The sequence below is a fragment of the Melanerpes formicivorus genome, unplaced genomic scaffold (genome assembly GCF_026170545.1).
Source record: "Melanerpes formicivorus ecotype bairdi unplaced genomic scaffold, bMelFor1.0.p_v2 SCAF_4, whole genome shotgun sequence".
Lineage (NCBI taxonomy): Eukaryota > Metazoa > Chordata > Aves > Piciformes > Picidae > Melanerpes > Melanerpes formicivorus.
The window spans coordinates 29,017,779-29,161,957 of record NW_027142356.1 but is presented as its reverse complement, the minus strand read 5'-3'; the positions used below and the strand labels follow the sequence as shown (position 1 = coordinate 29,161,957).

At 45.2% G+C, this 144,179-nt stretch overlaps 1 protein-coding gene and 1 long non-coding RNA gene across 3 annotated transcripts; both read right to left on the bottom strand.

Moving 5' to 3' along the window:
• Positions 1–24,531: 24,531 nt before the first annotated feature.
• Positions 24,532–113,973, bottom strand: ELOVL6 (ELOVL fatty acid elongase 6). Its single transcript, XM_068137443.1, has 4 exons — positions 113,724–113,973; positions 54,035–54,166; positions 29,824–29,975; positions 24,532–27,312 (listed from the first exon to the last, which is right to left on the bottom strand). The coding sequence occupies exons 1-4, from the start codon at positions 113,810–113,812 to the stop codon at positions 26,888–26,890; spliced, it is 798 nt and encodes a 265-aa protein (XP_067993544.1). The 5' UTR covers positions 113,813–113,973; the 3' UTR covers positions 24,532–26,887.
• LOC137461522 (uncharacterized) lies at positions 90,465–108,857 on the bottom strand. Of its 2 annotated transcripts, none has more exons than XR_010993408.1 (3): positions 108,208–108,857; positions 93,266–93,362; positions 90,465–91,828 (listed from the first exon to the last, which is right to left on the bottom strand). It is a non-coding gene; the product is annotated as an uncharacterized lncRNA (long non-coding RNA). The 2 variants fall into 2 exon arrangements; XR_010993407.1 differs by lacking the exon at positions 90,465–91,828 and adding an exon at positions 92,521–92,659.
• Positions 113,974–144,179: the final 30,206 nt, after the last annotated feature.

Here is a 144,179-nt window from a genome sequence, read left to right as displayed (position 1 = left end):
ATTGCAAGCTAAGGCTAGTCCTTGTGTTAATTTGAGCTGATATCTTGTGTAGCTTCTATCAAGCCAGAGTGAGTGGCTGCATTGCTGACTCTCACAGCCTTGTGTTAGCATGTCATTTTCAGTATGTGCTATAAAGCATTGCTTGTTGAAGATACTTCACTTTGTTAAGTTGTGAAGCACAAAGCTCCTCTCACCAGCCATCAGAAAGAACCTCACATAGGTTGTTTAAATGGCTTTGTTATGGCCAGGCTAGATGCTGAACTCATAGATCTGTACTATTATTAAGTGTGCAAGCAGAAGTGCCTGACAGGAAAATTCACACTCACAGTAGAGCATAACCTGGTTTAAGACTAAGGTAGCAACAGCATCCAGGTTTGCCCAGCAAGCACTAACAAGTCTTCCACTTCTTGCTTGATAAAAGCTACATCTGCTGTAGACAGCAGCTTGTTGAAAAGCGTTGTAATAACAGATGTCCAAATGCATTATGAGCACCTGCACAGGAACCGTCCCTGTGTACAGCTTAGATACTGGGTGGGGGCTCCAAGAAGGAGAAGGGGCAATTGGGAAGCTTCACTTAGAGTCAAGATCCAGCTGAAAGAGTGCAATATTTAAGACAGCCTTGGAGACTACCAAATCTAACTGGGGAGGTTTTTGGCTTCAGAGGCTCTTGGATCACAGAATCACAGAATGGTGGAGGTTGGAAGGGACCTCTGGAAGTCATTTAATCCAACAGTGAAACCAGTGAAACCTCCTGTGTTCTAGTTTGTGCCCCTTGCCCTATCACTGGCACCAGTGAAAAGAGTCCAGCCCCATTCTCTTGACTCCCACCCTTTAAATACTGATCAGCATTGAGAAGATCCCCTCTTAGCCTGCTCTTCTCCAGGCTAAACAGCCTCAGGTGTCTCAGCCTTTCCTTGTAAGAGAGGTAGTCCAGTCCCCTCATCATCTTCCTGGCCCTCCATTGAATGAGGGACACACACAGAGCACTGAGCTAAACCAGAGGAAGGGGGTTGAGGTACCACAGAGTGATTTCTCAGTACCTCTTTCTGAAGAGAGTAAATGATTCCTTAACTTCATGTTTAGTAAAATATCTTAACTTTTTCTCTAGGTCTTCTCTGATGCTGAGTGATTTCAAGGTCGTAGTGCAGCATGTTCAATTTACTGGGACATGTTGGTTCTATTCTCCAACTTCCTGACATCTTGCCCTGTTTAGATGTTCCTCAGCATTTGGGGGATCATCTCCACAAAGATGAAAGGATTGGTAATAGAAGGTGCATCTCAGGCACTGGCAGCTCCTTGGCTGGAACAGATCCTCCTTGGCATGCAGCAGGACATCAGGAACAACCTGAAACTTGGGAAGCTTCCAAAAGTGGGATAAACGGGATAGATAAGGTACATGTTCATCAAAACATGCTGCATTTTAGAACAGCTGGGAACTTCTTTGGCTCATATTGGTCAGGAGAAGGGGTCCCATCAGGGGCAGATAATGGAGAATTGCTTCACTTGTCCATTTTTGTGGGGGAAAAGGATGATCTAGTTGCATGCAGGGAGCTGGGATTGTTTAGCCTGGAGAAGAGGAGGCTCAGGGGTGACCTCATTGCCCTCTACAACTACCTGAGGGGTGGTTGTGGCCGGGGAGGGGTTGGTCTCTTCTCCCAGGCAACCAGCACCAGAACAAGGGGACACAGTCTCAAGCTGCACCAGGGGAGGTTTAGACTCGAGGTGAGGAGAAAGTTCTTCACTGAGCGAGTCATTCGGCATTGGAACGGGCTGCCCAGGGAGGTGGTGGAGTCACCATCCCTGGAGGTGTTCAAGAGGAGATTGGACGTGGCACTTGGTGCCACGGTCTAGTCATGGGGTCTGTGTTGATAGGTTGGACTCGATGATCCTCGAGGTCCTTTCCAACCTTAGTTATACTGTGATACTGTGATGCATTTCTTACAGGTCAGGCTGGCCCAGCAGAGGGGGCTTTCACACAGAGGAGAGACAGCTCTGTGGCGCAGGGTTGATAAGACCCAGGTGCAAGTGCTGCTGCAGCAGGAAACAGCAGCTATGAGCAGAATCCACTTACAGCACTTAGTCTGTACACACCGTGATGGGTTTTATTAGATTAAATTTGTGATGCAGGACACATCTGGCATGTCTTATTTGTGCCTGGACCAGTCATCTCACAGTGACCGATACAGTATTGTTATGTCTCATAACAACATGTTCCTCTGGTGTCCCTCCACCCTCTCAACGCAGGATGTTTAATGACTGCTATAAAATATGCTCATGATGAAATGTGGCAGCAGTAATGTGACCTTGGACAAAGTAATGATCTAAAACCTCAAAAAGTTTTAGCATTACATCGATGCAGCACCTAGTGGATCATCTATAATGGAGAACAAGCTTTATTTATTGCACCAAAATGTCTTGCTTGAAGTTAGTGGTCTGCACATGGAAAATTAAAATCCCATGAAATGAAAATTGGTTATTTGTGCAAGCAGAGCCTCAGTGGCTAAGGGGAGCTTATGACCTTGTTTTTGACCACTAAACCAGTCTTTGCAGCCAGCTCACTATGGGTGTGTTACCTTATTCAGATGTCATTTTACATCCCCAAAATTATGTGTTGGGTCTGGAAATACCCATACACATGCTCTACAGCAGCCCCTGGCTCCTTCTCTTGCCAGCCAGTCTCTGTGCAGAGCCTTGGGCAAGCTCTTCCTTGGCCTTTAGAGATTTCCACATTGATATGTTTATTTTATTAGTTCTTTTTTAAGGGTTACTTGATTTTATGCAGAGGCAGATCTGAGTTGTGACCAAAAAACCTGAATGTATTTCCAGGTGTTCCCAGCATGATGCATCGATTCATAGAATGGTTTGAGTTAGAAAAGAGCCTAAAGATTCATCTAGTTCCAACCCAGAGGCAGGGATACCTTCCACCAGACCAGGTTGCTTAAGGTCTGATCCAACCTGGCCTTGAACACCTCCAGGGAGGGGGCATCCATGACCTCCTTGGGCAACCTGTTCCAGCATCTCACCACTCTACTGTAAAGAATTTATTTCTAATATCCAGTCTAAATCTACCCTCCTCAAGCTGCAAAGGTTTGGTATAGATCATTTTAGATGCAAAGTGAGAAATGACAATTCAGCTAAGGTGGCTTCTGCTCTTGAGTAGCCTTGGCTATTGGCACCCAGATGAGGCTCCCACTGACTCCATGTGTCCCTGTGTGATGTATATTTCAATCTCCTGCTGCTTGCAAGCCGTTAATCTTGGAAGATTTCTATATACTGCTGCCCATAAAGCATTAAGCATTCTGGTCAGACTCATATTTACATCTTAATTAGGTTAATTTTTTTGTACTTGCTGGTCTGTTTGGAAGTTTGGGTTTTTTTCCATGCTGTAACTTCTTCATTTTCATTGGAACTGGTTTGCAATCTGCACATCTGCTGGCACTGCCTCCTCAAATAACATATTGTCAAACAACATTTAACAAGAAGAAAATATGATTTAACAGACAAGTATGAAGAAAAATGTATTTCAGCAACAAAGTAGAGGAAAGAGGGAGAAAGTTCTGGGGTAGCCTTAGAGCCTGAGTGTGTTTGTAGGAGGGCTATGGCTGCAGCAATGAAGACTTGATAGGAAGGTGAAACATTACATTGAGACTCTTGAAAGTGTCCAGAGGAGGGCAACAAGGCTGGGGAGAGGCCTCGAGCACAAGCCCTATGAAGAGAGGCTGAGGGAGCTGGGATTGTTTAGCCTGGAGAAGAGGAGGCTCAGAGGAGACCTTCTTGCTCTCTACAACTACCTGAAGGGAGGTTGTAGCCAGCTAGGGGTTGGTCTGTTCTCCCAGGCAACCAGCACCAGAACAAGAGGACACAGTCTCAAACTGCACCAGGGGAGGTTTAGGTTGGAGGTGAGGAGAAAGTTCTTCACAGAGAGAGCTTTTGGCCATTGGACTGTGCTGCCCAGGGAGGTGGTGGAGTCACCATCCCTGGAGGTGTTCAAAAAAGGATTGGACGTGGCACTTGAAGCCAGGGTTTAGAGTCATGAGGTGTTGGATGACAGGTTTGACTTGATGATGTCTGAGGTCTTTTCCAACCTTATTGATTCTATGATTCTATGATACACTAACAGTTCCTACCAAAAATCCATACAAATTCTGCCACTATTGCTGGCACAGGGTGATTACTCCAGAGTTTGAGAGGGTTACTTTTTTTCCTCTGTAAATTGCTCTTGATGGATGGCATACAGATTGATTATGCTTTCAATGATGTTTTGCTTAGTAGCTTCTTAAGGGTTTCTTTTAGCCATTTTCTGCAAGTGAAGTCTCTTTGGTCCTATCTGATCCTCTGGAATCATAGAATCCTTTTGGTTGGAAAAGACCTTAAAGATCATCGAGGCTGTAGTAATACCCATCTGTTCATTTTGCAAAAGTGAACCTCTGCAGCTTTATTACCAAGCATACAGCTTGGTAAGCATGAGTTTTATGTTTCTTAACAAATGCTTTGTACAGCTCTGGCTCAGAAAAAAAAAAGGTCAGGAAAACCCAATGTGGGTTTGCAATAAAAATCAGAGGAGCAGTGCAGGCCTGAAAGGCAATCTAATATTTTCCCTGTTTTTTTTTTCTTCTCCAGGAAAAGGCCAATTACCTTAACAATAATATTATATTCTGTTCTCATATTATATCATCCTCATACCTTCTTCAATGCTTCCAGTGATGGAAACACCGCAGCACAGCCTTGCCCTGCAATCTGCTTCAGTGCTTCTCTCCTCCTACCACTACCTTATGCCTAACCTTGAAACTGTGTGGGCAACAAACACAAACTAGACCACAGGAGTGTTTGCTCAAACTTAAGGAGAAACTTCTTTACCTTGAGGGTGCTGGAGCACTGGACCAGCTTGACAAGACAGAATTTGGAGTCTCTGTGTCTGGAGACTTTCAAAACCTGTCTCTTCCTGTGCAACCTGCTTTAGGTGACCTTGCTCTGGCAGCAGGGCTGGGCTTGATGATCTCCAGAGGTCCTTCCCAAACCCATTCAGTGAAAACAAAGGATTTCAGTGCCCCACTGTACTCAGCACTGGTGAGGCCACACCTTGAGTACTGGGTTCAGTCTTGGGCCCCTGACTATGAGAAGGGCATTGAGGTGCTGGAGCACGTCCAAAAAAACCGGCAACAAAGCTGGGGAAGAGTCTGGAGAACAGATCTTGTGAGGAGCAGCTGAGGGAACTGGGTTGTTTAGCCTGGAGAAAAGGAGGTTGCTCTCTACATCTCATTGCTCTCTGTACCTGAGGGATGGGGGGTGGTGGTGCATGGTCTTTTCAAATGAGTAAGGAGTGGTAGGACAAGAGGAAATGGCCTCAAGCTGCACCAAGGGAAGTTTAGTTTAGTTTGATTCTATGATTCTATATTAGGAAAAATGTCTTCACTGAAAGGGTTATCAGGCATTGGAATAGCTTGCTCAGGGAGGTGGTGGAGTCCCCATCCCTGGAGGTATTTAAGAGGTGTGTATATGTAGTACTTAAGGATATGGTTTAGTCAAGAACTTGTCAGTGTTAAGCTAATGGTTGGACTCAATGATCTTAAAGGTCTTTTCCAATCTAGGCAATTCTGTGGTTCTGTGATCTCCAGACTTTGCTCCCAACCCCTGCCATTCTATGGTGATTCTATGGTTCTATAAATTCTTCACTCATTCTGTGGATGGTTTGAAATATAATAGAGGAGCCAGAAAAAGTCAAACCACCTGCTGGCTTCAGAACATTTTCTGCATGACCTTCCTTTGAATGGCAAACCCAGCATCACTGAAATTGTTGGGGCCTTCTGTTTTATCAGTAATCAGGACTACGATCAAGAAATATGATTCCATTATAGCAGAAGACAACAGGACTGTGATCAGTGAGAAGGGTCCCCAAAAGAAAAGGCTTTGTACACCCTGTGAAATGAAAAATGACATATTTCTATGGCATACATGTGCATGTGTATGTTTGAAAACAGGATTAGTTTCCTATTGGTCTCCAGAGAAGGAGCTGCTCTGTGGTTTGCATGAGTCAGAAGCAGCTCCTTCAGTGATGTTTCACAGAGTTTTGAAATGACTCAACAGCACAGATCAAGATGTCCCACTGTGTTCAGTCATTTCAACTAGAAGCCACTGCAATGTAGCAAAAGCTGTCACTGCCTCTGTAAAATTTGCACCCCTCCCCAGGACATGTACAGAAAGAATTAAGGTAAAGGAAGGAGATCACTAGGACAAAAACCCCAACATAAATAGCTAATGGTTGAGTTGCCCTCTGTAACTCAACAGCAGCAAGCCACTGATCCTTATTTGTTCTTTACCATGCTGAATAGCTGCTGTGTTTGGATAAATGGGATTCACTTTGCCAAGATTTCCTTTAACCTCTTTTTGTGGTTTGATACTCTAAGGGAAAAATTACACCACAGGGAACTAAGGGAAGAGCTCAGGCTGTGTTAGGGCTTGGTACACTGACAAGGGGATTAAATGCATTCAAAATCATACCTGCTACATGACTATCAGAATAGCCTACCATCAAAATCTGACATGAAAACAGATAGCCTGCTTTGGGCAGTGGGCAACTAAAGACCTGATGGTCTGGTGGCAAAGCCCAAGCAGCCCTGCAGGTCAGGAGAGGCTTACAAATGCTAATTCAACACTGATATTTACTGTGCAGGCATTTGGGAAGCATCTTCACCACCTCAAGGCTTCCTGGGCAGAATGTGCCTGCACCTGGAAAGACCCTGCTGAGTAGAGCTCCACCAACCTGGCACTGAGAGCAAAGAAAATGGAGGAGGAAGAAATTTGGAGCCTGGCTGAGCTGGTGTGGTCCTTCTGTGTAGCAATGCTGCCTCTGTACTGCCTGTCTGGATTAAAAATGAGGAGAAGACCCTGCTACCGCTGTCCCAAATTACCCACTGAGGTCTTGCACCAGTATGCTGCAATACTCCATATGCTAGGGGTCTTGGCAGGTTAGGAGATAGGACTGGGTATCAAACCTCTTTTTCTGTTTTTTTTTTTTCTTTATATTAAGGATAAGCACCACTGTTCTTTTCCTGAAGAAGGTTATTGAGGGATCTAATTTGCTGTGTTCTATAGACAGGTATCATAACTGATGCTGTGAACTCAATTTTAGTGATGCTTTTTCCCACACAAGAAGGACATGGAACTGTTAGAGTGGATCCAGAGGAGGCCACAAAGATGATCAGAGGGCTGGAGCACCCTTCCTATGAAGACTGGCTGGGACAGTTGGGGTTGTTCAGCCTGGAGAAGAGAAGGGAAACCTTAGAGCAGCTTTCCTGTATTTGAAGGGGGCTGCAGGAAAGCTGGAGATGGAATTTTGACAAAGGCATGGAGTGACAAGGCTAGGGGTAATGGCTTCAAACTGGAAGGAACTTAATTTATATTAGGCATTAGGAAGAAAATCTTCCCCATGAAGGTGGTGAGGTACTGGAACAGGCTGCCCAGAGAAGTTGTAGAGGCTCCAAGGCTGGAAGTATTAAAAGACAGCTTGGGTAGGGGCTTGAACAATTTGTTCTAGTGGAAGGTGTCCATGCCCATGGCAGGGTTTGGAACTAGATGATCCAACCCAAACCTTTCTATGATTCTATGACCTTGTTCTATTTGTAAGATCTTTACAGTCTTAACAGCAACTGAGTGATGTCTTAGAATAAGGATTCTTTTGTTGCTTTTTAGCACTATCATTTTAAGCTATTTTTTGATCAATAATACAGCCTTTTTTTTTCTTTTCAATATAGTTGCTGAAATTCCATGTGATGGTCAAGATAGTATGGAAGATAGACGTGCTTCAGTATCTGATGGATATGACACATATGTCAGATTCAGGGAAAATAAGTATCTGCATCACAGGAAAGAAAAACAAGAGTCTGTCTTGTTGAAGCCTCTGAACATCCACTCCACTTTGACTGTGTATGTTCATTCCTTCTTTGATCACTTCATTAAGGATGGAGAGATGATTGATTTGCTCTACTTTGTTCTGGCATTAACGTCTCAAGCTGTGCTTTACAAACAAAGACTCCTCAGAAAGGAGAACAAGGAAAATTACAAGGAAAGAAAATGCTGAAAGGTCTCCTGGCACTGTGAGGGGAAGCAAAAAAATTTGATTGTGGCAGTTTTACATAGAATCATGGAATGGCTTGAAATGGAAGGGACCTTAAAGATCACCTGGTTGCTATGGGCAGGAACACTTCTCCCTAGACCAGGTTTCTCAAAGCCTCTTTCAGTCTGATCTGAAACACTTCTAGGCATGAGACATCCACAACTTCTCTGCGCAACCTGTTCCAGTGTTTCACCACCCTCATAGTACTGATTTATTTTCCAAATCTCTAATCTAAATCTACCCTGCTCCAGTTCAAAACCTTTGTCCCTTCTACTAAAACCATTTTGCTGGTGACCAGTCCTTACTGTCAAAAATGCTCCTCATTAAGAAAGCAAAATCCAAGCTGCAGGTAAAAGCTTCACTGCACTCTCCCAACTGTAGTAAGGAAGTTTGCAGATGACACCAAGTTAGGAGCAGATGTTAGTCAGTTAGAGGGTAGAAAGGCTCTGCAGAGGGACCTCAACCGACTGGACAGATGGGCAGAGTCCAATGGGATGGCATTTAAAAAGTCCAAGTGCCAGGTGCTGCACTTTGGCTACGGCAATCCCATGCAGAGCTACAGGCTGGGGTCAGAGTGGCTGGAGAGCTGCCAAACAGAGAGGGACCTGGGGGTGCTGATCGACAGCCACCTGAATATGAGCCAACAGTGTGCCCAGGTGGCCAAGAGGGCCAATGGAATCCTGGCCTGCATTAGGAATAGTGTGGCCAGCAGGAGCAAGGAGGTCATTGTGCCCCTGTACTCTGGATTGGTTAGGCCACACCTTGAGTACTGTGTCCAGTTCTGGGCCCCTCAGTTTAAGAAGGACATCAAAACACTTGAGCGTGTCCAGAGAAGGGCAACAAGGCTGAGGAGAGGCCTTGAGCACAAGCCCTATGAGGAGAGGCTGAGGGAGCTGGGGTTGTTTAGCCTGGAGAAGAGGAGGCTCAGGTGTGACCTCATTGCCCTCTACAACTACCTGAGGGGTGGTTGTGGCCGGGAAGGGGTTGGTCTCTTCTCCCAGGCAACCAGCACCAGAACAAGGGGACACAGTCTCAAGCTGTGCCAGGGGAGGTTTAGACTTGAGGTGAGGAGGAAGTTCTTCACCGAGCGAGTCGTTCATCATTGGAATGTGCTGCCCAGGGAGGTGGTGGAGTCACCATCCCTGGAGGCGTTCAAGAGGAGATTAGACGTGGCACTTGATGCCATGGTCTAGTCATGGGGTCTGTGCTGATAGGTTGGACTCAATGATCCTCGAGGTCCTTTCCAACCTAAGTTATACTGTGATACTGTGATACTGTGAAAATTCCTTATGTCATTGCATAACTGCTTGCCTCTGCCAACAGGACAATGCATGAGCTCTTCCCAAACTGAGGGAAACAAATTCCTCTTTTCCTTCCTTTCTTTGGTCTTTTTGCCCTCATTACTCACAATCATATATTAATTCTTCTTCTCCCTTACCACATTTGATGTTGGCATAGTAATTTATTTGCTCAGTGACTTAAACTCTCAAATCAAACTCTTACTGCTAGTTCTGTCACCACAGTTTGTCCTCCCACGCCGTAACTCAAATTAAATGGAAAAAAAATAACATTCACGGAGAGCCCAGGTATTACAGCAGCCTGCTTCCCTCTCTCTGAGGCAGAATGAAAGAAATTACAAATCCATTAGCCTGGAATAGCCAAGTTCTGAACAAAAGGATTGGCAAATAGCACAATTTCACCGCACTTGAGTCAAGTTCCCATAACACCTCTGCAGACTAATCTCTCCAAAGAGCTTTTTACTCTCATCGTTCTCAAGCACCTTGACAATTGTTGTTGAGGTTGGTTTTTGTTTTCTTATTATGTCTTGAAAAACCCACTTCCCTGCACTCTGGGGAAGCCCTGCTAGCATTTTTCCACTGATTCAGAAGGACAAAAGAGAAGAAAACAGGCAAGATGTGATATGCAAAGGGATGCAAAGTGCTGGATAGTAATTTGTGGTAGTTGATCCCACGCTATAAGATGAACTCACGTTCACTGGAAGGCCAAGTTTTTGTCAGAACCTCTGTCTGCTCTTCATGCTGCCCTTCTCCACATTTATTTGAGTCCTGTCTTGACTCTGATGGAGCAGAGTTACACAGACAGAAATCAGTCCCATTTCTGTCTTGACCATTTCCTAAGGGCTGGTTTGTCCCTTTGGGCTTTCTGGGTACCTCCTTCAAGGACAAAGTTTCATGAAGCAGTATTAACAGCAGTATGCAATATCAATCTATGAAATATTGAGAAGGTTTGATTGAAAAAAACTTTTAAAGAGGACAAGTGACACTGGAGCCCCAAATCCCTAGTGAATGGGAGCTAACTGGTCTGGGAAACTTTTTGCTTCAATCTCATCATCTCATGCTTGGGGCAAAGTGGCTGGAAGGGTGCCTGGCAGAAAAGTACCTGGGAGTACTGGTTGACAGCCAGATGAAGACAAGCCAACGGTGTGTCCAGGTGGCCAAGAAGTCCACCAGCATCCTGGCCTGGATCAGCAATAGTGTGGCCAGCAGGACCGGGGACGTGATTGTGCCTGTTCTCAGCATTGGTGAGTCTGCATCTTGAGTACTGTGTTAGTCTGGGTGTCTGACTATAAGAAAGACATTGAGGTGCTGGAGCAGGTCCAGAGAAGGGCAACGATACTGGTGAAGAGTCTGGAGAACAGGTCTGGTGAGGAGCAGCCGGAGGAACGGGGGTTGTTTGGTCCCTGAGAGGAGCTTGGAGCCAGGTGAGTGTTTGTCTCTCCCTAGTAATAAGCGATAGCAGAGAAAATGGCCTTGAGTTCTGCCAGGAGATGTTTAGATTGGAGATTAGGAAAAACTTCTTTACTGAAAGAGCAAGGGAACAGGCTTCCCAGAAAGGTGGTTGAATCACCATCTCTGGAGGTGTTCACAAAATGCCTAGACATGGCACTTTGGGACATGGCTTAGTGGGCATGGTGGTGCTGGGTTGGTAGATGGACTTAAGATCTTTTCCAACCTTAATGATTCTATGATTTTCTGTCATCTTTGCCAATTTGCATAGGGAGGGTAGTTCCCCAGCGAGTTGCTGACTGGCCTGTATTGCTCACAGAGCACAAGGGAAGTATTTGTCAGCCTTGCCTTCTGCCTTGGCTTAGCAGCTGGCCCCAGTGATCAAGCCTATTGCTTTGATGCTCTTAGCTGGTTGCACTCACTTGCTAAACTAGAAGCTTATGGGAGCACCTCCTACTCTGTGATACACTCCCCCAAATCACATAAACACCACATTTAACATAGAGCAGTGCCTGGGGCTAGCGTGTACTTGTTTGCACTTTGTAAGTCTTGAGAACTAATCCAAAAGATGTCTGGGACCTGAAATATTTCATACACCAGATGAGTGAAGAGAACCACTGGGTTGACCTATTAACCATGGATGTACAATATCCTTCTGGATACTTGCTTGGTGCAACAGACAAGGGGAGTGAGAAGGGAGCTAGGATGAGAGGGACAGTAAGTGGTAGTGAGGATATGCACCTGAAATGTAGAAGCCACAGAAGGACACCAGCAAATCAGCTCAGAATGTTTCCACCATGCTGCCAGCTCCAAGCTGACACAGTTTCCCTGGGTTGCAGTTTTCCCTCTGGTGCTCTGAATGCTGCCAAAGAAATTGCAGAGACATGCTCATCTCTGGAAAGCTGTTTTGTCCACCCCCTTACATGCAAGCAGCTAATGCTGTCACATGGATGTGACATCCCTGTCCTGCTGCCCTTTTCTTTAATGGGGAAGCATGCTGAAAAGGGCACCAGGGATGCTTCCTACCACCAGAGCTCTGCTGGGTGATTCAGTCTCTGAGAGGCACTGGCCAGGAGAAATTCCTATTAGTCCACCTGCCAAAGGCAATGCAGAACTGCTAGGTGTGATCAAGCAGGGTGAGAGTAGGAGCAAGACAGATGAGGCTTTCACAGAGGTGTGGGAAATACTTCTCTCCCACTCTGCTTGATTCATATCAGACTTGATAAGAAAAGGCATTACTCATTAGGCAAACCCCCAGGCTACTAATTGAAGAGAAAGTGAGTAAAGCTGGTTTTCTTCACAGCTTCTGCAAGCACAGTACTTTCCTTTCATATACAAAATACACCCATGGGAGCAGGAATGTGAACTATGGCCATTTACACAGGAAAACCAGATCACAGAATCATAGAATCATAAAGGTTAGAACAGACCTCTAAGATCATCAAGTCCAATCTTCTACCCAACACCATCATGACTGCTAAACCATGTCTCAAAGTGCCATGTCTGAACACCTCCAGGAATGGTGACTCCACCACCTCCCTGGACAGCTTGTTCCAATGCCTGACCACTCTTTCATTACAGGAATTTTTCTTCTGATATCCAGTCTAAACCTCCCCTGGTGGAACTTTGGGCCATTTCCTCTCCTCCTATCACTTGTTGCTTGGGAGAAGAGGCCAACACCTACCTGGCTCCAATCTCCTTTCAGAAGTTGTAGAAAGCAATGAGGTCTCCCTTTGCCCCCCTTTTCTCCACACTAAACAACCCCAGTTCCCTCAGCTGGTCCTCACCAGCCTTGTTAGAATAAACCTTTATTAGAATAAACCTTTATTAGAATAAACCAAACCAGGTTGGAAGAGACCTTCAAGATCATCGTGTCCAACCCATCAACCAATCCAACCCACCTAAACAACTAACCCATGGCACCAAGCACCCCATCAAGTCTCCTTCTGAACACCTTCAATGACGGCGACTCCACCACCTCCCCGGGCAGCCCATTCCAATGGGCAATCACTCTTTCTGTATTGAACTTCTTCCTAGCATCCAACCTGAACCTCCCCTGGTGCAGCCTGAGACTGTGTCCTCTTGTTCTGGTACTGGGTGCCTGGGAGAAGAGACCATCATCAGCCTGTCTACAACCTCCCTTCAGGTAGTTGTAGAGAGTGATAAGGTCACCCCTGAGTCTCCTCTTCTCCAGACTAAGCAGCCCCAGCTCCCTCAGCCTCTCCTCATAGGGCTTGTGTTCCAAACCCCTCACCAACTTTGTTGCTCTTCTCTGGACTCGTTCCAGCAAGTCAACATCCTTCCTAAACTGAGGGGCCCAGAACTGGACACAGTACTCGAGGTGTGGCCTAACCAGTGCAGTGTACAGGGGCACAATGACCTCCCTGCTCCTGCTGGCCACACTGTTCTTGATGCAGGCCAGGATGCCATTGTTCTCCACACCCCTCACCAGCTTCATTGTCTTTCTCAGGCCATTGAGTGACCAACTCCACTGCAAACTCTCCCTGGTCTTCCAAGCAGCAATCTTTAACTATCCAGCAGAAATTCAATCTTTATGGAAAAAAAAAACGGGAGTGAAAAGTGCTGAGGGAAGCCATGGAGTAAGCAGCACTGAGCCAGCACTTACTCACTTCCCTTCCCCTGGATTTAGTGCCTGTCACGTTGTCATGCTGCAGGAGGATTTAGAGAGCAAAATCAGTTCAATTAAGCTTTTTTTTCTTCCAGTAGAATTTCTGAGAACTCCATTGAGAAAAGTCAGCAGGCAGGAGGAGAAAGATGACTTTTTTCCTGTGCATTTTTAGTCAAAGTACTGACAGTTCACTACTGAGTGAGGCAGACATTAGCAAGTTCAGAAGTATTGCTTTCACTCATGCAACAGCACAACAGGGTAGCTGTCCCTTTCCAGACTCACACTGCAGGGTCTCTACTCTCACATGTTCCCCACAGAGCATAAAAATGCCTCTGAGATTTCTTGTGCATTTGCAGTATTCATGGCATGGCCATGACAATGATGAGGGGACTGGAGCACTTCTGTTTGGAGAGGCTGAGAGACCTGGGGCTATTTAGTCTGGAGGAGAGCAGACTGAGAGGGGATATTATCAATGATCATAAATAGCTAAAGGGTGGAGGCAAGAGGATGAGGCCAGTCTCTTTTCAGTGGTGCTCAATGATAGGACAGGGGGCAATGGGTACAAACCTGAACTCAGGATCACAGGATGTTAGGGATTGGAAGGGACCTCCAGAGATCATCAAGTCCAACCCCTCCTGCCAGAGCAGGCTGGCAGAGAATCTAACATTCAATCCAGCATTCCAGGAGGTTCCATCTAAACATGAGGAGAAACTTTTTTGCTATAAGGGTGACAGAGCACTCCTCTGGAGACTTTCGAAGTCTCCCTAGATGTGTTCCTGTGCAACCTGCTCTAGGTGACCCTGCAGGTGTTGGATTAGATGATCTCCAGAGGTCCCTTCCAGCTCCTACAATTCTATGGTTCTATGACTGACCATGCTGCCATGAAAGAGCAGGATTGAAGCCTATCCTCATCCAGCAAAAGGCTGGGTGGGTGCCAGGCATGTCATGCAGGCTGGCTCCATGGTAGGTCATGTTTCTGATGCTGGGCTGTGCCTGCACTGCCTGTGAGCATTTGTGTCATTGCGGAGACCTGCAGCTGAGCTGGGAGGCCTTCAGGCCTCCAACTCAGATCCCTCCATCACCATGTGCCTAACCCTTATTTCAAGGGTCAACAGGAAATCAAGGAAGCCCTGGGGGCTTTTACCCACACAAATTCACAGGTATTGCTCAGTGCCAGTGCTTCCCAGCCCACAGCTCTGCACTGCCCAGCAGTGAGAGGGAGGAGTGAAGAACTTCAGCACACAGCATCCATTACTCTTCATTTAAAATCTCCACAGCAAGAGAAAACAAAGATTTCTTCCCCCTCAAAATGTCTGCTGTCCTCCTTGTAAGGGCTACATAGCTGGGTGACTGAGGAAAGCCACTTCCTTCTGATGATGTGTGTGTTGGCACATACATTTGTTACCCACTCATTTGCAGTCACTTCCTAGCTCCCACCTCATTCCAGATCTGTTCTCTAGAAAGCAGGGATTTTTGTGAATGGAAGGTTTTTCTCCTTGTCAGCCTGACTGAGAGGGCTGTCAAACAGGTATTTTTTGTCTAGAAGCTACACAACTTTTAGCAGCCAGATATTAGCCCAGGAATTTCCTCTCCCAGCGCTTACACATTACCTAACTGCAGGGTTTGCTTGTGGATCCCAGAGTACCAAGCTGCAAGGCAGAAGCATGCTCAGAATTACAACTCCTCCACACCTTCCACAGAACTGGTTCATTATAACACAGGGCTCCTGAGGGCACCTGGTTGCTTTCTTGGCTTCAAATTCTCTCCAGAAAGCCTCAGAAAGGCTTACTTGTGACAGAAGACAAGGAGTATGTAAGAGGCTTGACAGGGCTCTGGGCAACCTGATCTAGTTGAGGATGCCTCTGCTTTTACTGCAGAGGGGGTTGGACGAGATGACCTTGGTCCCTTCCAACCCAGACCATTCTGTGATTCTGTGTAAGAGAAAACATCCCTTCCTCCCTGCAGTGTCCCTGTTGAGTATCCACGTTTCCTTCCATCAGGGCTAACTTTCCACATGAACAACATAGAATCATTTGGGTTGGAAAAAATCCTTAAGATCATCAAGCCCAACCATTATCTAACTCTACCAAGTCTGGTGCTAAAACATGTCTCTCAGCATTACATCTCTACCTCTTTGAAACACCTCCAATTTGATCACTTCCCTGGGAAGTCTGTGCCAGGCTTTGAGAACCAATTCAGACAAGAAGTTTCTTCTAGTGTGCAACCTAAACCTTCCCTTTGCATATTCAAAATCCTTTTCCAGAGCCTGAGGAAGTATTACCTCATCTTGTAACTGAGTATCATGAGACAGAATATGAAATGGCATCAAGGCAGGTAAATTAAAATCCTTTTGATAGCTACTCCAGAGGCTCATAGCTGGCCTCCAAGTGGAGGGCTGTCAGGCTAAGTGAAGACAGCCATGTGAAGTCATGAGTGACAAGGACTTTGTTAGTAGGGAGGTCAGTGCTTAAGAGGTTAGATCACCCAAATCCTGTAATCATGTACCAACCTCTAATTATGCCAGCAAGATTTTCATTTTGGGTCTTTGAAAACAAGTTTAAGAAGTGCTGATGCAATCGTTACTCCAGAGTTTAGGATTCATAAATAAGTCCTGATGGCGAAATATGTTTTGTTTTGTTTTGTTTAAGGAAAACATTGGCTCCCATTCTGCCATTTACATGATTAATGGAAACATTAGCTTGAGTTTCAATACCCAGATATCTTCTTCTAGGTCTTTCTCCATGTTGGCTTGGGAAGCCTTCCCAGTTAGTAATAACTGTAATCATACTCAGCTCGGGCTGTGACTGTGGAAGATGCTTAAAGAACTGGGGAGTCTCTCTGGATGACTGCTTTCTAAAGTCAAAGTTTTATAGTTTAACCTGACTTTATTATCCTAACCATTCCACCCTCTACAGAGGTATAAACCCTGTAAAGTATATGTCACTTAACAGTACAAAGTCTCGATGAGTTCAAGAAGGAGTTTTTGTACTACACTTGCACTATTTACACTGCTGTGGATGTCAGCAGGAACAAGGAAGTGTGACTTGGAATAGCTTAACCAAACAGCATGCAGGACTGAAAGTTTCACCCTTGCAGCTCTTGTAAATAATTATGAAAATTGGTGGATAGTATTACCTTGCTTTTTGGAACCCCTTAAAAGCATTTAAGTAGAGCATGCCAATAAAAAGGAGTAACCAATGATGAAACGAAGAGGTGGGCAGGCATTGGAATAGGCTGCTCCTGGTGCTTCACACTCTCACTGTCTTGGAAGGCAATGAGGCTGGTGAGAGGTCTCAAGCACAAGCCCTATGAGGAGAGGCTGAGGGAGCTGGGGTTGTTTAGCCTGGAGAAGAGGAGGCTCAGGGGAGACCTTATTGCTCTCTACAACTACCTGAAGGGAGGTTGTAGCCCGCTGGGGGTTGGCCTCTTCTCACAGGCAACCAGCACCAGAACAAGAGGACACAGTCTCAAGCTGCACCATGGGAAGTTTAGGCTGGAGGTGAGGAGAAAGTTCTTCACAGAAAGAGTTATTTGCCGTTGGAATGGGCTGCCCAGGGAGGTGGTGGAGCCACTGTCCCTGGAGGTGTTCAAAAAGGGATTGGACGTGGCACTTGGTGCCATGGTTTAGTTAGTCATGAGGTCTTGGGTGATAGGTTTGATTTGATGATCTCTGAGGTCTTTTCCAATCTTATTGATTCTATGATTCTGAGATGAGAAAGTGAATGAAAAAAGAACATTGGAAAAAAACCCACACAGTTGAGAACAATTAACAGTGTCTCCTAGAGACCTTTCTACAGCTTGGATCTACTGAAGCTGTGCAGGTGGTGACCCTATCCCTGGAGACATTCAAGGTCAGGCTTGACAGAGCCTTGAGCAACCTGATGTAGATGGGGATGTCCCTGCTTACTGCAGTGGGGTTGGACTAGGTGACCTCCCTTCCAAACTAGTGCATTCTTTAATTTTATGATTCTGTGATGCACTCTGGAGTTTGGTCCCTGGCTGTAGTCATATTTAAAGATGTTCCACTCACACAAATTCAAGCCGTACCAAACAGATGGTTTTGTACCAACGAGGCTGGGTGCAGTGGTAGAAAGTGGAGTGAAAGTTCATGGAGGTACTCAGCTAGAACCAAGACCTTAGGCTGAAGTCTTTGTAGTTTTCCAAATTTGCTCTTGGATGCTCCACCAGCTAAAAGCAGCAGTTGAGGAGCCAAGTTGCCTGTATGTGCCCTCTGTTTCTGTTTTAAACAAGCCCTTTTGAAGAATGTGAGCATCTACACAACCCTCCACATACTAGCAGCATTAGCAGACACTCAAATTGCATCAAATAGTCTCATCTACTCTGCATGGGTGAGTTGAGGTCCTCTTCTGACAACCTAAGATCAGCTGTGCAGGGCAAACTAGGGGTCAGATGTCCTACCAAGAGCAGACCCCAGACTTCACCTCATGGTCAACCCACTGACCAAGGCTGGTTGGGCCTTCTCCAGGCTCCCATGGAGAGAGACTCTGTGTGGGAGTCACTGTCCACAGGCAAGGCTAGAGACCCCCTGGGATAGCTGTTCCTCACCGCTGTGGGAGGCTAAACCCAGCACATCTCCTGCAGATTCACTTTCTCTAGATTTTGTGTGTGACTCCAGGACCCAGGCTTGAATCATCATTCTGCCTGCCAGAGGTGGGGCAAACGAGGTGATGTTTACTTGGGGCTTGCAAAAGCTCTGCTTGAAGCAACAGTTAAATGAGCTCTGCTTGAAGTGATGTAATGTGCTTCCAGCCCAAAACTCCACAGGTGTCAGCAGTCATGAATTGACCTGTGAAATGGCACAGGGTTGCGCTCATGAAATACACAACCCTCTGAAGTGATAACAGCCCTGCACTGCTTTTATCTCCCTAGACGGAGTCTCTGTTACACAACAGAAAAACTGTTCCCAAGCAAGCAGCACTTCCTGAAAGATCTGTGATCTTACCTCTCTTACAGCTAGACACCCCGAACAGTCATCAGCCTGCATGTACTCAGTTTATCTCACACAGATAAAGCCATGCTAGAAGAAAAGTTCTAGTGAGAAAGCAGAAGAGGTAAACAGCAAAGCCTTTGTGAACTCTGGTTAGTGTCTCTCTAATGAATACTGGGGGAAAAGGATTGAAACACCCTCAGCAGTTCCAGTGCCACCCTTCAAGTGGCCAAACCCTGGTGAAATTTAAAAGCCAAAAATCCCAGTAAAAATTAAAAGCAAAAAATATTGACACTTGGAGATAGACTAGAATAGGATTAACCAGGTTGGAAAAGAACTTTGAGATCATCGACTGCAACCTATCATCCAACACCATCTAATCAACTAAACCATGGCACCAAGCACCCCATCAAGTCTCTTCCTAAACACCTCCAGTAATGGTGACTCCACCACCTCCCTGGGCAGCACATTCCAACAGGCAATCACTCTTTCTATGAAAAACTTCTTCCTAACATCCAGCCTAAATCTCCCCTGGTGCAGCTTGAGACTATGTCCTCTAGTTCTCGTGCTGGTTGTCTGGGAGAAGAGACCAACCCTCGCCTGGCTACCACCTCCCTGCAGGTAGTTGTAGAGAGCAATAAGGTCTCCCCTGAGCCTCCTCTTCTCCAGGCTAAGCAACCCCAGCTCCCTCAGCCTCTCCTCACAGGGCTTGTGCTCCAAACCCCTCACCAACTTTGTTGCCCTTCTCTGGACACGTTCCAGCAACTCAACATCTTCCCTAAACTGAGGGACCCAGAACTGGACCCAGCACTCAAGGTGTGGCCTAACCAGTGCTGAGTCCCCCCCAAAAAATCCTATGTGTAACCTTTAAGGTTTCTCTAGAAAAAAAATAAATTCCATATAACACATTCCAAAATTCCTTCATTATCATTTCAGTGTGGCCAGGCTCCTGTGTGAGGTCAGCTTTGTTCATAGATGCCTGGCATCTGCTTCACAGCAGAAAACATTTCTTCCATCCACAATGGCAAGACCGCTGCTAGAGCCACATGGTCATGGACACCTTCCTGGCCATGTGGTGCTAAAGGGCAAGTGTGACACCGTTTCTTTTATCCTGATAGCATCTTTCTGGCTGAGTGGCAGCTCATGTCTCATGGGACAGTGGGATGACCAATTCTGCTGGAGACTTTCAGCATAAGGTCATGGCAGCTTTACAGAGAGAGTTCATTTCTACTTAGGATGTAAAGGATGACCCTCCCCACCCACAGTTTTGCCAAAGGTACTGGCAGAGTGTGTAGCTTTCCACAGGCTCTTAATAAAAGAAGACTTTTCATGCTTTCATCTCTGCTCTTACCTCAAATACAACTGTAATCCAACCAGGGTCCCAGGCAGCTGTCAGAAGCATCGAGAGGTGTGTGGTAGAACCAAGGTAATGTAGTTTCTGTCATAACCCTGCAACAATCCTATACTGCCCACATCCTATTTTTTTCCCCCCTCCCTGGTTACTGTTAGAATTCTTCCCAACACCCATGCTGCATCCACCTTTGAAATCTCCTTCTGCTTTGCTGTGTTTGCTCTTCCACTCTCACTGTGGTGACAGTGAGGATGGCAAACAGCACCTCCAGGTCCATATATTCAACTCCCTCTTCCTTCACTTCCAGACTGGTCCTTGGGCTGATTCCCAAACCAGTCCTCAGGATGGTCATGAGAGTCTCTCACAGCCCCATGTGTAAGCACTACAAGCTACCCACTTTGCTTTACTCATTTCCCTCCACCAGCTTATGCCACCTCAGAAACCTGTTGTAGAGCTGGAAACCTTGCCAGGGGGAGAGTGGTGGGGTTCCAGCAGGGAGATGCTGCACACCAGACATTCATGCTCTCAGTCTTTGGTTAGTCCTGCAGCAGATGCAAGGCACCTTAGCAATTTGTGTACGTGTCACAACAAAGCAGTTGTTTTCCTTTTCCAGGCTGGTTTGGCTTAGCCACAAAATAGTCAGAGCAAAACAAGCCATGAAATGCTCTTGCTGGGCAGAGAGAAGTGTTTTGTGCCCACCATTTAGCACAGGTGTTTGCATGGGCAGCGATGCAGGCAGAGGGCTGGGGAAAAACGATGTTGAGGGAACAAAGGACTCATGATCATTCAGAAAGCAGCTGGTGCAGAAACGTGAGAGAGCACAGTGCCACTGGGAGCTGTACAACAGCTCTGGCTGGACTTGCTGGCGAGGCCTGCTGTGTTTGCACAGAAGCTGTGTTTGCTGCTCAGACGCTATCATGATGGATGAGGATTTTGTTTCTTACCAGGGATGCAGGGCTTAGGATTTCCAAGGTGTAAAGAAGTAGAAACAGGATATTCAAACACTCATTAGCCATGTGATAAACACTCCTCTCATACAGATAGGTGTGCACACCAAAACACACAGTGCCTTTATGTGGGACACAAAAATAGGAGCTTTACGAAGTGAAAGCTGGAGTAGCCACGCTCTAGTCTCCAAGCAGGAGAAGCACTTCTCTTTTCCCATAGCTGGACTTGGGGGCAGCACAGAGAACAAAATGGACGCTACAGATGGTTAACCAAACACAGAGACAGGTTTCATTTTGAACCAAAAGTTAAAATTTTATTTGGAATATCAATATACCCCAAAAAAATAAAAATAAAAACTTCCTCTTATGTAGTGAAATAGCCATTTGAAAATGGTAAAATAAAGGTATTTCTCATACTATTCTTTCCTAGTTATTGTACACATCTTTAAGGTTGTTGTTTGTTTTGTTTTGTTTTTGTTTTGTTTCTAAATATAAATCTAGCTTGAGCTTTAAGGCTCCAAAAAGCCTGAAACATGTGGTGGCTCTTTAGAGAAAGCAGATAAGTCAATCAGAGCTGTGTTTTTTTTCAGCAGACAGGCCTGTTTGAAGCTGTCCAGGACTGGACAGAAGTGAGACTTCTCAGGAAGGTCACAGTTTCAGGCAAATAATGTTTTATACCCATTGGGAAATACACGCTAACCCCACTTCATGCAGCATTTTATTGAGCTTTATGATGCACTGGGGAGGGCCCTGGTTCCCCTTAGCTGTCAAGTTCTTGTGCAGATCCAGACTGATTTGGGTTGGTGTGGTTGGTTTAATTTAAGAAATCAAATCCTACCCTGTGGTGTTTGCTCTGCTAGAAGCTAAGTCTGTAAGAAGGCACTGATCCTGCCTTAGCCTTGCAAGCAAAAGGCCTCTGTGCCCCTGTGTAGCTGCACAGTGGGGCATTTGCTATAGCAGGATCAGGGACTTGTCCTTTAGCTTACTTTGAATAAAAGAAAAGGAATGGAGAATGTATTGAAATAAACCAGAAGAACCCCACTGACAATTCTCAGCTGTATTTCTTCCCTTCTAGAGGGCTGACACCGGGCTGGAAAGCATGACTGAAGAGCTATGCTCCCAGTCTGTGTAAACAATAAGGGGATTTAGCTCTTGAATCACCCTCTGCAACTGGGCTGCAGTGGGCTGAAGCAAAGCTCACTGAAGTCATTCCACATTTCACCACCGACCTCACGTGAGGTAAGCCTTGGACCAAGTCCTGAATTTACGTGCTATGGTCTGCAATTTGCTTTGATTTCTTCCTTGATTAAAGCTACTGTTATTACTCAAGGGCTGTATTTATGATTTGCATATAAATTTACACTTCTGTTGCTGGTTCTGCAGTACAGAGTACCAGAGGTACTGCTGAGCTGATGTGTCTGGCACTGCTTACAAAGGCTGCTGTTCCACAGACACAGTAATTGGTGTCTTAAGCTCTTTGTTGCCTCAAAACCACCTGAATATTGATCCCTGATGCACCATTGCTCTCAGCTAAAACATTGTCCCAGTTTTTTACTTTCAGGAGAGAAAAATTAAGTACATCCAGGCCTTGACATTCACAAGCTGTCAGACCACAGATGCTCTTTCAAACAGAGCCACAGGCTCATGTTTGCACTCAGGGAGCTACTGCATAATTAACTTCCGTAGGAGAAACCCCTTCAGACAAGCCTTATTCCACCAGCCACCCCATCCTGGACACCTGGTGCTCCCACTTTACCTTTCTTCACCTTGGGGAGAGGTGAGCATTCAGCCTGGAAATACTTTCTGCTGGGATATGGAATAGGCCTTCTCTCTCCTTGTCTCTTCTATGACTTGTGCTCAATACTTTATTCCTCCTACCCATCTTGGCTGTTTAGTGATTCCTTTTGCACACTTTGGCCCTTATCTTGTAAGTAAAAGCTGGTCTTACTTTACTGTGAGATTCTGGTGAGAGGTCTTTTTGAGAGCCAGCCACTCTTAGTTGGGTGTTATCAGTGAGCCCCAGACATAAATCCTTTTGTGACTCTGAGCTACAGAAGGTCTGTAAGCACCAGACACAATTTAAAGAGGCTGCAGAATTACCCTAGTTTTTGCTCTTCCACAATCTGGCTGGAAAATTTTTCCTTCAAGTGTTCACCGCATGTAGTAGTGCTTGGGAAGAGCCAAATTCTGCTCACAGCTGCCTAAGCATAAAATCCGTAACTGGTTTTATTTCAGTACATTGGATTGAAGCATCAAAGCCTAACTTACAGACTTCAGCCCTGGCAGATTTACCTTATCACCAGTGTAGCTTTCCTGCCTTTAATAGTGAATCCCATTTCCAGCGTTTCTGGTGGTTGTCACAGGTCCCATAATGCTCGGTTAAGTTTTATAAAGTTTGAGTTCCTCAGGGGGTGTGTGAATACAGCCAAATTAGAGCTTTATTTAGAAGAATGAGAAGCAGAAGGATCTGGTAGTGGACAGAAAAGTCTGGAAGTGTGATCCCAAGGCTCCACCAGGGGAAATACATAGAACCCAATTAGCTGTGTTTATGTCTCAGGACTTGTAGGGTGGAGCAGCTGGAGCATCGTTGAAGTGTCATTAGGGTTGACTGTTTCAGTGTTTAAGTGCATGTCAATGGGTTAAAAGTGGTGTGTAAGTATTGTGAATGTGTGTTTCAGGAAGAAAGACAAGCAAGGAAAACAGTGTAAGTTGGTTTTGGCCTTATTCTCAATTTCTTTACTCCCAGTTACCACATTTGACTCCAGTGGAACACCTCAGAGGAAAAGCCCAATGGTATAGCAGGGCCATAGGACCTGTGTAAATGTTTGCATGATGTGTCATCTGCTGAAGCAAATGACACCATGATAGACAATTTTTCAGCCGTGAGAAATGTACCCTAATTCCCCACTGTCCCTTACATGCCTGACTTTGCTGCCCCTTCCCTAAAGGTATGCTTGTCTGCAGCCTAGCCACCCAACAGGCTGTCCGCTGAACTCAGCGCTGAGTGCCCCCTGCACGCCAGGGGTACACCCACACTGTGCTCTGAGGAGGTCACTTGGGCTGGTTTCTGCACCAAAGCCACTTTCCAAGCAGCAAGGATGGTAGCCCTGACCCATCCCACCTGAGGCAGCAGGCAAGTTAGGGAGCAGCTGCTGGAAATGGTGCAGAGGTACCTGTGAGGGCTTTGGGAGGACGGTGTAAGAGCAGGTGACGTTCTTGCTCCACTGACGTCAGTGTTGGCATTGCCAGCATTGCCATTCAGCAGGCACAGGTGTGGTTTTCCTCGCTTGTGCAAATGAGGAAAACAGCAGATGAAGCATGGCAGCTTGTTTGTAACCCACCCTGGTTTCTGCCTGTCTTAAACTTCATCCATGAGCCTTGCTGTTGAGGTGCTCCTTACTGACAAAACTTTATGTGGCTTTTAAGCTTCAAATTAACGGGAGATGTGTGTGGTTCCTTCCTCTCTGCTCAGATTAAAGGCAGCTGGACACATGGGCTTGGTTCAAAACAGAGCAAAGCCTCCACTGACTTTACAGGGTCCAGAATTTCTGCTCCAGCTTCAGTTCCAGATGCTGGACCGCTTCCACCCCATCTTTATTTGAGACCTCAGACATGCAGGAGTGAGGGTCTAAATGGCACAATGGTGGGCTTCTACCAACGCCTCTTATCTAATTGCAGTCGACTTTAATTTTGCCTTTTCCACTCTTAATTGATCTCATAACCTGCTTCTTAGCCAGGGCAAAACTAAGCATGAGGAAAAAGGCTTATTCAGCATTATAATTATCTACTCCCAAGCTGTATAACAAAATGGTTTACACATTTAATCGGTTTTGTCTACTATTTCCACGTATACAGTAGGCCTATTGATGAATATCATAGCTTCATTACTGCGTATATCACATTTTGCTAGTTGTTTTGTACCATGAAATAACGTCAGCACATCGATTATCTTAAATAACACAAATGTAAACTCGTTTTCTGCTCGTTGGAATCATGACTTCGGCCTGCAGAGGCTCTTTGATTTGTAAGACCATTCACATAACATGGAATGCAACTTTATTGGTGGCGGTGGTGGTTTTCTGTTGTTGTTGTTTTTGTCTTCTTTTGTATATAATGAGACACCGAAAGCCCTTGTCATCTCTTAACAGGATACTAAAGCAGCTCTGGTTTATGAATGACAGCACAGTTAAAGCTAAAAATCATAGTGAAAACAAAATTAAATCAGAAAAAGCCCCTTTGTACTGTACAATCTCAAATTAAAGCAAGAAATATAATGACAATCTTTTGCATTAGCCAGGAAATGTGATTCTCTGCCACTGGGCTTATTATTTTTTGTTGTTCTCGTTGACAGTTCACAGGATGTGTCTATGGGTGTAGTTATAGGTGTGGGTGTCTCTGTGTGTGTGTGTGTGTATATCCTATGCAGAACAGCAGTCCCTATTTTGTTGATCTAGTTCTTCTAATTGTTTAGTTTAAAACTACCTAACTGATACAGTTTAGAATACTACATTAACACATTTAACACCAAGTTTACATACTTGCGTCTTTGAAGTACTAGGAACTTTTACACGCTGTATTTGGCTTCGTAAGGACTGTTAATATCACAGATAATGCAACCTACTTGTCTTTGAAAGGATATGGCTGTTCTCAACTAACTCTCTAAGGTTCAGAGGGAAATCACGTTTCTCCTTCTATCTGTAGCTGACTTCAGAGAAGAAAGTGTCTTCGTAAGTGGTCAGTCTGATGTTACAGTATAGATTCTGCAGAGAGAGAGAGAGACACTTCACGAAGGATAATTCTCTCTGGACTTTAGAAGCTGCTGCAGCAAAATTACTCTGTTTAGACTAATTTATTTCTTTATTTCTTTTTTTTTTTTTTCTAGACGAATCTCAAGAAAAACCTATTCCAAGTATGTTTTGTAGTAGTATCTCCACATGACCAGAGGAGGGCACTTTGAACATCTCTGCACTGCCCAGGAGGCAGATGCAGAAGCACAGTGTTACCCAATGTCACCCAGTCCTGCCCCTTCTTTGCCACCCAGGCAGGCATCCCTGTGTCCCCAGAAACCCAAAATCTGTGTTGTAGCACAGGGCTCTGTTCTGGGAACAGTGGGCAGATACATCACTCTCTTCCTGCTAAGCAGGATTCCTTCCCATTTCCCCCGTTTATTTCCCCCATTTTAATTCAGCGGGTTAAACTGAGATTAGCAGGCGATTCCTAAAAATCACATGAGGGGGGTTGTCTCCCTCTCCTTCCTGAACATCCCTCTGCTATTAGCCCCGGGTAATTTAGCAAATGTTGATTGATTTAACCCTCTATGCCTTATCCTGCTGCAGAAATCCCTTGCCTTCCACTGGAAAGTGCACTTGGACAATGCACTCTCTGATATATGTATTGCAACAGTGCATCTTTGCACGTTAAACTCTTGTAAAAGTACTGCTCCTTTTCACATGCTGAGGGAGGCAACTCTGCACCCCAGAGTACATAGCAGAGAAATCAATCTCTTTTCCACTCGTGACCACAGTGTGGAGTGCAGCCACTTTTCCACGCAGGAAATATCCTTTTGGGTTTCATTTTGGCTAAAGGTATCAACCCTCTGTGGAAAAGATCTTAATTTGGCAATCTTCTTGTTATCACAGATGGATTTGATTTATAATTTTTGTTTGACACCTCTCTGCTTTGCTTTGTTCAAGTTTAATGCTGAAAATTTATTAGAAAGGATTTAGAAACTTTTGTTTGTTTGTTTGTTTGCTTTCTTAAATAAAGTCTCTCCTCCAGCACAGGGAAACATACTGCTTGTTTAATATACTTGAGGTTTTTTCTCCCATCACCATTACTCCTTTTCTCTTTTCTTCTCTTTTCTTTTCTCTCTTTCCTTTTTTTTCCTCTTCTTTCTTTTCTCCTTTCTTTTCTCGAGCAGACAGGTACAAGAAGGAAGTTGTCTTTCATCAGCAGTCCTTTGAGATAGAGTAGAATTCAGTGAGTCCTCACCATGATAGGATCATAAACTTACTGGGTTAAACCAAGCTAACTTTCCCTAAGCTGCCAAGTTTTAGCTGCACCATACATATATGTGATTCCTTGTGCCATTTTCTTTTCTTGTGATTTTGTTTTTCTTGATGACCCTGAGCTATGGCTTCTCATTTCTACCACTAGTCAACCTTCCTTTCTTTTCTGGTTTTGCCAATATAGGCCTCAAAGAAGAAATGGCAGAAGAGCACAAAGTAGCTGAGGTACATGAGAGAGGACCAGATGATGTTCTGCACGTGGGAATGGCACTGGCCCTGCTGCATCCAGGAGAAGACCAGGTAATTGACCACGCAACCGATCAGCATCTGAGTGATCTGCGACAAGGTGATGAACATGGCAAACTTGCGTGAGACTCTGAAGCCAGCAGCCCGCAAGGCATAGTAAGAGTACATAACGGCGTGCACTCCGTAGTTCATGGTCATGAACCAGCCCCCACCAGCCACCATGTCCTTGTAGGAATACCAAGAATAAAGTAACACAGTAATGTGATGGTACCAGTGCAAGAAGATGAGCTTCTGCTTCCTAAGAATAATGAATATTGTATCACCTGCAAAAAACCAAAACAAACAAACAAGGAGGGGAGGAAATGAGAAACACATTGAACAAATCCATCATTACTGCAGGGCTTCCTTCTCTTTGCTGTGGCTGGAGTACATGATGTTTTTGAGCATGAAAAGCTCTAGATCTGAGAGCCTGCCTGATCTGAGAGCAAGCTTGGCTCCTAAGTGTGCAGCCTTTGGAAATACAATGCATCCATGTTTGCCTGTGTGGGCTCCCCTGCCTGAAAACTCCATAGGTTTGCTTCATAGACCCTTACTGCAAACATAATCTGTGAAAATCTGAGGTGGGTGAACATGTATCCTCTCTGACTGTGACACTGTCCATTATATACTTGTAGTGGTTTGAGCTAGTCCCTAGAGTCCCTAGCTTAGATACTAGTTGTTACTAGGAATATTCTAGAGACATTCGAGTAAAAGATACATAGTGTAAGGGATTGGACACTGAATGATAACAATAGATAAATATAATTTCATTGGTGTACTGAAAACCTTGTATCTTGCAGCAGAGTGAGTTTGTTCTCTTTGCTTGCTTGCTCTTGGCTGCTTGCTCTGTTTCTGCCTTTTGGGCTGCGCTATATTCCCTCTGACCTTGGGCCTCTCTCGTTTACTTCTCCAAAGGTACAGAGGGGGATAAAGAGGGAAGCGTGTGGTCTGTATAGCTGTCTTGGGGACCTTTGTCCTCCAGATGGGACAAAGAACTGAATCAAAGGTACAGGGGAGTCCTGTGCTGTTTTTAAACCGTGTATATATATGTAAATACAATCTATACATGTTTACTGCTTTTTATAGTGCTAGATTTAGGTTTTTTTGTCAATACAATTCCATGTTTAGGAATTCCATGTTTCAGGGCAGATTTCTGAAAAAAATGTTATTGGGGGGATCTAATTCAACCCTAACAGGACTGTGACTAGAAGAGAAATGCAGCTTGACAGAGAGCCCAAAACCTGAAGAGGAAGCAGCACAGCATCCTCTGATTCAAATGCCTACCTGCAAACTGAACCTCATTCAACTCAGTAGAGCCTTTTGAGCTACTATGCAAACACCAAATGCATATGCAGCCTACAACAGGAAAGGCAGGTAATGAGCAGAAAAAAATGCTTCCAGAAAATAATTCAGTTAATGGCAAAATGCACAGCCTCTGCTGCAAATTCAGGTTGTTATTGTAGAACAGCAAATTTTTGTTCCCCATTCCTGCTTTATTCTTCCACTTGCTTCTCATGATTGCACTGAGTATCTCAGATATATGCATGCTACTTGCTCTCTGATGCTACAGACAGCATCCTGAGGTTTGAATCTGGGGACTTATTTCTAAGTGTATGTATCCCAGGAAATCCAAATCACTCGTATTGGTGATGGGTGGAACCAAACCAGTGCTGGTGGCACAAAGGCTGCAAGAAGCCATCATGCTTATGTTTACTTCATTAGCTGCAAGACGTTGACTCACATTTTACTAAGTATCATATGCTCAATTTATTGCTGCTGTGCAGCTCTAGATGATGTTTTCCAGTTTTACCAACTAAATTCCCATGGTTTTGCAGTAATTTAAGCAGCAGGAAACCAAGGGATTCTGACACAGCAAGGCAACTGGTGTCTGTCTCTACCCAGTTTTTATGCTGATGACTTGCTGTCCTGTAATTTGCTGAATCAACCTCTCAGCTGAAAGGTACAGACTTATTTTTGCTGTGCACTTGAACACAGCGAGTGCTGCAGCTCTTTGAGGTTTAGTAAGGACATCCTCTGAGATGAAAGCTGGAGGGCTGCTAAATCACAGAATCCTTACCTCCTCCTTCCCATTAAACAAACCTTTCTTACACTACTAAGCCACAGGGTGAGAACACATGCAGACTGGCTAATTAAGTTGGCTTTGGCATGTATATCAGAAGCATCATTACCAAAAGAATTACTGGAGAGACTGAAGTTTGTAAGAATCAGGACTAGAAAAGCTAGGGCTATTACAGAAAATGGGTTTCTATTTGGAAGAAGCAGGCAGCCACAGCTTTCAGTGCTTAGGGAGGAAGTACATTACTGTTCATAATTGTATGCCTACACGTGCATTTAAGGATGAATGCTGCAGAATGGAGGAAGAACCTGACTCAAAGCTTCTTGCTGACACAGATGCTGTAGCCCAGCCTTCTCTTCTGTGCTCACAGGGTGGGTGACTGCTGATTACACTATTTGTATTTGCCTACCAGTAGCTAAGGAAGAGATATGGACCAGATTGCTCTTATTTCTTGACTACCCTGCTGTGTATAATCACTGCAGTTTATTCTTAGGCTGGGAATGGTCATCTTCAACTGCACTTTGATCTGATCAGTCAAACTGGGCTTAAATATGTAAAGACTAAACATGCAGAGCTTGGGGTTGTTTGGGTTTTTTTTCCTCAGTTTTTCTAAGACTAAAATGAGATTTCAACAGCTCTGAGACCCTTCTTTTCCTTTCTGTACAGCCATTGCTACTCTAAATATGCACAGTGAGAGAAAGGGAGAGAGGGTACTCACCTAGTTCGGGTGCTTTGCTTAGCACAAATGCATATGCCCAGAATTTGCTGACAGGTCCAATGTAAAAACCCTGGTCACACACTGACTGCTTCAGGCCTTTGGTCATCAAAATGTACAGCATATAAGCACCAGTTCGAACAGCACCGAATATACTTTAAAACAAAGAGAGAAAATGAAGAAAGTTGAGTGGACACTGACATCTGCATGCCATCATTTCAAATTATCATGAGAAAGAAGCCATGAATGTGCTGAAATACTAAGTTTGAGACAGTCTTCAAACTGGAGCAACTCTGCTGGTTTCTAGGAAGTTATTCTGAACTCAGAGTTGTAAACTGGACTGCAGCTGTATTCCCTGGTGGAAGTCTGGAATGGTAGCATCAGTGGTTTTTATTTCATTACTAGAGGAATGGTCCTTCAGTTTTCAGGAGCAGTGGGAGACATCTGCTTCAGCTGAAAACAATATGCCAAGTTTTGACGCTGATGGCTAGGAGATTACATGGAAGAAGCTGATAAAGAGCTGTCATCAACATAACCAGGACCAATTCTCTCTTCTGCTTTCCTTCTTGTCTCTTCCTGTGTTTGTTACATCCAGAGGAGCTCTGAGCACAGACAATGCCAAGTAGGGCACAGAGGTTTTGATGGAGGGTCTGGGCCAGGGCTGGTGTTTCGGTGCACATGCTGACTTTGTATTTCATCTCTTAACAGGTCACTGCTAACAGAGGAATTGACTTGTTGAATTGAGTTGTAAACAGCAGATCAGCCTCACCTCATCGAAGTGAGATGCAAGGTAACAGTGTTCTGTTAAGTGAGAAACATCAAGAGATTTGCAGTGATATTAATTAGTGCAATTAGAGAGGGGATAGGTCCAGACAATAAACAACATCCAGCTGATGTAAGGAACAAAGGCTTCTGTCTCAGCTGTTAGGAGCTCTGCAGAAGGAATTGCCTCACTATTTCATGGCAAGAACATGCTTGCTCATTGTCTACTATTGTAGCTTCTTGGTCCTTCAAAAGCTGTGACGAATACTGAGTGAAACAAGTACCTTCCATAAAAAATGAGGAGAGGCAGACCCAACTTCCTTTGGGATTGAGTATATCTTACTTGAATTAAGTATGCTTACTTAAATATAGTGCAAGTTTTATCTTACATCATTATGCCCCTCTGCCTTTACCCAGCTCCATCTTATCTGCCCTCTAACTTCTCTGCGACTTCATTCTACTCATGAATCCTCTGGTTTCTGCTCTGCCTTGGTGACTTTTGTGACTTGCATGTCAGCAAGCAAACTCAGCTACCTAAAAGGGATGTGTAGACACATGGGCAGTCCAAGCTACCATTTATGCAAAGTGTGTGAAATAAAGAACAGTCAATCTGAAGTTAGATTCTGTTACTTGTCCTTGTCTGGTGAAGTCACTACTCTCTACAAAATGTGTTTTAAAATCATCAAGGCAGCCTCAAAAGTTGAGGTCTATGACAGCTCTTACGGCACTTGGTCAGACCAGATGGCTCAAGTAAGCCTGCTGAGCACAGGAACTGTTGACTTAAGTTTTTAAATTTGCTGCACAAATACATTTACAAATGTATTCAGATTTCCAAAGCTGCAGCACTAATACCTCCAGACAAACCTCCCTGCTGCTGGAAAGCAATGCACCTTGCTGTCCCCTGCATGCTCTCTGCAACCAAGTGGAGCACCATGCTGCTTGGTGCTGTTTGGGCTCTGCCAGTGGCACCACAGATGGGACTCTACATCCAGGTCAGGCCTGGGGAGAGAAGTGTTACATGCTGGCTCCCACACCATTACATTTAATGCCTGAGGTCTCACTGTGCCATCAGGAAACTCAGATAACAGCAAGCATTTAAGAAGCTACTGTTATTATCTGCTATTTGTACAGTGGTATTTGCTCATGGGCCCCACTGCCAGGTGAGTCCTCTTGCACTGTGGTACAGGTGTACTGATAAGAGTTTAGTTGAGTCAGGGTTTCTCATTGGCACTGCCCTAAGCAATGCAGGTGTTCCTAGGCTTAGGCAAGACAGCAGCTGCATGCAGGAGGGATATTGCAGCATTCTTAGCACCTGTGCAGCCCATGGTACACTCTCTCCATGTAGGGTTGTTCTCTCCCAGAAATGCTCTCTCAGCATGCTCTTCCCATGTCTTTCAGGGATTGGACTTTTTCACTTAGCAGAGAATGCTAAAGCTTGCAGGAGGAGTTTTGAAACGAGGTGCAACACATTCTGTGTCTTTTCTCTGGCATTTAACACATGACTTTTTTCCCCCTTTTTTTCCCAGGAGTTGCATTTCTCATTCCCAAGAAGAAGGGAGATCCTGAGAGAGATGTGATCTGAACACTTCCCAAAGCAGTGAACTCCTCAAGACAGCCAGGACAAGCTGTTGCTTGTTCCTATGTTTTGGGTGGTGGCAAAACTGGGTGGAGGAAGATCAGGCAGAACATATAATGACATGCTGGTTCTCCCACTAGCAAATACCTCGGTGCTGACATTAAAATAGGGGAGAAAAAGGAAATTTTAAATTATGAAATCAAATAGCTGCAAGCAAGTGCAGATCGGGTTCGTGATCATCTGAAGAACCTGAAAGTGTTCAAGTCCATGGGACCCGACGGGTTACACACACGGGTACTGAGAGAACTGGCAGATGAGGTTGCTAAACCCCTCTCTATTATATTTCAAAAGTCCTGGCAGTCTGGTGAAGTCCCCACAGACTGGAAAAGGGGAAACATTGCCCCCATCTTCAAAAAGGGCAAGAAGGAGGAACCAGGGAACTACAGGCCAGTCAGTCTCACCTCTGTGCCCGGAAAGATCATGGAACAGATCCTCCTGGAGTCACTACTCGCTCAAAAGAATAGTGAAGAGGTGATTGGGAACAGTCAGCATGGTTTCGCCAAGGGCAAATCCTGCCTGACCAACCTGGTGGCCTTCTATGAGCAGGTGACAAAATTAATAGATGAGGGGCGAGCAACTGATGTCATTTACCTGGACCTGAGCAAAGCCTTCGACACTGTCCCGCACCACATCCTGGTCTCCAAACTGGTGACACATGGGTTTGATGGGTGGACCACTAGATGGATAAGGAACTGGCTTGATGGCCGCACCCAAAGAGTGGCTGTCAATGGCTCCATGTCCCAGTGGAGGCCAGTGACAAGCGGAGTCCCTCAGGGATCAGTCCTGGGACCTATCTTATTCAACATCTTTGTGGGGGACATGGACAGTGGCATTGAGTGCACCCTCAGCAAGTTTGCTGATGACACCAAGCTGTGTGGTGCAGCAGACACGCTGGAGGGAAGGGAGGCCATCCAGAGGGACCTTGACAGGCTGGAGAGGTGGGCACAGGCCAACCTCATGAAGTTCAATAAGAGCAAGTGCAGGGTCCTGCATCTGGGTCGAGGCAATCCCAGGCACAAATACAGGCTAGGCAGTGACTGGCTGGAGGATAGCCCTGAGGAGAGAGACTTGGGGGTGCTGGTGGACAAAAAGCTCAACATGAGCTCTCAGTGTGCACTTGCAGCCCGCAAAGCCAATCAGATCCTGGGCTGCATCAGGAGAAGTGTGGCCAGCAGGTCGAGGGAGGTGATCCTCCCCCTCTACTCAGCCCTGGTGAGACCCCACCTGGAGTACTGTGTCCAGTTCTGGAGCCCCTATTACAAGAGGGATGTGGAGGTGCTGGAACGTGTCCAGAGAAGGGCCACGAGGATGATCAGAGGGCTGGAGCACCTCTCCTATGAGGACAGACTGAAGGAGTTGGGGCTGTACAGTCTGCAGAAGAGAAGGCTCCGAGGTGACCTAATTGTCGCCTTCCAGTATCTGAAGGGGGCCTACAGGAAGGCTGGGGAAGGACTTCTCAGGATATCAGGTAGTGATAGGACTAGGGGGAATGGAATGAAGCTGGAGGTGGGGAGATTCAGGCTGGATGTGAGGAGGAGGTTCTTCACCATGAGAGTGGTGAAACCCTGGAATGGGTTGTCCAGGGAGGTGGTCGAGGCCCCATCCCTGGGGGTGTTTAAGAGCAGGCTGGATGAGGCTCTGTCCAGCCTGATCTAGTGTGGGGTGTCCCTGCCCATGGCAGGGGGGTTGGAACTAGATGATCCTTGTGGTCCCTTCCAACCCTGAATGAAACTATGAAACTATGAAACTTCTACAGAAGCTGTACTGCTTTTCTAAAATGCTGCTTTTAATTAAAGCTTTGAAATCAAAGAGAATTCTGTGCCATGAACACAGTCTCAGATGAGAAGAGGACCTGTTTAAGCAGCAGGCAAATGTTTCTTTAACTGTAAGTAATCTGAGTATGGACACCCAGGGATTTAATCTGGACTGGTAACAGAGCCAAAGAGTATTTTCCCTGTGGGGATTACAGAGTTTCACTTGACTGTCCTTGAGATTATAAGGATGTCATTCTTCCTGCCTTCTGGTTTATCAGCTACTGCAGAGATCTCCTTGGACTGTGTACATATGCACTTGCACGCTCCCATTCACTTCCTTTTCTATCATTTTGCAGTGGCTTCCTCCAGATCCATGCCTCTGGAAGAAGTGACTCTGCCTGGTGTGAGTCAGACTAATCTGCATTTTTTATCAGGAAAAGCCAAGTTACATTTGTGTGTAATTCACAAAGCTACAATTGCATGAATAAGGAGGATGTCAACCAGGAAGTAATTCTTTCATGGAATCACTAAGGTTGGAAAAGTCCAACCATCAAGCCAACACCACCATGCCCACCAAACCATGTCCTGAAGTGCATTATCTACATGGGTTTTGAACACCTCCAGGGATGGCAACTTCATCACCTCCCTGGACAGACTCTTCCAATGCCTGAACACTCTTGAAGTAAAGAAATGTTTCTAATATCCAACACAAACCTCCCCTGCTGCAGCCTGATGCCATTTCCCCTTCTCCTATTGCTTGTTACTATGGAAAAGAGACTGACCCTCACCTCACTATCACCTCCTGAAAGAGAGTTGTAAAGAGCAAGAAGGTCTCCATTCAGCCTCCTTTCCTCCAGGTTAAACAACTCCAGTTCCCTCAGCTGCTCCTCACCAGACCTGTTCTCCAGACGCTTCACCAGTCTCATTGCACTTCTCTGGACACACTCCAGCACCTCAATGTCTTCATTGTAGTGAGAGCCCAAAACTGAACCCAGGACTCAAGGTATGGCCTCACCAGTGCTGAGCACGGGGGGACAATCAATTCCCTAGTCCTGCTGGCTAAATCACCTAAAAAGACTCCATGAGAAGGGAGCTGTTGATGAGCTGTGCTGCATGCCAAGACACCCCCTTGCCAATTAGCATGCACCATCCCAGACAGAAAAAGGTCTAAAACACATCTTCAAATAAGTCTTGGACCCAGAGAGCAAAGACTGCTTTTCGTGCCTCTGCCACTTAATCTTGTTTGTTCTGCAAGGTAAGATCAACCAGCAAATTTCTATCTTGCAAAGACATGATGTGCAGCAGAGTGATGACACTGCTTGCTCAGTAAATCACTTCTGCTTCATTTTGTCCTCGCCCTGCTCTCTGCTGTAGCTTTTGTGAGGTACTGAAACAAACTGCTTACCAAAGCAGTCTGTCTGGTGGGAATCATCTGCAGGGATTTGGAAAATAAGGTAGCAGTGACTTATTGTACAATTACAGCTGTTAGCAGTGAGAGGGACTGATCAGAAACAAACTGCACCTATTATTGCAGCTTCATCATCTCTTCAGCCTCAATACATCCTACATTCCCCTCCCCTCAGGCAGTGAGTTCTCTAGTGGATTAACAAGGGCCCAATTGATATTTTGCTGCACATAACATGATCAAAAAGTATCCATGAGTAGAATAAAAATTAATACTTTTCCCTCACAAAAAAAAGGTCTCAAAAAGCATCTCACACATGGGTCATGCACAGTGTTAAGGAGGGAAACTGAGGGCTGGGGACCTACCTGATGACCAGCTGCTTGTTGGTCATCCCAGCAGGGAGGGAAGTACTTGTTTCTCAAAAGCCTGTGAGGGCAGCAGGTAGCTCAAGACTTCAGTTTAACCCCCAGCTGCCATTTTAGCACTTTTCACTGTGTAAAAATTTGTCCGGATAGTCAGGCCCACAGAGTGGTGGTGGTGAATAGAGTTGAATTCAGTTGGCAGCTGGTCTCAAGTGGTGTTTGGGCCAGCAAAATATTGTTATCACTGATCTGGACAAAGGGATCGAGGGCACCCTCAGTAAATTTGCAGGTGATACCAAGCTGGATGGGAATGCTGATCTGCTTGAGAGCAGGAAGGCTCTGCAAGAGGGTCCTGGACAGGCTGTATTGATGGGCTGAAGCCAGCTGTATGAGATTCAACAAGACCAAATTCTGAGTCCTGCAGTTGGGTCATAACATCCCCCTAAGAGCTCCAGGCTTGGGGCAGAGCAGCTGGAAAGCTGCCCAGCACAGAAAGACCTGGAGGTACTGGTTGATGGCCAGCTGAACATGAGCCAGCAGTGTGTCCAGGTGGCCAAGAGGGCCCCCAGCATCCTGGCCTGGAACAGCAACAGTGTGACTAGCAGGACCAGAGCAGTTATTGTCCCTCTACTCAGCACTGATGAGACCACACCTTGAGTCCTGGGTTCAGTTCTGGGCCCCTAACAACAACAAAGACATTGAGGGACTGGAGCAGATTCAGATAAGTGCCACAAAGCTGGCAAAGGGTATGGAGGACTGGTCTTGTGAGGAATGCCTGAGAGAACTGGGCTTGTTTAGTCTGGAGAAAAGGAGGCTGAGGGGGGACCTCAATGCTCTCAACAACTCCCTTTCAGGAGGTTGTAGTGAGGTGGTGGTTGGTCTCCATAGTAACAAGGGATAGGAGAAGATGAAATAGCCTCAAGTTGCACCAGGGGATGTTCAGATGGGATGTTTGGAAAGATTTCTTCACCCAAAGGGTTGCAAAGAATTGAAACATGCTGCCCAGAGAAGAGGTTGAGTTACCATTCCTAGAAGTATTAGAAGATGTCACCTGAAAGATCTGGTGCTAAGGGACATGATGTAGTGGCGACCTGACAGTGCTGGGTTAGTGGTTGCACTTGATGATCTTAAAGGTCTCTTCCAACCAAAATGATTATATGATTCCATGCAGGAGGTTCAGCTCCTCCTGGCAGTGAGAACACTTTTGCTAGGGCTGCTTCCTATGCAGATCCATCAGTGCACTTGGTTCCTGGCACCTCTGAACAGCCAGGTCCAGAATCAATACTGTACAATGTGGCTGCCACATTAAAAAACAAATAATACCCCAACCACAAACAAACAAGAAAACCCAGTACAGAATATACCAACATTTCCTAAAGGATTTTAGTGCTGTGATAATCACAAGGTGGAAATCCTCTACTCCAGATTGCATCTCAAAACACAGCATGCAAACTGTACCTGGAGAAGGAAGTAAAGATGGTGTCGAAAGGGATAGAAGTCTTGACTCTAGCTAAGGTGATAGCTAGAAGCTCCATGTCAAAAGTGAGTATCTTCACTTTTGAAAGCATGCCATTCTCTGTACACAGCACCAGCAGAGAGCAGCAGGGAGCCTGCACACAGCAAGAGCTGGTTGTGCTGAGCGATATTAAGCTCTGGTAGGGAGCCCTCCTTACCCAGACCCACAGGCTGCTCAACATGGCCCAAACAACAGGCACCTGGCTGGTTCTACCAGCCTCTGAGGTGTTGGACTATCCTCTGTTGTGGGTGTGCTGGGCTAGCCTGGCAGTGAACTGGCTGGGCAACCAGTCCCTGCCTGCTTGGAGGAGAGAGGATTTCTGCCATGACCTGCTTCCCTGGCCACTGCTCATAGCTATGAGTCCCAGCAGGTGAGTCTATGCCCCAGGAGCACAGAGAGGTGGCAGAATGTGCATGGTCCTCCTCTGTGAAAATCACATCAGCCAGACAGTGGTCCTGGAAGAGTAGCTGAGATCACCTTAGATGCAGTCACAGCCCTCAGCCTGCAGCTTGCTTGCATCGTAAGGGTGAGAAAAAAGGCAAGCAAGTTCTTTGGTTGTTTTGTGGTGGTTAGTTTTTCATTTTAGCATGCAAAATATTTACAGAGGAAGCATTCTGGATTCAAAAGAAATGTTTAAAGGTCAGTGGGTGGAGAATGTGGAGCTTCCTACACCTTCCTTTGTGACAAATCAAAGCATGTTCACCGATCTGATCTGTTCAGCAGGAGTCTTTAGTGGTCATAGCAAGTTTCCCTTCTGCTGCTGAAGAGCTGGTCCTCTAACACAACAAACTGGCCTTTCTGTGCCCTTCTGATTGAAAACCTACAGGCCTCAGCAGAGAGGAACAAGTGCTGCTAAAGCTGTGGCACAGGAGTATGTGATGCACAGCAACCCCTCAGTCTGACAGGTCAGAGTGGCAGGGTGGTCCCAGAGCAGCCTAGTGAAAGGAGTTACTGTAAAGAGGCGACAAAGTATTTCTGTGCTTAGCCAAGCAACAGCAACTATGTAAAAATGAACTGACCCCTGAGAAAATGCACACAGAAAGCATCTGCAGGAGAAACACTCTGCAAAGGAAGTTTCTTGAAAAGAAATGCAGCTGAAGCCCCCTTGGTCTGACAGTTCTGAACCCTCAAATCAGTAGAGTAACTCAAACTCCTGGTATTAACAAGCAGTCTGTACTGAGGTGGGTATACCTCCAAGTGAAGGAATGTCTAACATCTTTCAGTCATTTGCTTGCTGTGCTCCTTTGCTTAAACCCTAAACACAGATTTGCGACAAACCAATCTGGCGACAGAACCAGCAGGGTTGGTTGGTAGTTCTCTGGAAGTATTTCATAGAATGGCTTTAGTTGGAAGGGACCTTAAAGATCACCTAGCTCCAAGCCCCCTGCCAGATCAGATTGCTCAAAGTCTCATCCAGTCTGCTCTTAAATACCTCCAGGGAAGAGCTGTCCACAACTTCCCTGGGTAACCCTTTCCAGTGTCTCACCACCCTCATAGTAAAGAGCTTCTTACTGATGTCCAATCTAAATCTACCCTGCTCTAGTTTAAAACCATTGCCCCTTGTCCTGCCACCACATGCCCTTTACAAACAGTCCCTCTTCAGCATTCCTGTAGGCCCCTTCAGGTACTGGAAGGCAGATACAATGTTTCCCCAGAGCGTCCTCCAGGGTGAAAGAGCTTTGCTTCTGTACCTGCTCAAGGTGAGCTTCTTTCTAATCACTCTTGCCTTCTACAGTCTCCTGAAAAGCAGTCCCAGAGTATCACCAATGATATGCACCAAGCAAATGACTCAGCAAGGACAGGGCTAGGTGACAGCTTTGTTAAGACGATGATGGATTTTTGTTGCTGCAAATGAAGCTGCCTGCAGGACACTTCTGTCTCTCACAAAACCCTGCTTCAGGCACAGTAGTTTTGGTTGTAAACAGACACAGAAGCACCTCTGGAGGATACAAGCACTGAAGAGGCCACTTGCCTTGCAAATCAGCAGATGGAAAGGTTTTTCCCAAGCTTGCCACGGAATCATTTTATCCTGTCTGACCTCAGATAAAGTTGGCAGACCATTGGTGGGAAATGGCCTTTTCCAGGAAGGAAGCACACCAGGATAGGTCCTACCTAGCAAACAGGAGCTCTGGGAACGTGCATTTGTATGGTGACCACGTACCATTTATACAGCTGTAATAAAAGAAGGGATACCTGAGCTATTATCTGTGCAGTCAGGTGAGGTAGTCAGATCACAGTGTCCTTGCTGCTTTGCTATTGCTGTAGTGATTACACTGTCAAATCAGTGGGAAAGATGGAAGATTTAATGAACTGTTAGCCTGCTCCCAACCTCAAGTCTCTGCTTACACTGTGCAGTGGCTTCAAGTCCTCCAGGAGTGGACTATTCTGGGACATTACAATCATAGAGTTGTTAGAAAAGACCTGTAAGGTCATCAAATCCAACCATCTCAAAGAGGTTGTCAGAAAGAGAAGACCCTCAAACAAAATGTTAGTAGCTAAAGCAGGAGGTTTAGGGGAGGTTTATTACCTCATAATGTATTTTTTCACAAAAGAAAACCTTTCCACCATAGGGAGGGGACTGGTGAGACCTGCTGTCACATACCCTTTTTTTCAGCATACAGAAGGAAAAAGCAAGTGAGAAATACACTTCCTGGCTAATTAAGTTTCACAGAATCACAGAATGTTAGGGGTTGGAAGGATCATCTAAGCCAAACCCTCTGCCAGAGTAGGATCACCTAAAGTAGGTCACACAGGCAAGTGTCCAGGGGACTTCTGAACATCTCCACGAAAGGAGACTTCACAACTTCTCTGGGCAGCCTGTTCCAGTGCTCCAGCACCCTTACAGCAAAAAAGCTATTCCTTATGTTCATGTGGAACTTCCTATGCTCCAGCTTGTACCTGTTGCCCCTTGTCCTGTCTCTGGACATCATTGAGCAGAGCCTGGCCTCCTTACACTTAAAGGCTCCACAGGCACATGTTGGCAAGGTGTCACAGAGAGCAAACACAGGTGCTGAAGGCCCCCTTTTCTGGGGAGTGGACATAGGTAGGAACATAGTAAAAGAAAGAGCAGCACAAGCCACCAGAATTGTCAATTGTTTTGCTCTACTTTCTGACACCCAAGCTGCTCTTGGGTGCTTGTGAACTGGCTAGGTTTCATTGCAGCTGTTCCTCCCCTTCTTTTTATAAAAATGAATCACCTCGTAACTCTTTTCATGTTCTTCTTTCTCCCATGATGTGCGCATCCATCCACATCTGGCCAGCTCTGCAGGGCAAAGGGAGGAGCAGAAGCACCTTCACTGGGCAATGTGTAATACATGGTGGTGCAATATTTATTTATTTAGTTAGTTTTAAGTTGGATTTTCCAGTTGGAATAAATTCTCCAAAAGAGAGGAGGAATTAATTAAGCCTATGATGATTTAAATATATAGTTCCACTAAAACTACCTAAACATTACCTCAGATGTGACTCCTGTTTTACTTTCCCTTGATTGCAGTCAAATGCAGTTCCATAAAATCCTGGATCTTCCCATATTTAAACAGGTGTAGAAACTGTAAGGTTGCTCTAGGCTCATCTTTGATTGCAAAATCAGATTTTTACTGTACATTAAGAAACCATACATGAAGAAACTGCTTGTAAAATACAAATTAAATGTGTGCAGTCACTGGAAGATAGAACTCTGCTGTTGTTCAGTGACCTACATCATAGTATCATAGTATCAGTCAGGGTTGGAATGGACCACAAGGATCATCTAGTTCCAGCCCCCCTGCCATGGGCAGGGACACCTCACACTAGATCAGGCTGGCCAGAGCCTCATCCAGCCTGGGCTTAAACACCTCCAGGGACGGGGCCTCAACCACCTTCCTGGACAAGACATTCCAGGGCTTCACCATTCTCATGGTGAAAAACTTCCTCCTCATGTCCAGCCTGAATCTCCCCACCTCCAGCTTCATTCCATTCCCCCTAGTCCTATCACTACCTGAGATCCTGAGAAGTCCCTCCCCAGCCTTCCTGTAGGCCCCCTTCAGATACTGGAAGGCCACAATTAGGTCACCTCGGAGCCTTCTCTTCTCCAGACTGAACAGCACCAACTCCTTCAGTCTGTCCTCATAGGAGAGGTGCTCCAGCCCTCTGATCATCCTTGTGGCCCTTCTCTGGACACGTTCCAGCACCTCCATATCCCTCTTGTAATAGGGGCTCCAGAACTGGAGGCAGTACTCCAGGTGGGGTCTCACCAGAGCTGAGTAGAGGGGGAGAATCACCTCCCTTGACCTGCTGGCCACATGGAATTAATGGCTCCTATTTTGCTCTCAAGGAGTTAATGAGAGCTGTGGCTAAGGCAGTGAAGTTTGACATGCCCTCTAATCTCACAGAAAAGCAGCCCAGGAAAGGATCTGGCGCTCAACATCCAAAATGGTCGATGTGACACAAGGGCATTCTATATGAAATATTCATAGGTACTAATAACTGACTAGAAAAAACAGCTTTGTAAGTCTGCAAGTGATCATTAAGAATATTTTGCTAGGTTTGTGCAACTGAGACTGGTGTTTTCCAAATGAATCAGTGAAAGATATACAGCAATATTCATCTAAGTGAAAAAAAAAAGGTTGAAAAAAGAATAGCACTGACTACAGATCTAGCCCCTCTTAACTCCAAATGGATGAGGCATTAACTCCAATATGGATGAGGCATTTTACAAGCATTTAAAAGAGAGAACTTCTTAACAGTAAGTTAACTTGAAATCCTAGAGAGACGCTTGTTCAAATTACAGCTGATGAACTCAGTCCAGCTCTTATTTTCATAAGAAATGGCACAGAAAAATGATGCAATTAGGCTGCTGTTTCATCACCTTGCAACATTTCTCAAGCACTTTCAAGCAATGCTAAAGTTAGTGATCAAGAGAAGGAGACTTGATCCTGATTAAAGATTGCTCTTACAGAACACTTGTAAAGTGCCTCCCTGTTTTACCACCCAGAACTGATCCCTGGAGGATTCTGTCTCTCCATCAAACGCACTAGTGATGAAATGGACATCTCCATTCTCTCCACAGAGCAGACCTTCCTGTTGCCAAAATTTTGCTCCTGTCTGCTTTTCTGCTTCCCACTTACAGCGTGGGTTGTCCACCTCAACAACACTGAGGCCAGCAACTGCTTTAGGTCAGACATGCCTGTGTGAAGAACTGCTAACTACTAAGCTCTTTGTAAGCCCTTAGCATTATGTTTATGAGTATTTCAGTCCTTAACAGCTTTTACTCTTGCAACAGCCTAGTAAAGTGGCTAAGCACAAGATTCATTTCAACGACAGAGAGGTGAGGCAAACTGAAACTGAAGTGTCCCATCAAAAACTTGTGTCTGAGCCAATGAGGTCTGTTTTGTGTAAGCAGAAAGAGGTCTAACCTCACTCTGCCTCAATGAAAACAGTTTCCTTGAACTAATAGTAAACACACTCCAGTAGGAGGAATTTTCTTCAGACTCCTTTGACCTACTATAGATTTTCTTTTCACTTTTTAGAGTTACTCTCTAAACCTTGAAATCCCAAATCCTCCATCTTAATTACCCAAGGTACACCTCTATCTTTGAAGGGAAGTCATTTATAGCCATAAAGGTCATTGTTACACCTATTAACATCACATTTGCATTGTCTGCCCATCTGATATTTTGGCATCTTGCTTTCAAGACCTAAAAATACACTGGATTTGGCCTCATACAGCTGAACACAAGCCACAGAGAATGTAAACCTACGTAGTGAGCTTCAAAAGCATCCCTACTTCTATCTCCCCTCCACTGTCCCACTCCTTCGAGTTGCTAGGATTAGACCTTGCCATAAGAGAAAACATTTGGATTCTTTTCCCATGTGGAATTTCTGCAGGTTTTCTAACTACTGTAGTTGTTTTGCATTAATGCTCCCTGCTGGTCCCCTCACTCACACCAGTGAACTCCAGAAGAAAAGCAGGTATGGATCAGAACTGACTGTGGGGGTTGTCTAACTCCTTGTGATATGGCCAGGTACACAAGTCATGCTACTGAGGGGGAAAATTCAATGCCAATATTCTTAAAACCTCCTGTTTTCCTTTACTAATGCTCTCAGTTGATACAACTACAAAAATGCAGGCTCTAAGCTCATTCAGCAGGAACTGGTTCTGTGGGAAGTTCATTTTAAAGGGCTTCTATCTACCCACCCAAGTCTACAAAGATAAAAAACCCCAAAACATAACCAGTGAGTAAACCGGACAACAGCAGAACCTTAAACTGTCCCTGTAAAGTGAGAAAAAACCCCAATCTCATTATTTCAAAGTGAGCCTTACAGAGGAGTGGAGTGCTTGTTTTTTTGTATGGCTGGGATTTAGGACTGTCATGACAATATTGTGCATCCACGAATTTAACGTGCCCCAACAGAAAAACCTTCCAACATCATGCTGCCCAGCTGCTCCTCAGCCTGTCCCCCTGCCCATACCCTGACTAGGAAGAACAGATGGGTACCGTGGCTACCCACTGAGTCCTCACTTGCCCTTTCTGAAGGTGAAAGAGTCCTAGTCAAGGTGGAGTCCAAGCCACAGTATTGCTAAAGAAAAATGGAAGATAAGGGGCAGATGCTTTTTTCAGTGCAGGGCTCGCTTACTAGTCAGTAGGACTGGAAATGTTTTATAATGAACCAAAGTTGTGCTGATCTTGACAGTTTTTATCTTTCTTTTTAGCAGAACACTTCTTTGCACAAGTTCACACATACTTGGAGGTTTGGGTTCAGTCCCATCAAAATCCTAAAGCAAAACTGGGGAGAATTCCCCTTCAATCTCTGAAAAAGAACCCCACCACTGAAGCAAGCAAACAAGCCCTGCTTTGAAGATCTTTCTACTTGGGTCTAATCCAGCTGTCTGCCCTAGGAAGCTTTTCAATGCAAATCATTGGAGTTTTCAACTGGGAACAAAATCTGAAGCCAGGGCAGCTCAGAGCCATTTCAAAATTGTGCAAATATTTCACGTGGCTCTAAGAAATAATCAATCATTTGTGCAGGTTTATATGCCCATAGCATATGCATACATGCCTGGGTGGTTATTACTTCCCCATGTGATAAATTTTGGGGAGGGAGGTTAGGTATTTTAAAGTGACAGCTCACTCTGTGGTTTTTCAAGTGAGGGCAGACACTGTGCTCCCTGCATCAGTCTTTTTTTCCTCCTCGGCAATAAATCCCTCTGTGTGGGGCTACTCCCCTCAGCCCCTCCCTCTGGCTGGCAGATTTTCTAGTCACAACTCACCTGGCTCCCAAAACATTTCTTTGTCCTTTTTACTGACAAAAGCAGAACGAAAAACAGGCTTAACTTATTTCCTTCCCTCTCCAGGGACCTCATTAAGCATATCCAAACAGTGACATCTCTACTGGGCTCTGGATCAATGGACACTGTCATCTGGAGATTTTAATCACATTAACACTACAGCAGAGTAAAATCCATCTGATTCTCTCTTGCTAAAGCTAACACTTCTGCCAACTGCTGCAACTACTACTCTGAAGGCTTATTTATATATGTGAATAAAACCCCATCTACTACAGCTACCACCTTCCAGTCTCTCCTCAGGGAACCTGAAGTCCCTCTCCAGGGAACACAATCTGATACCCTAGACCTGCCTTCTTTATGATTTGGATTAGCTATGTTTGGCCAATCCTGAGGAGCAGAGTACAGAAATGATCAATAAAGTAAAGCTCTGTGGAAGAACTTGCACTGCTTATAAAGCATAGGAGAAAATCAGATGCCTGGGCTGGATTCCTACAAGAAGTCTTTGCAACAGAGCAGATAACTGCTGGGGATGAGAAGGGTCATACTCGCATGGAGAGCCTCGCACAGAGCACTCATTTGCTTCTCAAAGCCCGTTGGGTTTTGGTAGAGATAAACAAGGAGCAACGGTCAGGCTGAAGGGCAGCTGCCCTCAATCATCACCCCAGGAACATCAGAGCATAGCAGAAATTGCTTACAGGGACACCCTTGTAACAGCACACTGCTCAAAACCATGTAGCTGGTTTGGGTCAACAGATGAAAAAATGATTTTTCAGCTCTACCCAGGCATCCCTGCATCTTGTCTGGCTTCCAAAGAGTCAGTTACAAGCTAATCAATAGCAATTACCTATCATCCGGCCCTGTCCTCCTCAATGTGCTGTTACCTCACGCAGCTCCCTGATTATCTGGCACACGGAGGGCAGGAACTTGAAGGAACAATATGTCTTGATGAAAGCTGTTATTTCTTAAGTAATAACTCACTCTTCCATCACTAAATAATAATTGGACTTCTGGTGTAGCTGATGATCCCTGGCACCCTAGGAAAGCTGGATATTCAATGAGATGTCAAGAAATACTTCCTGATTCTTAGATATTTTCTTTCAACAAGTTGTGGCTGCAGCTAAAGTACTAAAAAGATAAAAAAAATATAAAATCAATTTTCAGCTTAAGCCCTGTGTTCTGTACAAAATCTCCTAAGAATTAAAGAATCCATCTCAGGCTTGCTAATGCAGCCCATGAGGATTCATAAGCACAGCATACCTCTTAAGCAATCCTTAATGAATGCTTCAGGGGCGTTTGCACTTGTTCCTGTGTCGCTACTGAAATTCTTCTCGCCATCCAACATTATCTCAAGAACATTTGAGAGTAACAGTAATACTGCAGTGATTTAGATGATAATCCAGGGGAAAAAAAATGCCATACCTATTGCTGCAGGATAAATTAAAGATGCTTACAGGATCAAATGTATCAAGTCAGTAAAGTAACTGTCATGTATAGCCTTGAAATATATGTACTCAGGAGTTTAAAATTATCCCAGGCAAATAAAGCCCAAAAGTAATAAAGTAAAAGATTTAGCAGAGAATCCAGCCAACCAATGAGGGTAGCCAGCACTAAAGCTGTAAACCAGGCAGATAACAAAGTAAGCAAAATCTAAGTTGCAGGAAAAGACCAGCATTTGACAGAATAAAGAAGGCTTAAAGAAGCTAAAAGTCATAATGCAGCTATAATGAGCTGCTCAGATCCATCATTTTAATGGCAATTACAGCCCTGGAGCCCATTGATCTTCCTTTTTCACTCTGTCCTTCCCTGTGCAGTCCTCTCTGCAAGCATCTAGAGAAGTTTAGATCTCAAGGCTTTGCCTACAGCTGGTAAAAAATAACTATGTTTTATTTATTCAGGGAACGTGCTGAATGGTACAGAGTAAAGGATGCACATTGGATTAGAAGAAGCTAAGCCTCATCACAATATGGTGACTTTGCTAAACCATGACACCTGCATGTAGCCCTGCAACAGAGGATCTGGCAGTGCTGGGTAGATGACAGGTTCACCACGAGCCAGCCATGTGCCCTCCTGGCCAAGAAGACCAAAAGTACTCTGCAATGTATTACAAAGTGTACAGCCAGCAGGTTGAGGTAGGGCCTCACTCCCTTTTGTTCTGCCCGGGGGAGGACAAACCTGGAACATTGTGTCCAGTTCTGGAGTCCCCAGTTCAAGAGAAATTGGGAGCTACTGGAGAGAGTCCAATGGAAGGCCACAAAGATTATCAGGGGACTGGAGCATCTCTCTTGCATGGAGAAGCTGAGAGACCTGAAGGTCTTTAGCCTGGAGAAGAGTAGGTTGAGAGGGGATCTTACCAAGGCTGATCAATATCCAAAGGGTAGAGTTCATGATGATGGGACCAGGCTATTCTCAGTAGTAGCCAGTGATAGAACAAGGGGCAATGGGCACAAACCAGAACACAGGAAAATCTTCTTTGCTGTGACAGTGCCAGAGTCCTGGAACAGGCTGCCCAGAGAGGCTGTGGAGTCTCTTCCCTTGGAGAATTTCAAAACCTGCCTGGATGTGTTCCTGTGCAACCTGCTCTAGGTGACCCTGCTTTAACAAGGGAGCTGAACTAGATGATCTCCAGAGGCCACTTGCAGTACCCACCACTCTGATTCTGTGTGAACACTGTGCTCTGTCTGGCAGTGTTTATTAACATGCCCATCTGCAGGCGCAATGTTGGATTTGACAGGTCATGCAAGCTAACATCTCTCAGGGTTTTATTCCCACTGTCTCCACAAAGCACAAGCTGTTAGGGACTTACTCAGAGGCAAATAGACAGAGATTTCTGTTCCCTAGGGATTTCTGCATAGGGGGACGACCTTTTATCAAGCACACAACCCAAATACTGAGGCTGAGTAAAACACAGAAGTGAGGCCAGAGGGGGACAGATGGAAGGTTTGATTTCTTTTGAATGAATTATCTACTTCCTAGCACGGCTCTGTTCTTAAGCCATGAGACAGATGTTCTTTATTGCTCAAATACACTCCCCAGTCTGCTCCCCATTTGAAATGGAGAGGAAGAGCTACACTCCTGGGGGGCTTTGCTTTGAGTATGACATCAGTGCTGAACGATGGCCTGACAGGGTGATTTGCTGAGAAAGGTAAAAATCAAGGTGCAAAACTGAGTGCCACCACTCCTGTTGATTGAGAGAGTGGGCAGGGAAGAAACCAAATGAGTGCAACAGCTGCTTTCCAAATCATGTATTCAATCCACGTTGCTAAGACATTCAGTTTTGCACCAATAAAGACAAACAAGTAAATAGGAAAGAAACAAAAGAGAAGTTTTTTACAGAAAGGAGGCTCAGTTTAGCACTGAAAAAAGTAATTTTCAGCCAGCCCATCATTATCTCCTGTAAATTAGCATCAGTCAGGACAAATAGTGAACTCTGGGCAAACTTGGTTAGAACAGTAAAACCAGTCTGCATTCAGAATTACTCTGATGGACACAGAGTCCACAGCAGCAACAGCAGAGCAAATGAAGAGGTGAGATTTGAGAAGAGGATGGGCTCAGCATTTTCTCATATGGCACCACTTACAATTCTGGGAATGAAGATGATTTGTCATGGGATGTTCTTAGACTAAATAAGGTACATATTGGACATGCATCCTCTTGCTAGTGCTTTACTGCTCTTAGCCTATATATTTTTAGCACCCCTACACTTTTCTTAAGGCCATCTAGCTCTTGTTCTGCAGTGTATGTGCTCACTCTACATTACATTGCTTGTGTTTCCCTATTGCATTCACAATTCACCTTACAGAAAAGAAATTTGTCTTCTTAAACTGCCAGATCTCTTCCAAGGGATTTTTTTCTTCTTTCCAATAATTTGGAATTCCTATTGGCCACCCAGCTTTCAGCTTTTGCTCCAAAATAGACACTAAAAAAATGTTTTCAGTATTTGTTATATAAGAAAATCGTGCAAGTACATGAATGATGAACTTGGAATCCAGCATGAAGGACCCAGTAGCACTCCAGATGAGCCAGCATCACAGACTGCCTGCATATGATACCATGAAGAATAAAGACACCCCTCACTCCAACAAACAGGTAATAGCCTACTTCATGGGTACTTCAAACTGTTCCCTGGGGACAGAGGGTTCAAGCTTGTGCTTCCAAAAGCCAAGGCATTGCAGGTGGGTTAGCTTATTACAGAACAGAAGGCTCCAGGGAGACCTTAGAGTGGCCTTCCAGTCCCTGAAGGGGCCTACAGGAGAACTGGGGAGAGGTTAGAGAACCTTATAGCTGCCTCTTGGTACCTGAAGGGATCCTATAGGAAGGCTGAGGAGGGACTTTTCATAAGGGTGTTTAGAAATAGGACAAGAGGGAATGGTTTTAAGCAGAGGGAGAGTAGGTTTAGACTAGATCTTAGGAAGAAGTTCTTCAGTATGAGTGGTGAGACACTGGAACAGGTTGCCCAGGGAGGCTGTGGATGCCTCCTCCCTGGGGGTGTTTGAGGCCATGTTGAGCAACTGAGTCTAGTTGCAAGGCAACACTGTTTGTGGCAGGGAGATTGGAGTAGATGATCTCTAAGGTCCCTTCCAACCTAAGCCATTCTATGATCCTTTGGTGATACAGAAATAAATAACTCTAGTGCATTTTACTAATTCATGTCCTACTGAGAATATGCCTTAATACTCCAAAAATACAGGGAATGTTCCACATGGAATACACTTGTTCTTAAATGACATAACATTATTAATCCACCTTTAATCCTGTTTATCAGTTTTAATGTTATGTGGCAAATATTTCTCTCTTTGGTGATTCATTTTCTCTTTGCATGCTTTATCAGGACCTTTAGAAAATTTGGAAGTATTGTAGAATTTTGATGGGTTGCTCAGCAACACAAAAAATTAAATGGTGTTTTAATCTCCATGGCAAGTTATCTGTGAATGGCAGCTCTTGACATAGGACACAAATTCGAATCATCTTTCATCAAATTTCCTTCTTACAAGCACAATAACTGAAATGTAATTGAGTCACAAACCCAAGCAACTGAAATCCTTTTGTCAAACTTAGCCTTTTCTGTTCAGTCCAGCTCAGGCCTGAGTTCCACACATAAGAGACATTCCAAGCTGCCTTCTCAAAAGCTCTCTGTTGAACTAATGCAAACCCTTCTACAAAATGTCACTGCGTTTGCAGAAACAAATCAGTTACATCAGTCTCATAAAAGCAGATTGAGTCACCCTCTTTCAGGGAGCCTTTCTGGTTTTGTCTTTCAAATACATGACCTGCTGCTGTTGGGATACTTTGCTTTTCGAGGCTCCAATAAGATTTAAGGCAAGCAGCTAGTGAGCTTTCAGCTATGCTTCATACCATCTCTACAATTTTGAGGGGAGGCATTTCCTGTGGGGAAAAAAAAAGGCATCTGGAAACCCTGTATTGACATCAACTGGTACAAAGCATAGCTGCATTTGGATGAGAATCTAAGTGATCTCAGATGCTAAGAGCATTATGGTTGGGTGGTTTGGCTAGATAAAGAGAAATCCTTGCTCTCCTCACTGCACCAGCCATGGTCAGGCTTAGTCTCTGCAGAACATGAGCCAGCAAGCACGCCCAGGTGGCCAAGAAGGCCAAAGGCATCCAGGCCTGGATGAGAAATAGCATTGCCAGAAGGACCAGGGAAGTGATTGTCCCTCTGTACCCAGCACCGGTGAAGCCATGCTTGATTCCTGGGTTCAGTTCTGGGACACTCACTAGAAGAAGGACATGGAGGTACTGGAGTGTTTTCAAATAAGGGCAAGAAAGCTGACAGGTCTAGAGAACAGGTCTGGTGAGGAGTGGCTGAGGGAATTAGGGGTGTTCAGCCTGGAGAAAATGAGGCTTGAGGGGAGATATTCTGGCTCTCTACACAACTCCCTGAAAGGAGGATGGAGCCAGGTGGGTTTTAGTCTCCTCTCTCTAGTAACAAGTTATAGAGCAAGAGGGAGTAGCCTCAAAGTTGCACCAAGGAAGTTTAGGTTGGATATTAGAAGAAACTACTTGACTGAAAGGATTCTCAAAGACTGGAACAGTCTCCCCAAGGAGGTGGCTCAATCTCCATCCCTGAAGGTGTTTCAAAGACACAGAGATATGGTGCTGAGGGACACGGTTTAGCATCAGACTTGGCAGAGCTAGATAACAATTGGACTTGATCTTAAAGGTCTCTTCTGACCAAAATGATTCTATGACTCTATGCTGAACATTTTAGCTTCCTTATCTCCCATACTGACATGACTCTATTCCCCAGGGAAGACAACTTTTTAGTGTTATTAGTTAATGCTTTGACCCTGAGATTTTTGTTGGCAGCTCCTTAAGGGTAGATAGCCAATGAAATGGTGCCTTGCTACTGTCTTGCATGAAGATGAGGCAATCAAACAGATGCTTAAGCTCCTTGATAGTGATGCCACCCATACACAAACTCCATAGACTATCAAAGGCGTTACAAATACCCAGCTGAGAAGTAACCAAAACATGAATTAATGACTTTGTTTCCTTCTGTGAGAGTCCTGGTCTCAGAATTGCTGATCTCTAGAAACTCCAGCATGGCACTTTTGATATACTCCAAGTGAAAAATCCAATAAGTTACCCTAGCTTTATATTCAAAGTGCCACACATCTAAAACTGGCAACTCAGAATGAATGTGGTTTTATTTTTAACCCCAGGAAACATTCTTGAGTACAGGGCTGAGTACCACTTTGATGTGCAGGTGAATCAGTAACAGCCTCCTTGGCATCTTAGGAGACTGAAAAAGGAACTTGTGTCAGCTTCCTAATAGGGGGTTCCCAATGACATGGAGCAGCACAGAGCTGCTCTCCCAGGACCTCAGTACAAAACCTAACTAGGCAAACACACTTAATTGAAGTGCAGAAAGCAAAACAAAAGACTGAAAACACTTCAGGCAACAATAAATCTTCAGTGCTAAAAACATGTCAACAAACCTGCTAGGGAGAAAAAAAAAAACCTCCAAACCAACAACATCCCAAACTAATTTCTCAGCAAAAGATTTCAGAGGATGATGTTTTCACAGTAGTTTCCAAGTGCAAAGCAAGATTTATTGTCCTTGCTCCTACAGAAGTTTTCACTGAGAAATGGTAACTTTATTCTGAACACAAAGTGTTCAAGCTGGTCAATGCTTCCAAAGGGAAATAAATAAAGCTGCTTTTCTGCCTCAGAAATCCTGCTGGCTGCCAGTGTTGACACAAAACTCACTCTTGACCGAGCTCTTGAATGCTCAGCAAGCTCAGGAGGGTGCTGTCCTTGCTTTGTTTATTTATAAGCATGGCAAGTTTCCTACTGTAGCTGCTACCACATTTAAATGATCTTGGCACAAGGGAGGCGTAAGGAATACATTCTGAAGAAGGACCATGTCATTGCCTGGCAGGCAATTTCCTTTCTTTCTCTTTTTAAGCCCAAAACACATCTTTCCAGTCTCTGCTATGTGCTGCTATTTCTGTGGATATTTGAAGCAAGTAAAAAGGTAAGAGTGCTAAAAGGGAGACAAACAAGGACCCCAGAAAAAAAAGCCTCATACTGACCTTGAGGCAGAATACTGAGGGCTCCCCCAGGCAGGGTGTTTTTCCTCAGCACAACCACTCACAGCAGACATACTACTAACATGCAATTGCTTACAGGACCCTAACAGCAAAACTGTTAGCACTAAAGCATCAAATGCAACCAAATGAAAATTATCAATTTTCACATTGTTAGAACTTGCTCTCAAAGTTACACAGACTGCTCACAATTTTGTCTGTACTAGGATTTTTTAATCTTTTTTTTAAGGTATCACTGAACTATTATGACTAAGCCAATGAAGTCCTCCTGTTAGCTGGATGAGACAAGACCCTTAATGGGAAGGTCGTGAGTTCAGGCCTGCAGTGGGCAGTCGTGTCCTCCCTACTCTAGTCATATGAGGTCTGTGGTGACAGGTTGGACTCAATGATCTTTGAGGTCTTTTCCAACCTTAGTGAGACCGATACTGAACTTAGAAATACAGCTTATATTCCTCACCAGAGTTTTAGAAAATGAAGGAAAAGATAAGCCATGAAACTTCTTCATTTCTGCTTTGTTCTATTTTGTAGAAACTCTGTTTTAGAAACTATTAGAAGCTATTCTGATCTTGTGAAAAAAATCATGCAGCACTCACAGCCCTATGAGGAAAGACTGAGGGAGCTGGGGTTGCTTAGCCTGGAGAAGAGGAGGCTCAGAGGAGACCTTCTGGCTCTCTACAACTACCTGAAGGGAAGTTGTAGACAGGCTGATGATGGTCTCTTCTCCCGGGCAGCCAGTACCAGAACAAGAGGACACAGTCTCAGGCTGCACCAGGGGAGGTTTAGGTTGGATGTTAGGAAGGTCTATACAGAGAGAGTGATTGCCCATTGGGATGGGCTGCCTGGGGAGGTGGTGGAGTCACCATAACTGGAGGTGTTCAGGAGGAGACTTGATGGGGTGCTTGGTGCCATGGGTTAGTTGTTTAGGTGGGTTGGATTGGATAATGGGTTGGACGCGATGATCTTGAAGGTCTTTTCCAACCTGGTTTATTCTATGTAACAAAACCTGCTTTATGTACTTGTAAATTGACATAATCAGCAATTGTTATATTGATACTAGAAAAAGATACAGGTGGCAGTGTTTGAAAGTAGTTTGCAAATGGTTTCTGTGCTGATGAGTGAACTACACACTCCCAACAAGCAGAGAAATGAAGGCTAATAATCCTCAGGTCTTCTATGTACTTAGCAAACTGTGGCAAAGTTTGTGTGTTTGTAAGGGCTTTTTTTATAATCAGTTGTTAGTTCATTCATGTATCCTCAGTCTATTAAAAATTAGCCTATCAGCAGAGAAAGAGGAATTCACATTGCTCAGTTTTACTCCGGACTCCAGCAGCTATTGAGAATCTGAACACGACTTTCCCCACCCAGCTAGAGAGATGTGCAGCACTAAGAAACAGCCTTTCCCTGGGAAGCCTCCCTATTGCTACATTCACAAGCACTTTGCAAGGGAGTAACCAGAAGCTAGATACTAATTTCAGTTAGTCACCTAATTTACCTGTCATCAAAGCAGTGACTTTAAATTTAACTCCTTGTAATGAAGATCAGAGCATTGACTACATATTCCATATTTGCACCCATACAAATGTAATACCAACTAAAAAGTCAGAATGAGACTGACATCTTAATCTGCTTCCATTTGTAGCTTGCATGGTAAATCTATTGCAGTGATCAGTGCTTTTTCTCATGTCCTTACTCTATTTTCACCTTTGTTTTTCAAGAGGGTTATTGATTTCCCTCCTGTTCAAACACTGTATGATCTGGCAAGTCAAAGGGGATCATTTCAGTGGTGAGGGAGCAGATCAGGACATAACTCTGAATAGTAGAACTAAAGGAAATGCCATGGCTGGGTGAGCCGGTTGTCATGTTAGGAGCACTGTTGTGTGTGAAGAACCCAAAACCCTCTTCATGGACTATTGGCAAAGGCAGTTGGTGTGAAGAAATGCCTACCTGAAGACAGCAAGGCTCAGGGACCAGAGCACTAGTGGCTTCCTCAGTTCAAATTTTGCTCGTTTGTTCATCAGGTGCCGACCACCAAATATAAAGGCAGCGTACAGAGCTGAAAACAGGAATGATTTCTTCCTGCAAAACAAAACCAGAAAACATCTGTCAAGTATTTAATGAGTACCAGACACACAGCAGACTCACAGCTCGACACAGCTGTCAAGGGCTTGTGTGCTTCCTTGAAATGAAACTCTTCTGAAGATGCTCCTGCTGAGATTATTGCTAGTGTATGAACCTACCTGCCTGCACGCTGGGCCAGGTGCTGACAAAACTGACCCTGGGGAAGTTCTGAAAAAGCACAGCCAATTTTGGCTCTCCTCCATCCCCAGCTTTGGAAGACTTAACTTCTATGAGGCACAGAATAGATATTGCAGAGCCCAGACACACTTCTACAAGCACAACACTGTTGACACTTGAACCAGTTGATCACGTTTTGCAGCTCGCTTATCTTTTTCACATCAGTATTTGTTGCTTCTAGGCTCCTTGCTAGCTGGCAATTTAGTTTCCTCCAAGAAGGCACTTGGGAGAACTTCAGCACTGCAACATATTGTGAAGAGCCTCATGAAAAGCAGAGAGCCAGCAAAGAGAGGTCAATAGTTCCCTTAAGCAGTGACCATGCTGGGTGGCATCACCCTGCTGCACAAGCCCTGCCTGTGAGTGCTGATTCAGGAAATCAGTCAGTTTGCTGAAAGGTGAAGCAGGGCTCTGTTAATGATACTCAGTGATACTCAGAATTGCAACTTTTATTTTTAAAACTGCCTGATAGTAGCCCAGCCAGCAACAATCAGTAAACCTTTGAACTCTGCTGTGATAATTCATTGTAAGTCAACCAGAGCTCATCCTGGGACTCATTCCCACACAATAGTACACTATGATACAATGATGTACAGCATTAATGGTGGCCTAACTGGATGGGTGGTGTATTTAGGAACAGATTTTTCCCTACAAAATCTATATTCACAAGCATCAGTGGACTGTGGCTTTGCAGTGAGAGATGCTGGCTCTTTTTGGACACACGCACACCTCCCCCCCAAAAAAGGAAAACACCAAAACACTCTCAAGAAACTTAAATACTTCATTAATACCCAAAAAAAGGTAGCAGCAAGTTACAAGATCTCACATTCTTTCTGATGTTGGAACCCTGAGATGTTGCTTTGGCAGACAGACCTGATACAAGGGCACAGGGAGGTTCAGCCACATGGTAGCCTTGCAGAGTTTTAACAGGATTTTCAGCTGGATGTTTAAGTATGTTGCTTCACCTCAGGATAAAGACAAGGATATACTCATGGTGTCACCACTGGTGCCAAGTAGGTGCCACCTCAAGGTTTTCCATTGTGATTAGCCAACTAAGGATAAACCACGGCAAGGGGTAGGGACAGCACAGCAGGGACAGAATCCCAGACAATGGCTGCAGGCCATTAGCAGCTCTGAGTAAGCCAGGACCGCTGACTGGAGCTCTCTCCAGGTGTATCCCAGACCAGGAGCACCATACTCGCTATAAAGGGGAGAGTTGTGAGAAGACAGGTGCCTTGTTAAAGGATATTGTGACTGCTGCACTTTTGCTGGGCAGAGTACAACTTTATATACCTTCTATTGACATTGGTATTCATTTGGCTATTTCATTAAATCCATTTTCATTTCAACCTATGAATCTTCTCTCTTTTACCTGATCCCCCTTCTCTGCTGCAGAGGGGTCACTGGGTGACAGAGTAACTGCTCTAGAGTTTAGCCCCAGATACAGCTAAGTGTGGACAGCAAGCAATGCATGCAGCACAGCATGGCATAGTACTGCCTGTGGTGTGATGGACAAGGGGCTTCCCACGAGGCCCATGAAAAGTAAGAAAAGCTGTAGCAGTGTATCTGAAGTCCAAAGCAAGCACAGCACATGCAGTCTTCACTGGAGAGAAAATGGTTTCATGAGCTTGAAAGCTAAGGAAGAGGTTAAGTCTAAAGAGACAGGGACCTATCAGTATGCATGCAGCAGCACGCCACTTTCTGCCCATTTAGAAACTCCTGTTCTATTAACATAGCTGTGTTACAAATGGATAACTGTATGAAACCCCAACCAGTTCTCTATGCTGAGAAGGCAAGACCCAGTTCTGTGGTCTCCTGGGTGAGCTCTAACATCCCTGTTGCCAACAAGTTCCAGGAAGAACAGAATGACTACAGAAGCAGTGCCCTCTCACCTTGCACATCAGGATGGTCTGATTGCCATAGTAATGTTTATCACAACCAAGTTTTGAAAACCACAAGGCCTTAGTCCTTATTCATCTCAGAAAAGAATGCATTTCAGTTCTATAGAGTCTTGAGTTTCAGTCAGGGAAGGGATTGAATTACCACATTTGACTGCATGATTGCAGTTTAGCTTGGCTGGAGGTCAGTAAATATTTGTTAACCAGTTTGGGGAGTGATGAACCACCTCAAACTTGCTCATAACAAGGTACCTTACTGTTAAGACAAGATTTATGGGTTACAGGACAGGAGCAGACTCTCAGTGTGAGTCTCCTCCCCTCTGCAGCCTCTTCAGCAACAGTGTGCATAACAGCCATTGCCAACCTGGGCATGGGCAAGGGAAGGCAGAAGGAATGTGACGGGCTGTCTGCAGTGCTGTCCTGGCTGCCCTAGGTCAGTGGGAGAGACGACCATTCTTCATGCTTCTGTCTCTTCAGTTCCACCAAAGTCTTGTCTCAGAGTGCTCAGTGCAGCCAGCCAGCAATGCACACAGCGAGGGAGGGAGATGCACATACACACCTATGGCTGCTCAGGCCAAGCCACCTGCAGGGAGTCTGTAGGAGGGACTCTACAGCCCCATGCCATGGGGAAGGTACAAGCCACTCCACCTTGCAGCACTGCAGTGGGAGTCCCTCATCCCAGAGGAAGGATTGCACTGGCCCAGGAATGGAGCTCCAAAGCAACCAAGAGCAGTGAGAGGATGCCACCTCAAGCAGTGCAAGATGACATCTTGGTGCAGAAAAGACTGCACCACAGTGCTGCTAAGCAGCTGCCAACAGGACATGGGCTATGCAGGCTGGCATGGGAGGAGGACAGGATTTGAGAGCAGTAGCTAGAGATATATTGTGGGAAGGCAGGCAGGAAGCAGTTCAGTTCTGGAACAAATAGAGCCATAATGTCAAAGTCATGGTTTGACTTTGGCTCCAGTTCTAGGATAAAGATCAGTCTGGATGAGTTAGCAGCTCAGGCCTGTGCTCTGTTTCATTCCCCTCTTCCTGGGCAAGACACTCCATACTTACACCAATTAACTCTAGATATTTACAGCAAGTAACATTTTGTTTTGCTTCTTACTCCTGAAGGTAGTTTTTATGAGTTCAGTATACTGAGGTCAATAGTTACATGAAGTTATTTAGAACAGATAAATTTCAGGTCACTTCTAACAGCTTTGTAAGGTGTTCAGCATTATTTGCAGTGATGGTAAATGGTGTTTTCTGCAGTACACAGCTTTGTATTGGCTGTGGCAGACAGGAGGAGATCTGACAGCAGGCATGATGTGAGCTGCAGAGAGCAGCTGTAAGCAGTTTCAGACAGACACAGAGAGACACAGCAGCATTATCTCCTATCAGAGGTAAGCACAGTCCTGAATAACAATTAGGCTGATTTTGAAATCATCTCGGTTTTGACACCTGCTGGGGTATTTTGATCACTTTTTAGCATGAAAAGGACTTTGAATTTTCTCCTCTTTGCAGTACAATAGCAGTTATAAGGGCTGGGTAGTCCTGATGATGCAGTTATAAAGAGGCTGCAGAGGTATGTACTCTTATGATAGTCTGTTCAACTGCATCAGACTGGTATTAACCAGCTTCCTACCAGTGTTTTCATGGTGGTTTTTCCTGAGAGGTTCATGACTACAGTCTGGTGACATAAAACAATGGCAATCTGACAACATTTGATTCTATGTGATATGGTTTTTTAGCCAAAGGAGGCTAATACCAGATGAGCATCTTTAAACCCAGTCTTGGATTCGTTCTAGAGTACTGTAACTTTTCATTACTATTACCTGAAGAGAAACTAAATAGAGAGGAAAGTTAACCTGGAAAGTAAAGCCATCAAAAATCCTCCAAAGCAATTCAGTAGCAGACTTGCACCCAATAACTTCAACGTCAGCACATTCATATGTTTGTCTTCAATTCTGTTCTGCAGGGTAACACAGTAGACATAAAGACAGAGCTGCCAAATCCTCCACATTTTCCTGGCATTTCTGTTTCTCACAGTTGTCTCCCACCTTCCTACATTTTCAGACTTCAGGGACTAAGTACTATATCTACTGAATACAACTCCATGTTTCCCCATGAAAATTTGCCAGCTCTTTCCCCACAAAGGAAGGCTGGGGAATTTTCTGGAGAACCTATACAATGGTTGGGAGGTTACTATAAGAAAAGGAGGCTGGGGGTTACTACAAGAAAGGGAGGCAAGAGTTTGGGGCTACAGGCTGAAGATGAAGCATGCCTTCCAAGATACTGGCACAGAAGTGGCCATATGACAATGCAAGGAGACAGGCAGAAGCAGCTGGTATGATGGGAGAACTAGAAGAGAAAGGTTGAATGCTAAACACAAGCAGCAAATAAGGGTATCTGGCAACCAAGAGATGCACATGAAGCTGGGATGATGTGGAAGGGAAGAAGGCTTAAAGTCCTTTCTTTGCTAAAGTTCCAGAGGGGATGCTTCTTGCACCCATGGGTACATCAACAGGCTCAGATTACCCATGCTGAACACAGATCTTTGGTCACAGAATCCCAGGATGGTAGGGTTTGGAAGGGATCTCTGGAGATCTAGCCCAATCCCTCTGCTAATGCAGGTAACACTTAGAGCAGGCTTTACAAGAATGCAACCAGGGGCAGAGGGGGTGGGGGCAGTTGAAAGTCTCCAGAGAAGGAAACTCCACCACCTCTCCAGGCAGCCTGGTCCAGTGTTCTGGCACCCTCAGAGTGAAGAAGTTTCTCCTTAAGTTCAAGTTTCCTTAAGCCACTCTCCTACAATAAACCTACAATGGAACAGGTAGTAGTATGATGCCCTGGACCACAGCCCATAGGTGCTTGTTTCATTGAGGATGGAAGAATCATAGAATCATGGAATGCATTGGGTTGGAAGGGACCCTCAAAGGTCATCCTGTCCAACTGCAGGGCAGTTGGGACAAAAGGTTTGGGCACTGATGTGCTTTATAAAAGCTGAAATCCTTTATTTCTGCCCCATGGCAGAGAAATGGAAACAAGAAAGAAGGAAAGTAGATGAGGGAGGCAGAAACTGGGGGCTGATAAAGCAAGACAGAAGAAATCCACCCCACCAGGGACAAAGTTTCTCCTTGTTCAGAGCCAGGCAGTCCCACACAGGAAAACCCACTCAGGCACTAAGAAGTGACAAGGAGGCACCAGCCATCTAGCCTTGGGCAGGAAAACACAACGCAGAAAGGGGCAGCAAATAATCCAGAGAGGAAGGCAGCAGCACACAGATGGCTGAGGAGTAAGAAATCCTGACACCCCCAGAAGCACATTATTTATACAATCCTGAAAGCACAAGAATTGCCAGGGGGTTCTAAAATAAGGGGCTGAAGCCTGAGGGCGAGCCTCACGTGCAGCAGCGCGAGACATCCTGGCGTCTGCGATGCAAAATGAAATAGCCCTGAATAGTGCAGCGCTGCTGAAGGAGATGCTTTCAGCACAGAGTGCCATATATTCCCCCCCCCCCTGAAAATAGCAGCCTGAGTCATTATTGTAGAGTTCTCTGCTGCTAATGAGTAAACTGAAACATAGATATGCACCATAAAAGTCAATATTTCCATAGGACCTCTTCTAATCAGGAAGGAAAGTCCTTACAGAAATGCACAAAGGACAACCTCAGCACAGATCTTTTAACCATCCTCTACCACCTAATGCAGGATTTTCCTCTGAACAGCATTCAGGAGTAAAGTGAAGCAGTGTTTGCCCCCCTCTATTTACACTCTGTAATGTTTTAAGATCTCCTTTTCAAAATCAAGGTGTATTTATTTTGCACAGGCAGAGCTCATTCTTGAACTCATTACCACTTCTCCACTTCTGTATATGCTGTAAAGGGAGCACAACAGGCAAAAAAATCACAAATGCTGAAGCTGCCAGAGCAGAGTGCACAGAAAAGAGGCAATTTCAGGCTCCTGATGGTTTTGCTTTGGCTTTTTTTCATCACCATTTTATTGACTTGAATTAAATCCCCCAGATATTACTGAAGGGGGGAAAAAAAGGGATGCTTCGTAAGAGGAAAGATACAGGACTGCTTACAACTTTTTCCCCAGCTTTCAACAGCAAACACAAACTGCTTGTGTTTATCATAGAATCAGAGTCTTTTTGGCTGGAAAAGATCTTTAGATCATCCATTCCAGCCATTATCTAACTCTACCAAGTCTGGTGCTGCACTGTGTCCCTCAAAACCACATCTCTGCCGCTTTTAAGTGCCAGGAATGGGGATTCAACCACCTCCCTGCAGAGCCTATTCCAGCTTTGAAAACCCTTTCCATCATGAATTTCCTTCTAATGTCCAATCTAAACATCCTCTGGTGCAACTTGAAGATGCTTCCTCCTGTGGTATCACTTGATACTAGGGAGAAGAGTCCAACCTCCTCCTTGCTACAAAGCTCCTTCTCCCATCATGAGAGTCTAATTAAAGTGCTCCAACCTGATCCGCTGCAAATCACACATCACACCCCTGTCCACAGCTCACAAGCAGTGGCTGGTACCCTTGGCAAAGCTATTTTTCTCTGGTGCTTATTTAAAAATCACACATTCTGTATGTATAAAAAAGGGTGTGAAAGCGCTTCTCAGTCTCTCTGCTTCTACCTCAGAAATCTTGTCAAAGCAAACCTCTCTCTCTTCCCCGAGATAATCTTGACAGAACCAGCAAGAAGAGATCAAATGTGAGCATGCCAGATCTGCCAACAAAAACATGACCTGTACTCCTGCCTTTGATTTGAGCTGTTGCCCATATCAGCCTTAATAACTAAGAGAGGTCATGCAGAGGAGGAAGATCTGTCTGATACGTGCATGCCAACACAGTCCAGTTTATTTCTGCAGCTCGGTATCCTTTGGCATTTATATTTAGAGCAGCAATGATGACAGTCACACACAGGTAGCTGACTCACTGATGATGGTCTTTGACGTAACAGGCTATCAGAGAGTAAATGGGAACGTGTCTCATACCAATCATCTGATCCCTTGATTTCTAAAGCCTGCCTCTCAAAGGACCATTTCAGCCTTCTCATGACAGGTAGTGTCTCATATGCCAGTCTGTGCTCCTGCCAAGGCTGCTCCCTAGGCAACCCTTTCCCTGCTGGGAGCAAGGGAAGAGGAGTCAGCATCCTGGGAACACATTCTGGCCAGGTACTGCTATTCCCCCACATCTGCCTTCTCTCCAGGGTCCTGTTCCCATCACCCAGTTCATGCCATTACTGACAAACAGTACCTGTATCATCAACCCAACTCCTTCACCCACAAAAAGGAAGGAAACACAACAGTGGGAGGCTGCCAAAGGGACTGCTATCCCAAGCTCAACTCATCCAAAAAGGCTGAAGGAAGAGAAGGACTTTTTGCACTCTTTGCTCCATGAGCGCTAACAGCTGAGTCATAGAATCACAGCACCACAGAATCGTTTTGGTTGGGAAACACCTTTAAGATGTTTGAGTCCAACCATTCTCTAATTCTGCCAAGTCTGGTGCTAAACTACATCCCTCAGCATCATATCACTGCCTCTTTGTAACACCTCCAGGGATTCAACCACCTCCCTAGGGAGCCTGTTCCAGTCTTTGAGAACCCTTTCAGTTTCTTCTTCTTGTACCTCCCCCTGGTACAATCTGGGGTCATTTCCTCTTGTGCTATCACGTGGTACCTGAGAGAAGAGACCAATGCCCATTCATCTCCAACCTCCTTTCAGGGAGATGCAGCCTCTCTTCTCCAGATTAAACAACCTCAGTTTCCTGTTCTCAAGTTGAGGCATAGCCTAGAACCCAAGTCTCTGACTATCCAGGCTGGAGCAGGAAGAGTGAGAGCTCTAAGGCCAGCTACCTCTGAGGAACTATTTTTTTGCAGTGATAACAGGTCATAGCCAGCTCTGGTCCAGCTGGAGGTGTCATTGGAGATAGCTCCAGTTCCCCACCAGCCAGTCTGCATGGACATCTTTTCTAGGGAACAAGGGGCCCATCTGAACCTTCCTCCACATCACATTCAATGAGACCAAGGAGCAAGAAAGCATTTCCCAGTTCATGTCATTGTCAGGGCAGGCAACAGCCCTAAAATTAGAGAGGAGAAACAAGGGCACACTGTGGAGGCATGAAGGAAGGTGGCTCACGTCCTGCACCACCCTGATGGTTACATTTGTTTTGCTGAAATGTGGTTGCCAGCAGTTTGTCACGCTGATGCTTGTAGCCTTTCCATGTTACAGAGTATTGGTCATAAAGTGTGTGCAGCTAGGGATGAAAACAGCAGCAGTAATTTTTTCCTGCCTTTGCCTCTGTAGTAAGAAAATGAAAGCAAAGTGTAAGGGTGAGAAAAGGAAGTTAAAATTCAGGGACAGCTTTTTTCAGGTAGAACAGGTACACTCTGCTCTGCAGTATATAAAGTCCCTTGTTCTTCATAAGCCTGTAATTTCTACATAGGAAGAAACCATTGGACCTTAAAAACCCATAAGCTACAATCCCAAATAAGCAATGTCACAAGATAAAATTAGGCCTCAAGTGGGCAGCACTTCAGAAAAACAAACAAACAAAACCCAATCTTCAAAAGAACCTCAAAAACTTTGGGGTTTGAAATCAGCTTGCCAAAATTCTGTTACCAACGAAGGCAAATCAGCTCCATCTCTGTCTCCGCCCTGGATTTCCCCCACCTTTAAATTACAGAATCAGGGCCTCATTTTGGTTGGGAAAGACCTTTAAGATCATCAAGTCCATCACCTCCCTTAGCACCCCCAAATTATAGTTCAAATGGGGAGCCACCCAGTGGAGATGCAGGTGACAGCGTGCTTGCAGTGACCACAGTTGTGCTCAAGTTTCCACCTCACATGGAAAGCAGTGGAAGTTGCAGCCCAGTGGGTAGATTGTTTGGTTGAATCCCATCACATCTTTCTACCCAGCCAGAGGCCCAGACTACACCAAAGCCTGCAGAAAATCATCGAGTCATTGAGGTTGGAAAAGACCTCTGAGTTCAAGTCAAATAGTCAAGCCAACACCAGCATACCATGCCCTGAAGTGCCATGACTACACTTTTTTTAACACACCTCCAGGGATGGTGACTCCACCACTTCCCTGGGCGGCTTGTTTCTTTTAGTAAAGAATTGTTTCCTAATATCCAATCTAAATCATAACATCTTCAGTGCCTCCACTCCTCCCCCTCATCTCACCTGTTACTGGCACTCATCACTAAGCTGCAACCATTTTTGCACAACCCCCCAAAGATTTACATCACTAGATCCCAGAATGTAACCTGGTCCCAGAAGACTCATAGGTGCCTACTGGCAAAGTGATGCCCATCCCTGTGGCTGTTAATAGTCTTCAGAGTATGCCACAGCGTTGTCAGAGAAATTTCTTCACTATGAATCCCTGCTAAATTCATTACATCACTCTGACAACACATCCAGTTCTTAATACAGAGACTTGGGCTTATAACAGGCAACAAAGCAGGGCGTCCCAGTGTCCTTTTGGATGCACTATGGTTTTCTCCAGGGTTTTGTGGGTCTTTCAAGCGGTGGATGTACAGCAGAGATCAAGGGAGCTAATGTAGGTCAGAGGCAACTGCAGTTCTGATGAAAAGCTACAGCACTTTCACTTTTAATTTCATCAATGTAACTTTAAACCTCTGGCCTCCACAGTAAAAACCTGGAGCTAGTAAACACAACTGCAGCTGAACTTGGCAACTACTAACCTACATCTCCTCCAGTTGATGTCATTCTTTTTATGTTGACTTCTCACCTGAAAGCAGTTAGTGATTACGCTAGGCATAGACATAGCATGAAAGTAACTAGATCTCCACATTGCCTAACTCATTTGATCTGTTTTTTCTGATCAATCAATGGTTATGACATCTAATAAGTTTGCACTTTAAGGAGTACATCAGTGCAAGTCCTTCAGATCCAGAAAGATCCCTGAAGCAACACAGAGATGTTATTTATATAGACAAGTGCTGCTTTGCTCGCTGCTTTGGGGATATTTAATTTAACACAACACAAGTAACACATCAATGCAAATGCTACAGCTACCTTTGCCTCTGCATCTGTAGGAGAGCCTCTGCACCACAGTGACATGGTCAGGTCTCTGCAAATGCAACTTGTAAACAGACTTGGAAATAACATTTGTTAGATCGCAAAAAATACTTCAGTAGAACAAAAGCAGTCACTCAAAATGAAACACAGAGAAGGCAGGGATAGCAAGCAGGCAGTGTGTTGTTCCTCTATCTGCCCTAAAAGTCATTCCAGCAGATGTTGCTCCCTTGCAGCATTCTGCAATGAGACTGCAGAAAATGATGTTGCTACAACTGCCGGTGGATTGAAAAACACAAACAAACAAAACCCATTCTGAATTTCCTGAGATTGTTGCCAGCCAAAACAAACCAACCAACCAAACAAAAAGACATCCAAGCTTCTCCTATAGAGCAGAGCACAGCCTTAGAAACACAATAAATGAAAGCCATGTACAGCCAGGGCTTGGTGGCCACCTTATAGAAAAGATCATTTCATAACTCTTTCAGTGCCAGAAGACATTCAATTATCCTGGGGGAAACCAAGCAGAGGGGGATGTCTGAAAAGCATAATAAATTAGAATACACACTTCCCTTCTAAAGGCCTAAAACCATATAGACAAATCAGAGCAAGCCAGCAGTGCCATTCTGTGGCCTAGGTTTGATTAAAAGGGGACACTGGCACCAGTGGCACTGCAGCAATGGAACTGCAGAATAAAATGCCTTGAAAGCATCAAACCCTGTAAATGCTCACATGCCCTGTGGAAGAGAAAGGAGTGAATGAGGCTCACAAAAACAAAAAGGACATTTTGGTAGAGAAGCAAAAGAAAGAGCATTCTTCAGCATCCCTTAGTGAAGAAGAATCAGGTCATCTGGAAAGCAGCTGCCTGCTCTGACTGGTCCTGCAGTACTTTTTGATACACAACGTCAAGGACTGCTTGACGTATCTAATAAGATCTTCACGGGCATCTGATCTTTGTCTAGTGCTGAGATCAAGCGACAAAGGATGTTGAAGGAAACACTGCGGCAAATCTGGACCTCACTCTTGATTGATAGGAAACTAGCAAAATCCAAGCACCCCCCCCCAAAATGAAATAGGTAGTCTTGCTACAATCTTTTCAACCACCTCTCTATAAAAAAGAGCCATTTCCCTTCCTAATGCCAAACAGCCATTTCCCTTCTTAATCAACCATAAAGCAGGTCAGGACAAATAGAGAAGTGTTTCAGCAGTGCTCAAAATTTGCAACAAGGAGCAAGTCAGAGTAGCTAGTAGTCAGGCTTTGCTGCTGCCTCCTTACAACACTATGCTTTGCAGCTTGCCTGACGTGTCCACCGCAGAGATGGCAGCCCTGTGTGTTAGCTGGCTATATTATCATTATCAAGTGGCATCTTCATGAGCCACTGACCGTTGGTTACAAAGGAATTTTATGCTTTTGATTCCCAGGGGAGTCTCCAGTCCTCAGACTAACCTGTTGGTATAATTCCCAGTACTTTCAACCCATTATGATTCCCATATCAGTGGCCATGGGCTAGAGCTTATTCCTTAAACCCAGAATCATTCTCCTTTAAATCAGTCAAAATAGGCCCTTTAAAGCAGACCTTTTTAATGATAAAGGAAGTAGCAAACTGGCCTGCTTCTAAAATCATTTGAGGAGAGAAGATGAAACACCACTGCAAGTGATAAAGCAGTAGAAGCAATTTCTTAATTACTGTCAAGAATTTTCAAGATCTGATGCAGACAAAATTAAGAAGGTGGCATGACATTCCTAAACCTGTAGTGGAAATGAAGTGGAACATGGAAACACTGTACAATCAGCACGTCCTCAACTACATATCACAGCCTGTCTGGTTTAGAATCAGGTTGGAAGGACCTTTAAAGGACATCTAGTCCAAACCCTTCACAGTGAGAAGGGACATCTTCAACTACAGTAGGTTGCTCAGAGCCCCATTCAATCTCACTCAGAATGTTTCCAAGTAAAGAGGCGTCTACCACCTCCCTGAGAAATCTGTTCCACTGCCTCATCACCCTAATTGTAACAAAATAATCTTCCTTATGTCCAATTTAAATCTCCCTCTTTTAGTTTAAAGCCATCACCCCTCATCCTGTCACAACTGCTAAAAAGTCTGTCCCAGTATTTCATATAGGCCCCTTTAGGTACTGGAGGGTTGCTACAAGGTCTCCCCAGAGCCTTCTCTTCTCCAGGCTGACAAAGCCCAACTCTCTCATCCTGTCCTGAAAGGTGAGGTGTTCCACTCTTCTGATCACTGTTGTGGCCTCCTGAGCCTGCTACAACATGTCCCTGTCCTTCTTGTGCCAGAGCTGGACACAGTGCTCTAGGTGAGGTCTCACAAGAGCAGAGGTGCAGAATCCCCTCTTCACCCTGCAGCCCACACTGCTTTGAACACAGCCCCAGGACACAACTTCTGGGCTGGCAGTGCACATTGCTGGCTCATGTCCAGCTTTTCACCCAACAGCATCCCTAAGTCTTTTTTCTGCAGGGCTGCTCTCCAGCCTTTCATCCCCAGACTGGATTGATACTGAGGATTGTTCCAGCCCTGGTGTAAGACCTTGTACTTGGCCTTGCTGAACCTCACAAAGTTCAAAGGAGTCCACTTCTGGAGCTTGTCTAGGTCCCTCTGGATGACAGCCCCATTCCTCAGGCATGTTTTTCATATGTGTCCCTTGGACACCCCACCTGCAACCCCGTAGCATCCCCAAACAATCAGAACAAAGCACCAGGAGTGGCAGCCGGCAGTACAAAGTACAGGGCATTAACATAGCTTATCTCTAGCCTGTCAGCAATATGTTTGTGACAGTTTGTTCTGTCTTTCCACCTCTGCCTCCAGCTTCATGCTTGGCACAGGCACCCTTGTCTCTGCCAGCTCTTCTGAACCAAAGGGTCTGGGGCTTTCTTTTTGCTGGAAGCCTCAAGGCTTGGCTGACTGCATCCTGCCCTTAGCCACCCCCTCACCTAATCAGATGGGATACTAAACTGCTTAGCAGTATTTCACTTTCCATCATGGTATAAAGAGCCCAGGTTACTAAAGGATTAACAAGTACAACATCAAAGTGTTAAATATACACAGAGTTGCCTGTCCTAGGCCCTGCTAAATCTTGATCACAGGGGAACTATTAAAAGAGAGGAGATGTCAAAAGGAAAGAAACCACAGACAAACAAGGCAATGAATCTGGACTACCATGAAGTGGCTGCATAAATAACATCAGGACAAGGAAAAGGAGCATTACCAGGAGCAGGCAGTAATTGACATTGTGTTTTTCTGGCCAGGCAGATAAATGAAGCAAAGCAAGGGCATAAACACAAACGTTTTTGAACAGTCCAAATACAATGATAGTCAGAATTTAATGGCCATGGCTGTCAAAAGGCAAAAGGATGAACCAACTTACTGCAAATGAATACAGAAGTCTGCCAGCAAATCAAGTGATACTGTTGGGGAGTTTTTGCATTGTTTGTGGGTTGGTTTTTGGTTTGGTTTTGTTATTTTACAGAAAGTAGCCTTTCAGGAAGGTAGAGAAATGAGAAGGAATAAAATAACATGATCCTTTGTTTTCAAAAGTCACATAACCAAAATTTGTTTTACATCTCCAACCATACTCCTTTTGCTGTTACTACTTCCTTAACTGGATTAACCACCAGTGATAATTCCCTAACTTGTGGATGTCGCTCAGGCTCCTCTCTGTGGCAGGTTTACTACCTTATGGCTGGCCTACAAAAAGGGTTAAACAAATAAATGAATGAAAAAAAAAAAAAGAAAAGAAGATATCTGTAAATCTGTCTGGCCAAAAGCCAAGCCACACCGAAATTAACTTCCGTATCACACACCCACTGCAGTAGAAATGGTAAGAATAGGTGATGAGAACAGAGAGGCTTTTCTTTCATAGAATCATAGAATGGTTTGGGTTGAAAGGGACCTTGAAGGTCATCTAGTTCCAACGTTGCTATTGTAAGAGTAACAATAAATCTGCCTCCTTGCAGCTGCCCACTGTCTCTGCCGTGCTCTCACCAGACGCTGTAATTACACATGAATCCATTTACATCAGAATCTAGTTTCAGAATGCTCTGCTACTCTGCTTCTTTCATTTGCAAAGGAAATGCCAGAGTCCCTTGGCACCCCTGTGCAGGATCTGGTGGGCAAGAGAGAGGGAAGAAAAGGATCTTCCCAAAATTATTTTCCCAGAGGATGCCCTGAGGTGCTCCAGTGCTTTGCAGCATGCCCACCACAGCTTGTGTCAGCAGCTGAACCAAAAATCCACCCAGGCACAAGTCACCTTTGCTGCCCCTGCATCCAGGGGCCTCAGCACACAACTCACACACTGAGGCTGGGCATCTCAGCACCTTCTAGATAAAACAGCACGATCTAAGCACCTACTGCACTCTCTGCAGACTGGGCACTCCAGTTCCTGTGCATTAAGTACACATTAACAACAGCTGGCTTTTACAAGCCTCTCTCCTTGGGAAAGCCTCTTTGAGGCTGGTAATGACCAATGCAGCTGCCTATTTGCCACCCAGCTAACCTGAGTGCCCAGAGAAAAAGCTGGAATACCGTGCATGCAACAAGTTTTTCCACTTCTGTGATACCCTAGAGCAAATTAAATTTGAGCATGTTTATTGGTTTCAGGTTTGTTTGATTTTTTGGGTTTGTTCTTTTCCTTCTTTACCCATAGCAGCTTTGAGGCTCCTGTGTATAAGCAAACTATAAATGCATATTAGAGTTTCACAACTACCAAGGATTCACTCCAACCTGCTTTCCAAAAGGCAAAGTTTTGGAATTTGAACTGCCAAGGGGAGTTTACTCATGTTTTAGGTGCCACCTATGCCAGTGCTTGCCCTCCCACTCCACTGCAAGGTGTTTTTCTTCATCATTTTCATTTCCGTGGCTCACTGGGGCTCTGGCCCACTGAAAATAAAAACATTTTGAGTCCCTGAACTGCACCACCACCATGTGACAAACACAGACATGCGTCCCTGTGTTTGCCTGCATCCTGGCCATGGTACTGCTGTGTTGAGGCCAACACACACCTGCACTAATGGCCTTGGGCATGACCCGTGCTTTGGGGCTCTGAGCTGCTATCTCCACGTGGTCACCACAGTGCAGGGGTGCACTTGTTCACATGGAAATTCCCAACACAACCTTTCATTTTGCTCCTTTTCACTAGCCTGCATCACCAAGGCAACTGTATGTGCAGAGAGGGATGAGTGGCAGAGAAAGGTCTGAGAAAAAAAGTAATTCAAGTCACTTGTCTTTTGCCAAGAAGGCAAAAGGTCCACGTTCAAAGTGCCTTTTGGTTCAACAGTTTCAGCCCTGTTGGCAGAGCAGAGTCCAGCCTGTGCAGAGCCACTCAAGTGGGCAAAGCCCATCATGCTGCTCCAACCTGCAACCTGTGTCCCTTGCTTCAGCAGAGACTAGCAAGCATGACAGGCTGGGCCAAGCAAAATCACAGTTTTGTGATTCATTGAAAACCATTTTTTTCAGCCTACAGTTGATGCTTTAGCCCCTGTATCCAGCTAGTGTATCAGCAAAAAGAATCAGCATCTCCCTGCCTTAGATGCTTAGCAGTCTCACATGACACTGTTAACTTGTTCAAAGACCTATTAAAGCTGCGGTTGCAGGAGTCTGCTCTTCTGGGAACTGGATTCTTAGCAATACAGCTTTGAGCTTCTCATCCACATTCCTGAGAAATGCTGGATCCGTGCTATAACCACCACTCCACCCATCCCACCCCACCCCACCTCACCTCACCCCTGGTAGCTTTTGCCCCAAATAAAACAAAGGTGTTACGTGGCTACAAATGATGACTCTAACTAGACTTGAGTTCAACAGTATCAGTTCTTATTACTTAAATCAGCCTGTGCTGCTGCTGCTTCTGTGTATTTAGATACTGTGCTGTGTAGACAGCAAACTCCCTGTAGTACTGTAAAACCTTTTATTCAGATGTGCTGCTACCTGCTTGTATGGGGAGGAAGAATAAATCTACTTCCCACTCACTCCTGTTAAATATTACTAATATTATCAATAAACCCCTAGCAATACTGATAATACTGCTAGCAGTAACATGCTAAATGAGCCTGTTAAGTAAGAAAGGAAATGGGTTCACTCAGAAAACAGAGAAGTACATGAGAACGTAGCCTCATACTTAAAACTTCACAGCACTGCCACATTTGCATTTACAAACTGCAACTAAACTTCAAGTCAAACTATATTCAGAAGATTTGGCTGAATTTGGTGCTCACAGCCTCTGATAACAACATTCTGAGAAGGCTCAAGAAAATTAATTGGTTCCACCAGACCTCCTAAAACCTACAGATGGCAGGAAGTATCAGTTTGAGAGCTCCTTGACCAAGAAAAAGCTGGTAATGATCGGTTTGTCTGAATTTAGTAGCTCTACTTCTCCAGTAGAACAATGGAGAAATGTTGTCAAGCACTTGCTTTTCTTTCACCACACTATACTGAAGCATTTTAAACCACGGTGTGGTTTAACCTGAGGAATGGCATATTAAGCAGCCTTCTGGCATACATTGTACAGGCAAAAGGAAAATGAAAATTTGTATGAAACGTAATCATCCTGCACCCAATATAACTGCAAAGTGACAGAATATAGGCTTGATGTCCTGAGAGATGCTGCCATGACTTATTTTCCTAACCAACTTCACTTTGGGCAGCATGAACAGTCCTGGAAAACTCTGCATCCAAGGCTCTCTGAACCCAGCAAGCCCAGGGCTCCTTCACACAGGGAGGGTTCTTTCACTCTGAAGTTGGTTCCACAGCAAAACTCATGAGCTCTCTAAATAGCCTCTCCAGGGGAACAATTTTAGACCAAGAGCTGTAGTTCTTTCCTCATGTAAATCAAAGCTCTGCACGAGACAGTGACTTCAGGTCAGCTCCTGCAAGGGAAGCTCATCCAGCACTGCTAGAATGCTCCAACCCCATTATCTCTTAGTGTGTTGGGGGGGGGGGGGGGGGGGAACAAAAACAAAACCAACCCTCCCCCCCCCCCAAAAAAAAAACAACCCCAAAACAAAACCAAAATCACAACACCCAGCCCAACAAAAAACCTCCGCTTCCCACAAACTAAGCATTTAACAAAGAGGCAAACTGCACTTCCTCTGACAGGTCTGAGGAAGAGAACAACAGACAGTTGTGACAAGGTTGGGAGACGAAAGTCCCCAGAGCCACTTGCCAGCAATGGGCACCCACCACTGTTCCCAAGGCTCCAAGTATGTGTCACGTGAAATAAGGATCTGATGTTTAAGTTTCTAAATTGTTGTTTTCACACAACTTGCCTGGGGGCAAAATACTGGCCTCAGCTGCCCTTCCTGAAGCTGTCATGACTGGAATATAAGAAAGAAAAAAAACAAGGGAGGGGGGAAAAAAAAGGGGGGGGGGGGAAAGGGGGGGAGGGAAAGGGGGGGGAAAGGGGGGGGAAAGGGGGGGGAAGGGGGGGGGGAAAGGGGGGGGAAGGGGGGGGGGAAAGGGGGGGGAAGGGGGGGGGAAAGGGGGGGGGAAAGGGGGGGGGGAAAGGGGGGGGGGAAAGGGGGGGGGGGAAAGGGGGGGGAAAGGGGGGGGGAAAGGGGGGGGGAAAGGGGGGGGGAAAGGGGGGGGGAAAGGGGGGGGGAAAGGGGGGGGGAAAGGGGGGGGAAAGGGGGGGGAAAGGGGGGGGAAAGGGGGGGGAAAGGGGGGGGAAAAGGGGGGGGAAAAGGGGGGGGAAAAGGGGGGGGAAAAGGGGGGGGAAAAGGGGAAAAAAAAAAGGAGGGGAAAAAAAAGGAGGGGAAAAAAAGGAGGGGAAAAAAAAAGGAGGGGAAAAAAAAAGGAGGGGAAAAAAAAAGGAGGGGAAAAAAAAAGGAGGGGAAAAAAAAAGGAGGGGAAAAAAAAAGGAGGGGAAAAAAAAAGGAGGGAAAAAAAAAAGGAGGGAAAAAAAAAGGAGGGGAAAAAAAAAGGAGGGGAAAAAAAAAAGGAGGGGGAAAAAAAAGGAGGGGGAAAAAAAAGGAGGGGGAAAAAAAAGGAGGGGGAAAAAAAAGGAGGGGGAAAAAAAAGGAGGGGAAAAAAAAGGAGGGGAAAAAAAAGGAGGGGAAAAAAAAGGAGGGGAAAAAAAAAGGAGGGGAAAAAAAAAGGAGGGAAAAAAAAAAGGAGGGAAAAAAAAAAGGAGGGAAAAAAAAAAGGAGGGGAAAAAAAAAGGAGGGGAAAAAAAAGGAGGGAAAAAAAAAGGAGGGGGAAAAAAAAAGGAGGGGGAAAAGAAAAGGAGGGGAAAAAAAAAGGAGGGGAAAAATGTTGAAACAAAAATCCAAAGGAAACTAAATTCAGGTCATGGCTGCGAGTCAGGTCAAGCAGCTACAGAGGGAAGGCAGGTCCTTTTCTTCTCTTTCTCTCCCTTCAATGCCAGACTTGTTTAACAAGACTCTCCTTGGTGAATTTTCTTTTATAATTAACAAATGAAAAGGAAACAGGCTTCCCTGCACTGAAAAAAAATAATACTGCAGCTGCCTTATGCAAGCCACTTCCATTTTTAAGTCTTGGAAAAGGCTTTACTGCCTCTGCTCAAATACAGTCTTACTTTTCAGCCTTATTTTAATTTGGAAGGGAGAGGGAGAACGAACCAGCGTCTTAAATGATTGAGGCTTTCTGCATTCACGTTCAATGACAATCACTAAATGAAAATAACCTGAGAAAGTCTCCAGCATGCAGGCTGGGGCAAATCTATCAAAACAAACACAGCGGGCGGCTGATCCCGCAAGGTCTGAGAGTCTCTCTCTCTCCTCAGCGTGTGCTAACCACACATGCTTTACATTTTTTAAAGAAAAAGATCTCTTGATGCCTTATGTAAGCTCACAGAGCTCTTCCCTGCCTCATGTCTGTTACAAACAAACCTGGCAGGTTGAGTTTGCTCTCATGCGTGGGGGAATGTGGCGAAGGTATAAACTCTCCACTTCTCTTGGCGCTAGATCAAACCTGCAGACACCAGACATCACTGTGCACAGGCAGGGAGATAACTCCCAACCATTACAACAATCAAACTCTGGGAGACTGCTTCCCAAGTGCAAAAAGGTCTGCCAGCTTCAGAGATGGGCTGGGGGTGGGGAATATAAAGGCTTGAGCACTCCTGCCTGTACCCCACCTCTTCTAGGATGACTGTACTGAAAGTGGTCACTGAGAACACAAACCCAGGGGAGCAAAGGCTTGACAGTGCACACCAGCTGGGTGTGATGCACAGAGACGGCAGAGAAGTCTGACCACTGCCCTACTACAGAGCAGAGCAAGCAGGTAAACCTGGCACCTTTAATTTGCAAAAGCTTCTCCCTTACATTCTGGCACCTGCAGTAGCAACACAAATCCCCCCAGGCTGGGACTTGTTGAGCAATATGTACACACAGAAACTCTGACTGAGCCTCCTGTGCAGCACAACAGCACGGAAACAACAATACATAGCTGTCCTCTGCACAAGCACCTTCTTTCATAACACATCCTGAGGACAGCTGAAGAGTTATGAGCAAGAAGAAATTCAGAGAAGGAAAGAAGGAAAGCAAAAGTAAGTCTGAAAACATTAAGGGAGAGAGAGATTACGTCTGCACTTGCACAGCCACAGTCAGTGTCATAGAATCATTTCAGTTGGAAAAGACCTTTAAGATCAAGTCCAACCATTATCTAACTCTACCAAGTCTGGTGCTAAACCATGTCCCTCAGTACCACATCTCTGCCTCTTTGAAACACTGCCAGGGATTCAACCAACTCACTAGGGAGCCAGTTCCAGTCTTTGAGAACTCTTTCAGTGAAGAACTTTCTTCCAATACCCAACCTAAACCTCCCAGTCACGCCGCTACATCCTCATCTCCATCCCTGTAGCCCCAGTAGCAAAGGTTGGTCTCTGTCCCCAGAGTCCTTGAAGCCTAGAGCTGTCTAAATCACTTGGACACAGTGCCCAGGAGCTGGGAGGAGGCCTGAGACATACATCTTTACTTGACCCTGAGATGAGCTGGAGCAGCTGCAGCTGCTCCTGCTGCAGAGATCCCAAAGTAGTCCTCAGCAAGGTAGCAAGCCTGCCTCTGGCACAGCACTCTGCAGACCCAGGGGCTCTGGCTGTGCTGATAAATGCTGGTAGCTCAACCCAAAACAAATAAATTAAAATTAACATTCCTCTGGGGCTGACTCATAGCAGAAGTGTAGACTTTTTTATCAGCCTATGCTTCTCTTGCCTCATGTGCTCTTCTCTCTCACCAACAGAGCAATGAAGCACCATAGTTCACCCAAGACCAGGCTCCTGCACCACCCCAAAACCAGCTTTGGACAGCATCTGCAGCCCTGGATCTAAACAAATAGTTTCAAGGGCTCTGGTTGAGAAGGCAACCCAGAACAGAATGCTAAAACAGCTCACTCAGAAAGCCTCATTGAGCTGCACCCATGCATGGATTCCTCTTCTTTCTTTTCACTTATTTCACTGAAGTGCTTTGCTGCATCAGGGCACTGACTTGGCTGATGACAGAGTACTTCTGGCAACTAAGCAGTAAACCACTTGTTAGCTTGTTTCTAGTAAATATGTCACATGTTGTAAGAGCATGGTTTTGCTTGGTTTGGATCACCAGCATTCGTTATGCACCACCACAGAATGCTCTGGGCTGGAAGGGACCTCTGAAGATCTAGTCCAACCCCCTCTGCAGTAAGCATAGGCATCCCCAACTAGATCAGGTTGCCCTGAGCCCTGTCAAGCCTCACTTTGAATATCTCCAAGGATGAGGCCCCAAACACCTCCCTAGGCAACTTGTCCCAGTGTTCCACTACCCTCCTGGTAGAGAACTTGTTCCTAACATCCAATCTGAATCTGCTCTTCTCTAGAAGAATCTAGAGTAAGAATCACAGAAAGATGGGAGTTGGAAGGGACCTCTGGAGATCTAGTCCAACCCCCCTGTTATAGACGGATCACCCAGAGTAAATCACACAGGAACATATTTTGAACGCCTACAGAGATGGAGACTCCATAACCTCTCTGAGCAGCCTGTGCCAGTGCTCTGCCACCCCGACTTTTTCCTTATGTTTACATGGAACCTCCTGTGTTCCAGTTTGTAACCCTTGCCTCTTGTCCTCTCACTGGACACTGAGAAGTCTCTGGTTCCAGTCTCCTGACACTTGCCCTTTAGGAATGTATTGATGAGTATTAATAGGATCCCCCCCTCAGTCTGCTCTTCACCAGGCTAAACATTCCCAGCTCTCTCAGCCTCTCCTCATAAGGTCAATGCTTCAGTTCTCTGATCATTTCAGTGGCTCTCTAGAAAAGGGTAAAGATTTCAGGATTTGATTCTACACTCTTTGTGCAGACAAGAGAAAAAAATGGAGCCTGGCTCTTAGAGCTAACAGTATTTGAGCTGGAAGCTTTTGTAACAAAACGTTTTTACCAGCTGATGCTGTCAAGTCTCTGGTAGTGTCAACCTCCTTCCCAAGAGACCTCCTGAAGGACAGCACTGCACTCATGGCACTTGGCAGCTTTAGCCACTGCTGCACCGGCCATCCAAAGAGCTGAAGGAGAATTAACTGAGACTCTCTCACTGCAGGTCAGGTCAGCCCAGGTCACAGCTGAGGAGGTATGGAGACCAACCCACACGGGAAGCCAACGGGGCTGCCAAGCTGGTGGTTGCTCCCAGCTGTAAATGTCCACATAGAAGCAGCACACTGTGCTTTTGCACATCATTCTCTAGTCATGACCACATGTGTATCAAGCAAAACCAGCAGTAGCACAGGTTACTGTAATTTACTGGGCAGGGAGGTAACAACCCTTGCTTACAGCATAAGCTGGGCAGAAAGCATCCATTTCCACAGCTGAGAAACACAGCTCAGCAACTCCAAGCCAAACATAAATGCTGCAGGCAAACCTGCTCTACTGCCTGTCAAATAACAACATATTTGTATCCTGTCCTCTTTATCCACATAGACCCAGTGGGAAATAGAGTGAGGAGGCCAAGGGCTGCCAAAATACATGGTGAGACTGCACAGAAAGTAGGAGATAGCACCTCTCTCTTAGTGCCAGAGAAACACTTGGGTCTGGTCCTGAATGAAGGGATATTGACAGAAAATTGCCTACAATTTGAGTACTTTGGAAAAGTTGCTTATTAGTTGATGGATATTGTTCTCATTATTTGCTGTCCCCAGCTCACAGCAAAAGCAAAAGCTTTAACTCAAAAGCTTTAACTATGTTATTTTTATTCTAGTCATCCAACATTTTTTCTTGACTAAGAATCCTTTCCTAGAGGACAGTTCACCTTTCAGGGGCCTCTCCTACGTGACATCTTCATGGGCAGGGGTGCACTGAGCACCTGTTCCACTTCCCCAGGGCCCCCTGTGGTACCTGTGAAGCATTCAACACTTTCTTTGTCGACTTGGCTGGCAAGACTGCCACTCCCTCCACGGGTGTGTTGACTGTATCTGTACTGTCTACTCAGTGAAAAAGAAACATTTGGAAAATCTATTATTCATCTGAAATATTGACATGGCCCAGCATCCAAGACTGAGTTAAACAAAGACACCTGAAGAAAAGAAATGCACATTTGACCATGTTCCTGCTTTGCTCAGTCACAGGCGTCAGATGAAGCCACTTAGAACCTCTCCACTCTTAACAGTAGTTAGCTGGGAGCAGGTAGGGGATAAATATCACTGCAGGCTTGCCTTTCTGCTTCTGGAGACTGTACTTGTTTGACTGCAACTCACTGAACACAGGTGATGTCACCCCTGATCCCACTTCAGCTTACCTTCCTCTTGAGACAAGCTGAGAGGACCCCAGGCTACTGAAGAACGTTGCACACAAAGTAAAAGCAAGGTGCTCCTACCTACCACAAACCCATCAAATTGTCTCTGTTTCTCAAAGGCAGGAGGTACCTCCAAATGCGTGCCTCCATGGCATCTTGTGGTGCACATGCAGGCTCAGGAAGACATAGAAAAGGGAGGATGACAGCAACAGCATATAAAGTCCTTCTGGTGGCAATGGGACCAGACCCGACATGCTTATAATGGGCATAGGAATGATGTGGCAGACAAACTTACACACTCTCAGCAAGCAAGAGTCATTGCAATGTTGGGCTGCCAGATTAGTGCTCAGGAACACATCCCTGGGAAGTGTTTAAGACTAGGCTGGATGAGGTGTTGAGCAACCTGGTCTAGTGGAAGGTGTCCCTGCCTGTGGCTAGGGGTTTGGAACTAGATGATCTTTAAGGTCCCTTCCAGTTCAAGCCATTCTATGAAACTAGAGCTGCTCCATCTAACTTTCCTGTGATCTTTAGCAAAGAAAATCTGACCACATCCTTAGCCATAATCAGGTACAAAAATTCTCACAGAAATCACGTGGACAGATACCCTGTGGGCTCTGGCCAGATCTCCTCAGTATACCCAGCTCTCATTTCTAGGTATCCAAGTTAAGTTTGATTTTATCCAAGTCAAGGATGACTACCCTAGTTCTCAGACCATTCTTATTTTGCAGACTTTTCAGTGTCTATGGGAGACCTGATGGGGTGCTTGGTGTCATGGTTTAATTGTTTAAGTGGGTTGGTCTTGAAGGTCTCTTCCAACCTGGTTTATTCTATTCTATTCTAAATAAGGCACAAAATATTGCCCAAGACCCTCCAACTCAATCACACTTCTGATTACTCAATTAATTGATTGCAGTAGGGAACTGCAGCATCAAGCATATCACATTTAGGATACATCTGCATTCCCCATTTTAATACTTCTTCATGATTTGCAATGTATTTCTCTCATTTAGAGGCAGAATAACACTTCCTAACACAGACTGAATTTATTCAGCAGCACAGAAGTCAGTTGCCTTTCCTACTGACAGACACACTTCAACATAATTAGTTTCATGACTATTAATGAAATAACTCATTTGAACTTTTGCCACTAAAATGTTAATGAGTAAGGCTGGATAGTTATTTGGTAATGGGATATATTTCCTTTTACAGTTTGATAGTTCAGATCTGCCCCACATCCACCATGACTAAAGGTCACTACTACCTGAAGACTATTTGATAATCTGTAGGAGACAAGTTGGTAGCACTAAGTCCATGCTTAGGAAGGAACAGCCTTACAATTTGCTCCCAGCAGCAAAGCTAAGCAAAGAAAGGTCACTGCAGCATGGTACTTTTACATAGCTGTGGTCTGAAAATTTCAGTTGTTAGGAACCAGCACCTTTCACAAGCTATGAATTCAGTGGAGGTAGAAGAGGAATAATTTGAGTTGAAAAAGCTTGTGGATTTTTTTCTGTGAGATACAATTAGCCTGTCTGACTCACTGGCGCAGACTGTTTGCTTTTAGCACACTCCTAAAGGGAGCTATAAAAATAAATAAATACTAAACCCATAACAGATCATGTTTGGGGGTTTTGACCAGTCCTTCATTAAGTTCAGAAAAGTATTTCAGGGGGGAAACAGATTGTTCCTGGTATACTGTTCCCTGTCACTGCTCCAGCAAACCAAAATGTTACACATGACCTTCAATAATGGCTGACAACTGTGGCATCCAAAAAAACCCTTGCTCTGCTGTTTGGATAGTAACATAGAATCAATGTTGTTGGGAAAGAACCCTAAGATCACCAACTGTCAACCCAGCACCACCATAGCTATTAAACCATGTCCTGAAGTGCAATGGCTATACATTTTTTTCAACACCTCAAAGGATTGTGACTCCACCACGGCAGCTGGCAGCCTGTTCCAGTGTCTCACAATCCTTTCAGTGAAGACATTTTTCCTAATATCCAATCTAAACCTCCCCTGGCACAACTCAAGGACATTTCATCTCATCACATCACTTGTTACTAGGGAGAAGAGACCAACAGCCAACTTGCTCCAACCTCCTTTCAGTGAGTTGTGGAGAGCCTAATACAGCCTGTACGTAAGCACAATCCAAAATTGGTAACTTCACCCTGGCAGCACAGCAGCACAAGCCTTAATTATTGCTACCTTTTCAGACATCAAATGTGACATGCAACAAAATTATTTGCTCAAGGAGTTAGAGGAACTGGGCCCAACTTGACTTTTCACAGGGAACTTTAGGAAAGGTAAGCACAACACAATTACTTGCATAGAAATTCACAGAATCATAGAATCTTAATTAAGGCTGGAATACACCTACAATATCAAGTCCAACCATCACTAACACCACCATGCCCACTAAGCCATGTCCCAAAGTGCTATGTCTACACCTTTTTTGAATGCCTCCAGGGATGGTGACTCCACCACCTCCCTGGACAGCCTGTTCCAATTCCTGACCACTCATTCAGTACAACTCACTTCAAACACTGCACTCAAGCTGGCAGCCTTTCTCTTGCGGCTGCACATGAGCTCAACTGCGGTTACATGTACCACTAACATGATAGTATCTCCAGCACCTCATTCCTTCACTTTAACTCCTCCTTTGCACTGAGTCACAACACAGCCACGTAATGAATCCTAAACAAGGCCTCTCCTGACCTTTGAAATGAATTGGCAATGCGTTTGTGTTTAGCTTTTATCTGGGGCTAAACTCTAGAGCAGTTACTCTGTCACCCAGTGACCCCTCTGCAGCAGAAAAGGGATCAGGAAAAGGAGAGAAGATTCACAGGTTGAAATGAAAATGGATTTAATGAAATAGCCAAATGAATACCAATGTCAGTAGAAGGCATATAAAGTTGCACTCTGCCCAGCAAAAGTGCAGCAGAAAGGCAGTCCACAAGAGGAAAGAGAAGCCCAAGCTGAAGACTCTAGCAAAAAAAACCATGGCTCTCCACAGCAAACTTCCCCCTTTATACTAACTGTGATGCTCATGGTCTTGGATATACCCAGAGCCAACTCCAGTCAGCTGTCCTGGCACTTCATTAGTTAGTTAAGAACTCTCCAAACCCCATGCCAACATCAACAAATGTGGTCTTTCTCATGCTATACATGCACCCTTCAGTATGAATCTGGCTGCTCAGTGCTTTCACTTGACCTTCTCCAACTGGGATACGAAGTCACCCCTGTGGTCCCCAGGTAAGCCCCTGAGGTTGCACCCAGTCTGGGACAGACTCTCTTGGTAAGACTCTCAATGCTAAAAAAGACTCAGATCAAAAAAAACCTTTGACTAACTATCACATCTTGATGACTGGCTACAACTTTTACCTCAGTCAGTCAGCACTGTCATCTTAGGTCCGACTGCATTCAAATTATTTATTGGCTTTCGCACTTACTCCAAAAAGACTGGATGGCAGTTTCCAAAACAAGGCAAGAGTGACAGAATTACCTCAATGTAGCAAAACTGAACCTGTCTGAATTCAGAGACTTGACAGGAAAAAAAGCTGTACTTTTCCCTAGCGCTGCTTGAAGACTAGGCTTTGATACTCTAGAAATGGGGCATTTTAGTCTGTATTTATATTTTCCCCCAAACAACAAGCTCTGGCGCTGTTTTCCTCTTGACAGGTCTTTTTCCTGTCTGCAGTAACAATTTCTGTTCTTTGGGATTCTTCTAAAGTGGGATCTTCTGCACTTCACAGTGATGTTCCTGAAATAACTTTGAAGAACAAATAATGAGCCTCCCCTTACTTTACAGGTTCTCTAATACAATGTAAGCAGCTTTACAAGGCTTAGCTAGTCTCTGCTGACCTAACTGCATATTTTACTCCTACAATAAACTAAAATAAGCAGCCTGCTTCCACAACAATTGAGTAATTAACACAGAGATTTTGGTTGTTTCTTATTAAACCCAAAAATCCTACTCTTCCAAAAGTCAGACAGATCGAGCAGCAGTGGATGAGATTACTAGAGACAGAGAGCACACACATCACCTCACTAAGCAAATCAATGTTGTCTTGAGGTTGGTGTGTGGGGTTGTTTGTTTAATTTCTAGTAATTTAGGGGTTTGTTTTTCCTGTGCCTCCAATTCATTTTCTCAAGCTCAGACACCATGTACAGATGCCTGCTGGCTGCTCCATTTGACCACTTGCCAACCAGCACCAGGGTGTTTAGATGGGATCTGACTGCTACTGAGTCACTGTGTCCCTGAAGACAGCATGAGGTCACTTGCTGCTGCATCACAGCACCAGCAGCCACAGCCTGGGGCTTAGTTGGACCCTGGCAATGTCTTTTACATGAGAGACTCCTCTGCGCTGCCTGCCAGAAACTTTCCTGCCTTTGCTCCAGGAGGCCACGAATGGGCATTTTAAGACATAGTTTTAAATTTTAAAGACATAATAGAAAGAAATTATTTACAGTAAGGGTGCTGAGACACTGGACCAGGTTGCCCAGGGAGGTAGTAGATGACCCCTTCCTGCAGGTGTTCAAAGCCAGATTGGATGAGGCCTTGAGCAACCTTGTCTAGTGAAGGGTGCCCCTGCTCATGGCAGGTGGGTTGGAACTAGGTGATCCTTAGAGTCCCTTCCAACCCAAACCATTCTATGAATAAGTAGGAGAGATAATGTCATGGAATTTACTATCTGGACTGCCTCTGTCTCTTGCTTTGTACAAGGGAATAGATACACTGTATATACACACTATATGTATATGTAGTCATAGAATTATTACAATTGGAAAAGACCTCAAAGATCAAGTCCAACTATCAGCCCAACACCGCCATACCCACTAAACCATGCCCTCAAGTACCATGTCTACACATCTTTTGAACACCTCGAGGGATGGTGACTCCACCACCTCCATGGGCACTGATGTTAGTAAGTACAGGGAGGAAAGAGCATTTAATTGGGGGAAAAAAAAAACCCAAACCTGTTTTCTCAGACTCAGCTCATCACTCCTGTGGTGGCAGACAGCATTCAGACATGATGCCCCCAGCCTATTTCTTTTGTGTTGGCCCACAAAGGAATCAGCAAAAACGCCTTTAAATTGCCATCATTAAACTTCAGAGCTGGTGCCTTACGGAAAATAAACTAGGCAGCACTCCATTCAGTTCAAGCTATCAAGCAGAAAATTGCATGTTGATGCAAACTTACTTCACAAGGGTTTAATCACTTTCTTTTCAAGGATTTAGTTCTCTTTTATCGGAAAATTTGGTTTCTGAAACCCAAGTGGCAGCTCTGAGGAGCAGTCATCCTTTGGCTTCCACTGTCGATAGTTTTCACTTTGAGGAAAAAAAACAACACACAAATAAACCAGTTTGCTATCCATAACTAAAGCTCCATGGCCACACTATTCAGGATTCCTCATTTTCAGAGCTTCATCTTCTGGCTGATTCAACTGGGCAAAGGTCTAAGGAAATTAACACAACAATCCAGCGGAAGATGCAAGGCAATGGAATCCTAAGTATTACTACATCAACAGCATGCAATGAAACTGTATAGGTAACAGATTAAGTGTACACTTAAGCTGATCCCATGACAGTTAGAATGAGCAAGGAAAGGGATGCAGCTTGTCTCCAGCAGCTGTTTATGTGGCAACAAGCCTTACCTCCCAGAGATGACACCATCAATGCTGATAACCTATGAAAAGCCCAAAATGAAAATCTGTGTCTGGCAGTTAGATGAATACCTTTTTTTTTCACCTTGTTTCACTCAAAAAATCCCAGAAACTCAACATTAAAGGCTTCTAGGTAAGGACTTCTAAGAATAAATGCTTTTCCTATAGATGTGATCATCCTAAGAAGAACTGACAGGAAACACTTCTGAAAGGACAAAAGCTTTCAAAGTGCCAAAACTTTGTACAGTGTTCTCATTATGTAGCTTTCCACATTTATTAAACTGACCAGTGTGTGCTTATATTACAGTGACCAAGACAACACTTTAGGCTCAAAATCATAGCATTGCATCACAGAATGATTTGGGTTGGAAAGGACCTTAAAGATCACCTAGTTCCAAGCCCCCTGCCATGGGCAGGGACACATTTGAACCAGAAAGGACCATCATCTAATCTGACCTTTGGAGTATCTCAAGTCCTCACATTTAATTTGGGAATTGCTACACTGAGCTCAAGAATGGCCTCGTGTTGTCCCCAGGAGAGGTTTAGGTTGGGTATTAGAAGAAACTTCTTCACTGCAAGGGTATTCGAAGACTGGAACAGGCTCCTCAGGGAGGTGGCTAAATCCCCATCTCTGGAAGCATTTCAAAGAGACAGAGGTGTGGTGTTGAGAGACAGGGTTTAGCACTAGACTTGGCAGTTAGATAATTATCTTAAAGGTCTCTCCCAATCAAAATGGTTCTAGGAGTCTATACCAAAGAAGAAAAATTTAGGCTGGCTATAACTAAAAGCACACTGCCTCATCAAGCACGCAGCACCAAGGCCCAGAAGGGCTCCAAACAAGCTGCAGCTCAGCACCTGCTTAACGTATCTTTTATGCATCCTTCTCGGCATAAGAGAGCTGAAGAATCAGATGAAATGCTGTGCAAACAACTCACTATATAATTTTGAGGTGAAATTTTAATTGCACAGAAATAAAGGCTCTTATCTTTACCATTACAAAACCCATTTTATCTTTGCCCTCTGCATGTTTGAAGTGTTCTTGATTGTGCAAATGAACACATCACCCGGTTGTGCAACTTCCAGGAGGGTGACATTTATTCAGCAAACATGTGTAAGAATCTGAGTCTCTAAAATGTTAGATGCACAAATGTTAATTGTTTGCTTTCCGGTAATGATTCTAGGCTGCAATTTAAATACCACCCCTCCACCGCAACTATGTTAAAAGAGGATTTCTACACCACTCGTACAGAATATGAATGGCATCCTTTTCTGTAGCTGTGGATATATTATCAACCCAACCTCATATTTCATCTTGGATGATTGTAAAATGGCTTTTAATGAAAATGTATGGGGCAGAAGCGAAGTGGCACTTCACACAGAAACTTCTAAGCCCAGCCATGATGTCATCCCACTTGTATCTCAACAATACTGAGGAGAATCACCTTGCCAAAGAGTGCACATAGCACCAGCCAAACAAAAAGAACAATACCCAATAACTTATACTGAGTTAAAACATAGTGTTTGCTCTTCCCAGTTTTGTGGCTTACAAAGCTTTCTTGGCACCAATTCCCACTGTGTTATTGTTTCTCCAAAAAATTGCCTTTCAGCAGCTTACATGTGTCCATCCATCCATCCCAGATATGTGTGCTGAAGAATCTAGATGAAGAATATAGCAAATATCACAAAAACCTATACTTTTTAATTGCTAACTTACAGAAGGATTTAGAGAATCACCATCTGTGTCTCTCGCTCTGAATTAGCACTACGCAGCTCTGGAAAGATCCTAGTCCTCTTGGGCAATTCCAGAAGCTTTCTGGCTCATGCATATGCAGTCAGATTCCTTTACTGATGCATTTCAGAGGCCAGATGAAAGTATGATACAATTCTGAGATCATCACCAGTGATAAAACTTACCAGTGGCATCTTGAGTGGAGTGTGATAACATTTTGATAGCATTTAAACCTGCCTCTGGTCTTGCTTCTGCTCAGTTAAGAAAATGGACATAGCCAGCCAAAAGAAAGCCAAGACTGATGTTCACCTGCTGCTCCACTTTGGTTACTGCTATTAATTATGCACAAAGTCAGCAGAAGAGACATTGAGTTGCTGGAATGTGTCCAGAGAAGACCAACAAAGATGGTGAAGGGTCCTGAGAATAGGCCATGAGGGAGCTGGGGTTGTTTAGCCTGGAAGAGGCTGAGGTGAAACCTTCTCACTCTCACTTCTCTCACTCTCTACCTGAACGGAGGTTGTAGAGAAAGGTCTCTTCTCACAAGTCACAACTGGTAAGACAAGGGGAAATGGCATCCAGTTACACCAGGGGAGGTCAAGATTAGACATTAGGAAAACCTGCTACACCAAAAAAGGGTTCTCAAAGACTGAAACAGGCTGCCCAGGGAGGTGATTCGTCACTGTACATCACTGGATGTACTTAAAATCCTTCTAGATATGCTGCTCAATAATACACTGTAGTAGAGGCCCCAGTAGAGTTGGACTTGATGGTCTTGAAGGTCTTTTCCAACCATTGTGAATCTGATACTGTGAATCTGTGTAATTCCTTGAACTATCAAGGGTTTATGTCCTTGATGTCCTAATTTAATTTCACTGACACTAGTTTACTAAACTTGTCTGCCTCAGGTGGTCTTCTGCTTTGGGGCCCTGTCATTACTCCTGCAACACTACAACAAACAGGGAGCCCTGAGGCAAGCAGAGCAGCTCATCCCACAGCTCACAGTATCAGACATGATAATATTTATTTGTACAATACACACAACATCCTGTGTATACAAAGGGATGGAGCACCTTGTCTTCCCCAACCATGCTGCAGCCAGCACAAGCCATAATCATGCCAATCATTATCTGGGAATGTCATGGGGAGAATGGTGCCAAGGCTGTAACCATCCCACCTGGTTGCTGCAGCTGGCAAGATGGGCACATCCTCTCTGCAACACCTCTTGTGTAACCCAGGACTGAATCCAGCCCTCTGTTTTAGTGGCAAACTGAGCTGAAATACTTTTCATCACCCAAGGTGGGTGGCCTGAATCATTTCCAGGCAGGTGTGTGTGGGGGCATCTCATCACCTCACACCACTAAGGGTGCAATTAAGGGGGAAAATTCCCAAATGGCTCAACCCAGTTTTGCACGGGAAATGCAATGGAAATTGAGCATCACATTTCTGCTTTAATTGTTTCCTGTTTACATGAAACCTAGCATCGAAGAGACCCTAGAAAGGCAAACACTGTAATTGCTATGCACTGGCCAGCTTATAGCTGGTTAACGAGGTCTGCAAAGAGAGGTCCAAACTGTGCTTCAAAGTCTATCTTCTCCTTTTTCAAATTCTTTCTGTCCTGAATTCCTAGGAAGAGGTTTCAACATACAAGGTCCTTTTCTACTGATTATTAAGCACATATAGGTTTAGCAACCTCTACATTTGGGAACTGAGATTAGGCTAAACACAGGAAGTTCTTCCTGGCCTTGAAGAAAATGGCAGCTTGAAGTTCCTTGCAAATAAATTCATTTTCTAAGCCCTTGGGATGTTAACAAGGCTTTGTGAATTGTTTTAATCTTGTTTTTTTTTTTTCTTTAAACTCATTCTCCAGTCTTCCTGCTTATTCCCCAGCCTTTTTAACTGGCTGAACTATACTGAATTGAACTAAACCCAATACAGAATTATGTAGTCATCCTATCAACAATTAACAAGTACAGAGTCGGCAGCTTCATTCATTATGGTCTTCTAAAATTACTTCAGAATCTGCCTTTTGTGAAAACTGTGATTGACCCTAAAAACATCACAAACCTGTAATTTTTTTCTCCCCACATAAACACTGAAATGCAGAGAAGAACAGATGGATCTCTGCACAGCTCTGCAAGCATGGGACTCGGGAAAGAGTGCCCAGTGTCTACGTGAGTTTGCAGCTGGGGTAGTCTATTGTTCTTCACCTGATAGAACAGAGTTATTGTAACTCTGTATTGGATACTCCAGTCTGGTTACACCAACCTGGGCAGGCTACTGTATCACCTGTTGTTACTGAGCAATAGCTTGTGTAAAAGCTAAGATATCTTCCTAAAAGGTTATCATTCACACACAGAGCCCATGCAGAGCATTCAGATTCCCACATGTCATGTGCTGAAGTTTTCATGCTCTCAGGACTTGGCTATCTGATTTTACCTTATTTCATAGTTTCATAGTTTCATTCAGGGTTGGAAGGGACCACAAGGATCATCTAGTTCCAACCCCCCTGCCATGGGCAGGGACACCCCACACTAGATCAGGCTGGACAGAGCCTCATCCAGCCTGCTCTTAAACACCCCCAGGGACGGGGCCTCGACCACCTCCCTGGACAACCCATTCCAGGGTTTCACCACTCTCATGGTGAAGAACCTCCTCCTCACATCTAGCCTGAATCTCCCCACCTCCAGCTTCATTCCATTCCCCCTAGTCCTGTCACTACCTGAGATCCTGAGAAGTCCTTCCCCAGCCTTCCTGTAGGCCCCCTTCAGATACTGGAAGGCCACAATTAGGTCACCTCGGAGCCTTCTCTTCTGCAGACTGAACAGCCCCAACTCCTTCAGTCTGTCCTCATAGGAGAGATGCTCCAGCCCTCTGATCATCCTTGTGGCCCTTCTCTGGACACATTCCAGCACCTCCACATCCCTCTTGTAATAGGGGCTCCAGAACTGGACACAGTACTCCAGGTGGGGTCTCACCAGGGCTGAGTAGAGGGGGAGGATCACCTCCCTCGACCTGCTAGCCACACTTCTCCTGATGCAGCCCAGGATTTGCTCCACAGGAAAACCTTTTCTGGGAAAAGACTACTGCACTTACATTTGGTCTGTATGGTTAGGACAGCAAAGATGGTCCCAACCATGAAGAGCTAAAAGAAGTACTAAATAAGAGAAGAAAGCCTTGGAGTCCCAAGTAAAATGACTATTTAAGAACTGAATAGTAATTGCATTAGAAACTAGCTGTTCATAGGGAAGGTTATCTACCCACAGAATAACCTAAAGACAATGGTGATCCTTTTCTGGAGACCTTTTCCTGCAAGGTGTGAACATTTCACATCTCATTAAACCATGAAATGGTTTTCTGCTTTTTGCTTCTTCTGGAAGACTGTACTTCATGCTTCGCTTCCTACTTATTTGACTTAAAACTGGGTCCTGACTTCTGAACCTACCTGCAGAAAAAAACACAGAACTGAAATGCTAGAAACTCTGCTACCACATTCCAGCTCATGCTGCTACAATGGCACAAGCTTAAGAATTGTTTTAGCTCTCCCAAATTAGGATGAAGGAAGACCAAAAAATGTACTGTCCTAGCATACTGCTGGAGAATTTACTGAATACAATTGTATTGAAAAAAACAGTTCCAGTGGTCGTTCCATATTGCACTTGGAAATCTGAAAGGTTTGAAATCTTCTCTGAATTCAATGAAATGAACTTACCTGAACTTTAAAATGTACAACATGCTGGGATTTTTGATCTAGTTCACATTCACTGTAAGAGATGAGTAAGAACCCAAGATTTTCAGCTTTCAAAAACTCTGCTAGAGTTGAAACCTGGCCCTGAATCTTTGCCTTTGTGCATGGAGTTCTGCAGGGCCTTCACCCTGAGGTGAACTGGAAGCAGCTTCCAGAAGTCAGAGAAAGGACATCACCTCATGCAGGTCATCAGTCTAGGCTGGTTTCAAACAAAACGTGACACTCTACAAATAGTACACAAGACACACAGCAAAGTGGAAACAGGGGCTTATCACTGTGTGTCTGTGACTGCAGCAGCAGGAAGCCTTTACACAGAATCACAAACTGGTAGGGATCTCTGGAGGTCATCTAATCCAACCCTCCTGATAGAGCAGGTTTACACAGCCCAGAGAAAGGCCACAAGAATGATCAGGGGACCGGAAAGCCTGATAGTACAGGGTTTTTTTTCCAGCCCTCAGAAGAGGAAGCTTAAGGGAGACCTTATTACCACGGACCAATCCATAAGGGTGGCTACCAGGAGGATGGAGATTCCCTTTTTACAAGGAGTCACATGGAAAAGACAAGGGGTGATGGGGCAAGTTACTACTGGGGAGATTCTCATTGCGCCTCAGAAGAAAATGTTTCCCCATGAGAACAGTGAGACGTTGGAATCATCTCCCAAGGGCAGTGGATTCCCCTTAATTAGTCACTTTTAAGACTCAGCTTGACAGGGTGCTGGGCCAGCTCATTTCAACTAGACTATCACCTAGAAAGGTTGGACCAAATGATCCTTGGGGTCACTGCCAAACCAGCCTTCTGCGATCCTGTGCCTACAAAACAATGCTTGTTACATTTGCTTGTGATCAGTGGCACAGCATTGAGATACTGCATGGTGCTCCTCAAGGATGGTACTATGCTGTTTGTCATTAGTGTGACTGCAGCCTAGTGGGTAACACACTAACCTTTGGTGAGAGGTCCAAAGACAAACGTATATTTGACTTGGGTCAGAAATAGGATTATTATTTATTGATGATCTGGATGAGGGCATTGAGTCCATCATCAGTAAATTTGCTGACGACACCAAGCTGGGGGCAAGAGTTGATCTGCTGGAGGGTAGAGAGGCTCTGCAGAGAGACCTCGACAGGCTGGACAGATGGGCAGAATCCAACGGCATGAGATTTAACACATCCAAATGCCGGGTTCTGCACATTGGCCACAACAACCCCATGCAGAGCTACAGGCTGGGGTCAGAGTGGCTGGAGAGCAGCCAGGCAGAGAGGGACCTGGGGGTGCTGGTTGATGGTAGGCTGAACATGAGCCTGCAGTGTGCCCAGGCAGCCAAGAGGGCCAATGGCATCCTGGCCTGCATCAAGAACAGTGTGGCCAGCAGGAGCAGGGAGGTCATTCTGCCCCTGTACACTGCACTGGTTAGGCCACACCTCGAGTACTGTGTCCAGTTCTGGGCCCCTCAGTTTAGGAAGGATGTTGACTTGCTGGAAGGAGTCCAGAGAAGAGCAACAAAGTTGGTGAGGGGTTTGGAACACAAGCCCTATGAGGAGAGGCTGAGGGAGCTGGGGCTGCTCAGCCTGGAGAGGAGAAGACTCAGGGGTGACCTTATCACTCTCTACAACTACCTGAAGGGAGGTTGTAGACAGGCGGATGATGGTCTCTTCTCCCAGGCAGCCAGTACCAGAACAAGAGGACACAGTCTCAAGCTGCGCCAGGGGAGGTTCAGGTTGGATGTTAGGAAGAAGTTCTATACAGGACGAGTGATTGCGCTATGGAATGGGTTGCCCGGGGAGGTGGTGGAGTCGCCGTCATTGAAGGTATTCAGAAGGAGACTTGATGGGGTGCTTGGTGCCATGGGTTAGCTGTTTGGGTGGGTTGGATTGGTTGATGGGTTGGACACGATGATGTTGAAGGTCTCTTCCAACCTGGTTTGGTTTATTCTAATAAAGGTTTATTATTTAAACATATTTCAGTGTTTACTGGGCTATGCTATTTCACAAACCAGTCACCCAATAGCACAACTGGACACCTCCCTCCCTCCACAAAGCCCTGCATACTTTACAGAAGTGCTTATTGATCTTGTTTACAAGCCAAAGATCAAAGAACATTTTAAGCTAAACAGATCATAACCTGGAAAAGGTGAGGAGCAAGCCAAGAAAAATCACATGTACAGACCACCAACACCAGGAATTGAAGACTCCAGCTTTGGTTAGACAGGTTTCATCATACAGGCCTGAATTTAGCCACTGAATTTAACCCGTGAAATTGCCACAGCCCTTCATGAACTAATAAACGGCCAGGAAGAATTTAGAGGCAGACTAATCACGGCATACTCATAAAAACAAACACCAAACCAAACTGTGATAATAGATGCAGAAGAACAGGTTCCATAAAACTTTTGCAAAAAGTACACAGGTCTGATGGAAAATACCTGAACTGGTGCTTCCACTTGCTGCAGAAGCCTTTTGTCATAGCTGGGGAAGAGTGAATGAAGAAAATCTGTCACCTGCAAGTCCTGCAATGTGACTGCAATACATCTATGGGGTAGGCACAGCAGCACCTCTTTAGACTCAAGTAGATTTAAACAGAGAGTAAGAGATATTTACTCATAAATCATCCAAGTATGTAAATCCCAGGATTTGCACACTTCACCTCAAGTCTGCAGACGACAGAAGGTGAGCCAAGGAAGGTCAGCAGAGCCAGCGTACACTTAAGAGAAAACCAGACAGAAAATCTTGACAAAATAGTTAAGAAAATGACACAAGGATTATCTCTGTAAGAGAATCAAGTCTTTACATGGCTCTGAATCTCCTAAGTTAGAATTATTTTACAGCTGCTCATAGTAAAGAAGAATCACAGAATGGCAGGGGGTGGAAGGGACCTCTGGAGATCACCTAGCCCAAGGAAAACTTGTTCTATGGCATTAACTGAAGCTTTGACTCAGGAAAGCATGGCATGGTTTGGTCTGCTCCCTGAAAAACAATACCAAAAATGTAGCAGCCACAGGCAGAGACTGAAAACCTCCTTTTGTACTTGTTCCTGGTACCAACCACAAAAGGTATCCCTCCAAGGAGATGAACAGTCAGCTAGAAGATGCTCTCTGATTGTTTAGCTGCAGTGATACACCTGAATAAACCAGGAAATCAGGAATAATCTTTAAAGGTGAAGCACTGATTCTACTTTTTTAAAAAAGCAGAGTATGCACATGTAACGTGCATTTAGTTTAAAACCTAACTTACAAGATCAAATTGCCTGAATCCTGGAGTACCACCAAATCCTATCCAGATTAATTTTTAGCCTGCAAATCAGGATAAAAAATGGCCAGCTAGTATCGGGCAGATTAAACATTAATGTGGTCCAGAAACTTAAAAGTTTAATTGCTGGAGAATCACTTTTATGCCAAAAGAAAAGATAGTCAAACAACACAATGAAGAAGTGGCTGCTACTTATCAGCCTACTACACCTGGAACCAACAGGATGTTCCTCCCCAGAAAACTGAAGAGGGCTGGAAGCATCCTGAGCTGGGCTTCACTTCAGTGAACAAGGTCGTATGGTCTGCTGGGCAGCTTCTCAGGCCTCCTTGGCTGGTACAATGTTTTATGCCTCATTTAAGCCATCCCAATTTGTTTCTCTCTCTCCCTCCATCAGCGTTCCACCCAGTGCTTCCACCTGGCAGATACATACAGGCAGCATTTTCAAAGTCAGCTAGAGCAGCAGGCTCCCTTCTGCAGCTGGGTTTTAGTCCAAATGCAAAGCTGATGTCCATGCTGGTTAACAACAGAAAGACATTAATCCATGGGAAATACAGGTATTTCCCTTGATGATCCAGGAAATACAGGTATTTATATACAGACCTGCCAGGGCTGAAGCTTTAAAAAGTATCAACATACCATGTAGGCTAATAAGCAATAATGGATTAAGCATGAATGCTAAAGGTCTATTAACACCATTAAATTTCACTTAACAACTTAGACTTAATAATCTCTAACTGCATTGAGCTGTCTGCATGTGCTTGTAAAATAAACAGCTGGAAAATCTGGCTCAGCTATCCATGTAACTAATACATAGATACTTCCTGGATGGATATTTCTGCCCAAAGCATCCTCCAAAGGGACAAATTTCTTCCCTTATCTTAAGCAAAAAGTCAAGTGGCCAGATTCGGGCCAGGAAGGGCATATGGCAATAAGTTGTAGGGATACCAGTTTGAGGGCCAACCAGAGTGACTGCAGGCTTGGGGTTACCAGCCTGCAAGGTACTCTGTACGACAATGAAGCCTCTTCCTCAACTCACTGAAAGAGGGGAGCTGAAAACTGAGTGGCAAAGTCCTGGTCTCCAGTTTAAACTCTGTACTGAAGCAACTACTCATCCCAGAAATTCATCCTGCAACTGCACAAGGGGACATAAAAACCTTACCGGGAGCAGGTGCTGAAGTCTGAAGGTGGAGAAGAGTTAATCTGCTCCAACACCACTGCTCACCCTGTCCTCTGACAGAGTGCCACGCTGCAGAAAAAGATTATTGCTCACCTTATGTGACAGCAATGAAGAAATACTTGAGTAGAGCAGAGCTACCACTTACTGATAAGGACAAGGCATCTCTCTTAAAGCTCTCACATTGCTGTCTGTTCTAGGACTGGTTTCTGTTTACTTGGGTAAACTAAATCTAAATTTATCATTTTCAAATAGGTGATGCCAGATGCTCTTTGACAGGAAACAGAACAGAAATTCAGAGGAAGCTGGGGCAGAGAAGATGGACTAATTCAATGTAAAACAACAGCTCTGCTCATCCCCAGTCCTCGCTGCACAGGTCCAAGATGCGAGACACTGCTTTTAAGAGTCAGTAAAAAAATAAGTGGAGAGAATACAAGCACCCACCCTCCTGATATTGTTTGCATGTTCATTTGGTCCAATGGGGATTCAGAATCACTGACAAAAATGTAAATCCAGAAGTGAGTAAAGCTAGTCACAACTCCTTAGCATAGCCACTGAAAAGCCCGGAGGGCTTTCAGAGCTTAGTTCAAGAAGCTGACAGTCATTCCCACTAGGAAGAAATAGCTAACAGGAGAAGACACCAGAGAAGCTGCGTGTTTAATGCCCTCTAGCACTTACCAAAGCCACTATCAAAAATGCCAAGATGTTCCAACCTAGAACTTCTGTTTGCAAACGCTACGTATCGCTGATCTCACTGAACACAGAAGACTGAGACCTGCAGTAAGAAACGCCACAAGAAAATCACTTGAGAACAGCAATTATGCTTAAAAAGAACCAAAAAGCTCCAGGTTTAAGTTCCTTAAAGCAAAGTTACAGTTTGAAGGGAGAACTTTAGCCTAGTTCCTGACTGCCAAAACTGACAGAATACATCACCACTGGATGCAAAAGGAAAATAATGATAAGGTCTATATAATTCATTGGATTGCTAAGGGGAATACAGAGCAGAGGCATAAACAATTCTCTTTTCTTCTGTCACTTCTGCTTGCAACTTCTTTCTCTCTCTTTTCATGACCTTGCCAGGGGTATCTCTGTTTTGACTACCGTGTGAGGTAACAGGAAGGAGGCAGGGAGTTGGGGGGAGGAGGTGAACAGGTCTCCTGGAGCCATCCAGGAGAGTCTGAGGAGTTTTTGTGCTGTTTATAAACTGTAAATATATCTGTTGTACATATAATGTATATTTTGTGCATATTCATCACATTCCATATTTCTACATTGTAGTCTGCTTGTAAATATAGCTTCATTTGCTCCCATCCCAAACTGAGCTAGTCCAGCTATTTTATTTTGGGGAGTAATTCTCTCAAATTAGTTGGGAGGTACTTTCAACCATGTCCAGGCACTCAGAAGGGTGCACAGCCAGCACACAGGGGCTACAGTTTCAATGCTGGGAAGGTTTTGAAGGTATTGTTTGTGCTGGATTCTGCATGGTGACATTGAGGAATGCCGTCTGCCTGCTCCCACTTGACACAAAACTGATCAACAGGAAAAGGCATGGAGGGAAAAAGTATGCTTCATTCATAGTATCATAGTGTCATTCAGGGTTGGAAGGGACCACAAGGATCATCTAGTTCCAACCCCCCTGCCATGGGCAGGGACACCCCACACTAGATCAGGCTGGCCAGAGCCTCGCCCAGCCTGGGCTTAAACACCTCCAGGGACGGGGCCTCGACCACCTCCCTGGACAACCCATTCCAGGGTTTCACCACTCTCATGGTGAAGAACCTCCTCCTCACATCCAGCCTGAATCTCCCCACCTCCAGCTTCATTCCATTCCCCCTAGTTCTATCACTACCTGATATCCTGAGAAGTCCTTCCCCAGCCTTCCTGTAGGCCCCCTTCAGATACTGGAAGGCCACAATTAGGTCACCTCGGAGCCTTCTCTTCTGCAGACTGAACAGTCCCAACTCCTTCAGTCTGTCCTCATAGGAGAGGTGCTCCAGCCCTCTGATCACTGATTCACAGCAATGCTGTGTGATACCACCTCCTGGGAATTCATACATAGTGCTCCTCAAACCAGCAGGTAAGCAGTTGTCTGCTAATTGACCATGCAAGGCCATTCCTTGCACAAGGATTGCTGGGAAAACACCAGCCACTATTTGATTAAAAAAAGGGAAAATAGTGTTATGTGATGGCAACTTAATGAGTTGGGCTTGAAAATTAGTCCCAGGCAAGTTGGGCAATAAAAATTAATAGTGGCCTGTTCAGAAGGGATTCATAAGACAGGACAGTTGCAACCATCTGGGACAAAATTCAGGAGAAAAAAACCAACTGAAACATAATTGTCCTTGCATACTAACCTGGATCCTCAAGCATTTCAGGGGCACTGCTGGTATTTGGGAACACATACAGGAAATGAGCCATAGCTCTAGAAGTACATGAGCACTGCACACAAAGAACAGACATCCTTTGAAGTGGCAAGAGAGACAGATGTTTAATGGCTTGGGTGAAAGATCAAAGTGGGAAAGTAAGCAAGGCTGCTGGGGCACAGGGCTGCTGGGGCACAGGGCTGCTGGGGCACACACACAGAGGAAGGGTCTGATGAAGCTCTTCCAGGAGCACCCTGCAAGCAGGGCATGTGGCCAGCAGGGCTTGTGATCACCCACACACCTGGAAGGGCAGGAAGGCAGACACCTGGCAGCTTCACCACAATTTTCAACCATGCCCTGTAAAACTCCCACCCTTCAGAGACACAGGCTGCTTGGGTTGGTATCTTCTACAAGTGAAAGGACAAGACTGAACTTATGTCAGCCAAAACAGCAGTAGGGAGCAGAACCTGCAGAGACAGGGGGACCCAGTGTAGCTGGTGGTGCCAAGTCCCAGGCACTGATGCTGGGGATGGCCCTGCCCTGAGAGCAGTGTTTCACAGCCCTCCCTCACACACGGTGGAGAGGTTCAGGCTCCTGTATTTTGTTGCTGTTATCCACTTATGGGTTAATTACATTACCATTTGTATCTAAATGTAGATACCTCCCACCGCCACAGGAGCCAAACAGGCTGATTATACAGTGTCTGGGGTACAGCCCTAGTAACAGAGATAAAAATCAACACATCCAGGGAACAAGAAAGAAAAAGGCAGTGCAAGGATGAGTCAGCAAATGTAAGCAGTATGTTAGTCAGGAGAGCATTTTGAAATGCACCACCAGGCTGCTCATGCTGCAGACATCCTCCATAGCCTGGACAACACACCACCCTGGTGTGAGGGTTCCCTCCCTTTCAAAATGAGTTTGTGGCCTGGCTCATCCTCCTGCCAGCCCACATTTTCTCTGCAAAACAAGTGACTTAGTGCCTTGGAGGATCATCCCAACGTGGCTGGTCAAACAGCAGTCACACAGCAGCTCTGAACATTTCCTCTCTCAGGTCACACAAATCACAGATGACCACATGGAATTCAGGGAGCACAGCTGCAGAAAGCAGTGAGCAGGAAGAAAAACCTACGTACAAGGCCAAGAAGTTTCACAGAAGTCACCAGATTTCAGATCACCAGCAAACTTCTTGGCAGATTTTCTGATCTAAATTCTCCTTCTTTCCTGCCACTTTGAAAATGCAGGCTCTCATTAACTCCTGTTCTGATACACTCTGGAGCCCTGAAGAGCACACTTGGGTTTGTAAATTATATTTATAAAGCAAGTGCTATTTAATACCTGCTTAACATATATCCATAACCTTCAAAATGTCTCCTGTGAGTCAACACAGGCATTTCTTTCCCCTTCCTGTTCTGTCAGGCTTTCTCCAACACACTGCCACCACCCCTCCAGCATGGCAGAAGGCAGCTAAAGCCCATGCTCACACTAACTGATTCAACACTGGAGACAGGTAGGTTTATTCTGGAAGAGGAGCACATAAGACAGTCTCTGGGAAACAAGACCTTTTCAGTGCAGTCCTCCTGCTCTCCAGTGATCCCCCATTTACTCCACAGCCACATTCTGCACTTATATCCTCTTCACTGGTATTCCTGCAGGAAGCCTCTGGGATGCCAGCTTATTCCAACTTCAGTAGCACTCACATCTCTATCTAAACTAAAGCTACAGCTAATGCCAGAGCCACCTCATGTACTCATGCACCAAAATTTGCATCTTCTTCCCATTCAAGTCACAGACATGACTCCCACTGACTTGGAAGAATCCCAGACTCTAGCTTTAATAGTGGAGCTCCTTGAAAATCTGTAGCCCTCTGGATGGGTGCCTTACTCACTCTTTCAATGGAGCAGGTAGAGCAGGACAGGTAGTCCAGGGTGCAGGCCACCAGGTGCTATCATAGCAAGATCCAGTTAGAGAAGGATGTTTATCTAATTCACAGCTTAAGAGCATTTGTCTTTGCTCATGCAGCTAGAAGGAAACTGCTCAGACTGCGTGGGTACAACATTTTGGGCACACAAGCTGCAAGCACCTCAGCACATTGCTCTCATAAGCACCAAATCACAGAATGGTTTGGATTGAAAAGGACCTGGAAGATCTAGTTTCAAGCACTCCTGCCGTGGGCAGGGATACCGGCTACTAGACCAGGTTTCTCAAAGCTCCACCCAGCCTGGCCTTGAACACCTCCAGAGATGGGGCATCAACAACTTCTCTGGGCAACCTGCTCCAGTGTCTCACCACCCCCAAAGTCAAGAACTGCTTCCTTACATCTAACCTAAATCTCCCCTTTTTCAGTTTAAAGCCAATACCCCTTGTCCTATCACCTCATGCCCTTGTAAAAACTGCCTCCCATCTTTCCCAAAGGACACATCATCCCCATGCTGTGCTGTCTCTGGGACTGCCTTCAGAAAAGGCACACAAGCAGCTGGAGCAGTTTGATGATCTACTGTCTTTGTTGGTCCCTTCCACTCTGCCACAGGAGGCCACAGCCCTGGGAGAAGTCACAGCAGGCAGCCCTGGCCAGTTCATGTCACCGTAGCAGTGGTTCCATCTGTGTGACATGGGGCAAAAGTTGAACCCCAAGAAGCTACTCCAGCATCAACAATCCCAAAGCTACCCATCTTGACATCACCTCCTCACTGAGCCTAGATGACAGGGAGGCTGTGCCTGCTGCTTCACAGGTTGGCTGGCATTAAAAGAGCACAACTTCATTCAGCAGCCAGGGAAAACACAAAGATGGTACTGAGTTTGTCTGCTGCGCTTTGGCTTTGCAATGGGAGACTCTCAAAAGTGCTGGAAACCAAAGCATTGCTTTCTTTTACTGTCACATAGAAGTTGGGAGCTAAGAAGAGAGACCTCAGCTTGAAAGTCAGTAGAACTGGTCATTCCAATCGGGCAAGACTTCCAGTTGCAATGGCTCTGCACAGCTCTCAGAGCAGCCCTGGTAGCTGTGGAGATCCACCACTTTCAGGGCATCCCTCCCATTGTTAGGAATGTTCTGTCATAGAGTTTTCTGTCAATAAAGCATCTAACTCACCAAGAATGAGACTGCAGGATTCAGTCTCAATCTCAGAAAAAGGCAAAAAGATACAAAAATACCTAACTCTCCATAAGTGTCCCTCTTTCAAGATAGACAGCTGCTTTAACAGCACAAGAGCTACTTGAAGTTCCACCAAGTCCACTTATTCCTCAGAATTTAAACAAGGCAAATGAGTTAAAGATGTCTGAAGCCAAACTCACCTCCCCTGTAAACAGACACAACTCTACCTGCTATAATGGAAAGGAGCCTAATTCACCACTAGCATGGTGGAGTGCATCAAAGTGCATGGAGGTCCTGCATCAAAGCACAAGGTCCTGCACCTGGGTTGGGTCAATCCCAGGCACAAACACAGGCTGGGTGCAGAGTGGCCCTGAACACAAAGACTTGGGGGTGCTGATGAGAAGCTCAGCATGAGCTGGCAGTGAGATCATACAAGCTGGAAGGCAAATTGTATGTGGGGCTGCAGGTCAAGAGAGGTGATTCTGCCCCTTTACTCTGCTCTTGTGATACCTCACCTTGGATACTGTGGTCAGTTCTGGTGTCCCCATAAGAAAGACACAGAGGTGTTGGAGTGAGTCCAGAGGAGGGCCACAAGCATGATCCAAGGGCTGGAACACCTCTGCTATGAGGACAAGCTAAGGGGTTGTTCATCCTGGAGAAGAGATGACAGGAAGGCTAGGTGTCTAGGAACAGAACAAGGGGGAACAGTTTTAAGCTGAAGGAGAGTAGATTTAGACTGGATCTAAGGAAGAAGTTCTTCAGTAGGACAGGACTCTGGCACAGGCTGCCCAGAGAGGCTGTGGATGCCTCCTCCCTGGAGGTGTCCAAGGCCAGGTTTGACGAGGCCTTTAGCAGCCAAGCCTAGTTCAGAGGTGTCCCTGCCCATGTCAGGGAGGTTGGAGCAGATGGTCTCTAAGGTCCCTTCCAACCAAAGCCATTTTGTGATTAAGGTCATCAAGACAAAATGTTGGAAAATGACCATAAAAGAGAAGTGTAGGCAGGACACTTGTGGTCTGTCAAAAGCCTCCATTGGTTGTATTTGCCATTTTGATTGATGTGATTCAAAACTACTCACTGTACTTGCAACTGTTCCTCAAGATAAACCAAAGGACCACCTTCAGTATCTTACATACATGGCAAGCCTACCCTGGAGCCACCAGCCCTTCATTAGGGAAGATGCTCCTTGACACTACAACAGCTGAAGTCACTGGGACTACTAAGGCAACAAGAGCATTTGGCAACCCTGAGGTCAAAATCTGTACTCTGAGCTTTAACACTGATATGTGACAGATGCTAACAGATCCTTTTTTGTTACCCTAGTCCAGTTTTCTTCTCTATCAAGGCATGCTACTACAGAAAGCAGAGAGAGGAGGTCTGCTTCTTCTCCACACAGTACAAACCTGTGGAGTGAGACTGTTTACAAAGGCCTGTAGTGATAGGACAAAGGGTAATGGTTTAAAAGTAGAGAAGAGTAGACTGAGATCGGGTGTTAGGAACAAGTTCTTTACCATGAGGGTAGTGGAACACCGGGAGAGGCTGCCCAAGGATGCAGCTGAGGCCCTATCCCTGGAGATATTCAAGGTGAGGCTCGACAAAGCTCTGGGCAATCTGATCTAGTTGAGGATATCCCTGCTTACTGCAGAGGGGGTTGGACTAGATGACCTTTGGAGGTCCCTTCCAACCCAAACCATTCTATGAAAGCTGTGGTAGGCCTAGTTCTGTCTGATCTCTAGACTGCCCATATTATCAGCCTGGTGTGTATTTTGGTCCTAAATGTAGACACAATCTCCTTTCTCTTCCTATTCTTCTGGCATCTTTTCCATTATTCCACTTATAGTAATGACCATATCAAAATATGTGAATTGCAATCATCATTTGACATGCCAGATACTGTACTACATTTAGCCAACAAATCCAAGTTTAGGAGCTACATCTCTTACACTGAAGCTTGACTGTAGGCTTCACTTTAGAATATTTCCAGCTAGGGACTGGAAAGCTGCATTTAAAAGATTTATACCAGGTTGTGATTGGTATATATACCAGGATATGACTGGACATTAGGAAGAACTTTACTGAAAGAGTGGTCAAGCATTAGAACAGGCAGCCCAGGGAGGTGTTCAAAAAAGGTGCAGACATGGCACTGGGGATGTGATGTACTTGGCATACGGTTGGACTCAACGACCTTAAAGGGCTGATAAGACTGAAGGACAGGCTGGAGGGGTGGGCTGAGAATCTTGTGATATTCAGCAAGGCAAAGCACAAGGTCCTGCACCTAGGTCAGGTCAGTATCAATACAGGCTGGGGGATGATGAAATTGAGAGCAGCCCTGCAGAAAAGGCCCAAACACAAGAAAGACATGGACCTACTGGAGTGGGTCCAGAATGGGGCTACAATGATGATCAGAGGGCTGAAGCACCTCTCCTACAAAGGCAGGCTGAGAGAACTGGAGTTAGTAAGCCTGGAGAGAATGCTTCAGGTAGGTCTTAGAGCTACATCCCAATATTGCCCTATTCCAGACACCAAGGACCAAGTGACTTCCTCAGGCAGCAGCAGAACTACCCAATGCAGAACTTTTTCCTTTTCATCTGGAGACAGCTGAGGGCCAGGCCTGCGTTGCCCAGCTCCACCAGTCCAGCACCAAAACCCACACCAACTGTGCCTCACTGCGCAGGCACGCAGGGCTTCCCCAGCCACCCACAGTGCCAGCTTGGCTCTTCCTACATGGGAAAAAGATACACAGAAAATTAAAGAAGGAAAGGGAAAGAGCAATGAAAATGAAAAATCATATAGGTAGCTGGAAAAAGAAGATAAAACATTGTGGGGGTAAAAGGAAGAAAAATGGCTATAAACAGCTATAGTCCACTTAGTGCCCTGGAATCTCCCTATATTTGGTGCAGAGAACAGAGTTGTTTTGGAAGGCAACTTCTCCCTCTCAGCTCCCTATTTCAGGATGATATGACTCAGATACTGTACGCTGCAGTGTCTATGTGCGGTCAGACAAATCCCACCACCAGTGCCTGCAGCAGGGCTCTCCAGGCCTGAATTGGAGAACAGGGACATAAAACTGACTGCAACCACCAAACACCAGAATCCTGGATGTACAGACCTGCTCAGGAGGATCAAAAGACATAATGTGGACAAAATGAGACAGGCATGCACTGTAACTACCAAGGAGTACAATTATACAAGGCCCATCTTGAGCGAGGTTCTCCTCCCCCTCTACTCTGCCCTAGTGAGGCTGCATCTGGAATATTGTTTCCAGTTCTGGGACTCCCAGTTCAAGAAGAACCTTGGGGGACTGCTTGAAAGAGTCCAGCGCAGACCCACAAAGACACTGAAGGGAGTGGAACATCTCCCATTCGAGGAAAGACTGAGGGAGCTGGGTCTATTTAGCTTGGAGAAGAAGAGCCTGAGAGGTGACCTCATTTGTGTTTATAAATATGTGAAGGGTGAGTGTCAAGAGGATGAAGCTAGGCTCTTCTCAGTGGTGTCCAATGACAGGACAAGGGGCCATGGGGGCAAGGTGGAGCAGAGAAAGTTCTGCCTAAACATAAGGAAAAGCTTTTTTCACTGGAGAGGTTGTGGAGTATCCTTCTCTGGAGACATTCAAAACCCACTTGTATGCGTTCTTCTGTGATCTACTCTGGGTGATCCTACCCTGGCAGTGGGGTTGGACTAGATGATCTTTCAAGATCCTTTCCAACCCCTAACATTCTCTTATGAACAGCCAGGGCCAGGGTTTTCAAAATGTTTCTTTCAGTAAAACATTTTCTTGCATCTCCTAACAGGCTTGAGTATCCTGGGTACAACAGCACTGAGTACAACAGTGCAGGCCTAAGGGCTGCAATAGGAACACTGCAAGCTGCTGTTGATCTTACCCTTCAAACATGGATGGAAGCACTGCTGTCAGAGAGAAGCTCCTGGAAAATACTGGGAAGCTGATGGCAAATTGTTAAAAATAGAAAACAATGCATTTCAGATGTGGTATTAGAAGTGAGTACACAAGGATACATCAGCTGAGGATTCCTTTTAGTGCTGTAACATTATTTCTACCTATCGTGTTTGGCTGTCTGGAACCGTCCTCCCTCCACTGGGGCAGATGTGGAACTCCCCACTGGGTCACAGTGACAACACAGCTGTAAATTACCCATGCCTTTTCAAACATAAGAATGAGTTCTGTCTGCCTGGGGTAGTACTAGTCTTAAACTAAACACACAAGTTGTAAGGAACAAGGTAAGAGTTTGTCGCAGCATCCATGAGCAATGCCTTGCATGGGGAGAATCTCATCTAGCACCAAGCCCCCAGAAATGCCACAGTACGTAGGGTTGCTGGGCATTTTCAGCATCAAGAGCCACACCAAGTGGGACTTAAACCCAATGGATTTAGCTTCAAAATATTTACACAGTTCTAAAACAACAAACAATGATTTAACAAAATAAACTGAGTCTGTGTACACAGAATCGTTGCAAGAGGGAATGTCAATTACAGACAGTCTGACCGGTACCAAACCCAGGCATGTGATCAGAAAAGGGTATTTAAGCACACAGAAGCAATCAGGACAGATCAGAGGTTCAGCTAGGTCAGTATCTTGTTTCAGACAGAGGTCAACTGCACCACCTTACAAAAAAATGTAATTGAGAAATGCCCTCACAATGTAAAGACAGCATTATGCATCTTGAAATACTTCTACCTGCTGAACAATTTCATTAGGGGCTTGCAATCGATGCTGTGCACTCACAGCAGCAGTTCCCCTCAGCATACACAGCTACAGCTTTTACCTAAAGAACACAGGGAAACTATCAGTGGGTTCTGCTGGGTTTGACTCAGTCATCCCTCAGCATGGAGATGCTGGGCCCCCAGGAAAGGAGATCCAGCAAGACTCCTTTATGATTAGATCTCGAGGTCTAACATGCACCAGGACAGCCCTTAGCCCCAGAGATACTATGCCAATGGAGCAAAGGTAGCTAATGAAGACAAAAGAATCTAGACATCACCATGGTGCACAAAATAGCTTGGAGTTTTCTGCTTGGCTGTCAAGAAACAAGTAAGGAATCAAACTGCAAGGTGTCTGTAGAATTTCCTGCTAATAACCCATATCACTTTTGCTGGAAAAGGAGTTGGACAGTCAGTCCCTGCACGGAGAACAAAGAGGAAGAAAAGCCAGGACTTTCAGCTGCCTGGAGATTTTTTCTGTTGGAAACCACTAAATTCCCATTAACATTTATAGAGGACCTGCATTCAGCAGATGCATGGCAGGAGACCTAGAAGGGCAATTCCCTGTTAAAGCTAAATGGAAAATAACAGAAGGAAAAAGCCAGGCTTTGTAAAGATTTGCTAATAAATCCACTACTTGAATGGGACAGGGCAACAACTTGGGCATCCTGTGTTTGTTTATACTTAGGGGATTTTAATATCATCTTAAGTAGCCCTTAATGGTTCTAAACAAAAAAGGAAAAAAGGAAGACAAGATTTTTACCAGCCAGAAGATCTGACTCCTCAATAACATCATTTTGATGTTTTCACCGAGATGAACTTGGCCCATTGTTTCTTCCCCTTAGAACATGAATTGGCATTCCCTGGAATTGCTCTTCCCAGGTATATTTATACTGCTGATGGCTCAAGGTATTCAGGGCAGATATTTGTCCTTACTAATGCTCTTGAATGACCTGAAGTTTTATATGCAGGGGTAACTGGGGCCATCAGATATCGAAACCAACACATTCAGTTTGAGGGGCTCATAATTATGGATGATGTCCAATTTGTTTCTCACTCACTCTGCAGGCTTCATACATTGAAACTAATTAGCCACAGAATTTTAAAATTCCATTTAAAAGTTATCATCAGAAGATGCTGAGTAGTCTGAAGTTGTATTGGACTATATGAAGGACACTTTCTTCCATAAATTTGCAATTAAGAATGGTCTAGACTTGCAGTTTAATCCCATGATACCACAAGAAACTGCCTTGCCTCTCATACTGCAGCAGCAGTTCTTACTCCTCAGTTGCCACAATCAAGGAGACAAACTTTGTCCCACATCCCTGCTAAGAGTAAAGTATTCTTCAGTGCTAGTACAAGTGTAAAGCTGTGTGGTCATACTGTAAAGCCATGACATTTTCTGTACTGTTTTAATGCAGCTGCTCATATGAGTTTACCACCATCAGTGGGATGTTAAACAAATAACTCTGGATATCCCTACAGAGGAGCTGTTCACTATTTTATAGCCAAGGAACTGAGGCACAAAGAGCCATTTTCAGAGATGACACAGGTCCCTGATCTCCACTGAAATGTATTTGAGTCCCATGATTCAGTCCTATGTCTCACTGATTGATGCCTGACTTGTACCAGGTGACAGTCTCCCCACATCCTCAGAGAGTTATTGATCACTTTTCACCATGCCATGTAGTAAACAAACTACAACATGTACTCTACAAAGCCCCAATTCCACTGGCATAACATAAACCAAATGACTTGCATCACCCCTTTTTCTTCCCCACTCAATACCAGCTCTTCCCAGCAGGTGCAAGATCTGTCCATCATTTTCATCATTTCTGCAGATCTGGGTCCCTTCTCTAGCCACACCAAGGTCATGCTGGTTTTGGAATCCTTCCACCCTGCTCTTAGCCCAAAAGAAAGACTTGAGATAATCCAAGGGTGAAATGCCCTTACAAAAGTCAGGAAGACTTGCAACTGAATGTTCACAATGGACCACATAGTACAAGGCATGTGGTGGAAGGCAGTAGTAGGTAGAGTTCCTACTTTGGATCTGAAAGCAGTAATCACCACAGTGGCAAACCCTGCCCATGGTGTGGTACAACTTTTCCCTTGAATTATCCTGGGTGGAATCACTGCTCTGCTGTTTCTCGCTCTGCTGCCAGACTGCATAAGGTTAACCTGAGAGCCCCTGCAGAATGCACCACTGGGATGCACCAGACTCCTGCAGCAAGCCTGGCCACAAGGGATGTGACACTGTGACATGGAACAGCATGGCACAGAATAACAGAATGTCAGGGGTTGGAAGGGACTTCAAAAGATCATCCAGTCCAACCCCACTGCCAGAGTAGGTCACACAGGAATGCATTCAGGAGGGTTTTCAATGTCTCCAGAGAAGGAAACTCTGCCTCTCTGGGCAGCCTGTTCCAGGGCTCTGGCACAGTGAAAAACTTTTTCTTATGTCCACATGGAGCCTCCTCTGCTTCAGCTCGTACCCACCGCCCCCTGTCCTGCTGTTGGACATTGCTGAGAAGAACCTGGCTCCATCCTCCTGACACTCACCCTTCACATATGTATAAACACAAATGAGGTCACCTCTCAGGCTCCTCTTCTTCAAGCTAAAGAGCCCCAGCTCCCTCAGCCTTTCCTCAGAAGGGAGATGTTCCACTCCCTTCAGCATCTTTGTGGGTCTGCACTGGACTCTTTCACGCAGTCCCCCAAGGTTCCTCTTGAACTGAGAGTCACAGAACTGGAAACAGTATTCCAAATGCAGCCTCACCAGGGCAAAGTAAAAGGGCAAGAGAACCTCTCTTGACCTACTCATCACACCCCTTCTAATACACCCCAGGATGCCATTGGCCAGCAGCTATCGGGGATGGTTTGGTCAGGAGCTGGGCACCGCTGTGCCAGGCACTGTGCAGACATAGAGCAAACAAAATTCTTCTACTCCAACCTGAGGCAAGGCTCAGGTGGGCCAACAAAACTGTTGGTAAAAGTGTTGGGTAGCAGCTCAGAAGTAACATGGCTCCATGAATAGCTCACATGTTGAGATAGCTTTTCACTGACCAAGACTCATTTTACATTTCAGCCAATGCTAATTTACATTTACAAACAACATTATGTTTTAATCTGTGCCCACTTCCCTGAGAAGAAAAAACATCTCAATTCTCTCTTAATGAAGCTTTCCAAAAAGTGCTTTACAGCACCTTGCCCTGTGCAGTCCCAGTGGACTCTACTACAACAACACCCTCAAAGCAGCACAAAGCTCCATAAACACTAACAGACATTTACCCTTGAAGCCACAAAAACAAACTCTAGCTCTGTACCCTCCAACATCTCCAGCTCTCTCCTGACACCTTTGCACAGAAGGGTGTCTGTATTCCCCATCAGTTCCCCCAAGGCACCAGGGATACCAGGCTGCCAGTGCTGACACAGTCCTGAAGACAGGAATACTACAGCCTTTCCCTCACAAGTTTTTCCCTCTTTTTATCTCCATATTTATTGCTAAGAGTCAGCAGATCAAAGTCAGCTGAGAAAGGCCTGGGATCAACTCTTGAGCAAGGGGCAGAGACTGTGCAACAACATAAAGGAAGAGAAAAGTACAAACCATCCTTTTATTCCTAGTACCACCATAGATGGTTGTGGAGAAGAGACCGATGGCAAATGCAGCGCATAAATCTGAGAGCTAAATACTCAGCCAGGCCTTTCTCTGCTGAGACCCAAGGCAATTTGACCAGATTTGGCTTTTTAAAGAGCAGTAGGTGCAGCAGACATGAATGCTCACTGCCTTTTCAGGCAGGGAAAAGGCCAGTTATGTTAGGTGTAGCAGAAAACAGAGTAACTGACACCCCTAATTACACAATGAGCTATGTGCAGTGATCTCCTGGTTACCCTGAGCCCCAGCAAGTGGCAATATTTGCCAGTGTGGAGTTCATTGGAAGACTAGGATCTAGTTAATTACTGTGCACATGTAGTGTCTGCCTCAAGAAAAAAAATCAGGAGGGAAAAGCACACCAACCTAAATAACTGTGGCTCATCATCAAGCTATGATTAAAAATTGGCAATCAGGAAATGAGAGTCATTGCAGTGCCTAATAAGAGCCCAGAAGCACGTGCAACCTGACAGCAAGACAGCCAAAAGCAACTCATGTACCAAAATGCTGTCCTCTCAAAGTGGGACAATGACTTTAGATTTCACCAGGCACGCAGAAGAGCCCATGGAAGTTGATTTCAGGTTGCACTTTTGCCAGGACTGGTCAAGTAGGGATGCTACCATATTCAGAAAGGATATCCTCTTCCTGCTGCTTCAAAACCCCTAACACCACATGCTTGTGAAGCTATGGCTTGGTAAACTGAAAAGCTGGACCAGTATATTGGGAGCCTCCTCTCATCGACTTCACATGGAATTAGCCAGTGAAGAATTCTGTTTGTCTCTGCATGTGTGCCTGTACATGCAAGCCAGCAGAAACAGCCACAGAGGTGAGAATGCCATCTTCCAGTGGAAAAAAATCCCTGTGATTTAATTGGGCCAGGGTGTTTAGAGGAGAAAAGAGAGCTGGGCACTCCACACCCCAGTCCCAGGAGAAATCATCTTCTTCGCACTGCTCCTTTGCCCATCCCCAAAAAGCAGCCTGACTCTGTGGATTCATGCCACCACTTGCTCTCAGCCAGTGCTTGCACAAGCACTCCTCATAGTTGGGGATGTGATGTACTTTGCATCCTACACCTCCTCCCAAACCAAAATGTTCCTGAGTGTCCATACCGACTTTTGAAAATGACAGCAGGCTCCTCAATCATCTCTTGCTCCACTCTTACAAGTTTATTATTCCTGCAAGCACACAGGGTTTCACAAAGTAAACATTAAAAATTAATGAAGCAACATGATGAGAGACATGTGATAATCTAGGGATAGAACAAGAAAAAAAGGTCAATGCCTATGTTGGAGTGTAGGGTGAATCCAGAAGACATCAATGTATTTCCCTCTCTTACAAAGAAAGGCTGCGGGAGTTGAGGCTTTTTAGTCTACTGAAGACTATGGGGGGAATCTTATTGATGCTTATAAATACTTAAAGGGTGGGTGTCAGGAGGATGATGCCAGTCTGTTTTCAGTGGTGCCCAGTGACAGGACAAGAGATAATAGGCACAAACATGAACATACAAAGTTGCATCTAAACACAAGAAGAAAATTCTTTACATTGAGGGTGCCGAAGTACTGAAGCAGGCTGCCCAGAGAGGTGGCAGAGTCTCCTTCTCTGGAGACTTTCAAAACCAACCATGACACTGCCTTGTGTAACCTGCTCTAGGTGAACTTGCTGTGGCAGGGAGGTTGGACTAGGTAATCTCTAGAGGTCCCTTCCAACCCCTACTATTCTGTGATTCTGCAACTTATCTTCAGGTTGCCACTTTTGTGACACCATCTTTTATTCTTTTTTCTTTCCCAAGCATACATACAGAAAACACCTGAACTCTGAATGGACTTGTACTGTTATTCCCCACAGACTCCATCCTTGTATTTTCAAGCAGTCAAAGCTCTGTGATGCTCCAGTGTAGCAGTGTTTTACTCAGAAGGGCCTGTGGGATGAAGGAAAGGCAACAGAGCGAGTACCCTCTAATCTCTGCAGCACCACAGCTGCCCTGCACTGGTGGCTCTGTCAGCTTTATGGCCAGTTTGCAGAAGAAAGCAGCAGAAAGCCCCTTTGGGGGATGTGGAGGTAGGCTGAAATCTTGGGCTGGCTGAATTTTGCTGAAGTAAAACATTCTCTCTGTGGTAAAGAGCAACTCATACATTTTCTCTTTTGAATCCTTGCCGCGGCACAGAGGACAGGGTGACTGCAGCGTCCCCTCCACATCCTCCGCTGGCATTTAGCAAGAGCTCAGGGCTAGAGGGGAGGAAAAAAAAAAGAAGTCATTTACATTAGTTTTTGGCTGCTGTGCACGTATGCCTGGAGAGATACAGGCACAGCCTCTCGCTCTTGATTTCTGCATGAGGTAAGAGTAGCTTAAGTGGATGAGGAAAGCTCATTCTGCATTTAGGAAACAAATCTGTCCAAGGCAACGGTGCTTGTGTGAATTATTAAAAGGCAAGTGCATTTTCAAATCCAAATTAGCTGACCCTGTGCTCTTCCACATCTGCCTCCAGTTTTGACCAGAAAGAGATACATTTCTCTCAGCACTGGCTGCACACTCTGCCTCTCACCATTTAGAAGTTCCAGGTAACAAAAGGTTAAAAAACCATCCTGTGCCTGGGTGTCGTTTGTTGGGTTTGGATTTTTTCAAACACACAAACATTGATATTCAGCTGAAGTTTACAAAGTTAATTTCAGAGCCTATTTTGAGCTGCCTGAGTTATTTAAAATTAAGAAACAACCCCCCCACCACCAACAACTAAACAAACATAACAAAACACCACCAAAATAACAACTGTTTCCCTCACACAGTGCTTCTCCCTACTGAAAGCAGGAAGTTTCTGCAGCGGAGCCCCACAGCATCTTTAGGCTACAAGCAGCTCTGCTTTCACCCCCTCATCCTTCTCCACTTGATTCCTCAGCTCCCGCTACTACCTGCGGGCACACCCACAGCTGCCAAGGGTTAAACCTTGGCTTTTCAGGGAGAAAAAGCGGAGAGGGAAAAGGCAAAGAGAAAGAAGCAAGAGCTAGAGGCAGCGACGGCCAGAGCTCTGCAGCAGCCGACAGAGCAGCAGCAGAGGAAAAGTTTCTGTGATTTTAGGCAAGCCCTCGCGTGATGTCATCTCGCCCAGATAATCTCAGCGCAGTCAGCACAAGCCTCCTGCCTCCCCATTGGTGAGCCCCTCGTCAGCAGACATCTGAAGATAATTATTATTGGCCAGACAATTATAACAGGAACAACTGTCACTTGGTGCTGATCCTTGAACCTGGTGCTCTGCAGCACGATGGACCTCACTGGCCACTGCTCCAGCCATGCACTCAGGCACTTTTGCTTCCCTTTTGCTACCTTGCTGGCTGCAGCTGGGAGTCAGGACCACAGAATCACAGAAATCATTTCAGTGGGAAAAGACCTTCAACTGTTCTCCAATTCAGTTCTGCAAACGCTTTTTGCTTTATGTGTGGCTGAAATGCCCAAGTTTTCTACAAAAATACTGATGTTATTTACTCACATGAAATAAAGGACTAGAGCTGCATTAACTCTCTTGCAGCAATTTAAGACGAAACAAAAATCCTCTGCAGATTATTTACTTCATCCCTCTTGCCTGTTCTAAGAAATTTGGGAGGAGGCACTGGGAGAGTTTGAATTGAGAAATCATTTTAAGTAATTATTTTAATAAACATTTGACTTAATCCTGATCATCCTGAAATTAAAACTCCCGTGGTCTGAGTAATGTGAGATAGTTTATGTTAAAGCAATACTGTTTACCTGATGGCACCATAGATAAATGTACATCAGCAACAGCTTTACCACAACATCAAGCATAAGGTGTTTCATGAGTGAACGGACCTGTTAGTTCTTTAAGCTCTCAAAAACCCATGACTGCTTGTTTAGGGAAATCAGCTAATGGGCAGCTCTCACCCAAGGGGACCAGCAGGCTGAAGGTCTGCCCTCAGTGCTTTCCTGCAGAACCAGGCAGTCTGGACACTACACACAAAGACAAGCATTCAGTGAGGCACCAAACCGCATCAGCTTCCAAATATCAGGGAACAGACTATGCATTTTTCCTCTGTGTCAAAGCAGTAGACTCTTTACAGCACTGCTCATCTAGGCCCAGGCTCTAAAGAGGTTCCAGCTCAATGCACACTGAAGGATAGGAGCCTCCCTAAAGTGAAGAAGGAATATCTGAAATGAAGCAAGGACCTTGTTCACTGCCATTAGACCAATTTCATCCATTCACGACAGCCTCAGAGGAATGATTTCCAAGCACACATAGTACTGATGAAACAAATCCTAGGATGGGACTGTGTAGAAGAAAAGCCAACTTGTGACTGTAGAGGACATGCACTTGCCTCACAGAGTGATGGAGCTTGAAGCAGGTTTGGAGGACGGAGGTAAATGAGGGGCAAGCCTTGGCTGAACCGAACTAACAACTTAATTCCTTGCATTGTGATCCATCCAGACCAACCACACTGGTAACCTAAGGATATGCTGCTACCCCTAGGCTTTGTGTTCAAGCTTTTCCAGCTTTAGGCTTATGCAGTTCTAATTAAAAGGGCTTGTCAGTGCTTTAACCAGCTGAGAAGCCAGGGGGTGTGTAAAGAGATTCACATCCTTTCTCAAACTATGTCTTCATATGCAACCTACTCAGATTCCAAAGGTGCTTCTCAAAAGCCTAAAGACAAGGTCAGTCAACCTCTTAGAGCCCCTTCATCTCCCCTGCCACCTTGTTTTTTTAAGGTACCAAGAAATACCTCTAAGATGGAATAAAACAACAAACACCACACCTACAGAATTTGTGTCCTCCATATTAGGCATTGCAATAGTCATGCATCCTAGTTTAAATACTGATTACAATGCAAAATCCTACCAGACTTTCCCAAAGCAATCCCACTTAGCCCATCTTGCCCAAACAACAACCATGTTTACCCCTACAAACTACTACCTAGGATGCTCTTACATTAGTGATGTCTACATCAAGGCTACACCTACAAAGTCAAGAAGTCACGTACCACCACTGACCTCCGCGTAAGTACACCTACAGAGTCACCCTGATACGAAACAGAAAACCCTTCTTGCATGGCCTTTAGCTGCTGTGTTTTACCAGTTAAAGCTCCCCTGCAAAAGTCAAGTGCTGGAACAGTTCCTGTTTCATTAAGTGAGTGAATTCCCTCCAGATTAAAATGCACAATTTAACCTGAAACTCAGAAGAGTCTTCAGCAGCATTTTCAGGAAAAGCCTGCCACAGCAGAGACCTCAGTGGGCACAGCTCCATTTCTTTGCCAGAAACGTTCCCCGGCCACCAGCACATCATTCTCCTTTACTTTCATGTGAATCAAAGGTATTAAATCATCTAAGTTCCCTTAGAGAAGGAGAAACTAGAGCAAGAAGTGAGCATGCAGGGATCACCCTATCTCTTTTAGCTGTTCAGCAGTGTACAACTGCCAGCCTCCTCCTCTGAACCTGGGAAGTCGGAACCTGGCGTTCCAGGAGTCTCAGCTGGCAACTTCTGCAGCACATGAGGCTGCCAAGGAGACTTTAATGACACTGCTTTGCATTTATATAGTACCTGACATCTTTGAGGCACTCTGCAAACATCACCCAAGTCATCATAGTGTCTCTTGAGACTATTTCAGCATTATTACCCCTCACCATCCTCCCCCCCAAGTCTTTCCCTGCTGGGGAAACTGAGGCCTAGGAGAGGTTATATAATGTTCCCAAGGTCACATCATGAAGTACAGCAGACCCAAGAAGACGACACAGCAGCCCTGGTTCCTAGTCATGTTCTTTAATCTAAACTGCATCTCTCCTGGGTTATTTGGCTATTATATATACTGAGATGCCAACCCCTTCATCCTCTTTAACCAGTTTGTCCTATTCTGATGCCAATTTTCATCTGGAACACAGACAAAGTGGGAAGCATCCAAAACTCCCAGCCCAAGAATATCTATGTGTTCCCCTTTCTCCTGAAACTTGAGTGACACTAGGACCCTACAGGAGCTAAGGAGCTCACCTGCAGAAGAACAGAGGAAGACATACAGACACTTCAGTGGTTATTTTACAGTGCCCTTGAAAGCCCTCTGACAAGTCACTAGGGAGTTCTAGTAACTGGAGGGTTGTAACAAGTCCCTGGCTGAGATCACCCAGTATCTGGGACCATTCTGCCTTGCAAATGCAGGTGCCAAAGCTTGGACCGAGAGATAGCCCTATCTTGCCATCATCACATGATCGTGGCGTGTGGAACGTCCTCACTTAGGAGATACAGGGATAGGGAGCCAAAGAGGGCAGGTGGCACTGCTGAGGTTGGGCATGCTAGCAATGGGAAATTCAGAGGTAAGCTGGGGAGACCACAGAGCAGCAGGAAGGGCAAGTCTGGGCACCAGGTAAGAATGGCAGGGATGGTGTAGCAGCAAGGCACAGGTAAGCATGGGCAAGGTGTGAATACAAGGGCCCAGCAGAAGAATGAAACCGGGACGGGGCCCGTGAAGAAGATGTAGATGGACATGGTAAAAGAGATGGATCCTAACCCCGAGGGCAGCGTGGAAAGCCCCGTGGGTGGGGCCAGGGTCTGTTGGAGGGGCTCTCTTTATGCTGCCGGCCGAGGCCCCAGGACTGGGACCGGTGATACCCCGGGAGCAGCACGGGGAAATGCGCAGGCTGCCGGCACAGCTCTCCCCTCCAGCGAGCAAGGCCGTGTGCCTGCCTGTGTCCACCTGCAGCTCCGCGGGGCTCCGTCTCGCCGCGGCCCTCCGCGCCCCGCTGGGTCTCTTGCAGCAGCCGCTCCCCAGCGCCCCGGGCACGGCGGGTCCCGCTGCGGCGCGGCTCGGCCCGCACGCAGACGCCGAGAAAGTTAATAGCCGCATGGCTGGGAATGAAGTTTTATGAGGAGCTGGGGGAGCGGAGCGATGTGGAAAAGGGGCTCGGCGAGGGAGCGCAGGCAGCCGCGCAACTTGTTCTGTCGGGCGGGGAGCGGGAGGGGCTGGGCAGGGCCGGAGGCTGCGGAGAGGCCGAGGACAGAGCCGGGGCACGTGTGTGACTCCGCGCCGCCGGGCCAGCCGGAGGGGGGCCGCAGTACGGCGGGTGGCGGCGGCGGGGCTGGGGGCCCGCACCGAGCGGCCGGCGGGAAGCCCTGGCCTTGCGTAACCCGGCGGGGCGGCCCCGGCGGCGGGCGCGCAGGTAACGCGGGCGGGCGGCAGGCAGCGCCCGTGTGCCCGCGCACGGCGGCGCAGAGCCGCGCCCGTACCCGCACCGGCAGCGGCACCGGCACCGCGCCGGCCGGGCTCACACAAGACAGCACCCGGATGGGCTCAGCGCCGAGCGGGGCGGCGGGGCCCGGGAGGGGTGGCACTCACCAGTTCTCCTGCATCCACTGGATGGCCGCATGCTCGTTGAACTGCTTCTCGAATTCATATTCCTGCAAAGTCAACACTGACATGTTCATTGGCCCAGTGGCTGCGGAGCCACTTCCCGCGCCGCAGTCGCTGCCTGCCTGTCGCCGCCGCCTCGGGAGCCGGGCCCCTGCGCGCCCGCCACCGGAGAGCCCCCGCCTCTGGCCTGGCCCGCCCCGCCTCAGCGGTACCCCGGGTTTAACATAGCTCCGCTCCCCACCGCGCCTCTCCTCCCGGGCCCGCCGGTCTCCTCCTCTTCTGCGGCCGCCGCGCAGCGCCCGGGGGCGGCGCGGTCTTAGTGCCCGCCCGCCGCCGCCACCACCCGGGACACCCGCCCCTCGCCACCGCCCCTCGCGTGCCCGCCGGGCTCCCCCCGGCACCGGTGCTGAGCTGCGGCTTTGGCCTGAAGGAACACACCCCCCACACACACGCCCTCAGAGCAGTCAAAAATAACTACAGAAACAGGAAGCCCCTATTCCGGCGTTGAGCCCCCACCCTCACCCTGCGTGTCCCTCCCGGCCACCCGGGGTGTAAATCGCACAGAATCAGAGAATCACGTCAGTTGGAAAAGACCTTTACACTCATCGAATCAGACCGTTATCTAACTCTGCTGAGTCTGGTGCTAAACCATGTCCCTCAGCATCACATCTCTACATCTTTGAAACACCTCTAGTGATGAACACAAGCAGAGGTTTAGGCAGAAAAGCAAACGTGCGAATAGAATAGAATAGAATAGAATAGAATAGAATAGAATAGAATAGAATAGAATAGAATAGAATAGAATAGAATAGAATAGACCAGACCAGGTTGGAAGAGACCTTCAAGATCATCGCATCCAACTTATCCAACACCACCTAATCAACTAAACCATGCAAACAAGCACCCTATCAAGTCTCCTCCTGAACACTTCCAATGATGGTGACTCCACCACCTCCCCGGGCAGTCCATTCCAATGGGCAATCACTCTCTCTGTGTAGAACTTCTTCCTAACATCCAGCCTAAACCTTCCCTGGTGCAGCTTGAGACTGTGTCCTCTTGTTCTGGTGCTGGCTGCCTGGGAGGAGAGACCAACATCCACCTGTCTACAACCTCCCTTAAGGCAGTTGTAGAGAGCAATAAGGTCACCCCATCCTTTTCATTTTTAAATTCAATATGCACCTGCTGAGACTGCTGGAAGTCTGTGCTGCCCCAACAGGCCCAGTGAGGTTCAGCTGGCTATCCCCATGTGGGCATCACGGCCCTGCAGACAGGCAGAGACACGTCCTCACCCTTCACAGATGGGACTGGTGAAACTTGGGGTAAAGACCCCTGAGTTTCCTGGCTGTAAAAGACCTTTATGGTCATCAAATCCATTATCTAACTCTACTAAGCCTGTTGCTAAACCATGTCCCTTGGCACTGTAACCTGTTCAGCTCCTTGCAGATAGGGGGGACGGTATTCATGTATCCTCTACTTTGTCTTCCCCTCTCGTCTGCTGCACACTGATATCTCCAGCTGAGTTCCTCTGACTCCAGTGGCACCTTGAATGTGCTTTTATAATACAAGCTGGGCTGAAATAGTGGTCCCAGCCCCCCTGAAAGCAGGAAGAGAACAGCTTTTGTGCTGGGAAAGTCAGTCACAAGTGAGCAGATCTGGCACAGGTCAGCGTGTTCTTGACTCCCACAGACTTCGGGTCTCATTGAGATGGAAGTGCTTAATGTTATTAAACCAAATCACTGGAAAGAACAAACAAACCTAATCAAACCAAACACAAATAAATAAAAAAAAGAAAATTCCAACAAAAAACCCCAACCAACCAAACAAAAAACTGCCCAAAGATAGCCTTCAAGCTGTGGAGCATCGACAGATTGATGTTCCTGCTTGTATTTTGGCTATTGCACTCTTCTGAGTCATATTCCAGCTTTTCTTTTCCCTCACAGTTAGGACTTCTCTTTTTTTCCTAATGAGGGCTGAGTTTCTTGCATTGTCCCCTGGCTGACAGGTTTAAGCAAAGAACTGAACATCACACTGCTCACACTAAAACTGCAAGGTGATGTTATTATTTGTTACTATCATACCCAGAAGACCTCAGCAGATCAAGGCCCCATCATCCTTTTTACTGTCTGTATAGACAAGATGAAAGGGAAGAGAAGAAGTCCTAGCATTGCTTTTGTGGTGGAGAATCTCAGATAGCTGCAGGAGGTTTCAAAACTTCTTTGTGTCAGCTTTCTATGGCCACTGAACCAGCTGGGGGAGTGGTGTTTGGGCAAAGCTGACTTCATTCAGACTCGTGCTCCAAAAGATCTGCCTCTAACAGTGTGTGTTAGCCTCCCAAATCTCCACTGACAGGCACTTTCAACAGATGGGGACCCAAAGGCAGGTGGGGAGAGATGGGTGGAGAAATCTCCAGCACAGCCAAAGATGACATCGTGCTGCCTCACTACAGATACCAGCTCCCATCCCCCTACCAGACACTTCCTGTACATGGATGTGACACCTCCAGCTGAAATATTGGTGCCACCTCCAGCTGAAATGTGGTGCCCTCACCACAGCTTCCATCAGCATATGCTCTATTGAAGGCTTCAGGTGATATTGCTCATCTCTCCAAACAATGTCTTTGATACAGAGATAAGGAGGACTTGATGTGTGATACAACTAACACTGGCAGTATGTCCACCTCCTTGGTCTAAAATAACTAGGAAATAAAAAAAGGAAATCTGGACCCCAATTCTGAGGGAATATTTGTATATCTGTTATGTTTATACCCATGAAAGGAAAAATATTTTTTTCTGTCTTAACAGTGAAGTTGTTACAGAGAGACAGTTGCCAGAAAAATTAATTTATAGAGGGAAAATAATGTCAATATCCCCTTTTCTGCAGCTCCACACTATTTTGGATTAGAAGCTTGAGTGGCTTAATGGCTTATCCCATCTGATTGTTTCATGAGTATCTGGTGGTTTGAAGCTTATGTTTCCCCCAGAAAGCTGTTCACAGCTGCCCCAAATGCAAAGTTTCCAGAGTGCATGGATGGACTCTAGAAACCCTGAAGTGGCAGATTAGCCTGGAAGTCTGAGTGCTGCTCCCTTACACTGGCAGCTTCCTAATGCTGGTGCCAGATGAAGCTGAAGATTATAAAATGTTATGTGAACACTTAGGATTGGGTTAGGATGACCATGGGCCTTCAGATGAGATTGACTATTGCCCTCCATGGTTTCTGTCTGGAAATATCCACCCTGGGAGTTCAGCTGCCATCCAGACTCACAAAAAATCTGTGTGGTATTCAGTGCTGATTTAAGAGTGCTGACCATACAAGGTGTCATGCAGAACTTAAATTTCAGCAATGCTTTAAAACCAGCCATAAGAGTTTCAGGAAATGCAATAAAAGCTCTACTGGGAATCATATGAGTCTGCAATGCTCACTAGGGACTTCTTCAGGTTTTCTATAGCTCAGTTCTACACAGAAATGTTTAGGCTGGAAAAGACCTTCAAGATAATCAAGTCTAACTCTACAAAGTCTTGTGCTAAACCATGTACCTCAGCAGGTCACCTCTGCCTCTTTTAAACATCTCTAGGGATGGGGATTCAACCACCTCTTTGGGGACCCTGTTCCAGTGTTTGAGAACTCTTTCAGCCAAGAAGTTTCTTCTCACATCCAATCTAAACCTCCCTGATGCAATTTGAGGCCTTTTCATCTCCTCCTATCACTTGTTACTAGGGAGAAGAGACCAACACTCACCTGGGTCCAAGCTCCTTTCAAGCAGTTGTAGAGAGCAAGGAGGTCTCCCCTCAGCTTCCTCTTCTGCCTCAGCTGCTCCTCAGCAAACCTGTTTTCCAGACCCTTCACCAGCTTTGTTGCCCTTTGCTGAACCCACTCCAGCACCTCAGTATCTTTCTTGTACTGAGGAGATTAAACAATCCACATTGAATCCTTCTTCCCTTCATGTCCCAGTCTCATGAGGGCTACCTGAAAATTCCTCTGGCACATTACTACCCTCAAAAATGTACTGAAGCTTGGGGTCACTTATGAAGTCTGAGTAAACAATGGAAGACCATATAAAATCTCCCTGGCCTTGAGAAGCTTGTAAGCCCTGCTTCTAGTTGCTTATATCAGTTGTGGTTGAGAACAGTAAACAAAAATATATAGTCTGTTTTAAGGGGAAATAACTTTTATGTAACCATTTTCGAAGTAATTCAGTTAATTCTCACATAAAAGCAGGAACTTGAAGTGAAAGCTGTAAATACCTTCCAGGAGAAAGGATGTGGGGAGGATAATGTGTTTTCAAGAGAGAGGGAACACAACCTTAGTCCCTCTGTGCATATATACATTTTTTTCTTTTCCTCTGGGTTGCCCATCTTGTTCAGTAAATGGGTAGTTATTCAGCATTACTTTTTATTCCCCTTATTTAGCACATCTCCTCAGGCTGCACAGAAGATGTAGCAGCAAAATGCTGCATTTTCTGTCAGACACATGTTAATATCATTTCCATTTTATCCAAGACCCTTTGGTTGAATAATGCAAGCAGGTTCATTCAGAATTTACATAGGGCCCTCTAATCAAGTTGGGCAGCTCACCATTATCATTCCTGTTACTTAAGCGAATACTTTTTCCTCCCTGTCACAGTGTTAATTTATTGCAAAACCCATTCAGCTTCTATTGCTGTAAGGAGTCATTTTGAGTAGTTTGTGCTACTGATGAATAGCTAAGCCTCAACTAAACTCTTAGCAGCTGCTGGGAAATGAGATGCTATAGTGCTGACAAGTCAACATAAGGTATAGTAAGTGGCAATGAGAGTTGACAGTGTGATATAGAGATAACATCAATTACTAAAACAAACAAAAAACTTGAAAGAGGCCTGTGTGCTTGAAAGCTTTTATTTATTTATTTATTTTGCCAGCTGCATCAATTAATGCATTAAAGGATTTCATCTTTCTGTCTGCAGTTTTGCCCTGTTTGAAAGCAAGGCAACATGCAAATAATGGAAAACCTGGTTCGTATGCATATTCTATCATCTAGAAACAATCAGGTGGTGTTCTTGCATAACATAATGGAAGGTGGTATCAACAGTGAATAAGTGACCTCCCTAGGACTACTAGCTGGTCCTGACCAGTCCTAACAAAAAGAAAGATGTCATCAGGTGCCAGGAGATAAATAAAAATTGGCTAAGGGATGTTTATGGGCAGCCTAAGTCTACCTGGCAAGTTAGGCCTGCAAATCGGGTTAGTCTGTACCACTGAGTTACACCTGCACTCAACCACAGCCAGGTGGGAAGCTGCTTGGATGGATGCCCTGGGAAGCCCAAGCAAACCCTGTGAGCAAACTATTGCACTCAGGCAGTGTCAGCTTGTAATAAATCAATAGCAAACCCTCATCAGAATTAAAATGTTACAAGGGAATTTAAAGAGTAATGATTGCATTATCTTGCAGGTCTGTAAACTAACCTGTCTCAACATGCTCCCATTTCATTGTTCTACAGTACTCAGGGATGTCAGCTTGATCAGGTGTTTACTAAACCACCTCTGAAACCGTCTAGATCTAAGCTCTTCTGCAATAATTTTACAACAGCTCATTCCAGTTACAACAGAAAAGCCACAGGCAGGAGCAAACTGCAGAGTGCACCATGGGGGCCAGGGAGCAGCTCCAAGGTGCAGCCCTTGTGGGTAGCTCAGACAGAAATCTGCACCTCCTTGTTGTCAATGCTGTGGCTTAAATTGGCTTGATGAAAGTTTCCCTGTGTTTGTAACTGGGGTAGTTGTGTCTTTATCTTCACATGATTCTTTCTTCAGCCTCTCTCAATGTTTTCTTCACAGCCATAAGAAGCAGAAGCCTTTTTTAGTTTGTGCTGAAGCTCTAGGCAAGAAGTGGAAAATCTCTGTGGCTTCAAAGCACATGAAGTCTTGAGCATAAAATGCAATCCAACAGCAAGACCTCCCTCATTACTGCCATTTCCATATAAATCATAGAATCTGAATTTCCCATCTTTGCATACACTAGTAGCAGTGCTAAGTGTATCCCAGATGGTATTCATTCATAGGCAAAAGGCAAGAGTATTCCCCTACATTATCTGCCAGTACATCTGCAGACCTGTGGAGTGCTTCATCCCTACTCACTGGGAAGAGCACGACAGCAACAGCATGCTGCCTTCCCTACAACCTTGGGTTGGATGACATCAGTAAATCTAAGAGAAAACAAGCTGACTTTCATTGCTGAGAGGGCAACAAAACCTACCTGTCTTTTTTAAGGGAAGGAGATGAGACAGAGAAACTAAAGGCAAATGGTTCAAACAGGAGCACATCAGCATGGAGTTGGATACTTACACTGAGCCACCTAAGTCTGCATGCTGAGGTCACACTAAAGGTCTGTGGTAGAGGTTGGAATAGGATCTGATTTTTGTGGTGATTGATGTCAATTGATTTGCTTGACATTTCTACATACTACTTTATAATTTAATTAGGTTTCAAATGGAAGAGGTGGTTGAAATAATGGGGTCTGTGCAATCACATTCTAAAGTCTAATTTAATTTTATGTTGCAGTCCAAAAGAGCTATTGCAGCAGAAAACACTGCTCCAGGTGATCAGTGCTATCATCACAGGTGTCTATAGAGAGGTACATGTGTATTTGGGGTGATGAGTGGAGAGATACACAAATAAAAAACCAATTACGTGTACTTCAACCTTAACTTTCTGTATGTTTTTACACTTCGAGTTTCTTGAATGCCTGTTGCTGCACATCTTACATTGCTGGAAAGCAAGCAAAAAGCTTACAGGCACTTTGATGAAGTGCCCACAGAGCAAAATATTTGGCAACCTAAAAATCTTGTGCTCAGTTTTTTCTCTTCACAGATTCAGCCTCTAGCTGAAGTGGAGCTTGCCTTTCAACTGTGATTAGGAAAGTGTTGTCAAGCAGGCCTGGACTCTTCATCTGCTTCTGCTTTGTGCAGGTTTAAAATCATAGAATCATCACAGAATCATCAATGATTTGGATTGGAAGGGACCTTCAAAGGTCATCTAATCCAACCCTCTCTGCAGTAAGCAGGCACATCGTCAACTGGATCAGGTTGCCCAGAGCCCTCTCGAGCCTCACTTTGAATATCTCCAAGGATGGGGCCTCAACTACCTCCATGGGGACCTGTTCCAGTGTTCCACCACCCTCTTGGTGAAAAACTTGTTCCTAACATCCAATCTAAATCTACTCTCCTTTACTTTGAAACCATTGCTCCTTGTCCTATCGCTGCAGGCCTTTGTAAACGGTCTCTCTTCTTCCTTCTTGTAGCCCCCTTCAGGTATTGGAAGGTCATTACTAGGTCTCCCCAGAGCCTTGTCTTCTCTGGACTGAGCAACCCCAGCTCCCTCAGCCTGTAGCAGAGGTGCTCTAGCCCCCAAATCATTATCATGGCCCTCCTCTGGACTGGCTCCATCAGGTCCATGTCCTTCCTGTACTGAGGGCTCCAGAGCTTCCAGAGTCAGTACAATTGATACTGCTGTCTCTTCTGAACAAATCAGTTCATCTCCTGCCTTAAAAAAACAGCTGCTAATGTAACAGTGCTATTGCCAAATGGTTCAGAAACTCCATCCCAACTATCAGAACTTGCAGCACATACAGTTCAGGATTCTGCCACAGGGTTCTGTGCTGTATCTTGCAGTGGCCCTGAAAAGTCAGCTGACTTCTGCAGGAATGAGAGGTAGTGGCACAATTCCTGTCTAAGGCAATGGAGCTGGCAATAGGGTTTGCAATATCTTGCTCAGCCATCTTGCTGCTCTTTCAAAGATGAAAGCCATCACTTGGGCTCCTCCAGCAAGAAGGCAATAACAGGATTCACTCTTAATTATTGCTTAACTACTGCATTTAGGATTACTACTACTTCCACTGTTATTAAATCCAATGTAAGTGTGCTACACAAATCCTGTGCAAAGGTCACTGAAATGAAGGACAGGACTCAGTCATCAGTTATGCTGCATAATCTCCCTGCTGCTGATGAAATCACACAGGTATGCACAAAGGCACGCTGATTAGAAAGGGGGAAAAGAAGATCTCACTCTTCCATGTAATGATGTGACATTTAACTGTACAAATATTGATTGGATTCTACTTTAGAGGTTTACCAAAAGGGAAAAAAAGAGAGAGAGAGAGAGAAGGAAAAAAAAAAAGAACAAAACAAAACCCCAAACCAACACAAACTCAGCAAAGCAGTGCCTAGGCTGATTCTCCAAAACCCAAAATGGGAAACGATTGCTCAGCTTTTCTCTTGTTCTTTCACTTCATCATTTGGACTAATCCTGTAGTCAGTGATGAAGGGGGTACAAAAGCTGAGTAAGCCTTTGTAGTCACCTCCTCTAAAATCTTTAGCTTCACAAAGCAAAGTCACTTGCTCTGTGCCATCTGGAATCTGTGCAAAAATAGTCTAAGAAAGAACTTTGCAATTTGGAGTTGCAGGCACTTTAGAGTACAAGGAAGAGAAGTTGTACAGAGAGGTACTTGCACAGACAAGCTGTTTTTAAAGGGCTGCCTTTAATTTTTAAACACATCTTTGAACATCTTCTGGACCACATAGGTATTTTTTTGGCCTCAGAAGAGCTTTTTGCTGGCGTACAAAAGTGCTCTGTGTTAGCATTAGAATGAATACATGAAGAAATAAGAACAAATTAAGAGGGTAATAGAGCTGCTGGGATTTGTAGAAAGTCAGCTGGGCCAAGGAGAAGCTTTTGTACCCAAGTGAATGTTCAATCTGCTGCTACTGCTTCAGAGGTATGGAGAAGTCTGTGGGCAGGCTCTGCCACTGCTGCTCAAGCCCAGAAGCACCCCAACTCTCAGGCAGTTTTGTCAGTGTAGCTGCAGCTATGTTGTGTCATAGTTGAGGACTCTGACATTGGTCACTTCAGCCTCAACTTATTTTCAGAAAGACAGATGTCTAGTACTGCTTTTTGAGGTGCCCTCCAGTATATCTCCTGTCCTCCAGCAAATCTCCTGTCCTCCAGCAACTGTTCTCCTAAACCCCATGTCCTGTCTGCCAGCTTCAGGAATGTGCTGGATGTTTACTCTGGGTCATCCTGCTCTAGCACAGGGGTTGGCAAGATGATCTTCAAAAGTCCCTTCCAACTCCTGCCATGCTGTGGTCCTGTGATATCCTAGCCCAACCACCCATGGAAGCAGGCACCTTCAGTGTGGTAGGTGGCCTTGCCTGTGTGTCACAAGCTGTTTGAGTTCCAATAGAGGAGCCATAGAAATGACTCTTCCTGAGGCTGCCAGTTGTTTGGAGGACAAAGGCTATTTGAGAAGTGTTCCAAAATAACAGGTCATCCTGCTCTCAATGCTCTGACTGATTGCCACACTAGCAGGCAGAGGCTGACTGTGTGGAAGGGCTGAGACAGCCTAATTGTCACAGAAGGGGAGTTTCTGCTCCCTGTTCTCCTGTTGGTCACACAATCCTCCTGATTCTCCACCCCTGGCACTACTCCAACCCCTTCCTCAGCCAATTTGGCTCACCAGTGGGTGGGTAAGTCACCTAAAGGGAAAAAAAAAAGAAAGTGAATAGCTTGTTTAGTGAATTGTACTGGCTCCCTGAGGGCTCAGACCTGGTTCATGGAGAGGGTGAGTAGTGTGTGGTGATGGAGCTGGATTTGAGATGACCCCTTGCTCTGTCTCTCAAAGGCACCAATCAAGCCAGTGGGTTGCAGTGGACAACTCCTGCAACAGTGAGCTTGGCCCAGGGGCCGCAGGATGGGCAGGGGAAGAAAGATCACCTGCCAAGTATGGCAAGGGTGCCAAAATGTGACTTGTTAATTCTCTTGGAGTTTTATACATCTCTGAGCAGACAGGTTGTTTCTCAGTTTCAGATGTCTGCTTGAGTTTATCTTATTTTATTGCCTCAGTGGTCACCTGCCTACCATTCTGTGTGCTGGTACATGTGCATTGCTACAGCCAAGTGTTGTCAGAGGATAAAGCTGCAGAAGTGCAAGCCTGCATCAGGAACAGGGGAGGTCATTCTGCCCCTGTACACTGCACTGGTTAGGCTGCACCTCGAGTACTGTGTCCAGTTCTGGGCCCCTCAGTTTATGAAGGATGTTGACTTGCTGGAATATGTCCAGAGAAGGGCAACAAAGTTGGTGAGGGGCTTGGAACACAAGCCCTATGAGGAGAGGCTGAGGGAGCTGGGCTTGCATAGCCCTGGAGAAGAGGAGACTCAGGGGTGACCTTATTGCTCTCTACAACTACCTTAAGGGAGGTTGTAGACAAGCAGAGGTTGGTCTCTTCTCCCAGGCAACCAGCACCAGAACAAGAGGACACAGTCTCAGGATGCACCAGGGGAGGTTTAGGCTGGAGGTTAGGAGGAAGTTCTACACAGAGAGTGTTTGCCCATTGGAATGGACTGCTGGGGAGGTGGTGGAGTTGCCACCATTGGAGGTGTTCAGGAAGAGACTTGAGGGGGTGCTTGTTTGCATGGTTTAGTTGATTAGGTGGTGTTGGATGATAAGTTGGACACTATGATCTTGAAGGTCTCTTCCAACCTGGTCTGGTCTATTCTATTCTATCCTATCCTATCCTATCCTATCCTATCCTATCCTATCCTATCCTATCCTATCCTATCCTATCCTATCCTATCCTATCCTATCCTATCCTATCCTATCCTATCAGAAACAGCTTCTCACCCACAGCAGCAAGGTGGTTGAAACAGATTAGCCCTAGGCCAGCTATTCTGAAGAGAAAGAGGTGAGTTGCTGTTTGTTTGTCTTGGTTGATTGGCATTCAGTGTGGGGCAGGGCTCTACTTGAAGTGCTCCTGGTTGGGAAAGTAGTGGGTATTAGGTGCTTGGAGTTAAGTCATAATTTGTTACATGGAATTAAGGTAAGATGTGAATACATCTGTTTTGTATTGTGGAATAGGGGGGGAAAATAATCTTCTTTCAATGTTTTTAAAGGTACAGATGTTGCAAAAGCTCTCACAGGGATAGGGATTGCCTTTCCATAGGAAGATATAGAAATGCAACTGTCCTTGATACCATATTCTTTTTTGTAGTTCTGTCTCTTCTCCCTAATAACAAGTGACAGGATGAGAGGAAGTGGCCTCAAGTTTTGCCAGGGGAGGTTTAGGTTGGATATTAGAAGAAACTTCTTCACTGAAAGGCTTCTCAGATACTGGAATGGGCTGTCCAAGGAGGTGGTTGAATCCCCATCCATAGGGATGGGGATTTAAAAGGCACAGAAATGTGGTGCTGAGGAACATGGTTTAAGATCAGACCTGGTTGGACTCAATGATCTTAAAGGTCTTTCCCAACCAAAAGGATTTTGTGATTCTATTATTTTCACTCTCTCTTTTCCAGGATGGTCCAAAAAGAGAGATGAGGTTTCTGGCACACTCATAGAATTATTGAATGAATACACAGATGCCAGATATGATCATTAATCACCACGAGAACCTATCCTGGTGAGATATGATCACTAATCACCATGAGAACATGACCACAGGAAGATTCTTTGCATTTCCATCCAGGGCTCTTCACTAGCTTCCTTAGGAAGGACAGTGAATCAGTGCAGTTCTTATCTGAACACCGCATCTATTCAAACCAACACCCAGAAGACAGGAAATTTCATCACTTCATTCATATGTGTATAGCTGTCACCAGAAACTCATGACTTGGGCTCCAAAGGTCAAAATGCCTACTCTTAATTACAGGAGCCAAGAGAATAATTGTTGGTCTTCAGCCAAGCTCCAGAAGCAGACATGCTCAAACACAATTTACGGTTATAACCCCAAACTGTCAACTCCAAGGTTTTTCATTCATTGAACCTAAATGGGTCAATAGCAGAGTTTCCAAGATGACTTTCTGAAAAAAGTCACTTCTCCGCTTCAATTTTTCTCTGAGGAGCCAAATTAACAACTCTCCCATCACAGCAGATAGAGCAAGACTAAATTCATTATTGAGTGTGAAAAGCTTGGAGAACCTTAGAAGGAATGTGTTATTTTACACACAGAGCATAATTATTACATTGCTTATCTGCTACATGTCTTGTCCTCAAAACTAAAACGTGCCATGTTCATACTCTTAGTAGTATAAACATTTGTCTGTGATTTGTGGCCCATCAGTGAAGAAAGGTCGAGATGCAACAGCTCTGTAGCGAGGTGTTAATTACTGTCATGCTGTATAATAGGAGGATTGCACTTGCCATGCTGGTCTACTGAGACAAATAGAGAAAACTCAAGTGTGTTTTTAATTGTGCCTCAGAGGGAGAGCCCTAAGTGGGGAGAGCACAGAGCTAAACTGAGCATTGGGAGGCATCAGAGGAAGAAGGACTCCCTGAAGTCTCGCTCACACAATGAGGGTACATCTCCTAATTTGTACTTCCCTGGAGGGTATGTATCAGTTTCCCTGCACACTGCTGTCTCAGAAGGATGAGGAACAGCTGATGCAACTAGGGTTATTTAGTCTGGAGAAAAGGAGGCTGAGGGAAGACACTCTCACTCTCTATAACTCCCAGAAAGGAGATTGGAGTCAGGTGGAGGTTGGTCTCTTCTCCCTAGGAACATGTGATAGAGCAAGAAGAAATGGCCTCAAGTTGCACCAGAGGAGGTTTAGATTGGAGATTAGAAGCAACTCCTTGACTGAAAGGGTTCTCAAAGACTGGAACAGGCTCCCCAGGGATGTGGGAGAGAGATGTGAGAGGCACAGACAGATGTGGTGCTGCAGGACATGGTTTAGCACTGGGCCTGGTATAGTGAGACAAGGGTAAGACTTGATGATCTTGTAGGACTTTTCCAACCAAAACAATTCTGTGATTCTATGCTTTTGCTTTGGCCTCATTGAAACACTGCATAGGCTAATGGGGGGGAAAGGTGGCAGAGCCACCCCAGCTCAGAGAGAAAAGGTCTCTGTATCCCCTCTCAGCCCCACAGCTCATGGGTGGACTAGGCACAGCTACAAAAACTGTCCCTGTTACAAGTCAGAGCTGATGGGTTTTCTATTTCCCACAATGTTCACTGGTCACCAGGTAACCCCCAAATTGGTGCAAGGATTATGCAAACAGAGAACAAGAGCTAGATTGAGATCTCATCATAAATCTTGACCTTGTTTGTTACTCCTGGATCTAATACCCTATCCATGGGAAGAAGTGCTCACCCTCAGCTACTACCTCAGGAAGGCTGTCTGATGCACATCTCCAAACTAAGATGAAATGTAACACTACCAAAAAAGTGACCTTCTGGCTGTGCTGTCCTCCTTTCAGATAGGCAATCATGTGCTCTGGTGCCAAAAGCAGATGCTGCACCTCATTTGCAAGTGGCAGAGACCAGTTTTTAAAGAAGAAGCACAGCTCCAAAAGGAAGCAGCTGGGGGCAGCAGGAGCCAGCCCTGCTGACTGTGTGGACTTCTCTGCTCCCACCAGCATCACCCTGCTTCTGTGCCGCTGCCCCAGCACCCGGCTTCTGCTGGGTGGCTGTGCCCTCTGCTGGAGCCTACCTGTTGGACATTGCTGTGTGAAAACCAGCTCCAAAACCAGGCTTGGGCAAAAGTGCCAGTCAGTCCTAAATTCCAGCTAAGCTATTCGTGTCCCCCATCTGCTCCCACCAGCATCTGCGGTGCTTCTCCAGGCTGCCGCTTCAGGGAGGGGAGCCAGTAGCAGCTCTGCCATGTGGGTTTTAAGTCCCTGTCATTGCAATAGTGTCACTGTTGGATGTGAGATGGTCACTGGATAAACCCTCCTCCAGTCCCTGGAGCAGGCACCTGATCCCCAGCCCTGCCTTCAGGTGAGTTTTAGGCATAGAGTACAGAAAAACTCTCCTTCTCTCTGTCTGCTCCAGTGGGATTTAACTAATTCCTGCCCTTCATACAGCAATTTCCAGCCTGGTAATATGCTTTCTTACCCCTACCCATTCCCCCTCTCTTCTGTGCTTAACAGAGGGAGGGCAAACACCACTGCTGGTCTGGGAAAGCCCAATAGTGGGTCCTGCTGCCCAGCTAGCTCATGGTGTTGCCCCCTTCTTGGTTTGACAGGGAGAAACAAGATGCTGCACAAAGAGGCAATTTGGAGTTTGGCTTTGTAAGGTGTAGACCTTGAGAGGATTTTGCCAATCTGGATGTTTCTGGACCTTCTCTGGATGTTTGGGCTGGGATGAGTTTGCTACTCAGTACCTTCTTCAGCACTGTGTTAGGTGCTTGCAAGCTCTCTCCTTCTGCTGAGGCAAACATGGGTCCCACAGAGTTAAGCAGAGCAGATACAGCAGATATGATACTCTGGCTTCACAACTCATTATTTGTAAACCTTGGGGGGATGCCTGCACTGGAAAATGGTTAGGAAGGAAGAGAAGCACAGAATGGACAAAAGGACTTCATGAAGCTTACTTCTTAATAAGGGAGATATTCTGGTAAAAGACAAAATTACTGGGGCAGGTTTTTACTGGGGGTCAACCACTTCAGCTGTGTGGAAGTCATTTAAGGGCAGGCAGTTACATCAGTGAGTCCAAGCTTGCTATGAGCTCCCTCTCAGCTTTTCCCTCTGCTGACAGCAATGTAGGGAGAGGATCTATTTTCACCTTCACATCAGTGCAAACATTCCAAATCATATTTGCTTTAAATGGTTTTGCAAAGACCTCCCAGAGACCAAAATGAATAATAGAACATGTGCTACTGACTTCTTGTCTCTGAGATGTCTTTACTGACACATCTGATCTGCATCTTGGGGATAATTTCTGCTCTCACATACAAGAAGGGGTATGGGATCACCTTGACTTTTACTTAGAATAGCTAAGCATTGTCAAGAGGAGACTCCTCAGTAGAGATATTGTGCTCCATGGAAGTTAATATTCATGCACACACACAATTACTATGGTCTACACATTGTGATGGGGGAGATTTTGATCCAATTGCAAAGCAATACTGGAAAATCCTTCCATATTAATAGTGCTTTGGCATCTAAAAATGAAAGCTTCCAGCCTGCCTTGCCATGGACAGTCCAAAGTGTCCTCTCAAGAGCCCTGAAGCCAGTGCTCTATGTGCTGTGGATGATGCCTAGATAAACAAACCTTGTAGTCCATCGGGCCCATAGTTTATATAAGTCACAGTTTCACTCAGATAAATGGGAAACACAGACATATTTTTCCTTTTTCAATCCTTCAACCCTCAGTTTCCAGTTCTGGGCCCCTCAGTTTAAGAAGGACATCGAAACACTGGAACGTGTCCAGAGAAGGGCAACAAGGCTGAGGAGAGGCCTTGAGCACAAGCCCTATGAGGAGAGGCTGAGGGAGCTGGGATTGTTTAGCCTGGAGAAGAGGAGGCTCAGGGGAGACCTCATTGCCCTCTACAACTACCTGAAAGGTGGTTGTAGCCGAGAGGAGGTTGGTCTCTTCTCCCAGGCAACCAGCACCAGAACAAGGGGACACAGTCTCAAGCTGCACCAGGGGAGGTTTAGACTTGAGGTGAGGAGAAAGTTCTTCACCGAGCGAGTCGTTCGTCATTGGAATGTGCTGCCCAGGGAGGTGGTGGAGTCACCATCCCTGGAGGCGTTCAAGAGGAGATTGGATGTGGCACTTGGTGCCATGGTCTAGTCATGGGGTCTGTGTTGATAGGTTGGACTCGATGATCCTCGAGGTCTCTTCCAACCTTAGTTATACTGTGATACTGTGATACTGATAATAGACTGCTTTTAGGGTTATTTCCATGTGATTTTCTTCTACAGATATTCCAGTTTCATTTAATTTCCTGATTTAGTGACCTGAAACAAGTCACCTCTCAGTTCACCCACTTAGTTTTGGAAGAGTTGAGGGAGTAGAGATGGCAAGCAGTGCTACACAAATTACTACTCAAAAAAATTAATAAAATCAATTATAAACAAACAAACAAACAATCCAACCACAAATGCCAAACAGAGCAGAAAGAAATCACATCTTTCTACCCATCTGCACACACATGCCCCAGAACCCTTCAACCCCGCTTGGCATTTTGTACTCCTACACCACAAATTTTTCTAAGCACATTGGCCTAAATGCATCCTTGCTATAGCTCCAGTGACATTAATGACTGGCTGTCATAAGGGCTGCATTAGACCTCCAAGGCCCAATGAACTTGTTGGGATCAGCACTGCTTGGAGGAAATCCTCATGATTTCCAGTCTCAGGTCAGATTGGCTGTGAGACTGTACTTCTGGTCTGTACAGCCTGGCTGGACCCTTGGAAACGTCCTGTGAAATGCTGCACCCCAGTGCATTTAGAATAAAGCCCTGACTTTCCAAAGAAGCTTCTTGCCTTTGCCTTTCAACCCTCAGTCTTCTGTTGTGATGTCCAGGATGATGATCTGGAGTCAAATCAAACCCTTCTTGAAATCAATGGCAAAAGTCTCCTCATCCATGTTTTCTCCACAGGGATGTCTGAGCTCTGAACTAGAAGACAAGGAGTGGAGATAAAAAATACTGACAACCCATGAAGAGAGGAGAGAAGGGAAACTGAAGGTTAAAAGGAATCATTCTTCAATTATGGAAAAATTCTTTCCTATGCCTGTGATTTAAATGAGCATTCACCTTACTTTATCATGCACCTGATTGAAGGTAAACAATGTTTCCTTTCAGTATAAAACATCTCCTAGGTATTGTGTAAAATACAATGCAATGCATTACAAAAGAGTATTTTATGTCTTGTAAATTGTTTCTAACACTGAAATGAAGTAGATCAGGCAGCCTGATCAAGTTGAGGATGCCCCTGCTTACTGCAGAGGGGATTGGACTAGATAACCTTTGGAGTTCCCTTCCAACCCAGACCATTCTATGATTCATGTCAGTGCTATATATACACCTACATATGTCATGACTGACACAGAAATGCCTTTTGTTTTTGATGGAGAGATGAAAATGAGGACAGTTCTACTGCATTTGAAAGCATTTATCTGCAATTTCAGTCCAAAAGGTCAAGCACCATCTTTTTCTACCAGGACAAACCCTCTCTATTAAAAGCTGTTTGGCATCTCAAGCTGCAGGGGAGGTTAAGTCAGAGTATGATGATGGAAATGTAGGTGTGGGACTTTTATAGCTTCTCTGTAGTCCCTGTCCTCCTGCTGGCCTTGCTCCAGCAGTCGTTTCTTCACACTATCACATTGCCAGGTCTTGCTTTTGGGTCACAACAACCCCATGAAAGCTCCAGGCTTGGGACAGAGTGGCTGGAAAGCTGCCCAGTAGAGAAAGACCTGGGGGGTGTGGGTTCACAGCTGGCTAAAGATGAGCAAGCAGCATGCCCAGGTGGCCAAGAAGGCCAACAGCATCCTGGTCTGGATCAGCAATAGTGTGAGCAGCAGGAACAGGAAGTGATTGTCCCCTTGCACTCATCAGTGGTGAGGCCACAACTTGTGTGATCTGCTTTGGAGTCATCATTGCAAGAAAGACCTTGAGGTGCTAGAGCAGGTCCAGAAAAGGGCGACAAAGATGGCGAAGGGTCTAGAGAACAAGTCTTGTGAGGAGCAGCTGAGGGAACTGAGGATATTTAATCTGGAGAAAAGAAGGCTGCGGGAAGACCTTTTTGCTTTCTACAACTCCCTGAAAGGAGGTTGGATCAAGGTGGAGGATGGTCTCTTCTCCCTAGGAACAAGTGATAGAACAAGAGGAAATGGCCTCAATTGCATTGGAGGATGTTTAGATTGGATATGAGACAAAACTTTTTCACTGAAAGGGTTCTCAAAGACTGGAACAGGCTCCCTAGGGATATGGGCAAATCCGCATCCCTGGGCGTGTTTAAAAGAGGTGTGTTTAAAAGAGATGTGGTGCTGAGGGACATGATTTAGCACCAGACTCGGTAGACTCAATAATTTTAAAGGTCTTTTCCAACCAAAATAGTTCTATGATTCTGTTTTATTTTATGATTCAGAGCCTGGCTGGCAAATTGTAACCTCAGTTGGATGTTAAGGAGCCAAAATCATCGTCTGTTGGTTGATATCTCATTTCGAATAGAATAGAATAGAATAGAATAGAATAGAATAGAATAGAATAGAATAGAATAGAATAGAATAGAATAGAATAAACCAGGTTGGAAGAGACCTTTGAGATCACCGAGTCCAACCTTTCATCCAACACCATCTAATCAACTAAACCATGGCACAAAGCACCCAATCAAGTCTCCTTCTAAACACCCCCAATGATGACAACTCCACCACCTCCCCAGGCAGCCCATTCCAATGGGCAATCACTCTCTCTATGAAGAATTTCTTCCTAACATCCAGTCTAAATCTCCCCTCATGCAGCTTGAGACTGTATTCATAAATAGAAGTGGCATAAGGACCCTAATTATCATAGTATCAGTCAGGGTTGGAAAGGACCACAAGGATCATCTAGTTCCAACCCCCCTGCCATGGGCAGGGACATCCCACACTACATCAGGCTGGACAGAGCCTCATCCAGCCTGCTCTTAAATACCTCCAGGGATGGGGCCTCAACCACCTCCCTGGACAACCCATTCCAGGGCTTCACCACTGTCATGGTAAAGAACTTCCTCCTCACCTCCAGCCTGAATCTCCCCACCTCCAGCTTCATTCCAATTATGGAAGACATTTCAAGGGCAAACCCTGTTCTGTAGATTATAAGCAACTCTCAACCCATCAGTAGAACTATTTCATGGATCTCCTGGTAAGATTTGTCTAATTTGACCAAGCAAGTGCTAACACTTTTTAAACCCATCTGTCTTTACCAAAATCAAATCTTCAGACATGCAATGTGTCATCTTTATAGCACCTTTTTTTTTTTTTTTTTCCTTCCCAATGTCTGAAAGTATTTCAGATCAGAAATAATTTTCATTTAAAGAGCAAGAAATCAAAAATAAATAAGAGTGCAAATTTTAGCCTGGAGAAGGGGAGGCTCAGGGGTGACCTCATTGCCCTCTACCTGAAAGGTGGTTGTAGCTAGGAAGGGGTTGGTCTCTTCTCCCAGGCAACCAGCACCAGAACAAGGGGACACAGTCTCAAGCTGTGCCAGGGGAAGTTTAGACTCCAGGTGAGGAGGAAGTTCTTCACCAAGCGAGTCATTCATCATTGGAATGGGCTGCCCGGGGAGGTGGTGGAGTCACCGTCCGTGGAGGTGTTGAAGAGGAGATTGGACGTGGCACTTGGTGCCATGGTCTAGTCATGGGGTCTGTGTTGATAGGTTGGACTCAATGATCCTCGAGGTCTCTTCCAACCTTAGTTATACTGTGATATTGTGATTTCTGAGAAGTAACATCAGAGCCAGGCATAGACATGTGTGGATCTACCTAGACTACAGCAGGAGCACAGCTATACCAGAAACTTTAATTATTAAACAACCAAAACCAAAAAAAAAGAGCAAAGCTGGATGAATTCTTCTTTTTCTTTTAGCAAATGCTGTTAAGTGTTAGAAAGGATTCAATTTCAGGCGATCCTGCATGAATTCAGTAGAATTAGGTTGTACCCTGTGCTTCCCCCTCTGCCATCAGTAACATATTTTAAGATAACCTAAAAATTTCATCTCAACACTTTTGAAACCTAAAGATTCAAATTTTCAGCCTGAAAAGGTTTTTCTTTTTTTGCTTTTCAGCTCAAGAGTAAAATTAAAGGGTTCAGTTGCCAGAAAACCAGATAAATATTCATTTGTGGTTCTATTATTTTATTAAGAAAACCCCAAATCAACCAACAAGAAAAACCCCACAAACCAAACCAACAAACAAACCAAACCAAAAACAAAACAATGACAAAAAAAAAACCAAACCAAATCAACCAAATGAAAGAAACAAACCAGACCAAAACAAACCAACCAAACAAGCAAAACCCTCAGACCCAAACCAAAACAACCATGTATACCAGGTCCAAGCTCATTGCTTCTGTTCCCAAGCTCTCTCTTGCCCTACATGGTTGTCCTGGGTTCCCCATGGTGTTACTGACACTCTTCCCCTGCCTTTCCCATGGCCTGGGATGGTTCAGCCTGCCCCACAGGTATTGCAATGAGCACTGAAAAGCACTGACTAGCTTTAACCCTAGGTTTTGCTTCTACTTCTTCTGCTCTCTCCTGTGAAAATGAATCATTTTACTCTCTCCCCATGTCAGAGTACTGGGAATTGGTACTGCCAGCACCAGCATTGGAATGTCTCAGCTTCCCTGTACCTAATTAAACCCACATGCAGGTACAGCTCTGATTTGTGAGGTGTGCACTGAGGCGTGAAGGCAATGATCCCAGCATCCCATTTGACAAGCAGAACAATAAGGTGCTCTCCTGTGCAGATTGGCCGCTGACAACTTCCTCAGGTCTGCCAGAAAAACAGCAACCCAGATTTTACAGAGCAGGATTTTGCTACTGAAGGTGCTAGGCTTTTAAGGGCTACGTGAAAGCACCTGGGAAATGGCTGAGTTGTGGTACGAGGGTAAGAGGAAATGGCCTCAACTTGCACCAGGGCAGGTGTAGGTTGGACATCAGAAGAAATTTCTTGACTGAAAGGGTTCTCAAAGACTTGAATGGGAACCCTATGGAGGTGGCTGAATCCCCATTTGTGAAGGTGTTTCAAGGAGGTACAGATGCAGTGCTGAGGGACATAATTTATCACTAGATCTGACAGAGTTAGGTAATGGTTGGGCTTGATGATCTTAAAGGTCTTTTAAGGGACTTCATAGCTGTTTTTCAATATCTGAAGGAAACCTACGGGAAGGCTGGAGAGGTACTTTCCATAAGGGTGTCTAGCTACAGGACAAGCATGAATGGTTTGAAGCTCAGGAAGATAGGTTTAGACTGGATCTTAGGAAGAAGTTCTTTAGTGTGAGGGTGGCTCACTCTGGAATGGACTGCCCAGGGATGTTGTGGATGCCCCCTCCCTGGAGGTATTCAAGGCTAGGTTGGATGAGGCCTTGAGCAACCAAGTCTAGTTGAGAGGAGTACCTACCCATGACAGGCAGGTTGGAGTAGATGATCTCTGGGGTCCCTTCCAACCTAGGCCATTCTATGATTCTTTTCCAACCAAAATGATTCTATGATTTTGTGACCATCCTGGACTCCAGAAGGGGAAAGGCAGATCAGTTTCTGGCTTCACTTCTTTGCAAGTACATGTAAAGCCAGTCATGGTGATCTCTGGGATCTGGACGTTCATCTCACCAAAGCTGGGCTGCCAGTGCTGGCTGATTGTGCTAACAGGTAGCTGTCAAATTGTGATGCATCCTGGTCACTAGTGTCTGGGGTTATATTTACACCAATAAACTATCACAGAAAGATTTTCTCTTCCGACGTCCCCTACACTGACCCCAGATACCTAAAGTTTCATGAGAAACTTCACTGATGTTGACAAGGCTCATTAATGGTGAAGCTGAGGCCTTCAAGTCTTCAGTTTTTTGTCCTTTAATTGAAGCTGGTCATTGTCATAAGCCCTCCCTCCTCCTGGACTTGGCATTGTGCACTAACTGCTGTGCATGACTGTGCAAGGCATGATGAGTGTGTTGCTGAAATGCTTGTTTTGTTTATAATTTCATTAAGGTATTCTGGGAACATTTCCAACCCATTCTCTGTATCTGTTATCTCTGCACAGCCAGGTAATTTAGTTAGTTACAGCAATACCACAAAGAAGAAAAAGATCAACCATTTGGTCTTAGTTTCTTTTATCAGGCTCTGAAATGCATGTTCTTTCAAACCTACCTCTAAGCACAAAACAGCAGCAATTAAAGGCCTTGGTAGAAGTCACAGCCTGAAATGTCCTCTGTCCCACCTTCTGCTCGATGGGAAGAGAGGAGATCTGCACACCAGCAGAAGATGATTTCAGTACAAGTCACAGTGCCAAGTAGCACAGTACTGCTGTTATGCAAAAGCAGTATCCCCAAAACTTTGGTGATAGAATCATCAAATCACAGAATGGATTAGATGATCCCCAGAGGTCCTTTCTGTAGGTCTGTGACAGTTGTAAGATGACCAGTAAGAACTGATAAAGCCTACATACATGATCTCATGCAAATGCTTCAATTTCCCTTCCTCACCTGTGCCTGCTTGGAATCTACCTTCTTTGAGGTTGGAGGGCATTTTTTTTTCTTGTTTTTATATGACCTAGCCCAGAATCATAGAATGTTATGGGCTGGATGGGACCTCTAGAGATCATCAAGTCCAACCCCCACCTGCCAAAGCAGGATCACCTAGAACAGACTACACATGAATCCAGTGGGTTTTGAAAGTCTCCAAAGAAGGAGCCCCCTCCACAACCTCTCTGGGCAGCCTGATCCAGTGCTCCACCACCATCACAAGAGAGAAGTTTTTCCTCAGGTTGAGGCAAAACTTTCTGTGTTCCAGCATATACTTGTCGTTCCTTGTCCTATTACTGGACTCCACTGAAAAGAGACTGGTCCTTTCATCTTAATAATAATAATAAACCAGGTTGGAAGAGACCTTCAAGATCATCACGTCCAACCCATCAACCAATCCAACCCACCCAAACAACTAAACCATGGCACCAAGCACCCCTTGACACCCACCCCTCAGATATTCATAGACATTAATAAGATCCCCTCTCAACCCTGTCTTCTCCAGACCAGAGAGCACCCATTCTCTCAGTTTTTCTCCATGGGAGAGATGTTCAAGTCCCTTATGTACAGCAGGATTGCCATACAGAAACAGGAGGATAAATAAATAAATAACCTTAATAATGGCACAAGGTTATCCTGGAAAAAAACATCACCACCCCCACCCCCACCCCCGAATCTGCCTTCTCCTTAATAAATACAATTACTTCCTGCAGAGCTGAATTTGGCCTATTTTGAAAGATATTGAAACAGGAAAATAACCTAATTTGTGGGGTATGAGCAATCCGATGGGAAAGTTTGCAGTCATTACCTTTTGAAAATTAGGCTATGAGGTTTTTTTTCTTTGACATTTCCTAATGAAAACTCATAATCAGTAATTTTAGCTGTCTCTGGTAAGACTAGAACCACTGGGGGGGGAGGGCAGAACAGAGAAAACTCTTTTCACTACAAATTGCTGAATTAACTGAAGCTGAAATGCTTTTCAAATGTGCGCCCATGCCTGTGAAATTTAGGAATGTTCGGCAGGTTTCCTGCCTGTCCCACTTCCCAGTTACTTGGCAGCTCTCTTCCCTTGGGAAAAGATGCCAGAGAAGCTAGTCTGCCTGGCATGCAGACCCCTGGCAGGCAAAAAATTCTGGGGACTTCCAGGACTGAGAGCTCTAGCAGAGCCTGCTATGCAGATGACATTAGTCTAGGATTAGGATGCTTTGAGTGCTGACACGGGGAACTCAAAATGTTTTGGTTTTCTACTCAAATTAGGGCAAAACCAAGCCATGAAATCTCCAGATCCTCAGAGGCATAGAATTACTTTTCTCTGCATAGATTTCTAGTTTTGGACAAGTGTCTAATTGCATTAAGAAAGGATTTCTGAATGATGGTCAGAAAGGCAATTAGAAATATTCCCCAACGATACAATCTTGGCTTTCACCAAGAAAGGTTCCCCTGCTTGTCAGCAATCCCCTACATTTCAAAAACACATTGTTCTTGTATAGCCCTGATGGGTTTTTTTTAAACACATTTTAAGGTTAATCAACTGTAACGAAACAGAATTTCACCTCCATAACAATGGCAACGTAATGACAAAATAATTTTGTTTTCCCTTGTTATTTTCTTCCAGTGGCAAAGCTGTTAGCATTGCTTAGACAATAAAATCCCAGGATTTATTAAACTAATGCTAACAAAACCTAATAATTACAGGAAGATTGCTGATTGAGTTGCAAGGCCATGCAAATATTAGTGTAATGGAATGCAGAATTTGAGAAGAAAGGGGCACCATTGCCTCCGGGCAGCTGCTAATTGCAGACTGCATCTCTGAGTGTATTTCCTCAGCTAGTCAGAGAATCATGGAATTGCCTGGTTGGGGAAGCCCTTAAGATTACTAAGTCCAGCCACAATCTAACATCTCCCTGTAAACAACTGTTAGACCATGACTCTAAGCACCCCATCCAAATGTCTGTCAAACATCCAGGGATGGTGAGGGGTTGGACTGGATGACCTTTCAAGGTCCCTTCCAGCCCCAAACTTTCTGTGATTCTCCACTTCCCTGGGCAGCCTGTTCCAGTCCTGATGACCCTTTGGATGAAGACAGGCTAAGGTCTACAGGGTAGGGATGTAATGAGAAGGAACTATAATGTTAACTCAGTGCAACAAGTGTGTCACATCTTACAATCATAGAGGTTGGAGGAGACCTTTAAGATCATAGAATCAACCAGGTTAGAAGAGACCTCCAAGACCATCCAGTCCAACCTATCACCCAGCCCTATCCAATCAAACATACCATGGCACTAAGTATCTCATCCAGTCTTTGATCATCAAGTCCTTCCACTTGCCTAGAGCTCACAATCCCACCACTACTGCTAAGCTGCTACCACTAAATCATGTGCCTCAGCACCACGACCATGTGTCTTTTAAATACCTCCAGGGATGGTAGGAGCATCTACCACCTCCCTGGACAGCCTGCTCCAGGGCTTGATAACCCTTTCTGTGAAGAAATTCTTTCTAGTATCTAACCTGAATCTTCCTCAGCACAACTTGGGCCCATTTCCTCTTATTTCAAGGACATTTGCATCTTGTGGGTCTCCAGTCGATGGCTGTGTAAACTCTCTGCTCCTAGTCCAGCAGCAGTGTGGACAGCTCCACCTGCCCCACCAGCTGCAAACAATCCAGGGGCAGCAGAAAGCCCTGTGTAGCCACAGATATCACTGTGCTGCACCTGAATCTGTGAATAATAGAGCCTGTAACTTCTAGTGGCAGATCTGAAAACTGATGAAATTGTGACTGATGGTGTGATAGAAGTTACTGCTGCGAAGGGAGCAACAATTCAGCACTGGGGTCCCATGACAAGTTTGTGGCCCCATCAGTATGTAGGGCAAAGCTGCTGCCGTAATTGCAGATGACGGCTTGGGGTTCCTGGGCTCCTGAGGTCTCCAAGAGGACTTGGCTACTCACAGCCTGGCCTAGTTTCCCTCTCTATCAGAAAGAAGGAGCTCATATGCCAATTCTCTCACTACAAGAAAGACATTGAGGTGCTGGAGTGCATCCAGAGAAAGGCAACAAAGTTGGTAAAGGGTCTGGAGAACAGGTCTGGTGAGGAGCAGCTGAGGGAACTGGGGTTGTTTAGTCTGGAGAAAAGAAGCCCGAGGGGAGACTTTCTCACTGTCCACAATCCCCTGAAAGGAGGTTGCAGTGAGGTAGGTGCTGGTCTCTTCTCCTATGGAGCTAGTGATAGGACAAGAGGGAATAGCCTCAAGTTGCACCAAGGGAGGTTTAGGTTGGATTTTAGGAAAATTACTTTCCTGCAAGAGTTGTAAAGCATTGGAACAGACTGCACAAGGAGGTGGTGGAGTCATCACCCCTGGAGGTGTTCACAAAATGTGGAGATATAGCACTTTAGGACATGGTTTAGTGGGTATGGTGGCGTTGGTTTGACAGTTGGACTCCATGGCCTTAGAGGACTTTTCCAACCATAATGATTCTGTGATTTAATTGCCTCAGCCTTGGTGAGGAATAGCAATCTTGAAGCCCCTCAAGGGTTGAGGAAACTCCTCCCAGTCACTGCTTGCCTCCATCAGCAGGCATCAGTGTGAAATATTAGTGATGTTTAAAAAGATAAACAAGAGCCTGGGCTGTGCAGTGAGCTGCTAGGCATCATATCTGTACCACCAGACCAGGAAGAACCTAGGCTGTGCAGTGTGCTGCTAGGGGTCACATATGTACTAAACCAGCACATGGAGGGTGTCTACAGCCTCTTACAGGAGGAAACAATGCTTCTCCACACAATTAACATCAGCCTCACACCAGACATTCTCCTGATTTTGCCTTGCTGAAATAAATTTCTGTGCTTTTTGTTTGTTTGCTTGGTTGTTTTTTCACTATTAAACATTGTGGAGAGCCTGAAAACCTCCTGTCTCATTTGTTTTTCAAAGTCCCTGTTGAATTTTCTCACATATATTAGACAGTCATTAGGTGGCAGTATGGACTGGAGACTTCAGCATGGGGCAACAGACAAAATTCCTCTTCCTGTAAGATGTGAAGATTCTTTAAACTTTCTTTTCTGTCTGAAAAATGGAGGTGTAAGTAATGATCCACTGACATCCTGTGAGGATTAATTAATGTCTTGACAGAACTCTGTGCATGAAAAATGCACTCCACGAGTAGAGAACTATTCAAGTAGAGAATTTTTCTTTGACATCAGTTTAATACCCCACATTTTGTCCTTGGCTCCTACAATGACACATGTGATCCATAATTCAGCCCATACATTCTCAATTATTCTATTTTTAGATTTCAGAGAGACTCAGATAGGAATTTATAGCTAAGTCTAACTTCCCAACCGTAGTCTGACAGGCCTGATCAGAGCTAAGTACACAGTAGTTAGTGAAGAGCTGACAAAGTGCTTTTATAAAGACATTGCAAGTTAAAGATGAAAAAAGCCTAGTGGGTCATCTAATCCATCTCCATGCCTCTGAAAAGTTTTTCTTTATTGCACAGTTTTGCTAGTGCTGTATCTAAGTTGGTAAAAATGGCATTAGAAGCTTCCGAAGGAAATCCCCTGACTGACAACCAAGGAACGTCCAGATTTCCAGACCAGTTCCTAGCTTTTTTTCCTTACAGTTTCAGCCCATAAATTCCAACAACATCCCTCCATCCAATCCACATCACATTTCTGTGTGCAGAAGGAAGTTTGGCTAAAGGCAGTCAAATATCAAGATACCCCAACAAAATTCTGATTCAAATGTACTTTGACTCACATCTGGGTCCTGGTTTTCCTCACTTCAAAGACTCCAATACTGCATTGCATTATTGACATTACAACTTGCAGAAGGGTTTTTCTGCTCCCAGGAAAGCAGAACATTAGCCAGGCAACTTCACCTGCTGATGTGCCTGGAAAGTGGCAGCAGACCTTCCTGAAGGTAGAGCACAGACTTCAAGCTCATGTTTTCACATCTGAAATCCAGAACTAATGCCATCCTTTGTGCCACCACGTCAGACTACAGACTCATTTCACTGGCTCTATGCTCCCATCTTTGCACATTTCTTATCTTTCAGCATAGCTGCTCTGTGTGATTTTTCCTTCCTTTGAATTATTTCCATCTTTTCCTCTGCCTTAATGAGCTAATTTACATATTTTCACCCCAAACCTCACACCGCTATTTCATGCCCATGCTGTTATCTTCTACAGCTCTTTTTGTCTCTGCTACCTCCTCCAGGGCCGTTCCTCATATTTTCACATCATCTGCAGTTTCCCTTAACTCTCACATTAATGAGGAGATCTGCAAAAAAGGAGAGCCTGGCACAAATCTCTACCTCATCCCTTTTTCTTTCAGGATTCATTTCACCCTCCCATGTTTGTGTGAAATTCCGTTCTCCTGAGACCTCCTTGCATGACAGGAATTTACTTGGCTTCTCTGCTGCTCTTGCTGCTCCGTATCTTACTCACGTTGTTTGCCCAACCAACCCTTTCCACTTCCAATATTGGATGCCTTTTTTCATTTTAGCCCCAAACAGTACCCCTTTCTTGTACCTCTCATGACAGCCAGTGTGCTGCAAGGTGCCTGTTTTGTGTGTACCTGTAAGCAGTCTAGAACAATTTTGTCAACATTCAAAACAATGTAGAGTTGGTTTTACCTTAGACCCTGACTCCATGCTGGTGTTTGTGAGTGTGTGAGTGACCATGCAATTTTAACTCACATGTTGCTTGAGATACCCTCAGTAGTTTCCTCAGATTCACAGTTTCCAAGGCTGACAGAGCTGTCTCTTGAGCAGCACTCCTCCATGTTGACTCATTTAAATTTAGCTGTAAGAAAAACAAAACAACAAAAAAAAGAGGTTTTACAAATTGCTTCCACAGATTTTAACGAGAACCTCCCCGCTAAGCCCTCCCATTTTTCGGGCTTCAAGATTGCAGAGATCCATCACCAAGGCTTTCCTCCCTGCAAATAAGTCACCCTTTAACTTTCTTTTTATAAAATAGATGCTTGCTCCTAGACCCAGGATTTTCAGCCCATGATAAGTATTTCCCAGCTTGTAATTGGTCTCCTAACTCTTCTCTCTCTCTCAATTTGCCAATATTCTTCTTGAATTGCAGCTGAATGGCAGAACTGCACATAATGTATTTTACTAGTGCTCTCTGCAGTGCCAAACACAAGTACCATCACTCCATTGCTACCTCTGTGTAAACATCCAAAGACTGCATTAGACACTCTCAAGAAGAAGCTTATTGCCCAAGCAACTCAAATTACCCTTTTGGTCACAGAATCAAAGAATCACAGAGTGGTAGGGGTTGGAAGGGATGTCTGAAGATCAGTGAGTCCAACCCCCCAACTAGAGGAGGATGACCCAGAGTAAATCACACCGAAACAAATCCAGGAGGGCTTTGTATGACTCCAGAGGAGACTCCATAACTCCATAGCATGTTCCAGGTCTTTGTTCACAGCTATAAGCACATAATCATGAGCAAACACAGTGTTCTACCATCCTCAAAGTAGAAAAGTTCTTCCTCATGTTTAAATGGAACTTTCTGTGTTCAACTTTGTGCCCATTATTTCTTGTCCTGTCACTGAGCACCACTGAAAAAAAGATTGGCCCCATCTTCCTGACACCTACCCTTTAAGCATTGGTAAGATCCCACTTCAGTCTTCTCTTCTTCAGGCTAAAATGCCTGGAGTGTCCCAAATGGATACCCACTAGCCTGAATTTAAAATAAGGGGAAGGCTTCAATCCTAAACCATCCTAAACTTCCTTGAAGCATCTGTCCCCACAGCTAGCAAGGACCTCCTCCTGCTGCTTACTGCCCAGCTCTTCCTGCAGCCAAGAATACACATGGCCCTGCTGCCAGCATACTCCAGGCATATCCTGTAAAGCCCCTCCTGAGAATTCAGCCTTGAGGAGGGCACGTTTCTTCATCTGAACTGTTCCATTTAGTGCCTGATTCCTGGTTGAAAGCACAAGCAAATAACAAGAGTGAGATATATAGAATTTAAGTTTATGATTTTAGATTGGAAAAAAAACAAAATGAGAAAAGATTCAGATCCTATTTCATATCAGGTAGTGATAGGACTAGGGGGAATGGAATGAAGCTGGAGGTGGGGAGATTCAGGCTAGATGTGAGGAGGAGGTTCTTCACCATGAGAGTGGTGAAACCCTGGAATGTGTTGTCCAGGGAGGTGGTCGAGGCCCCGTCCCTGGAGGTGTTTAAGACCAGGCTGGATGAGGCTCTGTCCAGCCTGATGTAGTGTGGGGTGTCCCTGCCCATGGCAGGGGGGTTGGAACTAGATGATCCTTGTGGTCCCTTCCAACCCTGAATGAAACTATGAAACTATGAAACAAGACCTGGCCTCTGTCTTGATTCAGTGGCTTCTGTGCTAAGAAGATGTCCAGCAGGCAGGGGAAGGAGAGAAGACAGTGAACAGCTTAAAGCTGTTTTCCTGATACAGAAAGAATTGGTAAGAAAAAAATATAACTAATCCACCTGAATAAAAGAAAAAGGAAAAAATAAAGGTAAAAATGTAATGCTAAACCTATTTAGATGTGGTTATTCTCACTGTATGCTTTATTTATGGAATTCTTTACTCTCCTGTGAAGATGGTGCAATAGAAAGAAAGGGATGTAGTGTGCAAAAACTCCCAACACACTAGAGCAAGAAACTGATCGTGTAATTAAGAGATTTATTTTTTTTCCACAGAGCTTAGAAGTGATTTATACCAACCTTACATAATGGAGATTTAGAAAGGGTTGTTTTCACAAAATGTGCAGTCCTCTAAAAAATGAGGAAAACAAAACTTAACCCAAACATGTTATGTTTCAGCTATCTGACACTGCACAAACAGCTCTCGTCAACTGTAAAACCAGATGGTTTCAGCAGGAGCAACTGCAGTTACTGCAGCTGGGAACAGGCTCATGTATGCCTGTGTGGACACAAGCCACACAAACTCCTCATTTGCTCCTCAGTTCTTCTTTCTGCACTAGTTCCTGTGGACTTTATTAGAATAAACCTTTATTAGAATAAACCAAACCAGGTTGGAAGAGACCTTCAAGATCATCGTGTCCAACCCATCAACCCACCCAAACAGCTAACCCATGGCACCAAGCACCCCATCAAGTCTCCTTCTGAACACCCTCAATGACGGCGACTCCACCACCTCCCCGGGCAGCCCATTCCATAGCGCAATCACTCTTTCTGTATAGAACTTCTTCCTAACATCCAACCTGAACCTCCCCTGGCGCAGCCTGAGACTGTGTCCTCTTGTTCTGGTACTGGGTGCCTGGGAGAAGAGACCATCATCAGCCTGTCTACAACCTCCCTTCAGGTAGTTGTACCTTCAGGTAGTTGTACTTCTACCAGACCTGATTGGCCAGCAATCCCCTGTGGTTTCCAGGCTGAGCTAAATGCTTTCATGTTAAGTCTGAGTCTCTGTCCAAGATGCACTAACTGAAACCTGGCTTGGAAAAGGAGAAGGAATGAAGAGAACTGTGTCTGGGTCAGA

What these genes read in the sequence shown, in the direction of transcription:
- ELOVL6 (XM_068137443.1), bottom strand. Translation starts at nt 113,812, where the DNA reads ATGAACATGTCAGTGTTGACTTTGCAGGAATATGAATTCGAGAAGCAG. An exon ending in CAGTGGATGCAGGAGAACTG is followed by an intron (nt 54,167 to 113,723) that starts GTGAGTGCCACC and finishes TTTGTTTTGCAG; the next exon opens with GAAGAAATCATTCCTGTTTT. An exon ending in CTGAGCCTTGCTGTCTTCAG is followed by an intron (nt 29,976 to 54,034) that starts GTAGGCATTTCT and finishes TTTGTTTTAAAG; the next exon opens with TATATTCGGTGCTGTTCGAA.